This window comes from Echiichthys vipera (assembly GCF_963691815.1).
Source record: "Echiichthys vipera genome assembly, chromosome: 18".
Taxonomy (NCBI): domain Eukaryota; kingdom Metazoa; phylum Chordata; class Actinopteri; order Perciformes; family Trachinidae; genus Echiichthys; species Echiichthys vipera.
In genome coordinates, this window is record NC_139843.1 from 15,158,705 (window position 1) to 15,302,883 (window position 144,179).

A 144,179-nucleotide genomic window follows, 5' to 3' on the forward strand; every position below is an offset into this window, starting at 1 on the left:
AATTATCATTGCTTATGCAAACTGTGGGCTGAATAACTAATGTGTTACCACAACAGAAAATGACTTATAAGCTGAAGCTCATTAGTTTAAGGTATGGTTCCTTACATGCACCAAGTCAACGTAATTGATAGTAATTTATTTTGCGAACCACAATGACACACACTTCATGGTAGCGCAAGCTCTATCTGTCATGCATTAGTGGCCAGGCTATTGAGGTTACTGAGCAGTGCTAATGGCACAGCCACTTGAGTTCTCAGGTGTGGCGAACGAGCCAAAAATAAAACAAGTCCTCCAAAATGAGAGCATGAAGCATCACTACTTGGGGATTTTCCTGTCCTCTACTGTTGTTGCACTGTGAAGCTCGGGTAAAAAACAGTGATAAATCCTGCAGCGTTAGGACACTATGGTCGGAGTGTGCTGCAGCTTAAGACACAAGAATGACACTACTATGTGAGCTGGGATAGGCCGGATGGCAAGCGCTCATGTCCGGGATATTTTGGCTTCACTTTTGTACAGTGGTTCTTGCATTGACCAAGAATCATTCCGAAATTCATATGTGATAGCTCATTGTAATTACTCTATTAATTTGTTCATTAACTCTATCCACTTGTCCTTTGTCGGCCCAGGGGCTCATTAACATAAGTGCTGTTTCATTTTTATCAACATTGCTGTCTGATAAAAGATCTAACTTTGATGAAGGTTTATGGGAAGGTCTACTAATACTCTATAATTAACAGAAAATACTCACTTCAAGGTTAATAAGATAATAAATCATGATTTCATGAGGTGAGGAATATTATGTGTTGACCACAAAACACAGCTGATCTAAATTTGTTGAAATTTACATCAGAAATAAAATTAGGATTTATTTTACTTTTTTTCCTGAGGGTCAATCATAAATGTCATTACTAAAGAGAGGTTGCATACCCTACTGCATTATAAATGGGAAACATAACTAACCATTGTCCTTGAATGAATGATTGTATGTACAAGGGCAAACATGTAAATGTACTGTTGCAGAAAAATAGGTAAGAAAAAAAGAGTGTTTACATAGATGCAATGAATGTAGAGATCTATGATATAACACTCGTTTGAATTCTAAAGTCTGTTGTCTTTGCTTTTTGCTTTACTAGTCAGGACTTTGTGTTTAATGAAGGTGCTTTGGAACTAAAATCCACCGTGACACTGTAAGAAGAAACAAAATGTGTGACTAGGTTCAGTAATTTCTAAAAACAGCTGTTACTGAGTTGAGCTTTTAAGCATTAAAAAAAATCACATCAATTTCTCAGATATGCATAAGGATGACGAGTTAAGAAGGGGTGAGATGGAGTTACAGGTGAGACAAAACCTCAGAGGGTGTTCTCTGTTCCTAGTCTTACTGACGTGTGTATTGTTGGGTTAATAGGAGCCTCTCCCCCACCAGTGTAATAGAGAAGAGTGGTGACTGTCAGTTTGCACCTCTTCTTTCATGGTGCTGCGGGTTTGAACCTAATGGTGACATGAGGACTCATTCAGGAGGCTCATTGCTGTAATGAGAGCACCCCATCCCAGTGTCTCCTGAGTTGGATAATGTTATGAGCGCAGTTTTAGAATTTAATGCCAGAGGATTAGAAGCACTTAAGCTAAATGTTACATAAGTTCCATCGAGAGTAATGAAACTATCTTCCAATGAGCACGAGAACGAGTCTCCCCCCCCCCCACCCCCCCCCCCAAAGTTTCAAAAGTTACAATAAACTCAGGTCCAAATTAAATTAAACAACTGTATAAAATGGCAGATAGCTCTCTTGGACACATGGACTATTGAGTCAGTAAAAGGCTGCAAAACCATGAATTGAATCCCTGACAGAAAGTCAGAATTTTGCAAACAGGAAAAGGCAACACACAGTGAGAATGACTGCTGATGGTATTATAATAAGCAGATACTATTCTGAACTCTTGAGTAGTATAGTTCTAATTACAATATGACTTCTAAACTGAATTTTGTATGCTCTCTCCCAAAATGTGGTTCCCACAACTAAAATATGGGCTGACTTAATAATTTCACACAGCCTCAGTGTATTTCTCACTTCTCATCCGTATGCCCACAGTGAGAGCTGTTAAAGAGGGACAGCGACTCAAACGAGCTTCAATCTCACACAGCCAAAGTGAAGTCCACTGGGTTACCTTGGGCCAGTGACACCAAAACGTATATATATGCACTTTGCCATCACAATTTCAATGTCGAAAAGTTCTCGTGAACTCCAAACTTCTAAACAGTCGCAGCCCCAACCCCCCGAAAAAAATGCTGAACATCATCCCCTTCAACAGCCACCCCTTTAAATCCGGCCTCTCTCAGTGGAACAATGGGAGAAATGTTTGGCCTTTGGAGCCGGTGAACGGGGCCATTGAGCGCCTTGCTGCAGGATCGGATGCAGTGAATTAGTGTAAAGCCTCAGCGGAGAATAAAGCTGACACAACTGCACTGCTATGGCCTTGCTATCAGCTATGGCCACGCAAAACTGGGTCCAACCTGAAAAAATCCAGTGTTTGGAACAACTGATACTACCACGCCCACGCTGAGGGGTTTATTTTTATATAGACATGCTGATAAAGATGTGCTTTAAGGGTAAGGGACAGGGAGTCGATCTTGATCTACAAGGTGTGCAAATATTTTAACCAAAGGTTTAAATGACAAACCAAAACATTGAATACATGTCAAACTGCCATTTATTTGCAAAACTAAATTGCTCTGGTTGGCAAATTCAAAGATGCTTAAGACCCTTGAGACTACATCCAAAAAAGCTTTGCAATCAGAAGTCATAATGTCACATAATGAGACCTAGAATACAAATAATTAGCAATATGTGAAAAGAAAAAGTCTTCAATCAGAAGGATTGCTGATTTCCACCCAAATCTGAAGCTCTTGATGTCTGAGTGACCTTGAACACACCAATGGCAAGTGCCTTGTTTGCAACTACATAATACCACAATAAAAATGTAACTTTAATAATAAAATTACAGTGATGGGCTAATCACTGCAAGTTGCATGTCTCTCCAAGTTTGATTTTCATAATATATATATACTATAGGAATGGAAACTAATGGCTGCCTAAAGGGAAACAGCAGGGAATTCACCCATTTTGAATGTTATCACTCAATTGAATAGGCGTTATCAGAGGTCCTCAGCCTCATAGATATGGGTTACTAGGGGCCTACTACACCTAAAAGCTCCTACCTACTAATATTTACAGATGGCTGTTATCATCTATTTACAGGTTAACAGTCGCAGTTATGAATTAAAACAAAACTACTTGGTTAGGTTTAATGAAACATACGGCCACTAGAGCTCGCTGCCTAAAAATTCCGATCCTCCCTGTGGTGAGCCAGCTTACCAATAGATGATAACAGCCTACTGAGCCAACTAGGAGGTAGAGAAGGCCACATGGCCTCATATCTCTGGTAGTGATAGTTGGCTGATAAAAATTCAAGTGTGTGAATAAAGTATGCCATTTCCGAAGAATAGGTTGAAAGAAGTAATAAATATGAATACGGCCCCTTAAATAAATGCAGTACATGGTCCTGGCATGTCCTCTTTACACCAGCGCTCGTGTAAAAAATAAAGCTTCCCAGCCGAGTCTTATGAATGGCGTCTTGTAGCTTTCTCCAAAAGGGCTCCAAGCAAAAGGGGCAAGTGGCATCTCACCATATGCCTGAAAAAAACACCATATGCCCCAATGGTTAATTAATTTTTCAAGGCCACAGGCCTATTTTTCATCATCTCAACATACCAGTGATAGCACAACACACTTTTCAATCTCGGTCCAAAAATGGCATGGCATTTAAATCATGTGACAACTGACTCTGACTTTCACAATCTTTTTGCCATTTAGTATAAATCTGCTGTTTGTCTCTACGTCTATTTTAGTGACATTACAGACGAGTGTGTGTAGGTGTGACAGTGACTGTGCCTGAGTGTGTGAAAGAACATACGGAGAGCAAAGATAGGTCTTTATGAGTGTGTGTGTGTCAGCAAGTGGGAGAGCCAAGAGAAAGTAGAGAGCGATGCTTCGAAATAATGGGGTCTATGATGTCACAGAGAAAACGGGTCAGCTGCTGGTATATTTGGGGTAAAATCAGGGCTTTGCTGGGCTCGACTGTGTGGAATTGACAGATGGAGGATGGGTTCCCAGGGAGCCAGACCTGCTACAAATAGCTCAGTGTGCACTATGTCCTGTGCGCACATACATCCAAACATGGAAGCAGCTCAGATGTACACCCACCAACACAGACACATCTGAAAATGAGAACATGTAATGTTCTACACGCTTTAATTACCCTTTGGCTTATGGACAAGGAGACACATATATAATGAGTCTAATCTTTGTTCTCACCTCTCTGCACTACATGACAAGATGTGATCTGGTTCTTGGCCTGGTTTGGCTTGCTTTGGTTTAATGTCTTGAGCACAATGCTGTGACCAGTCTGCCTCTTGGGACAAACACTGAGGGATCCACAGGAACTATCCAATTGCATTGCAGTTGAGCCATCAAGGTTAGAGGAACAGAGAGGCAGGGGAACACATAGAGTAGCTCTGATGAAGTCACTGCTGACTCTAAACTGCTCTCTCTGTCCCCATTCTGCCATTTCAAGTGAGCTAATTTACAAGAAACGCAGGGGGAGAATATATGTATATCTATATCTATATCTACACACACACACACACACACACACACACACACACACATATATATATATATATATATATATATATATATATATAGATATAAATATATAGATATAAATATATAGATGGATATACATAAAGATATACACACACACACACACACACACACACACACACACACATATATATATATATATATATATATATATATAGATAGATAGATATAAATATATAGATGGATATACATAAAGATATACACATATATATTCTAAACTGGTTTAATGAGGGCTATATGTCCTGTTTGTACGTCCATTCGCCCATTTTCTTTGCTCTAAAGATAGCCAAGGTTATTCATAATGATAACACCTTCCATTAGTCTTACTGGATAATTGACAAGCAATCCTCCATACAGGGGGTTGTGTCCGCAAAAATAATTGAGCTGGGTGTTTTTTTTTTCCTGTTTGAAACCAGCTCTAAAAATATAAGCTATGGAAACAGAGTGGGAGCCCGAGAGCGCATAATGTATTACACTGAGAGATTTAATTTGTGTCATGAGTGACAGCCTCTGGTATAATGAACTTGCTGAGGCACAGTGTCACAAGGGAAAGAGGAGACACAAACGGAACATCAGGTGAGCGGCGGTCTCTCCATCCAAACATTACGTCATTTAGTTGTAACATTGTGTTGAAGCTCACTGCGCCTTAAATAAAAACAATTCACCTAATTTCGCCCAACATTAAGTGTTTTGTGAGGCTAAATTTAGAATACCTGAATGGTTCCGATCCCAAAATAAATTGGAGGAAACATTCTTGCTTTGCACTTAACTGGTTTAAACACGATGGCGAGATGATACAGTGCTCAGCATCATGTGTCGCATTTGTTCACAGTACAGCAAAAATTATCTTTTACATTTTATCAAATCCACACCCAATAGGTAATTTCATGATGAGCAATGGTTTCTTTCACAAATGGCCAAGAGATTCATGTTTGTGGCTGAACTTTAAAAAACAAGTTCTGTGTGTTTTTGTAATTGGTGTTATTGAAGGGCAGAGGTGAAAAAAGTATTCAGATTAGCTGATTGTAAAAATACTCTATTACAAGTAAAGGTTCTGCTGTCAGTATTTGCAGCAAAATGTACCGGGGGTTTCAGAAGTTGTATTATGCAAGTGTTGCATAATACAACTTTATGTACGAGTGTAATATGATTATACATTTTATAATTTGGATTAATACTGATACATTCATGTTTAAGGTGCATTGTAATGTTGTAGCTGGTTGAAACAATTTTAACTACTTCACACACTGTTATATAAGCTGTCACAATGTTTCCTATGTAAAATCTTAATCTGCAAAGTAGCTGGTTTGATGTAGCTGTCAGATAAATGTAGCAGAACAAGTAGAGCATCTCCTGAAAAGGAAATTCTCCAGTATGGTACTACTGCATCAAAACTGTACCTAAGTACAGTACTTGACTAAATGTACTTCCTCAGATGCTGAAGGGTGATGAGAGCGTTTGATCACTACAGGGATGGTCTGTCGTTTGGGCAGAGGCAGAGGTCAGGGTCAGCAGAAGGAAACGTGGCTGTGCGGACACTGGATCCTGAGCCGATTAAATTTTCCCACCCCCAGGGTATCGGTGGAGAGGCAGACAGGAGCTTTTCTCAGCATGCTGTCAAGGTGAGGACACAGTGAACCACAGACAGCCAACTGCCACCCCCAGCATCGCACCGCACAGCACATTAGGTAATGAAACTCTTGTGTAAAGCGAGGATACAAGTTTCGGGCGTGGTAAAAAGTATATAAAGGGTTTCAGTCTTTATAGAATCATGTTTTTATCCGACGTTCATCGGGTGATTTAAAAATCTGAATGATTCTGCCTCTACAAAAGTGAAGATAATGTCTTACACTGACCCATAATCATAACTATACACTCTCAAACAAAAGTTTGAGGGTGATAATGTTGCCGTCACACACACCTCTGTCACCAACCACCACACACCGGCATCATTGGAGCATTACAGGATACATCCTGTTTCATGAAGTGTAGCCAGTCTGACAGTAAAGATTGAATTGATCTAAACAACTAGTCATTCTAGAATGACGCTTAAAAAGCTTATAATGGTTTACGATAGGTTGCATTAATGCCTCGGTGAAGATACATTCTTACAATCCACTTGCCTGTCTTACAGTCACCGTAAGAGATGCAAAGATAGCGCTCAAAACTTTGTCACATGGCCTTTTTTAGTTTAATTGATTGCTCAAAGCTCCGACCGATTAGCACTAAGCAACAATAAGTAGGGACGACTGGTTGGTGAGTGGTTAGAGCAGTCGCCCCATGTAAAGAGGCTGAAGGTCCTTGAGGCAGAGGCCGCTGGTTCGACTCCGACCTGCGGCCCTGCATGTCTCCCCCTCTCTCTCTCAACCCATTTCCTGTATGTCCTGTAAAATAAAGGCTTGGACAACTGCCAAAAATATCTTTAAAAATAAGAAAAAAATAAATTAAATAGATATAAGCTAAGTGGTGGTGACACATTTTGAAACATCATGTGATGTCATGTTAACAAGGATTTTAGGACAATTGGATAAGAGCCACAGACTGATCTTATGTTAAGGAAGTGAGTTAACAGAGGGTTTTTTGGTTTTCTTTAAGTATACAAAATGACTTAATCGGTGAGATTAGCATTGCGGTTCATGTTAGGATGTAAACCAGGCATTCAAATAATACAAGTTAGAATATTTGAGTATTAAGTCTAATAAGTATTTATTTTGAGGAAACAACTATGACTGGGCGATTTCAGCTCACTGACATATCTAAGCTACATACTCACCAACTATGTATTCATAACCTATATTTTTTTCCTTGTCATAATAAACACCTATATTCACACCGCTTTCTATCATCATTCCAGCATGGAGACAAAAAATAAATGCACATGATAACACGTGACAAGAAATGATTGCTCAGGACACGTTGAGTTAAAACTGATTACTATAGACTCTGCAGTTTTCGGTAATTCGAGCATTAATCTAGACCCGTGGTTAAACTGTTGGCTGTTGTATGTTCAATGTGCCCTGATGCACAATTACAAAGAGTGAAAGCCAATCAGAGGCATCGACTGCTATCCCTTGGTTACCTAATTACCTTAGTCACTCTCAGAGTAGGCCGTGTATGGTGAATACAAGTGTGAGATAAGAGTGACGTTATTAAGGGTAGTTAGGAAGGCCATCAGATCAAACCTCCATCATTTCCTGGACTCGAAAGTAGCGTCAGCCGGCCAGAGTGAGTCGGAGAGAAGGAGGGATGTTAAGTGCAGCTGTGGGAGTCATTATGCAAAAGCATTAATGGTCTCTGTCTTCACATGCTGCTGTGGCTCCTGTGATAGTTTAGTCTGTGTTGTGGAAAATCTTACTATGGTGTCATTTTCTTGAACAAATAACTTTATCCCACACAAAAACAACACCGCAAACAGAAGGGTAACCACATACCTGTGTAAAATGTAAGAAAATACATGCATCGTCTCAGCCCCAAAAACTCCTTTATACCCACTATCAGTGCTCAGTGTAGACACTACAATAGCAGACCATCACCTGCATCACACTCATGCACATTAATAGGTTTGTATGTGAGCATAAACAATATATGTACATGATTATCTTTTAATATTCGCTGACATTTTTACTACCAGTAAGTAGCCACTCAGCATCATACTCTATTTAGACCACTTAATGTGGCACTGCATCACTAATGAAGAAAACAATCCATTCTAAAAAAAAGAACACAGAGACTTTTATAAAAAACATAATATCCTTGTTACTTCCGCTGTCCGACAGTAAATCAAACCCCCAATACACATGCACACACTCCACTACCGCCACGCTAAACAACAGCCAGCTGGGCCCAAGAACAAGAAGGCCCTTTCACAACTATTTCAGCCTGTCTGAGTACAGTAATATCACATTCCTAATCCCTGCTGACAAGAAATGAAGTTGCAAAAAATTGAAATTAACAGGAATGGCTACAAAGCCTGGAAATAGCTGCATCAGACAGGAGTCTCAGATAATAATGTAATTTGGGTGCTCAGTGACAAGACGAGCAGTGGGAGAGAGAGAGAGAGAGGGAAGGTTCAGAGGATTCCACACAATGTAAAGACACATTAGCAAGGGAACAAAACAACTTGTCAAGATAAAAAGGTAAAGAGGCAAAGAAAGTGACATTATGTATCTGTAGTTTTGAAGAATCAAAATGACAGAAGGTAGTTTTCATTTATTAAGTACTTCAATATAAATCCATTAACAATCTTGAATAAGGTGTAATGAATGAGTGTGACAAAAAGTCAGAGTTTTCTACATTTTGTGAAGTCACATCCAATCTATCAGGCTCATCTATGACTTTCAAGAAATCCCCAAATTAAACCTTACCTAAATTAGGAAAATATACGGCCTGATTTCATTTAATTCAAGAACATAGCATATATTTCCTATGTATTTCTGTATTTGTGTGTGTCAAACTGATTATGATAGAGAGAGATCGAGCTGTCAGCAGCAATAATTCAATAGAGCTCCTGTGGAGTGTCTGCCTTAGGCGAGCGCCATTGTAAAAGATGAAATGCCACAATCACTATCACCAGAAAGATTGTGAAAAGTTTATTCTTAGTGCCCTACTGATTAATGCAAATTACACCTTGCTACGTAGAACTGACAGGAGCAGAGAGATATCACTATCTCAAACCCTCCTTTTTTTCTGCTCAGCTGCTGTTTAAGACCTCATCGTGACACTTGTTTCTTCCATTTTCACATTAGTCTGTATTTCAAACATCCCATATAAGCCTGCTTTTGTAATTGTTTTTTTAGTTCAAGGTATATTATGAAGTATGATCCTAAAAAACATATATTAACTAATACAAAAGTAATCCCTCTCAATTATCACTTACAGTATAAATATCAGTGATATCATCCATTATCACTTACAGTATAATTGAGACATACCCCTTTTTTTGGAGTGCCCCTTGCTTTTCCCCTTCCCCTTCAGAGTTCTTTCTCTGGTGAGTTATGTTTACAATGGCTTTAGTATTGCCAAAGCCTTTAGTTGACCGGCAGCCTCCCTTCTTCTTCTTATCTATCTCTTTGCTCCGCTTATTGATCTGAAAATAGTGAAAATACGTTATACCTGTAGCCATGGAAGCTGCAGCGAATCCCACTAAGCCATCTCCCTAGGAGGCAAACCCCTCTCATTTAGAAACACACATGCAAAGGATATGTGAGCTGCCACCTGTGATTATGGTGCAGTTACATAACAAGGTTTACAGTCTGGATGTGTGAACCTTGTGATCTACTGTTCTTCAGGCTTGCAGCGCCACGCCGTCAAAGCCTTACATTATGCAGGAACGGGTACAGTACCTGTTGCCGACACAGACCGAGAGGGGCTTTTAAAGGGCGCTTTGAGCTCCATTAGTTGACGTCCTCAGCCAAACAAAATAGCCTGGTGATGATCACACACATGCTATTGCAAATCACCCTCAGAAGTCTGAAATCAGAGGCTGTAAGGGTGAAAGAATAGGAGCACAGAGAGAGAGAGAGAAAGAGAGAGAGAGAGAGAGAGAGAGAGAGAGAGAGAGAGAGAGAGAGAGAGAGAGAGAGAGAGGAAAAAAGAACGAAGGTTCTTGCACTGATGAATCATTAGTTATAAAGCTGGGGCAGAGCCAGTATGGCTGTATTTAGAAACTTCTCACCCCCCCACCCCCTTACTAATTGTCATCTCTTTTAGCATTTGACTGATGACTGGCGCACTGAAAAGACGTGAGAAAAGGGAAGCAGGCACTCAGCTCTGAGGTTAATGTCTCACTTTGAAGCTGTCAAGGGTAACCGTAATGTACTCAACAGTGGAGGCGATGCAACAAGCTACAGCTTGCTCCGAACAACAACAACAACTGAAGGCAATAACCAGGGACACTGAAGAATTGTTCAGAGATACAGGATTGTTACACATCAAGACAATCTTGCATTAACACTAAAACAACTCTTAGTTAGGGAGTTAATATTTTCCTTGAAGAGTTTATATGTTACAGAATATGGAGAAATAGGAGACCTGACTAATAGTGATTGGCATACTTCAGTTTCAATTCCTCTGACACGGGAGTCCTGGTGTGGCGAGACTGCGACATTGTCAAATACACATGCGCGCACACACACACACACACACACACACACACACACACACACACACACACACACACACACACACACACACACACACACACACACACACACACACACACACACACACACACACACACACACACACACACACACACACACACACACACACACACACACACACACACACACACACACACACACACACACACACACACACACACACACACACATCCTCAGGTCCAATGTTGTTGATTAGTCTTTGGTGACAAGTGTGAAAGGCATCAGTCTGCACTGAGACACAGCACCCAGCAGCATGATATCTTGATACACTACAGCACATAGAGAATCTTTCATTACGGCACTTGCCTATCCCGAATCAAAAAGATACATGAGGATTTGCCCCGGTCATGTACCAGCTGTGCAACAATTGATATTCTCACCTGATGCTGCAAGCCAGGCCAGGTGAATTAGCTTAATACTAAATGAATAACCTCACATTAATCAGCTCTTTTTCTTTCAAGGTAAATAGTGGAGCAAAAGGACTTATCTCAGAGTAAAAGCAGAGCAGATGGACTAAAAAAAAGCAGCCAACTCTGGGCTTTTAATTGTATGTGGGAAGTCATTCTGAAAGCCTTTCATCTCCATAATGTTGCTTCCATTTACTTTTGATTAACATCTTATCAAACACAATGGTGGATTGTCTGCTTGTGTTTTCTGAATGATACGTCTGTGCATCAAGTTGCTGTCAACTGGTAGTGCCATGATGTGGGAGGGAGGGAAGCAGAGATACAACAAGAGAGAGAGAAAGGGAGGAGAAAAGAGAGAGAAGAGGGAGGGAGGCTGCAAATGGCAGCTTATGTGACACCACTGGAGGGAGGGAGAGAAAGAGAGGCAAGAGGGAGGGAGAGAGAAAAGAAATAGTCAGAGGAAGAGAGAGAGAGAGAGAGAGTGAGAAAGAGAGAGAGCGAGCGAGAGAGAGACAGCAGTCCAACTAGATCAGATTGCAAAAGATTGATACAGAGAGCTGTTCAGTTAATAAGCAGTGAGTGAGTATTGTACAGTTTTATGGCAAATGTGAAGGAAAGCCTTGGGAAGGATGAGAGGAAGACCAGCTGAAGAAATTGCCTCAGAAGATGGAGATACAAACACCTGAATTTTACTGGGATAATCCTTGTTAAACGTTTCATACCTGTATTCGCACGTTTGGCACTGACTTGAGCAAAAGTGGCTCGGCCCAGGGTTCTGGTGTGATTCAGCCCCGGTGCATTTAATCTGTGCTTGCAACAGCACCTGAAAAAAAGAGAGAGAGACAAGAGTTCAAGCAAGGATGAAGAAATTCAAAGGGGGTCTGTGCCTTGTGCTGAAGATGATGGAGTGGTTTTCTCCAGTATTAGAGTAACCCACAAAGAAGCAGCAGCTGCGGTGGCAGATGCAAAGAATGCCTCAGTTCGGTTAACAGGGACACTGGGAGAGAAGATACCACCTTTTGCTTCTGCAGCCTGGGGGAGGAGAGGTAGAAAAAAAAGGTAAGAGAATGACATCAAGCTTAATCTCCAACTTGCAGCCTGATTCTCTCATCAATATTTGTCAGATGTCACTTGTCTGTATTACACATCTAATACTATTGATCCATATATATTTTTTACAGCTGTTAAAAAACCTTTCTGAATTGGTCATTGATTGCAAAGGATGACTTTATTTAAGTAAATCGTTTTGGCCAAACACATTTTCTTGTACCCTAAAACTGGGAAAAAATGTATGAAAAATGCTAAAATCCCATGATTCCTCGGACGTCAGTGTAAACCTTAAACCTGAAATACCACAAATTAAAGCTGAAAGGCATTGCTGTAGTCTCATTGTTTCATTTCGATTCCACTCTGCTGTAGCACAGAGCCAAAACAGCAAATAATGTGTTAGTGATCACATAATTTACAAGTGCACAGAATAAAGCTTTACTACAGTGTTTATTTGTCTGTAAGACTCTCATGCAGGGTCAATCACCTGTAGTCTTTAGCTTAGATTTTGGAATGGCCAAGAAGGCCAATTCCAAAGACCCTCTCAGCTCCAAAAGGTTTCAAACAGGCAAACAAGCTGCATGAAAGCGTATAAATGCACCATACTGCGTGACAATAATGCTGCTGAAATGATAAAATAATCTGTTATTGAGTCAAAAGGAAATAAACTGAAAAGTGATTCAAAATGCCCCCAAAATGCCTCTTTTTCTATATGTTTGTTATGATTTAAAACTGAATAATATGTTTATTAACCACAAATCAAACAAAATAAACTGCCTTCAAATCTGGTGAAATGTGATGGGAATGTTGAGAAAATTGAGATTTGATAGACTAATTAATGACAGGAATGGAAATAATTTAGTTTGAAAACATTCAGTAGACTACACCTTGATAATAAATGCACTGGATACCACTTGAGCACTATTTATGCACCTAATTTGTTATATCAGATAACTAACATTATCACTGGAGGACAGATATGAGCAGCTATCGTGTGGCTTCAAGTCCTGCACTTTTCTATTAGTGTATAAAGAAATCACTGATGTACGGGTACAAAAGAGACAGAGGACGAAGGGAACAAAGATTATGCAGCATTACCTGGCAGTTCAATGACCTCATCCTGCTTTTCATCTCAGCTTAGTTCAGTTTGATTCACTTTTATTATCCAAAAGGGAAATTTAACATGTAGTAGAACACACTGAAAACATAAGAAATAACACATCCATAAAAGGAACAATATCATATCAAATAAAGGGACTTGTGCAGCTTATGCATCTTCTCGTAGGACTTGGTGTATAAAAATATATCAGTACTGTATTAAAAGGACTATATTCAACCAACAGGTGTCACTTAAAATTAGAAATGACATAGTTCAGATTTAATACTGGTGATTCAGCCTTTGCGAATGGGTACAAGTAATTAAAAACTGCCCAGATAAAGATCAAAACAGCTCACATGTGGGAATGATCAATCAATGGGAACCAGGTGTTTGAACGGTGGAAAAGCTACAGGTGCAGCTAGCAAAAAAAAAACAACTACAGATTTCACTCTACTTGCATATAATATACCAGCTGTTATACTGACATGAGAAGGTTAATCGGTTCTTTATGAACAACACTTCATCAACAACCACCTGAGATGGCATCTGGGCATAGGGGATGGCCTACATACCGAGTCTAACAGGCTCCACAGTTGGATAATGTCTGTCTCTAACTCACACATCTCTTTGTCTAGCAGTTGAGCTATGATCAGCCTTTGAAATTACAGTGTCAATTATTGCATTATAATTAAAAACAAAAAAAAGTGTGTGCTAGTTTGTCTAACGTACTTGTAATCAGACAACATATCTGCAGGGTGTTGCTTTCTATAGGAAAATACGTGAAGGTAACTTGAGACGAGATGAGTTCCGCGTGGTGAGCTATAGGAAAATACAATGACACCTGAGCCTTGGCTCTTCCTTCATTGGGAGATGGGCCGGGATCATAGTGGTTGAGGTCAGTTTCCTGCATGCTTGCCTTGAGATGAAGTACCCTCTCCCACTACACTTCATTGTCCCTTCCCATCCCATCCATTATTTTGCACATCCAATTATTTATTCTATTGATCTTAATCAGCTGCAAGCTTACTGTCTCCCCTAGTTGCTCCTCTCAACTCCCCAAGAACACACACAGCAGACATGGTCACAAAAGGTTATTCAAGAAATGATTTGCTGCGGTGGAAATCACTCTCTCTCGCCTGCCTTATGAATCTAAACTAAAAGTGTTTTAACTGCCAGGCAAGATCACAATATAAATACAACAATACAGTACAAATGACCTCTCTGAGCAGTTATTTTACACGGCTTGTAGTACAGGATTTGTGATATTAAAGGCGCAATCTGTGACCCCAATAGAAACAAAAAGGTCAACCCATCACCACAAAATGCAGGATTGGTATTACTTCCACACTGATTGATACCTCTCAATACAAGAACTAAGACTAAACCACAATTATATCTACACACCTTTAACAGCAGCAGTAAGCTGATATCTAGATGCTGTTTTTTGTTGGTTCCAGTGTTTTAAAAAAATTTAATTTGTGGATAATAGCAGGCTCTAACTCTGTGTTTTGAATTTGGGTCTGTGTCCATTACAGGTTCATTTACACTGGTAAAAACAGCACTAGAGCAGCTGTATAATTACCATATTGTGCTTATTTTCCATCTATACAACCAGCTTTTTCATTACATGAGTATGCTCTACCTGCAATTAATAGGGCTAAAGAGCTACCGATTGCCCCTTTAACTTCTAATTAATTTGAATTAAGGCAACTATTCAGCTGTCACAAGCAGTTGCTTATTCAAATGTAAAACTTTTTGGCAGAGTAAAGACTACTGTCCAAACCTCAAAACCAAGTCAAAGAGCTGCTGACAAAGATTAATCTTTAAGCACCATGTACACTAAAACCTTACATACGCAACCTCTCAGAGGAACTATCTGATTTGAGAAGCTTCCCGTGCAGCTACAGCAACGGCTTTCTGCATGGGTTGAGACTCTTAGGCACTTATCTAATGACTCCAAGGACGCAGGGAGGGTTTTTACTTTCATTTGACCAATTCACTGGACACCTGACACTGTACAACTACAGTATGATATGGAGACGGCGCCCCATGCAGAGCTGCTCAGGTCATGCGTGTAGTGTAGAGACCATGATGTATGATGTGAAATGCTAAGACAATCTGCAGGCTCAAAATTCATCTCAATTATATAACACAGCCGGTGTTGTTGCTATACCATACAGCCAAGCCCACCTGCCATTACACAGGGGAGCATATGGGCAGAAATATATACACTTAAACTATCTCAAAAATCAAGCACTAGATACAATTAGAAAAGATGAGACAATCTAGTTTGGTTGACATATTACAGATCACATATCTGAAACGAGTGACTGTAACGATTACTACTTTTAGCATTAACAGCTGTGCTCTTCTAAAAATATAGAATGATCAAAAGACAAAAAGAGCCCTTGGAAGTACTGTGTATAGCACATAACATTTAGCTACAGTGTGTTTTCCTGATACAGGTATGTGTTTGACACCTTAGAGAAGATAATTTTATATGTAAGCGGTAATCTGGCTCCACATCAGGAGAACTTCCACCTGAAAGACTGTGGGTGAGGATGGAATTAGTATGAGGCAGATGGTAGGGCACCCGGGATTCGGTAACGCACATGAGTGAACTGTCAAGTCTTCAGGGCCCAAATCAGGCCAGCAGGCACAAAATGGATTTGACCAGGCGATAAAAGCTGTCTGCACCCAAAGGGGCCTCAGTACAGCCCCCATGGGCAAAGCACCTTGACCCATCCAGCGCAGTAGCCAGGTTATCTGCTGCCTGACCGAGACAATCATTTAAAAGCTGTACTGATATATTGTAGAAATATTACAGCATTTTGACACATACATGATCAAGTGTGTTACCCTGAGTAACCTTGAAATATTCTAGCTATCCAGTATGTAGTTTTGTTTCAGTATGTAATTACAATAAATATGTAATACAGGGTATTGCACAGGAGAGAAATCTACTACCTACTTGTATGGAGCACCATGGGAAGGTGCTAAAAATGTATAACATCCCGACAACATGATTAATAATACTGCCATTTGTACAGAATGGGGGCAAATAAATAGTCCTTTGCTCTCCATCCTTGTACGCAGCATCTGGAATTGTATGTCCATTGAATCTGTGGCACACATACAAGTCCCCTAGGAGTATATTTAAATACACACGCAGAACCAACTCTACTCCCCTAGCAAAGTAATAATGTAATAAAAAGGACAATGGCAAACTTAGACCACAAAAGAATCAGGAGAGCGCTTGTCTGTTGGATGTGTGTGTATGCCTGCATGTCATGCGGCGGATAAACTATAAATACAACCAAGACATGCTGAAAACTGATGACTGGTAGCCTTCCCTATCCCTGGTAGGTCAAAATATGACAACCCTCCTATAAAAAAGAAAAACCTAACCAGATACGAGTGGTGATTCACATGATGGTCAATTTTTTCATTACAGAATAATAAACATCTGGTAGGTGATGACTTAGTTTGTCTCCACTGCCAACCTTCTTTATAATTTGACAGAGAACAGAACAGGAAATGCCATGTGACAGAAGTGGAGCTGCTGTGAGGCCGGCTCTTCAGTTACCCAGCCGACATCAAAAGACAAGAGGACCCTTCAGTGAGGGCGAATTGGATTTTGAGTCGTGATGTTTAAAGAGAGCAAGATGGCAAGGAGAAGGAGTGTGAATTAACTGAAGTAACCGGTATTACGGATACTAAAACTGTAAACCCTGTACAGGGAAAAAAGTGTTGTATAAAGCATTACAATGTTGAACATACTGTCAACACAATTATCATAATCCCTATTGTATTATATTCATTATCAGAGATTGAGAGAGGGAAAACTTATCAGAAGCTGGTCTCCGGTATCAATTTTTTTCCGTTTTTTCTATTACTTGTAGATGTATACTGTTATTCTCTTTACACTTAATGTTTCTTTTGTAAACAGCATTCAGAATGGAAGGCAAACAAAGAATTTTATTGTTCGGGGGACTTGGTTTATGTGGGCATATGACAATAAACACTTTGACTTTGAATTAATAAACAAACAAAACTTCACATTAAATACATGGTAAAATAGGCCGTCATAAATCAAAAATCAACCTCAAGTTAATCTAATTCAGGTTTTGTGGTATATCCAACAAAAAATATGTTTATTCGAATAAGAAGAACACATAAAAAAAAAGTAATGATGATTAATTGGTCATACGGGCTCATTTCGTAAAAGTATCTAATAATATCAGTGGTCTTCTTTGGGGGCCAGTATCGAAACTATTTGAGCATTATGTAAGTTTTCCAATGTTTTGTCATTCAGTCACTAAACACTTTCATGGCTGGTTCTTTGGTAATGTTTCATACAGGTATTGTGTGATTTGACCACCGTGTCACAGAGAGACGCTCACATTGTTCTTCTCTCCTGACATTCTCTACAGGGACTGGATTAAATCATAAGGCTCCCACCCAGCTCCCTGTCTATGACTCCCTAAAATGCAGCTTAGCCAGTGTTAAAGTGTGAGGGGCATTGATCACTCCAGGCCTGCCCTTCAGCACTGACCTGGCAGCTGGGGCCGGGAGCATGAGTGTGGGAAGGATCAACCGCTACAGCATTGTGTCATCTGAGGAAGAGGGCCTCCGCCTCACTACCATGCATGGCATGAACGGCTTTGGCAATGGCAAGATCCACACACGCCGCAAATGCCGCAACCGCTTCGTCAAAAAGAACGGCCAGTGCAATGTGCAGTTTGCCAATATGGAAGATAAGTCGCAGCGCTACATGGCAGACATCTTCACCACATGTGTCGATATTCGCTGGCGATGGATGCTGGTAGTCTTCACTCTTGTGTTTGTTGTCTCCTGGCTGGCCTTCGGTTTAGCCTTTTGGGTCATTGCTTTGCTGCATGGAGATCTGGATAACCCCGCCGGAGATGACAACTTTACTCCATGTGTCCTACAGGTCAATGGATTTGTGGCTGCCTTTCTATTCTCCATTGAAACACAGTCTACTATAGGTTATGGCTATCGCTGTGTGACTGAAGAGTGCCCAGTGGCTGTCTTCATGGTGGTCTTCCAGTCCATAGTGGGCTGCATCATTGACTGCTTTATGATTGGCGCCATCATGGCCAAGATGGCAAGGCCTAAGAAGCGAGCACAAACACTGTTGTTTAGCCACAATGCTGTCATTGCCATGCGAGATGGAAAGCTGTGCCTCATGTGGAGGGTAGGGAACCTTCGCAAGAGCCACATTGTAGAGGCCCATGTCAGGGCGCAGCTCATCAAACCTCGGATCACTGACGAGGGGGAATATATTCCTCTAGACCAGATAGACATTGATGTGGGCTTTGATAAAGGCTTGGACAGGATTTTCTTGGTTTCACCCATCACTATTCTCCATGAAATAGATGAAGAGAGCCCCCTATTTGGGATTAGCAAACAGGACTTGGAGACAGCAGACTTTGAGATTGTCGTCATCTTGGAGGGGATGGTTGAAGCAACCGCCATGACCACACAGGCTCGCAGCTCCTACTTGGCATCTGAGGTTCTTTGGGGTCACCGTTTCGAGCCAGTCTTGTTTGAGGAGAAGAACGTGTACAAGGTGGATTACTCACACTTTCACAAAACCTACGAGGTGCCGTCCACCCCCCGCTGCAGTGCCAAGGACATGGTAGAGAACAAATTTTTAGTTCCCAGCTCTAACTCCTTCTGCTATGAAAATGAGTTGGCCTTCCTAAGCCGTGATGACGAGGAGGAGGATGTAGGTGGTGGTAGCATGGCACTTGCGAACCTCAGTCCAGACCGGAACAGCCGACATGAGTTTGAACGCTTACAGGCCACCAGGGTGTTGGATCAAAGGTCATATCGTAGAGAGTCGGAAATATGACCTCTACCCATTGACCATGGGTAACTTTGGGTAAAAATGCAGAACAATGCAAAGTGCCATAGGAAAAACTGACTACTGTGAAAGATTGGAAAAGAAAATAAGTCAACGGTAAAAGGGACTTAACTTGAAGGAATGGGGGAGTACACAGCTTAGAAAATTGTGGTAAGGAATGTCTACAATCACGAAAAGGCTAGAGAAAGACCTCCTTTCTTAATGGAAACTTGAAACTTTTTTTCACATGGTCATTTTGAGTTAAGAGTGTTCAATGATAGTGCATCAAAAAACTATTATGACAGAACCTTATAATCAATTCTTAGGTGTAAATACATTGTTTAGGTAAGTCATGTTTTGTGTGCAGTATCAGTTTCCAAAAACATCTCTAAAAGTAGAAGTTTCTATTTCAACTTGTTCTTTGGCACAAATAATAGTGTTACAAGGCTTCTCTTAAGCTTTTCTCGCATTTCTGTAATTTACTGGACCTGTGTTCAGTGACAAATTGAAAATTTGTGCACTGCAGCATTTAGATGCAATGAGCCGTGATATAACATCTGACCGTGAGCCACTGAGGACATCATCATTTAACACCTTAATTTTAGTAGCCTACCGTTATGATCCAAAAATCTACCAATGTAGGGAGAATAGGCTACATTGATTGCACTATGAAGAACATAAAGGAATATGTTGAATAGAAGTTAAATTGTACAGAGAAACACTCTTTTCATAATCTTTAAACCTTTTACAAGCCACTAACATCACGATTTGGCTGTCCTGGCCTACATGTATCATATCCTGTAAAACCATTGATTGAAGTTGTCAGGTAAAACTAAAGCACAAATGGTGGATAACCGTCTTAAAGCAACATTTTGTAGTTTCATAAAATTAGTTTTTTTGCAAGATACAGGTTGCAATATCCAAGTTTGTATTCATAGAAGTAATAAAAGAATAGCAGCAAACCATAACCCCACAAATAAATTCACCTTAAAGTGTACCTTTACTTTTGAGAAAAATATTCAATAAACTAAGTCAAATTTAAATGTGTATGTGGGTAATCATCAACACGTTTTCTTCCATTCCCTATGGAAATTCAGACAGTTACAAAGTGGCATAAAATAATCACTATCAATTTTCCTCTTTAAAAATAAATCTATGCATATTGTTAACAGTATCAGGGCGCATAAATCCTACTGAGTTCTGTGTGAGATAAAATGATGTTATGGCATTGCTTTAATCAATACCTAATGCTTGGCCTGAGAGAAAAGCATTAAGCATTAAGAATATGGTTATTTCTAAGAGCGGTTGTTGCGCTTATAAAAAAAAAAAGTATTTTTAGTTTTGTTATAGACAACTTAAATTGATAGTTAAAACTTCATTAAAAAAATTTAAATGTCCACAAGAAGAATGCAAGAATGAAATTTATTTCTAACAACCCAAAAAATCACCCATTCCAAATGTTAAATGGACAAGCATCATAAGGGCAAATCTGTCTACAATACTTTGCGTTATGCTAATAAGGTTAAAATAGTCCAAACTTGTCAGCCAACTTAAATTAGCTGGCCCTACATTTCTTGTCATTTTACATCAACAGCGAGTATATTTAACTGCTCTTTATGGTGTCAATAACAGAGTCATCTCTCTTTTAAACTTAACCTGGGTTTTAGACTAATGACAAAATATAACATTTTTACATGACAAATGCATCCTTTAAAACCTGTTATCACTGTCATAAGTGTCCAATCAGATATACATGAGCAACAGTAAAACAAAGAGAAAATAGCTTTCTCCTTTGCCCCTCATATTGATTTCTCTGGCATTACAAACATCGCATACTGTAGACAGCATTTTAGCAACGTGCTAAAACGATGACACTGGACCAAGGTCTGAATGGAAGCAATAAAAACTGAAGGACACCTTTCTGAATTAACTTTAGTAAGCATATTCTTAATGATTATCTTGCAATACACTGAACAATGACCCTGCATTCATTAGTTTTTTTATCTTACTTGTATGCATATATTTCTCAGATTTGATACCAAAGTAATGAGTGAGACTTAAGTTTTGAAGTGATTGTTCCCAAGGTTTCCTTCCAAAAACAGTTTAGACCGATCTTGAAAAACAGAAAGTCATATTCCAAATCATGTAAAAATACATACAACAAGCTGTAGTTATGGATTCAGTCATCTGTTATTACTGTATACAGTTATTTAAGAGACAAAATGATGATGCATGACAACTTTTATTTTCTTTGGCATAGATAGCTTTTGAAAAAATGATCCCTTATTCTAGATGCCTACTAAGAATCTATCATCCAAACCTCAACATGTGTACGCTCTGTCACAAAACACTATTCATCAAGTCCAGTGTATCTATTACCTCACTATAAGGTGGATGTCAAGTCCTTGTGGAACAAATGTATTTCACCTTCGCACATAAAAGATTACATATGTGTTAAGAAAACCTTTAGGATATAGTGAACACGCAGAAGGGAACCATAAAATGGTTCGTTATGTTGGTCACAATGACTTATATTTTCCTAATAGTCATTTAAGTCGGTATTCTTGACTCGATGATATTTCTTGGTTATATGTCGCTTTTTTAGAAAATTGTGGGATGTAGTCGAATATAAAGAGCATTTTTTGGCTAATAAGTGAAGCGTCTTTACCCAACCCTAAACATTTATTATGCTCATTGCCTTCTGGGAAGGTTCTATACACTGATGTGTAAAGCCTCTGCACCTACTCAGTGGTGTAAAAAAAAGAAAAGGTAAAGCATTTCTACTGGATAATTTTTTCGGAGATTGTTTTAGCTTTGATGTTGCCCACCTGAGCCCTTAAAAAAGAAAAACACAAACAAATGTTTTAGCTAAATATAAAGGTTTATAGTGTAAAAAGCAGAGTAAGATAAGAAGTATAATAGGGAGCAGCCAGGCTGAACAAACCTGCTTATTTTTATACAAAGTTCTTTTTGATAGAATACAGCAATCAATATTTATCTGTTTTTATCAGAGTACTACAATGAAATCACCATTGAGTGGCAAAACATATGATTCTTGTCTCACTTTTTAATTTATGATTTAATTTCTGTTGTTTTATTTCAGCACAGATGCTCATAATTAAACAGGTATTTCTCTTAAAGGGATGATTGGAAACATCTTTGACCTCTGTAGAAGTCTTCCTATGTCCAGCAAAATGTCTACTGGGCTTTTGATTCATAAGTCATTTAAATTATTCAATTAAAAACCTAACTGTGAAAAAAATAACGTTTTTTTATCTCTTTTGTTGAAAGTGGTTTACCAGTCATGCTGTATTGAAATGTAAAATCCGATACAACCTCCAGATATCCTCAAGCTTGAGTAAAGAATGGATGAAGTGGTAGCTGAGGTAAGACATCAACATGAGGGGTGGTTTAAGATAAGAGATCAAGAATGAAGGCACCACAGTAAGATTACTTCCTGGTCTTGGACCAATTATTCAAGAATGCTCATCAATTAATCACTGTGACACACAGACAAACAGTGGCCAGGGGCCTTTTGGCCCCGCTGAACTGGGCAAGAGGCCTGCAGCTGACTATGTCAGATCAATGGACTAACCACACGAGAGAGCATTATAACTCTACCTCGGAACTGATGAAAACCTTAAGGTCTTCCACGCGGTGCAAAGGAACCCACAGTGCAGCGCAACTGTCACTGCTAGTTTCAGACTGACATAGTTCTCATTTTCACGCCCCAGCGGACACATTGTGTAGGTAGCAATCGACTTGAACCCATCTGTTCACCCATGGGTGTGTTGGTCTTAAAATGAGGTGTGGTGAGACGCATTGTTGGCGCATTGCTATCTTGAGGCAGCAGAAAGTGATCGAGTGCAATCGAACAACAAAAAAACAAAAAAGTCAAAGGCACAGTATTTTCCTGCTATTTACAGGGTGCGTTGGTCAGAGTAAAATTAGTGATTCACTGCAGTCAGTGAACTAGTGAAGAACTAGTGAAGAACTGTGACTTCATTGATTATTTCAGAAGCCAAAAGCTTAGTTCTGTTTCCTCTGTCAAGTTCATTTCAATAGTTTTTAAATTTGGCTGCTTTAATGCCCCACATTATTTGCTGCAGTGACTTTACTGCATGCATGGAAATGTTTACAATCACTGAAGCAGCCTCTGATCATGAAGTAAATCCCTAAAGAAAATACTCAATCAGGTTGGTGGCAGTTTGAGGATTTAAGCGTACAAGTGGATTCGGATGGCATCAGAGCCGCTCGGTGCATAATGCGAGTCACACACAGTGCTCCTGCTCCTCCTCCTCAGTTAAACAGGTTATCAGAGTGTTTCCAATTTCCCTAATCCACTGTTTAAATACCAATGCACCTGCTGCGGTTGCACCTGGCTTTTAAAGGGAATGGGAGATGACACTGATTGGTTTTATTCATACTACGCCAAAAACACACCCATGATTAATGAAGAGACTAAATACAACCCATTTGCCCCTTGCGCCTCGCCATGCGCCTAGAATATGTATCTAACTAGCAAAAGTGGAGTTGGACACACTCTAAATGCTGTTGCGTCCTGCACTTTAGACGATGCACCATAGATTGGCCTAAAGGGCCCATTATGTTTTTAAGCATTAAATTTAACTATGGGCCTTTTTCACTGAATAAATGTTATGTCACAGTAGGAAAAACAGGTATAAAAAAATAAAAATAAGGATACTTAATGTTATTTAGCTGCTTCAGTTTCAGGGTTCTGGTATTGTGCATGCTGGCTAACTGTCACATCATATTTGAATAGTATGGAGCAGGGTTGAAAATTAACTTTGGATTGGATGGTGGATTGCAGAATCTACAAACCACTTAATAAATTACCATTGGTTTTTTATCTGTCTGGTGAGTGAAGCAAATCTAGCAGCCACTTGAATATTTGACCAGCACTTGGCTTTTTTCCAACCCTGGTACTGAGCCATCGTTAATGTTATTGGTAACACCTGTGTATTTCCTACTACGGAGATAAAGACGTCTTACTGTTGCACATTTAGGGTTTTCTTGTAAGTGAAAAGTCTAACACTGTTCAGCAGAGCCTAACCAATACTGGATATTTTAGGCCAATGCATTTAATAAGAAACAATTGTGACCAAGAAATGTACTATGAAGGAAATTTTACAATCAACTTTTCAATTCTCTCTGACTGACAAACACTGTATCTAAATTCCTGCAAGCATATCTTTGCCATTTCTATCCTGTAATTTTCTTGTAACTTATAGGCCAGTATATACGTTACTGGTCTGTGATAAGATTATATGGGCCTACAATACTGGCCTAACTTCATCATTGGTCTTCCATCAGGCTAGAATACTATGGAATTAAAAAAATGTTCCTAACAGTGCTTTGCAAATATACAGTACTTGGTTAGCAACACTGTCATTCAAATGCCAAAAAAAAGTAAGATTTCATTGATATTTTTGTGAGTAATGGCACACAGCATGCAACATGGAATGCAATAAAAATAAAGTAAATTAAAATGTTTAACATGAAACCTATACATCTACATGTACATTATCTACGATCAAAGGACCCCATTAGAGTAGAGTTTAAAAAGTAATGCAAGTAAGTTTTGACTGGTGATGAATAATCCTGAATTCTTTTCACAGGATCTGCAGCCATCGGTTCTTTCTGAATAATTCAGGTAGGGGTGTTTCAATCACCCACAGTGAGCAACAGATGTGGGATTATCAAACTGGCCACTGGTTGTGCTGAGCTCAGGCGTTGGGTCTCAGCACTAACTGACACTGGGATCACAGAGGCTATGCTGCTAGCATTTGCCAAGTTTGATTATGTAACATGGCCTGGGCAGTGTGGCAGTGTGTGTTAGGCTTTGTGTGGCTTGGTGTCACACAAGTAGAAGTGAAGCTTTCAGGATTAGTGGTGGACAGTGTTAATGAGCGCCTAATGCATGGAAGCATTATAGATTTCTCATCAGTGTCACGTGGGTTGCGGAACTCAGAATTTGACTTAACTCAGAAAGTGAGTGGTATTTTGATAGCTGTAATGTCCAACTGGTGCACTGTCACAGCAGGGTTAGACTCGAAGAGGTCCTGGATAATTAAGGGCATGTCAGGAAAAACTGCTCTGTAAATGGGATGGTTGCTATGTAGTCCCAAAGATATGCCATTGAGATGGGATGGGTAGACTATGAGTTCAGTTACATAAATAATTCTCAGCAGGTATAATCCCATGGTATTCTTGTGTAAAGTATTTTTGGGCATCCATGTTTCACGCCACCGTATGTCAAAATTGAACTTTGCCAACTTGGGTCAGGACTCTAAGACACAAAACTGTCATAGCTTTTTGTTGCTATAGTTGCAAACAAAGTAAACAAATTAACCTATATATACTATTTTATATGGCTATTTCTACCTATCCCTCAGAAGGAAAATGCTAAGATTCAATAATGGTTTGTTAGCAGTTGTCTGTATCCCAGAGCTATGAGAGCCACTGGTGCACCAGCCTCTCCCTTCACACTCTTGGATCCAGCAAATAAAACATATTAATTACCATGTGGAGGCGGTTGCCACGTAGCCTGCTGGCTGGAGAAAAAAAAAAGGAGTGAAGCTGAGGGAACAACCAGACATAACCTCAAAATAACCAGTGCTAAACGGTGTACTGGTTCCATAGAAAAAGACAGACAGACAAACAGACAGACAGACAGACAAACAGACAGACAGACAGACAGACAAACAGACAGACAGACTGGATGGTTGGGTGGATGGAAAGATAGATAGATAGATAGATAGATAGATAGATAGATAGATAGATAGATAGATAGGTAGGTAGGTAGGTAGGTAGGTAGGTAGGTAGGCAGGCAGGCAGGCAGGCAGGCAGGCAGGCAGGTAGGTAGGTAGGTAGGCAGGCAGGCAGGCAGGCAGGCAGACAGACAGACAGACAGACAGACAGACAGACAGACAGACAGACAGACAGACAGACAGACAGACAGACAGACAGACAGACAGACAGACAGACAGACAGACAGATAGATAGATAGATAGATAGATAGATAGATAGATAGATAGATAGATAGATAGATAGATAGATAGATAGATAGGTATTTTTATAGATTATTTTTTTCTTACATCACCATGATATTTTGTCTAAATTACGCAACATCAAGTTGACACCCAGGATCCCCTGGGAATGTCCCTTCTGTGACTCTGAGGGAACAGTTGACTAAGCCACTAAGCCAGCTGGGGCCTGGATTCACACATTTGCTCACATGATAAAAAACAAAAATCATCAGACCTCCATAAGACTTCTGGAGCCAGTTAAAGGATGTTAAAGGATGCAAGGATGTGACCTCGCCAGGCCCTCTGCAAGCCAGCCCATATAGACTAGTTATGATTAATGCTAGAACGAACCCCCTGTAGCCTGGACTCTTGATGACAATAAAATGAGTGGAAATCATGTTGAAGGGGCTATATAAAGCTCTTCAGTGTCAAGCCGCATGTGGCTCTGTAGCCAACACTCTCACTGCTAAAAGTACTCCCTGTTAGTTCCTGTGATAGTATCACTCAATCACAGATGCGTACTCGAGGTCTGAGGTCTATGGCATTAGAACTTTGCCTTTTCTGCATTGAGAAGGTGAGCTACAAAGGAATGTATATACATGAATATATAAGCTTATGCCATTGGTATACAACTGGGCAATATAGTTCGAACAGAAATCCAATTCAATTAAAATCTGTATAATGTTATTCTATTTTACACTGACTATAGGTCACTAGTTCTAGATAAAGTTATCAGATGAAGAACTCCATTGTTATATGTATATGTGTATTACTATAGCAGATTTTGAAAGAAAGACAACACCGGCAGAAAAATTAGAATCCAAAAAGAAACTATAAAGTGAGTAAGTAAGTGTAGTACTAAATGTATATTAGCAGATCAATGATTGGTACATACTGAGGTTTAAATTAAGTTATTCTATAAAGAGATAGAGACTATGTGTTTAACACTTCACAAGTGTCTCAAGTGTGATGGGACTTTATCCAATGACTGAGACATGATTTGTAGTGTGTTGCCCAAATGGAAGAGACACAACAGCCCTGTCCTACCACCCACGCTTGTCGTCTTGTGCAACAAGCCAAGAGCCCACTGGTGTCGTTCATTAGCTGTCAGCAGTGCCCGAGTGCAAATCAAAACACTGCAAAAAGACCCACAGAGGTGTGCCCTTGGTCAATGGCATCATACAATCAGTCATTCAGGTAAATACATTGGCCTTTTTATGTCACAGGAAAAGCACAGGTGTAATTAAGAACAGTGCTTAAACCACATCAGAAGCACGACTTGATTTTCACAACTGTTTAAGGCCAAGCACACCCACACAGGTGTTTTCACTTGGCCAGTTAAACCTCTGTACACTACATATACACACACATAATGTCAAGGACATTGAGAGAGGTGTCACAGCCCTAAGAAGAGTTCTAATTAACATCTGTGTGGGTGAACAAGTGTTCTATAGTTTTAAGAACTGTTTTCACACTTTGACGGATTATGTATGTCCAGCGTGTGACGTATGACAAATAAAGGCTGCCATTTGCAGCTCCAACCTGAGGAAGGGGTCATGCGTAGCATTAAACATGGCGATACATTATGCGCCTTATCTTCTCTCGGTTACAGTAGGTGCCTCTAGTCTATCCTGATTCATGGAGCAACATGAATGGACAACCTGAGGGAACATAAGGGAGGCGCTCTCATTTCCTTGGTAATTACCTGTGTGTGCCCAAAGGCCCTTGGTCTGTTTCAGAGGAACAGAAATAAAGAGCAAGATACTGAAGAAAGAGTAGAATAGGTCTACTGTAGTATATACTGTATATACAGCTGTACAACAGCTCAGGGGCGCAAGCCATGAATTATTAGTTTTATTTATTATTTCATAAAGAGTATACGCTTCTGCCTCTGCAAACCATTCAGGTGGGTGTTTAATGGGTTAACTACCAACTTCCCCTGATGGATTAACTAAACTGGTTACAACGAAACCCAATAAATACAATTCACATAGTTTCAGCGTAATCGCTGAGTGCTGAGATTTGAAGATAGCAGCTGTTGTTCAGCCCAGTACAATGGCGCTCAGAGGTAATCTGTGGTGCACAAGGCACTTACAACATTACATTTAAGAAACTGATAACTGAAAATAATACTTTTGAAAATCAACGGAGCATGTTGTTAACACTGTCTTCCTTCTGTAAGAACAAGTCCTGCATAAAAGTATTCACTGTAAGGGGATTTGGGAGGCCTTTGCCCACTTGGTACTCAGCATACATTTGAACTGATTGTATTTGGTGAAGCTACAGCCAATAGCTTCAATCTTAAGCAAACCACACAGTAACTGAGAAGAAAAGGAAGAATCAGCAAAACTGGGTCTCTCCCGTCTATCCCAGCAGTGAAGTCATGTGAACAGACACAGAACTGCGACTACAGTATCTCTGTTCTCCCCAGGGGTAGACTCAAATCTGTCAGCGCCCTTCTCTAATGCAGCTCTCAGTGGAAGGCAACAGGGATAACTTCTTCCCAAATATGCCCCCTCCCACACACATACACCTCACACCCTCATCACCCCTCCATCCCTAGCCTACCTAGACCCCGCCAGAATGCATGGATCATCTCTTGCTGGCTGGCATCGCTCTGTCCCAGGACACAGACCTCGCACTAGCCAGGACAACGTCTCCGATGTCAGGCAGAATGAGGGTCTTTGTTGCTGCAGACTCAATACAGGACCTGCACTTGCAGAAGTAGTTGGATTGTTTGATATGGAGAACAGTATCCCTTTTAACACGACGAAGAACTCACTGCAAAAGTGGAAAGGGGACAGTTAGTAAAATTCTGAAGACCATGCTTAAGTAGATTATTTTATAATAAACACTTTCTTACTTTAAATATGGTTTGTGGGGGACTTCTGTTGTGAATAACTAGATTAGCTTTTAGAGTAATACTGTTGTTTAACCTCTCAATAATAATCCCAAACTTTGAATTGGACTTGGTCTCACACATTAAATTATATTTGAGCCTGCTGTGTAGTATGTCTAGAATCTTGTTTTCTAGACAAATATCGTTTACTTTTCTTTCCAACTCTAAGGTGTGGCATAAAAGACAAAAAAATGGTTGAAAAGTAGGGGATCTGAAATACAAAACTATGAAACTGGAGTGAACTACATAAGACAACAAAACATTTCACTCTGCCATGGAATAGATAATTTGTTAAAATGAAGTAAGGTCATTTAAATTTGAACTAACTAATGAAATTAAACCTACCTGGCAGTAAGATTCAATATATGTGTTTGTGTCTGTAGCAGGGCGGCTAAGACGCTGTTACCAGGGCCATTTCTTGCTATATCTGGACTACAGTATGTGGTTGCATAGGGCCCCCGAAGCCACAAGGGGCCCCCTAAGCTACCATTTCCCCCTTGTTTTATCTATTTATTGTCATTATTTTTTAGAAATTAAAAGGTGTGTAAGGTCAACTTGAGATATGGATTTGAATTGAATATTAATTGTGAACCAGAATGATGCATTTACAAGTTAAATGCATGCACAAGCAGTGGCGTGCACAGACTTTTTAAAGGGCAGACCGCCTGTGCACGCCACTGTACACAAGCAGAGTCAGATTAATGCACAGCCTGGCCTAGGCTGCAGCCTAGGGGCCCCAGGTGTAGGGCTATTTTACATTTTTTCAACTTACCTCACTGGGAAAAAAAACTTGCCTCCTATTGGGGCCCTTAGAAAGATTTTTAAAAATTAAGTTTACATATGGGACACATTCACCCAATCAGCTGCCAGCATGTGGCCGGGTTAATAAGGTCAGTTTTTTTTGTCAATAATACCTCACTCACTGTTACTAAACAGTACAGCAGCAAAATGGCAGAAAGGGGTGGCCGGTGGCACAGTGGTTATAGCAGTAGCTCAATGTAAAGAGGCTGAAGGTCCGCTGCATGTCTCCCCCCCTCCTCTCTCTCACCCCATTTTGTGTCTGTCCTATATAATAAAGGCTTGAAAACTACCCAAAAAATAATCTTTAAAAAAAAAGTCAGAAAGGAAATGTGATAAAGAAAAAGAAGAGCACAACGACTGAAAGAACAATGGGACCTACTAAAGAAAATTCCTAAATTGACAGGATTTTTCAAGGTTGCAGACTATTCTTCTGTTCTACGTTTTTTTTTTTTATTCCTACAAAGCACGATTAATAATATGGGGGGCTCAAAGAAAAACAGTAGCCTAGGGGCCCATGACCACTTTAATCCGCCACTGTGCACAAGAACCACTTATGGTAAGAGGGTTTCAAATCTCCCCAGCAGTTTTTCAAAATAGGGCCCCGAAAACAACACTGTGTTTTCTAAACTAGCTAAATCAACGCTAACGCTAGTTAGCTAGAATGAATGTTAGTTGAGCTAGACAATAACATGGATGATACCATAAGCAGGATAAGTGCTCTGCTTACCTCTCTCCCTGACTTTGAACCGAGCGCCGTCCACGGCTCTGGCACTTAAGTTAAGTTTGTAAAGTGCGACATCTTGTGATATTGTCTGGCCATCACTCTCCGGTTGAGCGCCGAGTCTGTTCTAACCAATCAGCGGAAAGGATACTGAGACGTCATGAAATTGACCAATGAACGCTCGCGTCTTTGACAGCAACAATGGCGTTCTCTGTATTGTGAAGCGGAGGAGCTGCTGCAAATGTCTTTTATGTTTTGAAAAACTGAAAAAGTCAGGTAAGCATTACGTGTAGTGTTAGTGCGAGCGTGTTTCGTGCTATTTGTCCTGGCATACGTGTGTTTTTGCGCCCAGCAACAACTTTATCCCAAAGCATCAACGTTAGTCACGAAATTACATTGGCGGCTAACGGCTAACATCAGCCAGCCAAATAAGGATTGGTGTACCTTAAGTAAGCTAGACTGGATGGGTTCGCATTTAGTATTAACGTAAAAGTGAATTGCTTTAATGGCTGTAATACTTGTATAAATGTGCGGTCGTTTGTACCAGGATGAAGGTGGTCAATCTGAAGCAAGCCATTCTACAGGCATGGAAGGAGCGATGGAGTGACTACCAGTGGGCCATTAACATCAAGAAAAACTTCCCCAAGGGAGCAACATGGGACTATCTCAACCTTGCAGGTCAGATCGAAGCTAGTGAAGTTCCCTAGCCATCATGCTATTTATTTAACTTCACACAAGCGATCTTATTGTCAGTTATTGTGATCTTGTTGTCAGTTATTGTGACCTCGTTGTCAGTTATTGTGATCTTGTTGTCAGTTATTGTGGCTGTCACTATCATGAGCAGTTAATATCCATAGGCCCTACAAAACCACTACATAGAAACCTGTAACATTAATCTTCCCATATACCCTTTGCACTATTTTCCATTATGTTTACAATTGCATTGGCATGTGTGTTTTCTATATATTTACTTATATTTAAGTCTGTACATAGTAGTCAAATCTTTGTTTATTCATTTTGTTATCCCTGTTTTTCACTGTATGTCTTTTACTATTTCTGTCTCTGTATATTGAGAGCGACAGAAAGCTGGAGTCAAATTCCTTGTATGTGTTCACACTTGGCCATTAAAGCTGATTCTGATTTAAATGCTGTTTGTGTATTCCAGAGGCCCTGATGGAGCAGGCAATGATTGGTCCCTCTCCTAACCCTCTTATTTTGTCTTATCTCAAATATGCTATAAGTTCCCAGGTGAGAGAAAAGCAGTGTTATGAAAACGATGTAACATAGCAGTGTGTCAAACAGTATTGATGTTTTTTCTTTATTTTGCAAGTTGTTGAGTTACCTTTTCTCTCTTTAGATGGTGTCTTATTCCAGTGTGCTTACAGCCCTCAGCAAGGTAATTTATACTTGATGAAAATGATGTCATCATGCACTTTCACAGTAAGATATGAGATGTTTCATGAATAGGTTTCTTTTCTGATAGTTTGATGACTTTTCTCGGGAGCTGTGTGTCCAATCACTGTTGGAAATAATGGACATGTTTTGCCATCGTCTAAGGTATGTAAAATTATGACACTGTTATTTTACAACACATAACTGCATCAATGTTAATGATTTTTTTCATGCCTTGTGAATTAAGGATATCTTGTAAAATCATAGTGGATTCAAAAGTGTATATGTCAATTTTGTGATGAATTAAATTTAATACACAACTTAATGTCAACCGTAGCACTAATATCATCTGCAGTGAAGTGGGGCAAGTATCTGTTTTACAGTACTGACGGAATTGTAACTACTAACAAAAGTGTGAAATGGGTTATAAAGATTATTTAAGTTTATGAAGCTGAGAGTTTATGTCAAAATGAAAAGGGTAATGTTTATGTTGCTAATTCCTATTACTTCAACTTCACTCAGATAACTTGAAACTCAACCTGAATGATGTTGAAGAAAAAAGAAATGATCATGTAATATGAAGATTGTTTCACAACTTAACCTTTAGTTATTACATTTTACTTATTTCCATTAAATAACAACCAGCAGCTACTGTACAGCTGCAGACCACTGACTCTTAATGAGCAGCACAGAATCGTTGGGCATGCAATTTATTTGTAAGACTAATGTTTTATTCTTTACTTTTTGCATACATGTTTGCTTAAAAAAGAATATATTAGTTTGGTTTTGGAAAGCCATAAGTCTCTTCTAATCTCTCTATGACTCGCTGCCTCTCATCTCTGACTGTGAAGCTGCCACGGAAAGGCAGAGGAATGCATCGGGCTGTGTCGGGCTCTGCTTGGAGTGGTTGTGTGGCTGCTGCAGGGCTGCTCCTGGTACTGTGAGAGGCTGAGAGAACTTGGTCCATCAGCCAGCACAGAGGCCAGTTTGAAAGCTTGTCAGGAGAGGCTTCAAAATCTAATGAAAAGCACCAAGAACAGAGCCCTGGTCCACATCGCTCGGCTGGAGGAACAAGGTGTGTGTGTGCATGTGTGTGCGCGTGCATGCGTGCAGCGTGCGTGTTTCCCTGGGTGATAGACCTCTGAGATTAGGAGAGAATTGTTACTACCAGTGATTGTCTGAAGAACATTAAGTCTACTGTATATAAGGTGTCGACAGATGTCAGAATAACACTCTTATACTTTAAAAACCAAACCGTTTCAGTCAAATCTCAGATCGTAATTGTTATGAGCTAGATAGCTTACTGTGCTTTTTGCTGCTGTTCCTCCACAGGTTCCTGGAGCAATGTAGAACAATCGGTGCTGAAAGTGTCTGAAGGCCTCTGCAGTGTACCTAACCAGACACTGAGAACCAAATTAGAGGAGAGCTTGTCACTAGTTAAAGGGTAAAGATTCCCACCTTATTCCTAACTATTGAATACACAGACATGTTTGACTTTGGCATGACACTGCTAAGCCTGCAGTAGACGTGGCGATATATTAAAGAACAATCAATCAATCTTCATCACGCCAATTCTTCACTCTTTCCTCAGTATTCCCCTGATGCTGTCTGAGCAGAATGACCCTCCGTTCCATGCCTCCTTCCCATCAGTCCACGCCTTCATCATGCTGGAAGGGACCATGAATCTGACAGGGGAAACACAGCCACTGGTGGAGCAGCTGATGATGATCAAGAGAATGCAGGTGGACATTTAGTTGTATGGAAATGTCATGTTGAATCTACCTTAAACTGGCAGGGAAAAGAAAGTGCTTGGACAGTCTAGAAATGTAATATAGCACGATGGAAATAAATTGAACACAGAGAGGTCTTTTTTTATCAGAGTGGCCAGTGTTGTGTGTCTTGCTAAGAGTTTAAAAAAGGACACGAGAAGTTAAAAATAGAACTAAATCTAAGACGTCCATCTGTCTCTGGAAAGAGTATTGGTTTTTCATTGTTGATACCATTTTTTTCATTTCCTTTGCACTTGAATTTATCAGTTTCCTTATGCAAGAATTCAGGCATAATAACACTGCTCTATGTATGTATGTATTTTGTTATTTTAGCAACAGCTTTCTCCATTGTCTGTCCTCCACAGCGAATCCCTACTCCTCTTTTTGTCCTGGAGATCTGGAAGGCTTGCTTCACTGGCCTCATAGAGTCACCAGAGGGCACAGAGGAGCTCAAATGGACTGCCTTCACATTCCTCAAGGTAATGTCTGTTTCAAAGATCTGCCTTTGATCTGCTTCTGTTCTTTCCTTTTTTTTGCCTGTCCTGAGTGTTAATTGTTTGTTTTTACTTTAAATTAGTTTCAAAAGTCCTTTGACTTTGAGCAAAGTTTGATCTTAATTAGTTTGTTCATTTTCTCTGTATTTTCAGTATTATTTCTACTTTTTAGTCTTAAGAGGACTATCTTCGGCCTAGTTTGACTTTAGGTTATTGTTGCATACCATAATTAATTAAGTGAATAAGGTAACTGAATTGCATCCAAAATGGGATTATACAAAGTATTGCTTCTTTTATTTTTAGACAAGCATTCTTACTATGCATATGCAATTAAAACCACACTTAAAAATCCCATATTGATAAAAGTGAAATTTCCAACGTCTTTTTTTATTATTATAAAGCAAGGTGCTAGTTAGAAACACAATGAGCAGAATATAGCACCTTTTTAAAGAAAACATTTCTTCTTTCTTCAACTAGATCCCACAAGTCCTGCTCCGCCTAAAGAAGTATCCTCAGAGTGACAAAGGACAGGTAAAACAACTGAGTCACTGATGTCTTTTTAACAAATGAGCACACTGACACAAGCTTTTAGTATTGTCAACCAGTCATAGTCTTAAAAAAAGCATTAACTGTGTGTTTAAATAGTTATGTGATAAAACCTTCACTTCCACTTTTAAAAACATGTATTTTCCAGGACTTCATGGATGATGTGAATATCGCATTTCAATACTTACTCAAGCTCACGCCACTACTGGATAAGGCTGATCAAAGATGCAAGTAAGTGCTCCTAAATTTCACTGCCTGTAATCTTATCGTAAAATATTCTAGATAAGCAAACACAGAGACACTTATCATTTTTTATTTTTTATCTTGTGCTTCTTCACATAGTTGTGACTGCCTCGGCATGCTCCTGCAGGAGTGTAACAAGCTTGGTCTTCTGTCCGATTCAAATACAACCTGCCTCACTTCAAAACGGTATGAGTTCCTATCTCAATGAACACGCGTTATGCAGAGCATTTCAGGGCTGTATGAAGAACAAAAACCTCTTTTACAAATCTTCTTTTTTATATATGGCACTCTTTTAGTTAATATGATCGTGGATCAAGTTTCGTTCACCATATTCACACAATACACCGTATCCCCCAATCCCCTCCACCCCGTCTGTCTCTCCACTACCCCTCCCTTCCTGTCCCTCTCCCCCTGCACATTTGATTCAGGACCGAGGACAGGGACTTCGCCCCAAGGTTAAAGACAGCAGAAAACGCTAACATCCAGCCTAACCCGGGTCTCATCCTGCGAGCTGAGCCCACTGTCACAAATATTCTCAAGGTAAATTACCATAACTTGATCTAAACTGTACAGGGCATTCTCAGCGTATTGTTTTAATTGTATAATATGAAGGAAATGTATCTGATCTCAGTGGAAACAAAGAGAGAATCAAAGTAAAGTTACATGCTTAGAAAAAGTCTCTTCCTTTCTCGTTAGACAGTAGATGCAGACCACTCCAAGTCCCCTGATGGCCTTTTAGGGGTCCTAGGACACATGTTGTCTGGAAAAAGCCTAGATCTGCTTTTGGCAGCAGCAGCAGCCACTGGGAAACTCAAATCTTTTGCCCGGAAGTTCATTAAGTGAGTAAATGCGAAATAGAGTTCCAAGTTAAGACAAATAGTCCCCTTAGTCACCATAACCGTAGCTCATATTGACTTGCATGCCAATTTACAGCCATATTTCCAAGGGTGGAAACTCAAGTTGGCCTTTAAATCAAGATGTTTCATTTCTTGTAATCTGTTATTTTTGTTTTTTTCTAGACTGAATGAGTTTCCCAAGCACATAAGCGGCGAAGGATGTGAGTTCAAATACAAGAGTGACATGTTCCAATGTGGGAATTTTTTTCCTCATTGACACGTTGATGATTAAATGAGATACTAACATCAAGGATTTTTTCCACCTCTCCTTCAGCCAAGTCTGCGTCAATACGGGCCCTACTCTTCGACATCTCTTTCCTCATGCTCTGTCATGTCGTGCAGACCTACGGTTCTGAGGTTAGTTCATGGCAATTCAAGCTTGTCAGAGTATAATGAGGTTACTGGGTACATTATTCAGTGCAGATTTTATGGCAAATTAGCCTGCTCTTTCAGCATAAGGCCACAAGATGTCCAAGGAGGTTTGTGTAGAAGTGACCTAACATTTTCTGCAGCATCTCTGCTCACTGAACAGTATTGTGTATTGTTGATTTCTTAGATCTATGTCATCTGTCCATTTGGATTACCCTGAATGGATTCATACGGCACATGGCTTCTCTTTGTCTCCTTTGCAGGTGATCCTTTCAGACCCCAGTCCTTCAGGGGAGACGCCCTTCTTTGAAACATGGCTGCAGACATGTATGCCTGAAGAGGGTAAGACTCTGAACCCAGATCACCCCTGCTTCAGACCAGAGCCTGGCAAAGTGGAAAGCCTGGTCACCCTGCTGAACAACTCCTCAGAGATGAAGCTAGTGTAAGTTGCAGAACATTTTGTAAAAAGAACAGTTTTTTGTGCTTGCTTTACCCCCTATACTGTCAGTGACTTGACATACTTGACCTCACTGATGACAGTTTTCACTTAGGACTTGATGTTGTTGTTTTTTCCCTCTTTACAAACTTGTGGCTTTTATTAATTTAAGTGAGAGATGAAAATCAATTTGCACACCCATAAAACTGCAAGTTTCCCGTTAAAGATGGATATTATAGAATATAAACATTTAATGACATTTAGAACCCAGTAAAATGTAATTGCATAGTTGATATAACATAACTATAATACCCCAAGCACCCATAACTGGAAGCTAGTGTGTAAACAGATAATGGTTGGCATTATACAGTAGTAAAATACAACTACATTATATTGTGTCATAAATACTTTACTAATTGCTTATACACTGCTTATAAACACAATAATAAATATAATAAATATAAATGGGAACTTAAAGTAAAGTGTTACCCTTATAATAAACATAAATCATTCTTGTAAGTACATTTGGGCAGTATCTAGTGTATTCAGAAATCCTCCTTTCTATTAAACTGATATGGAGATGCTACATTAAGGCAGTGTATTGTAGTGCACAGCATGCCCCAGGTCAGTCTAATGGTGGAACAGGCGGCTGAGCTGAGAAAGATGGCAAGCGGTCTAGGGATAATGTTACAGGACTATTAAAAACGACAAGTATTTCGGGTTTAGCTCTGATGATAAAGGTGAGGTAGCCAACATGGACAAAGCCATGTGCAGGGTTTGAATAAACTGCCACTCTGCCACCACCACCACCACCACCACAACATCATCTCTATTCAGCCCACTGATGTGTTGGTATACGCCTCGGCAACAAGTGTCAACGGGTCCTCCTTCAAGAATCTATGGAAGAAGGATGCTTATTTCCTATCTATTCATTATTATATGGACTGATAGTATTTAAACCCAGCAAGACTTGTCTGAGTAGGCTATAAGACACACAGCACTCTGGGGTAGACTGTAGGTTATATGTGTGAAATGTCAGGAAGGTATTAATGAAAAAAAATAGATACCACCCAGGCCTTCTTGTATTTGCAGCACGGTTTGGCTTTTGGCTTAATGTCACAGATGTCGGAGCTTCCCAGCAGTACATGAAAGCACCAGACAGACACACTATTCAAATCACTGAACACCTTAAACTTGAGTACCACCAAACAATAATGGTTCGCCACATGATTTTCACAGTAGACACACCTTTTTATTTGGGTTTTTTCCAACCTTAGTGCTGCTTTTTATACTTTTGATGCTTTAAATTTAAACATTTGGTGTGCGCTGTGTTAGCCTGGTGTCATTAAATCTAGGACTTTAAAATGTTGCCACATCAGATTCTAGACAATCATTAGATGTGGTAATGACTTGCAAAGTAAGTTTGTGTTTCATCTTATTATTTTCATTTCAGTTCATTTAATGCAGTGAATTCTCTAAATATGAAACTTCCCCTGACGTTTTTCTGTTGCGACAGTCAGGTGAAGTGGCATGAAATCTGCCTCAGCACGCCAGCAGCCATCTTGGAAGTTTTGAATGCGTGGGAGAACGGCGTTCTGTCTGTGGAGGCAGTACAGGTCTGTTAATCTTTAATGTTCTTATTAATTTAATTTTCTTCCTGTGCTTGGAAAATAATTTCGTCGGGTTTATTGAGTGTCAGTAGTTCACACGGTACAAAGGCAGCACCAGTAACCTTCCTAAGCATTACATGTCTAGAAATTTAGTTTTTCCTATTTTCGCCGTTTGACTCATTAGTCAAGTGAGTATGACGTATTCTGTGGAAACTGACGAGTAACAGTGTGTAAGAACTTGCAACAGCTGTGACGCCACAAAGTCCTCCAGATGTAGCCGACTTCTCATTTTTTCCCTTTTCCATTAAAGTATCTTGTATCACGCAATGTGACAGGGTGCAGTTTTACTCAGAATCCTCTCTCCTTTGACCATACCCATCCTTCTTCTAACCACATCCTTCCTCTTTTTTTCACTGCTGCTATCTGCCTCTGACTGTAGAAAATAACTGACAACATCAAGGGGAAAGTGTGCAGTATGGCGATCTGTGCGGTGGCCTGGCTAGTGGCCCATGTCAGAATGCTGGGGAGGGATGAGAGGGAGAAGCCCCAGACTATGATCCGGCAGCTTGTGACCCCGCTATATGGGGAGAACACTCTGCAGTTTTACAATGAACGGTACAAACACACTTATATGCCACTAAAATACGCAACTTATACTTCTCAGATTAATTATGTCCTCTCCCCTCCCCACACAATCTCACCAGTGTGATCATTATGAGTTCCATCATGGAGCACATGTGCGCCGACGTCTTCCAACAAACAGCCGCGACCCTGCGGTCCCCAGTGGAGGGCCAGGAGCCGATTCCCTACCGCAACCTGCTGCCGGCCAAAGACCCCATTCACGTGGCCCTCAGCAAGCAGTTCCAGACGGTGCTGCGCAAAGGCTGGGTGGACAGCCGGGCCCTGCATCTGTTTGAGAGTCTTCTCAACATGGGAGGGGTCTTCTGGTTCACTAACAATTTGGTCAAGGTAAGAGGGCCACTAAAAGATGCAGATCAGCAACACTGTCTGCTACTAACAGTTCTTTTTATTAGCAGATTCACATTACAATTTAATACAGCCTCAGAGGATCTTCAGATGTCTGGCTTTGTCTGACCAGTCAAAAACCCAGAGATATTCAGTTTACTATGATATAAGGAAAGGCAGGACATTTTGACATTTCAGAACCTGGATCCATCAAATGTACAGCCATTTTTGCTTGAAAAATTACTTAAATGATTAACTGATTATCAAAATAGTTGTTAATAATTGATAAATACAAAACAAGTATCCACCCATCAAAACATTTCTCAATCACACCACTAGTGGTCATCCACATGATACCTGTTTAGGATGATGATGAAAACTTACCGCATCGACGGTGCATGCAAAGAGACTTTAATTACAGTATGGCCAGCAGTCAGATAAGCCAAAGTGTGTAATCGGAGCACTGCGTCATATTTCAGGAGCTGCTGAAGGAGACCCGACAGGAGTGGGCTGATCGGGTGGTGGAGTTACTCTACAGCATCTTCTGCCTGGACACTCAGCAGATCACCCTCACCCTGCTGGGTACCATACTGCCCGACCTGCTCACTGATGCTGCACACTGGCACAGCCTGGCAGATCCACCTGGAAAGGCACTGGCCAAGTAAGAGAAGTCCAAAGCCTCAGTGGTTTTGGTATTTTGGGCTCTGGCGTTAACTTTATTCTCCCCATAACTCCCCAGGTTGTCGGTGTGGTGCGCACTCAGCTCTTACTCCTCTCACCACAAAGGTTCGTTCTCAGCTCGTCAACGCAAAAGGCAGCGAGAAGATATTGAGGTAAAAGTCGCATGCGGCCATAAGAGTCCACGAAAATAGTATTTTCAGTGTGAGAAAGTGACATACTGCGAATACTGTGATCTACACGCTGTCTAACATATGTACATATATTATTGGTCGCAGGACTACAACAGCCTCTTTCCCTTGGATGATACTCAACCCTCTAAACTCATGCGTCTGCTCAGCTCCAATGAGGATGAGCCTGTTGCTCTTTCCAGTCCAGGTCAGTCTATAATTATCAGGGTTTTAATACGCAGTTGAATTGTGAAGCCTGTGGCCTGCCAGTTATCTGTCTGTCAGTCTGAGTGGGGGGGATTATGCAAATACCAGACGGGTTTCAAAAGCACACAGCCTTTCTAAGACCCTGTTACCAGCAAGTTGCTTCTTGTAAGCACTTTGTAAGCAAGCTAAATCATATAAGTATAATAAGCTTGGCCTGTCTCACCATCAATGATCTGTTGTGTCTACCAGTCAGCAGGTTCTGACTTGAGCATTGCACTTAAACATGAGGTTTTTGCTTTGAATTCAGTACTTAACAGGAGGGAGATTTAGACTCGGATAGCAATAGAGTCATTGTGGTTCCAAACCACTTGTATCAATACTCCTCCTCCTCCTATATACACTGCTGTCAACCTGACCGACCTAGTGAGCATTCAGCTTTGGGAATTTTCACTTTTTCATTTTAACTTCATAAAGAAATCCCCAGGCAGGATGTCAGTGTGTTGCATGACTAAGGGAAAACATGTACAAGCTTGGTATAAACTGAAACTAAGAAGTTTTTTTAACAAATGAGTTTAACCCCTTCCATTGAAAAGACATGTCTAGTCATGTCAAGACAAGACAAGACCAACTCAAGACAAGCTGATCAGGCTATACAATAATTTTTGGCTGGACACTTAAAACTGTCTATACCTGCAACTATATATATATTAAAAAAACTTAAATCCGGTTTGTTTTCTAGTCTTTAATGATAATTTGGATTTAAAATAGATTCCAACCAATATGAGATTTTAGAGGTGCTATATTCACAGATTATCGATTTGGTGTCTGATATATCAAATTTTTGAACCAGAATGAAAATTAACTTTTTCTATGTGGATTGTAAACTAATATACTGTAACTATGCAAAGGTACTCAGAAGGCTACACTCTAAAACAAATGACTTTATTTTTAAAGAGAGAGAATAAAGAATAACTCAAAATCTTGTACATGTGTACAAATCAAAAACAATCTACAATCTACATATACACTGATTAACGATATGTCTTTGATAGGTCAATATATCATTTGGATTCTATATAATGATAATAATATTCAAATTAACTTTTGCTGTGATGAGAAATGGAGATTTGTTTGGATATATGGATGATAAAATACTCTTCATCTTTAGATGAAATTGAAATGTCCAAAAAAGTTATTTTAGGAACACAGAGGTCACAACTCCAGTAGCACTTCTCTTTAGTCTTACAGTAAAGCTGCTCTATACTACTACTAAGTGTTTTTGGAGTTTTGACCTCTTTGGACTTATTTCTCCTTTTCATGCACATTGGGAGTAGGTTAGGTTGTGCCAGAAGCCCCCACTCTATTTTAAGAACAAAATAAGATTATGTAAGACGGCGTTGGAGGGAAGCCTTTAGGAATTTCACATCCTTATAAGATTATATTTTCTCAACCCCTTCCAGAACTTGTACTAACTTCTCTGTTCGTTTTCTGTTCTTTGGTGTATGTTTTTTCCCCCTTAAACAACAAAAACAAAAGAAAATGTGTCATTTCTTCAGCTGTTTCTCACATCACATGATCTCTCATAGGAGACCGATCTATGAGCAGTTCCCTCTCTGCCTCCCAGCTCCACACTGTCAACATGAGGGACCCTCTCAACAGAGTCCTGGGTGAGAATTCTTGTCTGCAATATATGTCCACACACAGCCCCTTTTTGCCTGCATCTTGCACAGAGAAATGAACCAACATCTGTCCACGATATATGGAAAAAAATGCCATGAACACATACATGTGTGATCACTTTAACCATGACGATTCACGCCCCCCTGTTCTCTTCTTCCCAGCCAACCTATTCCTCCTGATTTCATCCATCCTGGGCTCCAAGATGGCGGGACCTCACACCCAGTTTGTACAGAGTTTTATGGAGGAGTGTGTTGAGTGCCTTGAGCAGGGAAGTCGCGGAAGCATCCTGCAGTTCATGCCCTTTACAATGGTGAGTTATGTGCTGGGAAGGTGGACGAAGTGGGAGGGGAGGTGGAGGCAGGTGGAGATAAGAAGACAGGTTGTTACAACACACATTATTGGGAAAGGGTTTGGAATTTCTTCATAAACTGCATTTGTTCTGCTGGTTGAGAACGCATTTTTGAGGATTGAGTACTTTGGTAACGAGTGAGTCAGCGATTCCAAGGGTCATGCTCAGAAATTGATCCTTGTGTGTATTTGCAGCAACAAGAGGCTGGGAAACAATCTTACAAATGAAATCTTTGCGGGAGCCTCTGACCATGAGACTGTTCAGAGTAAAGAGTCAAAACCTGCCTTGAGCAACATGATGCTTGCTGAACTTTCTTAAGATACACTATAAACATAATTGTTATTTGTCTTTTTTTGCATCCAGGTTTCTGAACTGGTGAAGCTCCCTGCTCTGGCCAAACCTAAAATTGTACTGGCCATCACTGACCTGACTCTGCCGCTGGGGAGGAGAGTAGCCGCAAAAGCCATATCCGCCTTGTAAATCAACCAGCTTTAAACCTGACTCCATTTAAAGTGATTCTTTGTTAGAAAAATATCATGTCTCTGTTAACGCTATTTTGCTATTGTTTTTTTTTCGTTCTTTTTCACAATTAAAGAAATGTGTAAATAAGTTTCCAAAAAACCCCAATAAAGATCCTCTTTTTGTGCTCGCCAGTATATACACTTACTTACAGTGAGTTTATCCTACTTCACATTTGGAAGTTACAATAACATGAGATCAAACCACTGCCATCGCCTGACGATCACATGCAAGCGAGGCGACCACATGACACTGCATAGAAGGGAGTTTGTACCACCTTCATGAGTGGCAAAAGCTGGTCATCGGGCAGTCATCCACCTCTTGCAACACTTCCTCCAGGAAATCTGTCTGGCAGCGTGGCCGAAATAATGACACAAAAGCTTCTATTTCACTTTTAGTTGCACTTCTCTTTTACAGTATTGGCTCCACTGGAATTTTAAATGTGATTACATTGCGTGACCTACTGCCGGTGGTTGATGTGTCATGATGCATTGGTCATTGACAAAAAGGAACACATCCGTTTTCAGGAAAATGTATTTTTTTATTTATATATCAGAAAAAAACAAACATACAGTACAGTGTTTTTATTTAAATAACAAATAGAAAAATAATTGGTTTCAATTAACACATTTACAGAATTAATAATTAGTCCTCAATGCACCCTCAAACGCTCCTAAAACCAGTGATAGCAGTTGATTAAGTCATAAATACCTCTTCTGACAGTGAGGAGATATTTAAAAAAACAACACTTTTATTTAAGCGGTCTCTAAATGCTCTGTTTTGCTTTACATTGTTTTTATTGAGCTCAGTTAAAGAGAGTATAGTTTCTAGAACCGTTTATATGTGTGTGTGTGTGTGTATATATATAGATATAGATAGGATGATTTCATTTTCAGTTGAAATCTATGACCACGTAATTCTTGTGATTAAAGGAGGAACAAAGAGGACTGCAGGATACAAAGCTTTGTTATCAAAAATAAATTGCCAAAATAAATATTTCATAATGCATTAATAAATATATAAATAGAAATAGATTTAAAAATAATAATAATTTAACAGATAAATAAATAAATACCATGACAAAAAAACAGCAGAATAAGGCATGTTTTGGACATGAACCAAAACCAGTCTGGGTATGGCACCTATTGATCAGCCCTCTGCCTCGTCCTCATTGCTCTGGTCCAGACTTCTGAGGCAGCGGACCGTGTCCTGCCCGAACGACTGCAGCTGCGCCAGAGTCAGGTGTGTTGCCACTTGAACCTCATATTCCCCTGGTAGACGTAAGGCCACGGGGCTCGGTGTGGACTGCACCACAGCCTCTGCTTGGACCATTTTCAGCATCTGCCAGGCACACCAAACAACATCATGAAAGAGCCTAAAAGTAAGGATAATATGTAAAGAGTGACGGTGATTTAGAAGTATTATTGTACCTTATTGATCTGAATGACAAGGTCTCTGATGTCAGCCTGCAGCCCAGCCAGTTTGTCTATGTTTTCCAGGTGAGGAGAGACAGAACTCAGCAGGGCCCGGTGCAGCTGAAGGCCCTCGGACATCTGTTTCAAACTGGTCTCCTATAAGAAAAGAAATACAGCAAACTGGTCACATCATCTGTTCTTTAACCCTCGTTTCAAATGATTCCCCAGGTAGATGCTTACCAAAGTGGAGTTTTCTGACACAACTCTGAGCACAGGAGCAGAGGGGATGCCAATGGTGGATGCCATTATCACAAGCTTTGCATTTTCTGAGGAATTGAGTTGTAGCGTCTGTGGGGCAGAGATAACACGATGTTATGGTTGGCTAACAGCCTGGCATTTCCTTGATAGGCGTTTGTAGGAATATTTACTTCATGAAGAAAACAGTGGAGACAGAAGTACTCGGATCCTTTACTTGAGTAAAAGTACCAAATACCACAATGTAAAGACACTTCATTTAGGTAAAGGTTGTGCATTAAGAGTCAAGTATCGCGCATTATCAAATTTTGTACTGTTTTATTTACTTTGGGGTAGTTTAATCTGGATGACACATCATATTTTACACGATCATTATGGCCTTTGAATGTACCGTCTGACCTAGAAGGTAACTATTAACATTAAATTGATATAATGTAGTACATTTTAAGTGATAGGCCAAAAAATGACAATACTCAAGTACATCAGACTCGAAGCCTACTTAAAGTACTTTGTGCAAAGAGAATCTCTGGAAAATTCTCAGCGACAATGTAATGTCTAAGAAACCCACTACAGTTACTGAACTGTGGAAGAGACTGAAGAAGAATGGACCAAGATCAAACCAGAGCAGTGTGAGAAACTAGTGATGTCCTGTGGGCGCAGATGTGCTGAAGTCATTCAAAGCAAGGGCCTCTACACTTCCTATTCATTTTTGAATCCTGAAGAAAACATTGTTTAATCTTCTCATCTGACACAGTGCTTACTGTTCTCTAATTTTGCTTTGCTATTTTTTCAACACCAAATAAAGGTTTTTGTTGAAGTGCCTTGGTTGCCTGAAAAAACAAACATGCTAATACAGCTGATATTCTATCAAATTCATAACAAAAAAAAGTAACAGTATTTCAGAATAAATCAAGTATTCATAATTTGTTCTCTAGTTTTGATCTCCAGTGTACATACAACCTAGTGAGCTGCAATACATTAAAACAGCCTGTCAGACTAGCTCCAGGGGCGCAGAGCTCCCTGTCATGCAGAGGCCCCTTTAACGGCTTCACGGACAGACGTGCAGTGATTCAGCATCGCCCGCAGACAGCAGCCTCACAGCTCTGCCTAAAACACGGGAAATCAAAGCGCGTATGGCCTGTAATCTCACCTCTGTGTGAACGCAGGCTTCGTGCGCGTCGGGGATGGAGAGCAGGATCTTTTGTATCAACACGCGGCTCCTCTGCACGATCTCCTGAAACTGCGCACCCTCAACAAGTGTGTTCCTCTCCGGCAGAGGTGCGCTGCGAGCGAAGGTGGCCATGAAGCTGGGAATGGCGAAAACTGTGAGAGAAGAAGAAAAAAATGTCGAGGAATCAAAACAACCCCCCTCTATACATCGAGCACAAAATGTGTGTGCGCGCGTGTGTGTGTATATGTGTGTGGCAGAGGAGGAACAAAGCCTGTCTCTCTCCTCAGCAGCCCCTCTGTGCTGCTGCAGCACCGGGCATGCCTCCCCTCAGGCTAAATAGCTGCATGAGTTGAGAATAGTCACTGCAATGTGAAACCCAAGCCAAAAGTGACTGCAGATCTTTAAACATAGCGAATATGATAGTTTGAGCAGTTGTAATAAATAGCATATTTACTCCTTAGAATAGCTCCAGATGTTTTAAAATGAACTTTGCAATAATACCAGTTAATAGATAACCCAAACACACTAGTCCCATACTTCCTTCAAGAGTCTCTGCTGTGTCTGGAGATGCATGGGGATGATCACAAGAGGAAGAGAAGGCAGCATTTCTCACGCATTACCTCACCCCTATACTCACCAATCAGGATGTCCATGGCCTCTGAGGAATGTCTTTAAGTATTGACCTCAAGTGGACACTGTCCATGATTTATAGTACATAGTCGTATATATAGTGGGGCCCTGAGGGATTTCCCATCATTTGTTCATCTGAAGAAGTCTCACCTTTTTTTAAAGAAGCCTAACAAACTTGTATCCAAAGTGTGGTTATTGATACTGTTGATATTAAATTCAAGCACAATATTGTTTTTTTCTGTTTAATTCATTCAAACCAACCAAAATCAAAATAACCAACTTTAAATCTGATTGTTATTCATTCAAAACAAAATCCAACACAAATGACTCAACATTACATAAAATAGTTGAACAAAGATGATCTGTTAAAATTAGATTTTGAAAAATGGTGTGAGAGTAATTGTAAGTGACTCTATATCTTTTTCTAGTATGCCATTACATTTTCCAAAGTAACACAATTCAAGAGTTTCATTTTGGAAAGTGGAATTCCTTCGTTACGGTTTTTTGTTTTTTTAAATTGATGTAACAGCTCGGAGTTTAAATGTCCATCCTGTTGCACAAAACTATCTCAGAGTCATACATAAAGAGTTGGAGAGGAAACGGGCATTTCCTCTGACAGCAGTTAAGAGGGAAATGGAAATGAGGTGTTTAAATGCTGAAGTCACTTTTCTTTCTCTACACAGATTTCACATTTGGGGGGGGGGGGGGGTTACTTTCTTTATGATGTCTGTGGTCATCCTGCATGACTTTGGACCATTGCGATTCTTCTTTGGACTCAAATGACTGCAGTCTTTACTTTGCCCTTTATAGACTTAAAAATGTAACATCTTATGTATACTTACAACTGTATTTTCCTTGCTGTCACGAAACAACAGCCCACCTCATGTATTAATACATTTATTATTCAAATTTTTTTTTTTTAAATGGAAATTTGTAAGGATTTGTTTTGAATTGTGGCCCCTGTTGGAACAACTGGAAAAGTCTGAGTTTTGTCTTCCCTGAAAGCGTCCTTGATCAACAAAGGTGCCCACTGGTTCAGGAATAGTGAGTTTACCAGGCTTTATGTAGGCTCTAGTAGTTATATTGGGCAGTGAAAACGTGACATATATACAAGAGTGCCATCTGGTGGAATCATCAGCTTTGGGCTTGCACTGCAAAAAGTGTTTTGCTTGCACTTCATTTACAAATCCCTGAAAGGTCAAAGTGCAGTAAAAAACAACAGTCACTAAGGTGACTGTAACAGTAATGTAGTTACCACAAATGTGCTTCAATTGTAACAAAAGACAGTGTCTTATTTTGCTTTAATTCTGTCAGAACTTGTTTTTTCTGCTGAAAAACTTAAAGTAGCCTTTGATAGCAGACACATGTAGATTGTTTGCCTTAAAATATTACGTATGTAGATAAAAACATATCTGAGTTAAAGAGTGACAAGTGAACAATGTTTCACACTCCCCTACAGCACATTACTCGGCCAGTTGACTCTTCTTTGTAACCTTGGACAGAGCCAGGTATATATATATATACATATATATATATATATATATATGTGTGTGTGTGTGTGTGTGTGTGTGTGTCTTTGTATGTTGTATATACAGGAGAAGGGTAGCTTAGCTTATCATAAAGACTGGAAGCATGGGGAGCATACCTATGTTGTCCTATGTTTTTTTTTTAAAAAAGGTCTGATGTTCCCCGCTTTTCACAGAAAGGGTCCATGTCTGTTAGTTTTTCCACAATCAGTGGAAAAAAAACTAACAGTCTTAAAATGGCCTATGTAGACCCTAACCGTAAACCAGAAACCAAAACCCCTTGATCCCGTGCCGTCCGTGTGTTAAACCCGTCCGCGCTAAAACCTAACAAAATGTTAAATCAATCCAACATAGGGATCTACCTCTGTTCAAAGGTCATAAAGTCAGCCTAACGCACCTCTAAAGCTTGCTAAAATGTTGTAGTTAGCTGTTTAATCTATACAGAAACTGAGAAGCTATGTTCCAGGGCAAGAGGCTAGAGGTGATGGTCAATCTGCACAGACATGAGAGTGGAATTGGTCTTCTCACCTCTGCAAGAAAGTGAATAAGTATCAATCCCAAATTGTCTAAGCACTTATTAGTAGGCTATCCATTAAATCCTCATTTCGAAATGCATAATCCGAACATCATGGTGAGAGTTTTGTAATCACCTCATAGGTCAATCCTGTGCCTCTATTGTAACAGACCGGTTTGCTTCATGCTCTGACACTAGGCCCCTTGATCAGTCAGTGTAGCTATGTTACTTCTGGCCATGCTTGATAGGCTGTGAAGTGAAGCCGTCAAATCTGATCCCTGAAATCCACACTGGTCTGATCTACAATCAATCCTGCACATGAAAGGAGGGCATTATTCACTGCTGAGGCCTCGCTCTGTGGCCCCGTCAGTGACCCAGTTGGAAACATTATTTGGATTTAACGGTGGAACAATGTGGGCAGGGAAAAGGCACTCTGATGCTCCATTTCATCTAGAATGAAGAGTCACCTTTGTATCGGCTTGTTACAGAGTTAACATGTGGATTTCCATTAGATTTTTGATGATGTGTTTGTAGATCATAGAAGCCTTTGGGAATATAAATCAAGATTCTGCAGGCATTTAGACGATGGGCCCACAGGTCGAGGGGTTGAAGAGGTCAACAGGTGTAAAATGGCGGGCAAGTAGATTACCCATAATAAAAAAAACAGAAGCCCTCACCTCTTACATCTCTCATTCTTTTGACATACAGAATCTTTTTCATGTTAGATCACACAAGAAGCCATTAAGGTAACCAAAAGACGACTGTAAAATAAGAGGTTTCAGGGTTAATCCTGGGTCCTGGGACCGCTTCTAATTTTTACAAAAGGTGTCAATATTGCATTTGATAGATAAATAATGTTCAACTTCAAGGATCTTAACAGATAAGTAAATGCCCTCTCACGTGTTATGTACTAAAGGCCTTCATTCATCTTAACATTAGTACAAGTGTTCATGTAGAACATCGGTCCTGTGAGCAGAGACATTTGACCACTGGTGCTGAAATACTATACTGCGTCTTCCCACTCAACAAATGCTGAACGTTACTGATTGATTCCACAATATTAGAAACTGGTTGTAAATTTGGTTTGCTAATTTTTTGCAAAATCAGGAACGTTTCAGATAAAACACACTCATCCAAAGACAGCTTGTTGTTTTTACATGGTGAGACTGATGCCACTTATCTGTCAGGATGTCCAAGTTAGATATCTTTTGAAACCAGCTTTCTTTAATGACCAGTTGTGTCATGTGATTTCAAATGAAGTGAGAGCTGAGCTGTTCTCTCTCTCTCTCTCTCTCTCTCTCTCTCTCTCAGAAAAATGATAGTACCCAGAAAATTTCAAAATGTGTTTTACATGGAATATAGCATCATCAGAAGGTTTATGTGTTGACCCCTATGTGAGTATTACGCCCACAGATTAAGGAAGTTTAGACGTTGCTCAGGAAATTATTTCACAACAAATGGGCACTTTGTCAATTCTTGTTTAATATTTCAGTTGATATAATGCTTCCAGCAAACCTGGGGCAGGTCCAGATGGTTTTTGGGACTCCAAATGAACAATTGTGTGTCTCCCACCGCAGTGGCTTAATCCATCCCTGCCATGAACAGATACCCTTATTATAAAGCACTACTGCTGCTGTAACTGTGTTTTTGGTCCTAGCGCGTACTAGGTGTAAAAAAGCATCATTGACTAATGTATTTTAATCATAATGTGAAAATATCAAGATAAAGGCATTTATTTTTTTCCCTCACACTTCTGCACATTCCACAACAGGGGGAGCTATGTTGCACAAAATGAAGAATCATCAGTGTTTCGTCTCCGTCTCGCTCTCCAGAGGACACCAAAAAGGAGACCGTGCCAGAGTATTGACAAGGATGTCCTTGTCACTCTCCTCAGATGCAGCGTCTTAGGTGTCACTTACCTCTTGTGGTTGAAAGAGGAAATCAGTTGCCCACACAGGCGCTTGCTGGGAGACCCCATGTGATCTTGAAGCCTGGAAACATTTTCACCTGCAACCCAACCCCAAACAGGGCTGCGCTCTGTGGGATTGGATGTGTCACCTTATCCCTCACTTTGTGTCCCATTACCCAGCAGTTGTAATGCTCACACCAGTGTAACGTGTCTAAGGGAGCAGGCGGGGCAAGCTGAGCCGGTTTGAAATTTAAATTAACCTCAGTGACATTTATGTGTGCGCTGGGGAACAGGAGTGTTACATTACCGTTACCCTCACTCCAACCATGCAGACGTACTTGTCGTACATACAGGTGAACAAAAGAATGTACACACTTGTGTACATTAGCTGAACAAAATACAGTCACACATGTGTGTCACTAGTTTAATGTTTATCTCCTCTTGTCAAGAGTCTCCCTTAACAGTGACTGGTTTCTAAGCCACTGTGAGAGTCATTCTGTTATCAGAGGAAAGAGCGAAGAAGGGAAATGTGTGTGAGTGTGTGTGGCAGGAAATGTCAGAGAGAGAGGCTTACCATCTATTTTTCAGTGCTGTTAAACCTCTTGCTCGTCATGGGAGGCTGTACCTGAGCTTCCTTAAGATCAGCTCTGTCAAGATCAATATCATTATTTTCTGTAAAACAAACTCAGTTACTAGAAGCTTTGGAGCATGGATGCTGTTAAGTCCGTAGGGAAAAGAAAAAAAAGAAAAAAGAACATGAGACAAGACTATGTCTAGCACATACAATCACTTGTGAATTTGAACTTTTAGTAAAAGGAAAACAGAGGAAACTACAAGGACATTTGGCGAGACCTTCACCAAGGTCATGCCTTTATTGCAGTGTTAACGGAAGTTAAAGATTGCGTTTGTGTATCCGCGCAGTGATTCAGATCCGCCCCAAAATGTAATGGGTTCTTACTTGGCCAATGCTACACCCTTCCGCCAGGTTCCATGAAAATCGAGCAAGTAGTTTTTTCTGTAAAGGGAATTTGAGAATGACACGGAACTGACTTTGGCTACCACTTTGAACACTTTTGACCCTCACCGATCAGTCAAAGGGCATTCGGAAAGTGCTTTACCCCAGTGAGGGCAGGCCAGGCAGCACAGAAAGGGACAGCTGACCCCCTGAGGCGTTCTCTCTTTATTTCTCCTCAAGAACTGGGTCACAAAAGATGATGGGTGCATTCCCAGATTTCTTTTTTTTATGGCCATCATAAATAATTTATTTCTCTTGCTCTGCTCTAGAGGCATGTGTGTGCCTGACACAGGGAAATCCTTGTTGACAAACCATTTCTCCCATCTCAAACGTCAAATTTCATTATTCAGGACCGCGCTGAGTTATTCTTACCTTGTTCCGTGGAACAAGGTAAGAATCTTAGAGCACACAATCTTAGAGCACAGTCTGATCTGGATTCAATTACATCTCTGGTGAAATACATTTCCCTTTTCGTGGTCTCAGTTTTGTATTGACGTTTCATCAGAAGAGACACAAATGCATCTTCCTCTTTGCCACAGTTGGAAATAGGAGATTCACATCCCTGGCAGCTCTTTTAAATAGACCAGCAGGTCATGACCCCTTAAATGTTATTTGGAAAACCCATGGGAGTGACCGCCTCAGACAATATGGCTCCCAGAGGCACCTTGGGTGTTTATTAGAAGCTTGAGAGAGAATGAAAAACAGCACCAAAGTAGAGGCTCTGTCCATATAACCAGGTATGATCAGGAAGGATTCCTCTGTGTTCCCTTAAATAATCTCTGGGTGAAGGGGTGAAAGTGTTTGCTGAAAGGTATTTACTACCAGAATATAAAAATGTGTCCCCATTTCATATAAGTCTCTCTCTCTTTTATATTTCATGACAGTTGAACTGCAGTAACCTCTATTTCTCTGCTTCTCACATCAGGCTTTTCTGACAACTTCATGATATTGCATACAGGGCTATTTGCTTGTGACTAAAGATTAGTATATTATCCTGATGAGTAATTCCAAAGCTGCGGTACGTTTCTGGTATTAGCTACAGGATGCAAATCTTCTATCACACCCTGGGTGACAATTGATGACTTTTAGTTTGTTCCCTCCTCACAAACATCCCTGCGTTTGATAAATGGACTTTAACTTTCAATGGGCTGACATGGACTCTTTATATGCAGTGTAGAGTACCGCTGTGTTGTACAGATAATTTAGGGATCCCATTGGTTACGGGAGTGAGCTAGCAGGGATTGCCTGTCAAGGCAGCTTGTAGGTCTGCGGCTCTGGTACAGTTGCTACTATCAGAAACATCACAGAATAACTGATGAGTCCTTCAATGTTACTGTCTCACACCTGCTTCCTCAGCATAGTGAGCTCAATATGCATCTGCTAAATAGTGATTCAGATTCCAAATCCTGTATGTTTTTTTCTCCTTTTTTGTGAGACAGAAGACTTTCAGTAATAGAAAACCCCCCAAAACAACAATTTAATTGGAAAACATCACTTTACTTCAGAATATACCAGTGAATACCATAAGGGTTTTAATGTAAAACAGTACATGGAGGATTAGTAGATTTAGTGTTGCCTTTTCCCATTGCTCATATTGCTGTTTGACATTTTCTCTGTAACGGTCTCTGTGTAAGCGAGGTGCATCTCGGTGCATGCACCACTGGATAAATCCCATTTGTATCCCATATTTGGAATTTGCCAAAAAAAAACATGCCAATGCTTTAACTCCCTCAGTGCACAGACTAGACCATCAACTGAGACAACAAAAACTCCTAATGGGTCGCTGAAAGATGAATTATTCACCTGGGCTAGATTGCATCGGCCTGGTTTTTTTGTGCAGATGCGTATGTCTTGTTGCCCTCCTTGGCTCCGTGACAACAGCTAAGCAAAACCATCGGAGAATGATGATGACGACCATTTAGTTGTACGTTATGGCTCGATCTTTGTTTGGTGTATGTTACCACTTCAGGTCCTGCGTGTTTCGGTCTTATACCACGGTACTAATGGTGGAAGACTCCTCTGACTTTCCCTGTTTGCTGGGCAGTGACTTGAGATACTCCAGGTGTCTACGGGCGTCCTCCTGATTAGCCCTGACATAGTAGACCAGGTAGGAGATGACCATGGTGAACCAGCCAAACATGACGACCAGCATGGCCACATCAGTAGTCCTCTTCATCACCACACATAGGTCTATGTCTGGTGCCAACAGGAAGGCAAATCCTGTAACTCCTATTTCCTCTGGATCAGAAGTCTGACAGACGATGCCCGTCAGCGACGCCGGCTCTAGGTCCACACGTGGCAAGGCCATCTGTAAGTTGCAGTCACAATGCCATGGATTGTTTGTTAGGTTGGCGCGAGACCGTAGGCCCTCAAAGGCCTCAGGGTTAAAGTTTACTAACTTGTTAGAAGAAAGGTCTAGGAACTGTAGTGAGGAGCCCAGGCCTCTGAATGCCCCTGGTTCTAACTGCTTTAATTCATTGTGCGATAGATCCAGTTCAATCAGGTGAGGCAAACCTGCGAAAGCATTAGTTGGGACTGTGGTAAAGAGGTTGAAGTCCAGGTAGACGCGGTGCGTGTCATTGGGAATATCCTGGGGAATCTCTGTGAGCTGCAGATTGCTGCAGCGCACCGTCTTGCCGCCACTATCGCTCTCAGAGCAGTAGCAGCTCTTGGAGCAACTTGTGGAAGCATGGTGGAAGCAGAATGTCATTAGCACCAGGCTGTGGAGCAGCAAACACATGACCACTGAGTGGCGTAGTAACCAGTCTGCAAGTAGGGACATTGTGGGATACGGGCATGCTCCAGGAAGGACCGCATGGGCGCAGGAGGTGAAGTCCACATCAACCTCCCCAGAAGCTGTCGAACCTATGACATAAAAACAACAGAAAGTCACATAAGCTGTGGTGGGAAGGAAAAAAGAAGTGCAGATTGTACTGTGAAGAAAAAACATGGGTGATTAACAGTGTTCTCCAGAGTCCATAGTGTTATCTAATGCAGAGATCAGGGGGTAAAGCAGCCAGTCTAACAGCGAGGCAGCGGGAATGCAGTCAGCATGTTGTTGGCCAGAAACAACTGAACTTCTGCTGTATTTCAAGGGAAGTCTAAGGATCAAACATTCTCTTCATACCAGCTAAATAAACAAGCTACAAAAATCCTTTGGTGTCACTGTGCCTCCTTTATAATTGTCATCCCCGCAATGCAGGGCTATTTCAGTACATAGAGACCAGCATTAACATAGTGAAGGGGACAGCATGTTCAAAACAAAACATAAAACCAACTAGGTTTTTCACGGAGAAAATATCTATCATGATTCCAGTTATTTCTAAAACAGTAGCCGCCATTCTGATGCAACAGTTTTATTAAAAGTGTCCTAGCTTGGTGTCTGTCAAGTTACACAATCACTAGTGCAAGTTACACAAAGGTAAAAGGTTGTGTGTCCTGTAAATTACATTTTATATTTTGTATGTAAGGCTTTGAAAACAGCAGGTCTACCCACCCTAACACACTTCATTAATAGCTGATCAGGGCTACCTCCTCTCCTGTTACTAATCCTCTTAAAAAAACCTCCTTAATTCGGTGTAGCATCAGTGTTGCTGACCCAATCCTTTTGTTGGGGGGGTAAACGTTAATGCTATAAACAGCTCCAAGATCAACAAAACAGACAATGTGATGGCACATCTTCTTTGGGACTAAAAAAAAAAGAATGACGGACTTCAACCAGACTTCTTAATTTCTTCAAAATGGCTGGAGACTGGGCAAGATCCACTTACCAAGATTAAAAAATGAAATCGATCTCTAAGTACCTTGAAGTATCACATGACGTTGGGGGGTAGAGGACAGAGTGTGGTGGCAATTGCGGTGTGTATGTGTGCGTTAAGGGGACAGATGAATTGTCTACGAGACACAGCTAATAACACTCATTGTGTCACGCCGGTTTTTAGAGAACCCCTGCCAGACAATCCCAATAACAAGGGGGGAGATGGAGGCTGATGCACCAGAGCGGAGCGCAGATGAAGCCTCTGCCATTAAGAAGCTGTGACTGCTGTAGTTTGCCTCCCTTTGGACATGAGACGTTTATCCATACATCTTCATTAAAGCTAAGCAACTTCCAAAGGTTTTCCCTCAGCACTTCGTGGCAGGAAAGAAAAATAGCGTGACAGATGCAGTTTAATACCCAAGGAAATAAAAAAAAAAATCCTGTTAGTACTAAATGGGTAACATTATGTTCCTGTAAAGGCTGTACTTTCCCTGTCACACAGCATGCCAGCCTGGTATTTTGCCGAGAGATAATGGGGGAGCAGGAGCAGAAGGCTGGTGACGGAGGAAGAGTAAGCATGTGGGCACATAGGGAAATTGTACACACCAGCACAGGGGTTCAGAGAGAAAGAAGGATATCAAGAGGATTTAAGGAGAGGGGGTAACATTACAATAACCACGCAGAACAGTGTGCGACATTAATGAGATGTTGAGGACAGGGGCGGATGTTAGTCCGTCACAGGGACAGCTGATGAAGACAGCTGGCATTGAAAGAATAAAGGGGAGAGGAAGTGGACGAATGAAACAGAAAAGACATGGTATGAATTTAATGAGTGGCAGGTTCAGACACCAGTGGACAAAGATTTCTCATCCAAAATAGGCTTCTCAAAGATATCCCAATAGAAAAAATGAGTAACTATTTTACTGTGTATGGCATAAATCTGGCAGTATGATACGTATCATGATACAATGACATAAAGAGTACAATATATTGCAATATAGGCCTATACTGAAAGAAAGGTAATATATTGCGATTTTAAAAGAAAATTGGAAATGTGTCATAGTATGAAGAACACACCACCATAATGTTGTTATACTGGAGTGGAAGAGTCAGATGGATGAAGATACATAACAATGGTGGAGGGTTTAAAACCTAATCAAGTCACTAGAACAAAATGTTGGCACTTTATGTTTCTGCAAACCAAAGATACGTTAGATCTCAACATCTTTGAAAAGGAAACATGCAGCAAAGGGCCGCATGTCAGAGTCGAACCTGCGGCCGCTGCCTCAAGGACCTTAAGCCTCTTTACATGGGGTGACTGCTCTACCCACTGTGCCACCAACTGACCCCAGCAAGATTTTTTTGATCATATTCATCGAAACCGACACTATACTCCAATAGAACAACATAAATCATCCGCGTCTCTACGTGCACCTAGAGCTTGCAAAAATCAACCGCGCCTGTATCATCCTGTCCACTCAGCGAAGGGCTGTGTTGGCCCAGACCTAGTTCTAGTGCACGAGCCCAGCACGTGCTGCTTCACAGTTGGTTCAACTTGGGAAACCTCTCAGAACCTGACCGCCCAGAGAACCCCGTCATTACGTCACTGTACACGTCTGAGGTTTCCCCAGAAATTCTGCATCACACTTGTACTGCTTGTCTTGAATATGATGGATGGAGATTTTGTTTGAGAAGAACAGAAATTATCTAACACATTTAGATTCTCATTAACACTGAATGTAAGATGTTAATGTTAGCCTTTGTTGAGGCTAGTGGGCTAGCGCTAACGTTAGCTAACCTTACAGAGCACAGACTACCTGCAATTGATCACATTGCAGTTAAAATGAATGATCCACCGATTTATGTCTTTACAGGCAACGTCAGAACCAAATGACTGCAAGCTGGAGCTGTGTTCAATGAAAACATTACAGCAGACATGACATTACATTGCCGAGTTGTTAATAGTTCTTTGATTTTCTGAAAGGAACTATGTATAATTATTGTACATAACCGTGAATAAACATTTTTAACTAAACCATGTTTCTCTGTTGATTAAGCATACTAAAGAAGACATGTCTCTTCAGAAAAATTATTAATTTTGACAAAAAAACAACAAGAAAATACACAAATTCTAAAATCACAACATTTTTTAAAGCATGCAAGACTTTGTGGGGCCAGTTCAAGACCAGCAAAGAGTTGGTTCCGCTCTGGAACTAGTTTTCCTGGCCGAGAACCAGTTCTTCAGCTGTCAAAAGAACCGGTTCAAGATTAGGCACCAGCTCTGAACCGGCCCTCAAAATGTCTTGGTCGAAAAGGGGTATGTGAGAGCTGACTGTCAGTCACAGTTTGTGCGCACGCCACAGATCCCCCCTCCCCATCACGTATGTGTACAATATATGTTACAATATCACAGGCGCACGCTTCAAGCTACTCATATGCTAAATGACGTTAGCAATTACTATCTATGAGTTAGAGTTATTAGCAATGAGATATAAGTTAGCCAGCCTACCTCTGTGTAGTGTGTACCCCATGCCGTTTATCAATGACAGAAGGCGTGACGGTGTGAAACATAAAACTGCCAACTGCAGCTTTACGTTTCACATGAGATGAGGCACGCAAACGGAGCACGAACCGTGGTTTCTGGGGCAAAAGTCTGGTGCATGTATGACTCAACCCTTCACCCCAACCTACTCCCTAAGAAGAGTTTGGGGCTTGTTATAATGGATTACCTGACTTCCAGAGCACTTTCTTCGAGTGTGTGAAATTAACATAGAGGAGTTTACATTGGAGTCAGTTGAAAGCCCAGTACGTTTCATACGTTAAAGGGTCAATGCTCATGTCAAACGTACATTGCCAACATGGATGTAACTATGAATCACAAATCAATACAGTGTTTTTGAGAATCAATACAAAATCACAAAACATGGCTTGATATGCTCAAGTGTCAAGGTTTTCATACACCCCTATAGTCAATGCAATAAATCAGTTGGCCTCGAAATCTGGTGAGGTCTTCGTCAGGGTTCCTAAAGTCATTGCCTCTGTGATAAATAATCCTTCTGCTTTTAATTTAAACAATAAATACGGCAATCTTGCAGCCAAAGGTCAGTCTCTCACTTCATAAATTCACTGCTGCCAGCGCTGCACTGACAAGTCTAGTACCAATTATATGAGGAGCCGTCATTCAGAATCAAATCCAAACATTAGAGGCATTCAAACAAAACAGTAATTTATGATGTTAACATGTTGTTTTGCACAGTGTTTTACTTGTATAATTCTGATAGGCTGCTGTTTTTTAGATATCAGTGGTGAGGTGTGGATGACAGAAAGGGGAACAGGAAAATAAAACATCCTTTGACATATTTAACTCTAAACACAGGCTTTTTGTGCAACTGTAATCATATTTCAGTGCTTTTAGCTCCGTCCCCACCCGATCCCTCACCCCCAATTTTGACTGAAAAGACAGACACAGAGAGAGAGAGAGAGAGAGAGAGAGAGAGAGAGAGAGAGAGAGAGAGAGAGAGAGATGCTCTTTTTCCTCAGAACATTGCATTTGACAGATTTCCCACTGTACCTGAATACCCTGTTCCCCCCCAGAGAATAACCTTGTTAAACTAAGAGAGCAATAAGCATAAGCACAATGTTACAGGAGGGCAGGCAGCTGTTTAGTGTAATGGTATTTAATGTACAGTATGTTAGAGATTAATAAGGATTTGATCTCCTAGTCATTATCATAATCAGTTTAAATATCTCTTCAAGATCAATATCCTCAACATAAACTTTAATACTGGAATAACACTGAATCAATTAATTAAGGCTATAATAATCACAACATGCTGAGGACATTAAATATGCAAAATTAAAGTGCAAAAGTGGGTTAAGTATCAGTTCCTACTCAAATTTAAATTCTACTCATAAGCAACAAGCATCTGAAGGAAAACGAACTTAAAGGAGAGCAGATAAAGGCGATACTGATAGCCTCGTTAAGTTTCTTTCATCCTGTTTTAGTCAGCTCCCTTCAACTGCTTCTTTCCAGCACCAATCACATTTAGTAACCCGCATTAAAACTGAGGTACAGTTGCTAATGTTATGGATTAGGCAATGTGCAGACGCATGCAATATCACAAAGAAAAACACATGCGGTTTGTTTGATAGGTAACACGCACACTCACGCCTTCGCCGCTTCCCCTCTCTTTCTCATGATGTGTTTCTCCGCCAGTACCAAACAAAATGTAAATGGTCCGGCAGCAGATCAGAGCGCTCCACGAAAGGCGTTATTTTGGTTTGCTTCCATCAGGTCCTTTTTGCAGCTCGTTAAACTTGTGCTGAGAGCCTGGCTCTGGCAAGCCGCGAAGCACCACTGGAAACGCTCCAGTGCAGCCTTTTTAGTTTCCACGCAACCAGAAAACTATACACGCTGGAGCCAGCGCGAATGGACAAGGACGCAGCGCGAGGGCAAGGAAGGCATGTCGTTGATGGCGTTATCTCACACACTCTCGACCCTAACTGAGTGACCAAAAAACAAAACCAAACAATAACAAAAATGAGCCAAATTGATGTTAAGTTTAAAATGGCAGACACATGGCGCGCAATGCATTTACGCACAGACGGAAATCCTTAATGGTTGGGCGTCTGAGTGTTGAAATGCATTCATGCAAAAATATGTAATGTGTGTGTGTGGGAGGGCTGATTACACCCATTCGTATGCAGCCATTGATTGCTGCCAGTAAAGAGAATCTGATGTGCATCAAGTGCCCAGCTCCCTTTGCAATACACACAGAAGTGGTCTCATACATGGAGGGGTTGGGTTGGCAGCCCAATAATGTATTGACCTGAAGCTTATTGTTTCAAAAAACATGCAGCCCCAGCTGCCGGGGCGGTGGATCTTTGGCAGTCCCTGGGCTGCTTTTTCCTGCCTGCTGCCAGTCGATAAGGAAGCCCAATCAAATCCACTATGAAAACAGACGTACATGGGCACTGGCCCGGGAGAGTCTGCCAAGCACATCATAAGGTATTAATGGAATTAAAATCAATGAAGTGGGATACTCCACCCTCCCTGGTGCTCTGGAATGACAGACTGTGAATGATTAACTGCAGCTAGTGTATTTCTATATTTCTTTCTTTCTTTTTAGGTAGTATAATAGACTGTCATTTATGACCAGTTAGAGTGAAATATTACCCTCTGTGTCATCTTTTATAGCCCCCTGTGATGCTACTTTAAGGGAAAATTCCAGTACTTCACAGCTTGGGTCTTTTTGTCTCAGTTTTAGGTAATTTAAGATATAAACACTGCATTAAAGGCTGGATTACTAACTGGGCAAAGCAGGCCCCGGAGCCCCTGACCAGTGATACTCAATTTACAGCCTGCGGGACAAATCTGGCCTGTGATAGGGCGCTGGGTGTTTAGTTCAATTTAAAATAGACAGACGGATTTGCATTTATTTTGTTTGTTTATTAACTGGGCCATGGCCACTCCTGTCATTTTGCAAAGTGGACCCCAGGTAAAAAGCAAGTTGAGCATCCCTGTCCCAGACCACCAAGGGACGAAAGGCCAGTTTGCTGATGTGGCAATTTGATTATTTGCAGTTTTGTTATAGCTCTTAAGGCTTTTATAGGCTGTTCTTGCATTGTTACCTATTATGAGGCCCTTTCGTGTAGACAAGCCCTGTGTCAGTACCTTCAATACTTCAGTTAATTGTATGCTTACATCATTCATTCATTCATTCATCTTCTTCATCTTGTCCCTGTCGGGGTCGCGGTGGGGCTGGAGCCGATCCCAGCTGACATCGGGCGTGAGGCGGGGTACACCCTGTACAGGACGCCAGTCTATCGCAGGGCACATAGAGACAAACAGAGACAGACAACCATTCACACCTACGGGCAATTTAGAGTCATCAATTAACCTAACACGTGCATGTCTTTGGACTGTGGGAGGAAACCGGAGAACCCGAAGAAAACCCACGCAGACACGGGGAGAACATGCAAACTCCACTCCACTCAGCTGTGAGGCGACAGTGCTAACCAGGAACCCTCTGGCTGTGAGGCGACAGTGCTAACCACCACACCACCATGTCGCCCTGCTTACATCATGCATATTCTTAAACACATTTTCACAAACACAGAAAGAAATACAGAAGATTAAAGCAACCTTAATGTACATTTCACTTAAAACAATCTGGTCGTATCATTTGTACTCTATGTCTATAGATTGGCCAATGGGTGCACTGCTGGATCCAACATGAGCAACCAGATTGAACAGGAGCTGCACGATGCAAAAGGGCAGTCATATTATTAAACTGCTATACGTGTGTTTAGCCCTCCAAATAATGGCTTTGCTAATTAAGTTTAGGTTGAACTGCTTACAAATCTGCTGAGGCTTTTATTCCTTTAGCCTTATTGGACTTGTCATGTCTGCTATCTCCACAGTGAAGAGGACGATCACAATGTTACGCTTGTTTTTTATACTGGCCAAAAATCCAAAACAGAATCTTTTAACGTTTTCACACACTGATATGACATGGTAGGGCTAACTGATTATTAAAACCAATAATGTGAGTTATCCCTGTGAGATACATATATAACTTGGTGTTCACTGTTGCTGCTCGTTCCTTTTACAGCCCGGACGTTAAAAGGCTGCTCTTGTCAATTAGAGGGCGATCAGATAGGTGGAAGAGCATATGACAGTGAAACAGCAGAAAATAGGATTACTTTCCTCATCTAAAGAGGAGAGTGCACAGTCTTCCCCAGCTTTATCAGATTACTTCAAATGCTCTGCAGTGGTTGGCAGCTAGACAGGCGCTGTATGCATTATCAACCAAGCATTAGTACTGATAGACTACACTTTCAAGTGGATCAAAGTTTCTTTTTTTCTCCCTCGTTACTTTTTCTCTCTCCAGCCTGTCAAATAACTCAGGTGTCTTCTCTGTTACCCAGGAGCTGACATTAATCCATGAAGCCAAAGTACTGTGAATTTGGCTGAGAAAATATTAGCACCAAAGCCTCTACAATGTCATCACAACAGGGTGGGAATGTTGCGCCATTAGCCTTTTATTCTGTGCTCAGAGTTGCTGTGGAACAACAGGACTCATATTAATGAGATCTCTCGCTTTCATTCTCATTTTCTATCCTGCTCGGTCTCGCCTGCTCCCACAGACACACATATACCGTACTTGCACAAACACACACTGACTCACATTCACTGTCTCTGTCTCCCAGCTATTCCTCGTCCCTGAGTAAGATCAAAGTCCTGCCTTGTCTTTATGAATACAACATTACCCTGCTTTATTTATTTATTTCCTCACCTGTCTTGAACCTTTTAATCAAAAACTGTGAGAAAGGTGTATTAAAAGGATTTCCCTGCTACTGCCCGGAACAGAGGGGTCGTCTCACCTCATCCTCCCTGTGAACATCTATGTCTTTGAAGTTGGATATCATTGACATTAAGGAAACAATGGACTGGCCATATGAAAGTGCTGTAGATACTCATTGATCCTTGTTGAATTCCCCCACTGACACAGCTATGGCCGGCTGACTCTTTTCAAAAGCTTCCGACCACGAGAGTCTGGAGTCTTGAGGCTTTATGCTCTTAATGCATGTTCCAAGTGGTTTATGTTGTTTGAAGCTCATCATTCTTTGAAGTTTTTTTAAAAAATAAATAAAGCTAGGCTACATTTATATATATGTTTTATGTCAAGTGGTGCCCAAACTGGGGATTGAGACCCCGGGTTCATTAGATGAATCCAAGGGTTCACAAAACGATTACTAAGATTACTAAGTTTTTTTTATACATATCTTCATGGTTCTAACAGTATCACGTTTCTATAGCCATGCCAGCAACTTTGTTAGAGATTCCTTGAGCCCCTTTCCCAGACACTGCAACGGATCCAACGCCTGTGTAAAAGGGACAACAGTCATGGCGGGACAACACGCATATACGCACCAACGCCGTTTACACGTCACGCCTCTTTTTCCCCCCAGAATACCAGCATGCTGTTTAAAATCAAATGGGAGATGTGGGCAAAAGGTTGAACTCTTCCTTTAGTGAGTTATCGGGGTAACACAATGCCGCTAATGAATGTCTGTATACTTTTGTAGTCAGTGCTATTTGATCAGAGCTTACCAGGCTAACGGCAGCTAATGGTGACTGATACACGCACAGGAACAAATTGTGCATACACGGACTCCTGTCTTAGTCAATACTATTGAGTCTGGGTACTCTATATTTCACTCTGTTAGCTGACGAAGCTGCTTAATCTAATCTGAATCCTTTAATGAATCCATATTAGGTGTGACCTTGCTGAAGAAAAAAAGTGAAAATACAGTACTTACTCTGCATACTGGGAATGTAATGTGTTCTGTTTGCTGCAAATGTATAGCTGTTGTGTTTGCACAACACCTCGTGGGAACATTTCTCGCAAATGTACAATCAACAAAGTGGCGTCAGTGATTGTGATGTATGGCATCTTAAATGTTAAGTTGCCTGCCAACACAGGATAGAGGTGGTTCAGGCTGCATTCCAGTGCCCTTTCAAAGTAATTAATAATCCTTCATTGTGTCTAAGACACATTCACAATGACAGCCAGGGAGGGGTGTTCACCTTAAAGGTCAAGTTATGGACCTCCAAGGACACCGCTGGAAATGTGATGACCAAAACATGTTTCTCAGTAAATGTTAGAGGTTTACTGTTGATGTTATTTACTTCCTGCTGGGGTGTTTGCAAAGGTTATGTTATGTTAAAGGTTTTAAGAATGAACATCTTAAAGATTATTACTTTTTAATAGTCATCTAGTTTGCTTTTCTGAATTATATTTTTCTTGTGAGCCTCTGCACAAATTCATTTTCCTACCTTCAACAGTCTGCTGGCAGTTATTTCATCTGTCACACTGGAAATTACCCGAGCTTAATACTCACACTAAACGTGCAGCTGTAATTTCATATTTCTCTTTTTCCATCACTATTTAATTCTAGTTCACATCAGTACGCACATTATCCTCATGCTCTACTTCCTGTGGATCCTCTAACACACACAGGAAAAAATGGGACTAGTTTTTGCCAGGAAATAATTGCTCCGAGACACTGAGGTGAACTCAAGCAAATGCACTTACGCAAAGTCATGATGGAGGAAACTCCGGGGGGAGAACAAACACATCAAACTTCAACCCAGTAACTGTTTTAAAAGAATAATCTATAGACATTTTGGGTTGAAGGCTGACGTTGAAACATTTAACCAATGAATTGTGGGCAGAGCTATCATTTGACTCATACTCTTTGGCCCTAACATTATATATTTTTAAAGAAATAGTTCTATATTTTGCTGAGAGTTAGATGACAAGACCGATACCTCATAGTGCGTTAAACATGTAGCTACAGCCATCAGCCAGTTAGTGTAGCCACCTGTAAAACCACCTTTTTTTTTAGAACAAGATAAATGTGTGGTGCTTGACTTGTTGTTCAACAGGAAACCATCTGAGTAAATCGCATGTGACATGGAGGTGGCCCATAGAAGGTAGATGATTTCCAGATGTGGATACCTATATAGAGTGACCTGCGTTGTTTGTCTGAGGAACTGCTCTGGGGAATTGGCTTGGTGATTTTCTATTCAGCTAAATTAAATCCCAGCTCAATCAAAGAAGACGACTTGTCCCTGTTTTTGATGTCTCTGTCCTGAATTCTTTCCTTACACAACTAAAGCACCTGTATGTCTTTGCAGGGCTGGAGCTAAAAGAGCTAAAATTAGCGAAAAAAATGTGCATGTTGAAAAGCATCCTTCTCACTGCTGACTGTCAACTGTTGACATATCTGTCACGTTCTCAGCTGGAATCAGTGGTTGTTTACCTGTCAACCTAATACCTGTAAAGCAGCTCTATCCTTGTATGGCACAGTACATCAATTGGCACCAAACAGCCCCTTTTGACAGCTATCAACAGATCTATGACACAGTGAGTTTCGTGCTTTCCCAACAGTCAAGCTGTATCAGGCCTCAGAAAACACAGGGCCATCAATAAATAAACAGGAAAGCAGGTGGTACTGAGAGCGCGGGTATCCATCTACTTTGCTAACGTCTTTCAGCAACTTCAGATGGGTGACTATTTTTGGATGCCAAGTACTTAGTATTCCCTTTTTCAAACAGCCCACTAGAACTAGATAAGAGGAAGTCCTTGCATGAGTCTGCGTGAGTGTTACAAGGTTAGAATAGTAATGGTGTAGTTGCAAACAAAAAAACGATCTGTAGTCTCTTAAATGACCTATATAATAATATAAAAATTCCCAAACTTGCATGTACCATTATACCATGAAAAAAGGAATAGCTCAAAACGTTATTATAAGTGGATCTGTACATATCTGGAACTCTACGTGATTATTGCGAGAACGTTCAACAAGATCGACACTACTCTCAAATCTGTTATAGGTATAATCCGTAAGTTTTTCATCTAGTTAATTGTCTGCTAAGTTACTATCGTTATAGTAACTATCAGTCAAAGAGTGAGTTAAAACAATAGTGATTGATCATATGACCCCACTAATGAAAGCACTTGTTGCCTCTTTGCCGAGTATTCCAGTCTTTGTGTTTGTGGCGACATTCCTTCCCTATACGTAAATACGCCGCCATGTTAGTGACGCTGCTGACAGCAGTTGGTCTGCTGGTGGAGCTCGTCACTGTAGTTGGAAATCGGGAACTTCCAACTTGAGTCAGGCTTGTAGTAAGGGCAGACGTGTAATAGGAGCATGTGTGTGTGAGTATAGATTTAAGAGGGTAACATATAGGAAATTAGAGAGGTGAATGTGTTTCAATGAAGTTTACAAAAGAGATGGAGGGCTCTGAAAGAACAGGCTCAAAATGACATCTTACCGCCAGAGAGGTTTCTAGAACTTACGCTTGACTTTACACTATATTCGAAAGACATAAACAGACTCAAAAAGTACGTTTTGAGCCAGAACTGTCTGCTTTTTTCTACAGAGGAATCAAAAGTATTCTATTTTGAAGATAACGTATGCAACTCCTTTCCTTGTGTGTACATTTGAAAAAAGAGATGAGGGCAGCGGGTACATTCTTTTATATTTCTTGTAGAATATCAATCCTTTCCGGCAGAAGAAATCAAGTGCAAAATCCAACTGTAATGCACCTTCATTCATGTGAGCAGCTGTGGGTTTATTTGTGTACATATAAACTCCACTACATCCGCTGGACTACAGCTCAAGCTCCTCAGCCCTATTATTATCATGCCAAGGTCAGATGAGTGGGCAACATAGCAGAGGAAGACAGAAAAGTATGACTGCATGGTTAGATAAGTCAGAGTACTGCGTTTCCATTCAAACGATACAATAGCCAACAAATGTAAAGGCCCATGTTTGCTTAGTATCGGATCAAATCCTTTCTTTTCTATGTAATCCTTTCTGGAATCCTGCACTTCTAAATTACTATACAACAAAGGAGAGCTCTGCACGATGATACATAGCTGCAGAAACACATCTGCTGAGGGCCACCATGGAACGACAACAGCACACTTCTGGGGAGATTAACTCATTAACCACTAAATAGCTTTTAGGTAGCTATCATGTACCGTGTGTACGTGTGTGTGACAGAGAGATTGGAGGAAATGAGGGAGTGAGAAAGAGAGGTGGGGGGAAGGGAATATTGATAAATGGGAGAAGGGAACACTGCACTACAGAAAACATTAGGCAATGTACTGAGAAAATGTGTTGAGTCAGCCAGTATTTCCATAACAGGTTCTATCTTTTTGTTCTGACTTTACTGGTATGATATAAAAAATGAGGCATTCAGAGCATAATATTTCCTTGTTATTTTACATCGATGGAGGATTTCTATATCCAGCACTGAACTGTATTCATCCTATGTGAGGAAAACCAGCTTCCACCTGCTTTACTTTGACTAATACAAGCCTTTCGGCTCTACTGCTGCTGCTGCTGCTGCTGCTGATGATGAGGATGTAAATAAGATGATGGAATATGCACAGATGTTGAATATGGCAGTTTCTCTTATCTCTGTGAATCCTAAATGGCATTATGCAGCTGTGAATATCACAGTTTCTCTGATCTCTGTTAATCCTGCAGGATTTTACAGCTACCATATTAGACTTAAAAGAATATAAAGCTTTAAAAGTGCTATACAGTAGCTTGTGTGACATGACATCAATAAAGACAGGCCTATGAGTTGGTAACCAATTAAGTTAGACATAAACAATTTTGTTATGGGACAGAACAAGATTGTATGGTCACACTTATTAGTAGAGGTTCAATCTAGTCACTAATTTGATGAGGCGTAACTTGACAAAGCTAGGAGAAAAGGTCTTCTTTGTCACTGAATAATAATTCTTAAGATATGCGGCCACAAACTGTGTATGTCAGTACATACCGTAAAGCAAATGAAACAATGCATATAGGACTTTATATTGTTGACTTTCAGGTTTCATGGTGTTTACATCAATGTCCAGCAAACTGTGAGGAAACTGTAACCCTTTTTACACATACCCCCTGGGTAAATGGACTATGACTCAAACACTGCTCACCCAATAATCATCTCCAAACACCTTTAAAGCTCAAAGTCAGCACTCTAATCTCATCATGGTCATTTCTTCCAGTGTGCTGCTGAAGGTTACAGCCAAAACGATGAAAAAAACCTATCAGTGATCATATACTCAGTGGCCGCTCTATACATTATAAATTAAAATGATGTTTATTAGACCTATGCATGTTATCATCGTTTCTGTAATTGGAAAAAGGGTGTTTTTGGTATTTTTATAAGGTATTTCCTATGGGTAGGTATTGTTTCTGCTCACCTTTGTTAGTGTTGGTGTATTTGTTGTAGTTTAATCATGTACGTCCACGTGAATGGTGTGTGGTAGGCTTCTATCAACCATGACATACAGCCAAACACTCAATCAGTCATTCAGTTAAGGTTTTAAAATGTAATGTTGTATCCACATCAGCCAGTTATTGCCAAATTAGAAATGAATTAACTGTTTTTATGAAGAACACAAAAAGGCTCCTTATTCTTCACCCTTTTCCTGTTTAAAAAAAGTCTTTATTTCATCATGTTTTAACCATGCAATTATTTTGACACACAATAAACAAATACAGAAATAGACAAGAACAGAACAAGACACAAGTATACACCTATGGGGTACCAAAACAAAAACATTAAATAAAAATATGTATGGCTTTACAAATTCCAGTTGTTTTCATTGCTGTTTTTTTAAGTCAATCTAATGTTTGAATATAATATCAGAATTATATTTTAACATGTTTGTATTTTCTCGGTTTGAGGTTTTAGATGAAAGGCCCACTGTATCTATGATAAACCTACTCTTAGTCTTTTCCGTGATTTTATATATCGGGAAGCTGATTGGCCGTGAGCACATCGTAGGCGGGCTCATGCCTCTTTAGCCGTCGGTGATTGGTTGTTTACTAGAAAAAAACAGGGTTTGAGCTTCTCGGTGGAGGGAAACGTCACGAGGGCCCTTCGTTTGATTGGTCAATATAGCTGGCGGGAGAGGTTTCCCCCAAATTTTAAATTTTCAAACGGGTGCCGCTACAGCGATACGTTTCACTGGAGCCAGGCAAACGTTATTTTTAAGAGTTAGTAGGGAGTTTGGTTAGCTAAAGTTAGATTTAAACGGAGTCAAAGCTTATTGCACGCAGCAGCGTTTAGCAGTTAATATTGTAAGAATGGCTCAACCACTGAAGGTAATTTACTGAAACTTCGATATTTGCTGCTTATTTATTTTACCTTTATTCTTGTCTCTACTTTGTATATATTTAACAAAGAGTTTATTGTTTATTATTATTGTTTTTCTATTGTTGTTTTTGTAAGATGCTGGGAATTTTATTTCCTTGCGGGAGTCCTCCCAAAGTGATCAATAAAGAGAAGTCTAACTAGCTAACTTGCTAACTTACTGTAAAACTAGCTAGTAGCTAACGTGTGCGTTTGTGTTAGCTGTAGTAAGACTTCTTAACAACACAAGTTAGCAAGCTAACGCCGTTTAGAAGTCACAAGTTTAGCGTAATAACACACTGGTCAAAAAAAGAAAAATGTTTGGTAACTCTCCTCACAGACATATGGCACGACATCACGTTAGGTCAATAACGTACATTTATTAGAAACCATGTTATTGTTGTGGTTCGTAACATTAACCATCCGGGTAATTAGCTAATGTTGCGTTGCAACTCTTACCTGTCTCACAGCACATCGTGGCTTTGCACACACAACGTTAGAATTCAAGATGATCTATAGTTAGAAAAAACAACTTTAATTATCCAAAATCGGACCGGAAGACCCAGGTTCTATGTCGTGTATATATATATAAACAAACAAACAAACATCTGGCCTTCTGAAGTGTCATTGGGCAACACATCAGATCCCTGCAACTTCAAGGGGGTGTTTTGTCGACTGCACTGATTGACCTTTATTCAGTAGAAAAACTTATCGTGTTCACCAAATCGTCAACCAAGTTTAGGTTTTGTTTACATTAAGACTCAAGATTCAAAGAAAAAACAATGTGGAGCTGTTGTCATGCAAGTGTCACTGCAGTCCATGTTGGTGGTCATTGTGTGGAGGGTGCTTGTAACACAAAAAGAAACCCCTACTGCAGTTTTGGCTGTAATGCAAGAAAATTCACATAAAAGACACTCCTTTGTCATTTTCACCAGACCTTCTTTGAAAACAAGCCGGTGGAGAAGACGAAGAAAGATCCGAAGCGGCTGTCAGTGGAGAGAATCTATCAGAAGAAGACGCAGCTGGAGCACATTTTGCTCCGACCAGACTCCTACATCGGTTCTGTAGAGCCTCTCACCCAAGTAAGCGGTCACACAGAAATGGGTTTCTTTGAAATTGATGGCTTCTCTAATAAACCTTTATTGGGTAAATCCCACAGAAGCAGATGGGAGGGTGGACTATTTGGGATACTTTCTGCTCTCACTGCAGAGTTGCAGGATGTTTATTAGGAGAATAAATTAATGGTTCATATCATACAAAGTGTGTGTGTGTGTGTGTGTGTGTGTGTGTGTGTGTGTGTGTGTGTGTGTGTGTGTGTGTGTGTGTGTGTGTGTGTGTGTGTGTGTGTGTGTGTGTGTGTGTGTGTGTGTGTGTGTGTGTGTGTGTGTGTGTGTGTGTGTGTGTGTGTGTGTGTGTGTGTGTGTGTGTGTGTGTGTGTGTGTGTGTGTGTGTGTGTGATCTTTGTTAACACTATTTTACTTCTTTTGTTAGCAAATGTGGGTGTATGATAAGGATGAAGGACTGAACTGCCGTGATGTGACGTTCGTGCCTGGGCTTTACAAGATCTTTGATGAAATCCTTGGTGAGTAAATTGCTCCCATTATTTGAGATGGTGTATATTGTAAATAGACAAGATTTGGGCCAACCCACGGACGGCCTACAATACTGAAGCAATCTGTTTATTTATTCTTTCTATAGTAAATGCAGCTGACAATAAGCAGAGGGACAAGACCATGAACTGTATCATGATCAAGATTGATGCGTGAGTGATATATAATATTGCCTGATAAAGTAACATCTCATCATTTACCATTTGGTTTTAAATGGATCTAGATCAACTGCTTTCCTTGACATCACAGAAGCATGTGATGAAAAGTGTACATCTTTTTCCTTTTAGTGAAAACAACACCATCAGTGTATGGAATAACGGGAAGGGTATTCCTGTGGTGGAGCACAAGGTGGAGAAGGTCTATGTGCCTGCTCTCATCTTTGGACAGCTCCTCACCTCCAGTAACTATGACGACGATGAGAAGAAAGTCACAGGTGAGACTGTTTGTGGGATTCTGAAGACTTATTTGTTTGGATTACAGTGTGAAACATATTGTGTATTGAAAGGAAAATGCAATGTGTAAACAGTCTGAGTTTTATATCTCTAGCTGTGGTTGTCTTGCCGTGTTTACGATAACATTTTTTCCACCAATGAAACTTTAGAGATCTAGGCATGCGACAGTGCTAGACACAGCTTTACAATCGAGTCCAACAGGGTGAACAGCACCAGCAGTTAAACGAGCAGACATGACCACACATTTAAACAAAATGCTGCTATAATCATTAGTGATTATGATGAATACTTCTTATTATAAATAATTATATGACTCCATGTTTACACACCCCCTGCTCCGTTCCAAGCATTAACTTAATCATGACTGAGGTTTGGTAAGCTGTGCACATAAGACCCAGGTATTCAACAGAAATTTTATTTAAAGACCAAGACCAAGCCAGTGTTTACTGTGTGCACCATCCCAATCCCTACCTTCATACCAATATTTGTTCTTTAGGTGGTCGCAATGGATACGGTGCTAAGCTTTGCAACATCTTTAGCACAAAGTTCACTGTAGAGACGGCCTGTAAAGAGTCAAAGAAGTGCTTCAAGCAGGTAGGGGAAAGGCTGAAGTACATTTGCTGTTTTGTAATCATTGTTACTTGCGAAGGGAAAAACATGTATTTCAAATGTGTCCATGTTTTTAACAGACTTGGTATGACAACATGGGCAGGGCAGGTGAGCATAACATCAAACCCTTTGATGGAGAGGAATACACTTGCATCACCTTCAGGCCAGATCTACCCAAGTTTAAAATGACCACCCTGGACAAAGACACAGTGGCTCTGATGACCAGGAGGGCCTACGACATCGCCGGATCCTCTAAGGGTGTCCGTGTGTTCTTCAATGGTACGAGGCTGCCAGTAAGTTACCATTCTGTTTCACTTTTCTGTCAACCACCTATCTATCTATTTTATTTGTCCTATCAAAATTATCTTCAAACATTGTTAATTTTTTCTTTCTTAGCATTCAGACAAGTACATATCATGGCATTTCTCAAAGCCTTTTTTTACATCTTAATCTCTTATAAAGCTTTGATGCAGGCGTCAGGGCTTTATGTGGTACAAACGGGACTAACCACATCACTCATTTTCCTCCATTTTAACCGCCTGTCAGGTTTAACGGATCATTGTATAAGCCTGTAGGGGGTACATCCTGTGATCAGGACTAAGACCACTCTTGTACTCTAGCTTACAGGTTTTCGTAGCTACGTGGACATGTATGTCAAGGACAAGGTGGATGAGCTTGGCGGCGCCCTCACTGTGATCCACGAGGTTGTCAATGAGCGCTGGGAGGTCTGCCTCACCATGAGCGAGAAAGGTTTCCAGCAAGTCAGTTTTGTCAACAGCATCGCCACAACCAAGGTAATGTCAGTGTATTAGATATTTTGTAGTTCACCTACTGTATGTGTGACAGAGTGATTGAGTGTGTGTTGTGACCCCAATGCAAAACCAATAATGTAATTTTTTAAAAGTTGGAATACTGAGTGCCAAATTGAATTTTATCTTAATTTGTCAGCCCTGTTTAAATTAACATTACATTTTAAGGCTGACTGAACTTGTAGAGCAGGTTCCTCTGGCAGCTAAGTACAAGTTTGGCTGCTCTCCCAGACACTATGTGCCACTATGATGAAGACTTATGTAATTTATTCTGTAAATGGAATCTCATTTGTGCTCTCAACATCAGGGAGGTAGGCACATTGACTATGTGGCTGACCAGGTGATTTCCAAGCTCATTGCAGTGGTGAAGAAGAAGAATAAAGCCGGCGTGGCTGTCAAACCTTTCCAGGTACAGTCATTTCATTGTGTCATCAGATTGGAAGTATAATATAATCAGATCCGAGTATAACATTCCAAATATTGTTAGAGAATCCATAATTAGCATGCCTCTCTCCCTCTCCATCCAGGTGAAGAACCACATGTGGCTGTTTGTCAATTGCCTGGTTGAGAACCCCACCTTTGACTCTCAGACCAAAGAGAACATGACACTGCAGCAGAAGAGCTTTGGGTCCACTTGTCCTCTCAGTGAGAAGTTCATTAAACAGGTGCCAACAAAGAACCACTGACATTTGCTTTCTTACTCAGAAGTGCGACCATTTCGATATCACAAGTTTCTCCCGTTCTGTTCTCCATAGGCCACATCTTGTGGGATTGTGGAAAGTATCATGAACTGGGTGAAGTTTAAGGCTCAGACTCAGCTCAACAAGAAATGCTCCAGTGTCAAGCACACAAAAATCAAAGGGGTGCCTAAACTGGATGATGCCAACGATGCAGGTATCGTATATTACGCTGTTTTTCTAGCCTCACTAACGCACAAATGAGCTGCCATCATCCTGCGGTAATCATGTTCTCTGGCAGGTGGGAAGAATTCCATCGGCTGCACGCTGATCCTTACTGAGGGAGACTCGGCCAAGACACTTGCTGTGTCTGGGCTGGGAGTGGTTGGCAGGGACCGCTATGGCGTCTTCCCTCTCAGGGGAAAAATGCTCAACGTCCGGGAGGCCTCGCTCAAACAGGTTAGGCCCAACCGCATTTTGCTCATAGTCATTAAATGGCAGCTGCATGGTTTTGCAGAGGCATATGTCTGTATGTATAGTTGGGATGGACCACATTGAGCACCATCATCATCTGTATGTGGTGTAGTTCAGGAAACAGCTAAGGGTAACACGGTTGTTTGGTTCTTCCTCGTCAGATCATGGAGAATGCTGAAATCAACAACATCATTAAGATCCTCGGCCTTCAATACAAGAAGAACTACAGCGACCCAGAATCCCTCAAGAGTCTGCGTTATGGCAAGATCATGATCATGACGGATCAGGTGTTTTATTCTCATTTGTTTGACTTTGTTTTTCACTGTACCTGATTTTGTTTTTCTCATTTTAAACTTATTTTACTATTTTTTTTCTAGTGCTGTCAGAGCACCTTATACACATGTGAGTGGTCTTAGTCTTTAACTTCACCCTTAACATTAATATGACCAGACTACTCTATTCCTGTGATTGTGACAGGATCAAGATGGCTCCCACATTAAGGGCCTTCTAATCAACTTCATCCACCATAATTGGCCTTCTTTGCTGCACCACAACTTCCTGGAAGAGTTCATCACCCCCATCATCAAGGTACGAAGTCTCACTGCAACCACGGGGCATTTGGGTTGCCCTTATTATTGGGAAGTAGCTAAATGATTTGGCGTTACAGCACACAGTGAAATAAAGGTGATTTCTTACCCTGATGAGGGCTAAACCTTGAGTAGCAAACACTGCCATCTGGTGTCAAAACCGCAGAACACGATTTTGTTTTTGACAACAATTCACCATTTATATTAACAAAATCACACTCTATAGATCCTCTTCTTCTATACTTATTTTACCATTTTGTTGTCAAACCAACAAAGGTGAGAAGACATGAATTGAAGGCAGATTTCTTTTCATTTCCCTCTTCAGGCATCCCACAAGAAAACTCATCTGTCTTTCTACAGTATCCCTGAATTTGAAGAATGGAAGAACAGCCAGTCCAACTACAAATCTTGGAAAATAAAATATTACAAAGGTTTGTCACAAAACCCCTGTGTGGTAGTTTAAAAATACAAGTAAGCAACCCTTCATACGTGGTCATGGTTATTGTTTTGTGGGTCATTCTAAGGCTCTATCTAAACTTTGTTGCCTTTTGTCCATTTAGGTTTGGGAACCAGCACATCGCAGGAAGCCAAGGAGTACTTCTCTGATATGCAGAGACACCGTATCCCATTCAAGTACGCCGGACCTGAAGACGATGAAGCTATCACCCTTGTAAGATGTTACCCATCTTTTAAGCTCATTCATCAAATAATGTCTAGCATACCCCTGGGATGGATCACATCCAATGTAAACGTTTCAGACCCTCTAGTGCATTTGGTAATGCATTACAGGATGCACTACAATAGGGTAGGGCTATATGTAAAAAAAGAAACGTTCCAACCATCAGCCCAGAAACTGGTGATTGCTGATATATTTGGTCAGGTGTGTATCACAAACATTTCTGATACTGTTATTGGAACAACTCTACTGGCTATGTACTTAAGCATCATCAATAGCCGATATACTCAATCAGTTGTGCAAACATACACTATAAATTATCTTAAATGTCCAACTAGGAGTTAGCAGTTAAGAGTGTTAATCGCTGATTCCTTTATTTTTTCCCCCCAGGCCTTTAGCAAGAAGAAAGTGGAGGAGCGAAAAGAGTGGCTAACCAACTTCATGGTCAACAGGCGCCAGCGCAGGGCTCACAACCTGCCTGAGGTAACGTCCCAACGATTGGTGAACTTCACGTGTTTTATTGCGGTTTTCTATTGCGTTTGACTGTACCCTTTGCCGTCCCCTAACAGGATTACCTGTATGGTAAGACCACCAAGTACCTTTCGTACAACGAATTCGTCAACAAGGAGCTGGTACTGTTCTCCAACTCTGACAATGAGAGGTCAATCCCCTGCCTAGTGGACGGTGCGTGACATGATTATGATAATCAAGAACACATTTATGTAAACTGTTTAAGGTCCCATAAATAATAATTTTGACCTTCATACTTGCATGTGTACATGCTTTAATGCTCAATGTCTTCCTTCCACATCGGCATTCTGTGTCTCTGTCAGTTTCTGAATCTGGGCTCTGTGCATTTCTATGTGGATTGAGTGTTTTGATACTGCTTTATAATAATAATAAAAAAAAAAACACATGAAAATCTCACTTAGCAATATGGGATCTTTTTAAGATGCACTGTCAGGTGTGATAGTGATTTAATGTGTGTCTGCATGTGTGTGTGATTCAGGTCTGAAACCAGGCCAGAGGAAGGTGCTGTTCTGTTGCTTTAAGAGGAATGACAAGCGGGAGGTGAAGGTGGCTCAGTTGGCCGGCTCGGTTGCTGAGATGTCAGCCTATCACCACGGAGAGGTGAGTTGATTTTTTTAAAAACTATTATGAGAAGCTCTCTTTGTTTTGTCTTTTCACTATGTGAAGTAGCCTGTTGGTTTGGTTTCAGGCTAATGCCAGTTGTAGCATTCATATGTGGAGAAAACAGTTTGCAATAGCTATAAACAACCTAATAAAAAAGAAAGAGCAAACTGTTTATTGTTATTAGGTTGGAAGAAAATAAATGCAAAACAATCTCCCATAGCAAGTTATTATTAACTCTTCCTACTAGGTCTATTAAGCATTTTTGACAATACTGTTGATTTAATCTCTTCAACTCTTTTAATTTTTTAGGTCTCTCTGATGATGACCATTGTTGGTTTGGCCCAGAACTTTGTGGGAAGCAACAACTTGAACCTGTTGCAGCCTCTGGGTCAGTTTGGAACCAGGTTGCATGGTGGCAAGGACTCTGCCAGCCCTCGATACATCTTCACCATGCTCAGGTCAGCAGCCTGCTTTCGTTCAACAAATAATATAAAGCTACAGGCCTCCTGAGTTAATTTTATGATTTACCTAGGTGGTGACTGACTGAAAAATTTCTCCCACCTTTCCTGTCCTTCCAGCCCTCTGGCCCGCCTTGTCTTTCCAGCTGTGGATGACAACCTGCTCAAGTACAACTACGATGACAACCAGCGCGTAGAGCCAGAGTGGTACATGCCCATCATCCCCACTGTGCTGGTGAACGGTTCAGAGGGTATCGGAACAGGCTGGGCCAGCAAGATCCTCAACTACGACATACGCGAAATCATCAGCAACATCCACCGTATGCTCAATGGCGATGAACCTCTGGCCATGGTAAGGACAAGAAATGGACCTAAAATTTCTATTTTGTCTTCTGGTGTGCAAATCAGAAGATGAGGTTTTTGTTTTTTTGTTGTTATTTTTTTTCTCCCATAGTTTCCAAACTACAAAGACTTCAAAGGCACAATTGAGCAGGTGGTTGATAACCAGTACATCAACAGCGGAGAGGTGGCTATCATAGATTCAACCACCATTGAGATCTCTGAATTGCCTGTGAAAACCTGGACACAGGTTAGTCATTAAAGCTTTGTCCTTCCCATTAGGCTTGTGTTAAGGATGTTTCATCATTTACATTGATGCTGTTTGTAACACAGTGTCACATTAAATGACTTCATTTTCAAGCTGAAATTTGGTAGCTTTCCGCTGACACGGTCTCTGTATCCTGACAGCACAATGACTCAGACGATCTGTGAAAAATCCTTGTATCTGTCCCTCCGCCTCCTGTTCCTGTCTGCTCCCAGAGCCCTCTCTGCGTGCTCCTAATGGCATCTGCTCCATGATCTGCTAGCTCCCGTCGCGCCTGAAGAAAAACAACCACTCAAAACATATACAACAATATTTTATTATATAAAATGAGAGTTTGTGACCAAGTCTAGCCAAACCCAGGCCTCGCCCATCAACTAACTAACCAACCGACCGGATAAACCTTCTTGTTTTACAGCTAAACCGTACACTAAAATATCTTTCTGAAAACACTTTTGAGAAATATGCAATATATTAACAGAATCTTGATTCATATTTGATCAGCACTGCCTAGTTGCGTAGTTGGGTCAGAGTTCATGAGCAGTCATTGACACTGCATCAGAAACTTCTCTGCTCTGATTGGTTGATGGTCAGGCACAGTGGAATGTAGCAGATGACATTAAGTGCAGACAGAGGGGTGGAGCATCACAGATGTGCTGTCTGGTTACTGTGACAGTTTGAGCAAATGTGAAAAAAAACAACAAATTTTTCACAGAAAGTTACCAACTATACCTTTTAAGTATTGAGTAATTGTCTGCCATTTGAAGACCATTTTAATTGCCTCTATCATGTCATTTCACGTTGTTCTCTGGTCTAGGCCTACAAGGAGAACGTGCTGGAGCCGATGATGAATGGCACAGAGAAGGTTCCTCCTCTGATCACAGACTACAAGGAATACCACACTGACACCACCGTGCGCTTTGTGGTCAAGATGACAGAGGAGAAGCTAATTGAGGCAGAGGCCGCTGGCCTCCACAAAGTCTTCAAACTCCAGCTCCCCCTCACCTGCAATTCTATGGTAACAAAGGATGAAATGGAACCTATACCACACATATCTGATGTTTTGGTGACAGAGGGTGGAGCAAGTCCTTTTATCTATAAAATCTCCTAAATCTTTTTTTTTTTTTTTTTTTTAGGTTCTGTTTGACCATGTGGGAAGCCTGAAGAAATATGAGTCTGTGCAGGATGTGCTCAAGGACTTCTTTGAGTTGAGGATGAAGTACTATGTGCTGAGAAAGGACTGGTTGGTTGGCATGCTGGGGGCAGAGAGTGCAAAACTCACCAATCAGGCGCGCTTCATCCTGGAGAAAATCCAGGGCACCTTGGTTATTGGTTAGTAGCTTGGTCCCTTTTTTGTTTTAAAGCGATCACAATTTGGATTTTAGCCATTATTGTGCCGACATAGAGCGTGTTTCGAGTTTTTCTTGATCAAAAATATTAATACTGTTCATCTACTCGCAGAGAACAAGCCAAAGAAGGAGCTGATTCGCATGCTGCAGGAGATGGGCTACGATTCTGACCCAGTTAAGGCTTGGAAACAGGCTCAGGGGAAGGTAGGACACTTTAAATAATTAATGAGAAATGCTATATAATCAGCCTGCACCTGAGCAAATAACATGATGTCTTTGTGTTCATGCTATTAGAATGAAGATGAGATGAGGGGGGAAGAGAACGAGGAAGAAGGGGAGAAGGAGGACACCAGCGGGCCAGACTACAACTACCTGCTGAGCATGCCTATGTGGTACTTGACCAAAGAGAAGAAAGATGAGCTGTGCAAACAGAGGGATGCTAAGGTGTGGTGCTCAGCTACTTCTACTGATTTTAAAATTTTAAATATTAATATCAAATTGGTCTTGTGTAGGGATGTCAAGATTAACCGATTTTACCATAACCCCGGTTACGCAAGATCCCGGTTCCATAACTAAGAATTGTAGAAGCTATGATATCTATGGTGTCCTGACTCCTGGGGAAACCAATCTTGCATGTCACATAACAATTGTTTGTGTGGTTTGAAGAAAGCAAATTAAAGATAAAAATTTTAGAGAAAACTGACATTCCAGCCTTATATCCGTCAAAAAAGGGCCTTAAATCGGGAGCATTTTGGATATCTACAAAGCGCCCAGGGAGTTGTTGGCATGCAGTCTAAAAGTGGCCACAAAGAGTCCAACACTGTGATTATGTTCCAACATCTTCAAGATAATCCTCCATCTCTTTATGGTCAAGTAAAAAAAGAAAACTAATTTAACCAGTTCCTCTGTTTGCGTTACAGTGCTGATGTAGTAGTTACCTGGATGTAACTCCAGTTCTATGAGTACGCGCTGAAACTTCTATATTCGATATAAAGTCAGCTGGCATGTTTTATGTGCGGGACCAAAAGAATGCTTGTGTGTCTTTTTCCATCCATAGTGTCAAATAATTCCCTCTGACAATAATTGTGATATCAAATGTATTATCGTGACACCCCTAATCTTGTGTTAAAGTTGTTAATTTCTGACCCATCTGCTGTGTTATAGATTACAGAGCTGAACACCCTGAAGAAGAAGTCTCCATCAGACCTGTGGAAAGAAGACCTCGCTGCTTTCTGCGAGGAGCTGGAGGTGTTTGCACTTTTTCCACTAATACATCCCAGCGCACCTCCTAAGTCACATGATCAATTACAATATGTCCACCGCAGCTTTAGAAATAATTCAACTGTCATATAAGCGATCCGATATGAGCATGAACCGATTCAAGCCTCTGGTTCCATTCAGAGTTGTCACTATCAAACTTTCCCGTCCTTAATAATCTCGTGATCTCGTTCCTTCTTTTGCTCAGAACATCGAGGCGAAAGAAAAGGAGATTGCGACAAAGCCTGTCGTCGTTAAAAAGGGGGCCGGAAGAGCCAAAGTGCTGACAGTGAAACAGGAGACTCTGCCCACGCCACATGGTCGCCGCGTTGTCCCGCGCATTACCACAGCCATGAAAGCTGAAGCCAACAAAAAGGCTGATCTTAAGAAAGGAGAAGGCAAGAGGGGCCGAAAAGTCAAGGTATGTCTTTATCAAATGAATATAGTAAAAGTAGTCGCCCTTGAGCTGCATTGCTTTATTGGTTTTGTGTCCCTTCATTTCTGTAATTGTAGAGTGAAGATGTTGTGATGAAGATGGAGTTTGGTGAAGATGCAGAGAACATGGAGCCAGTTGGCCTGGCTGCAAGACTGAGCAAGAAAACGAAAACTAAAGGTGAGACCGGCTTAAAATGTTACATTGACGGAGGTGATCGCTTTTAAAGACTTTCTATTCCAAAAGCAGATCAGAACACATACCAATTGTTTTTCTGTGATGTAAATGAATAGTCATGTTTCATTAAAAAAGTATAGTTTCTGTCAAACAAACTGATAAAACTGAACAAACGTTTGTTTTTTTAAATCGCTAAATCTTGTTAAATTCAACATCTTAAGTTAAATTCAGCCTTGATCAAAACACCGTTTTAAGAAATTTAGTGTCATGTAAAGATGATACCAGTGAGAAATGGACCTTCAGGGCGATTTGAAAGCAAAAATTTGGGTTTTGTTTAAACATATTTCAAACTTACCACTTGCGAGGTAAATTACAATGTACTTTAGTGATATGATATGTGGCTGCATCCTGTCCATCCAACAGTGTATATTATATCTACCAATGATTCCCAAATCTTAAAACAAATTTAGCTAGCTATTCAGCTAAATTTGACATGCCTAGCAAAATAGGCACAATACTGGCTTTCATCACCGTGTTTTTTTTTAGAATAACTGAATGCAATCGATGGATATCAGAGCAATCACAATATATGAAAAAAATGACCCAGAACCTTGACATTATAAGTAATGATTAAATATTCTATCTACTGTAATGAAGCTGCATTCCATTTATATTAAAGATGACTCAGAAACCCATTTCTCTGCTTCAGTATCACAGAGCGGCACACAGAGCACTCTTCAGTTCAAGCCTGTTACCAAGAAGCCTAAGAAGAATCCGTGGTCGGATGAGGAAGCTGACGATCTGTCCGACGACATGGAGGCCGAGGAAGTGGTTGCCCCCAGGCAGCAGGTTGAACGCAGAACGAAAGGTGAGCCTGCTATCATTAACCACTATCTCTGTGTGAAAGGGGCTTTTGCTTATAGGTAGGCAGGTGAATCTATTATCTTAATCATCTATTGTTCTCTTATAATGAAATACATGCCCAATACTCACTGTTCTTCCATTCCCTAGACAGTGAGAAATCTTGGGATCTTGAATCTAAACACTGAAGCATTTCCTGAGGCTGATTTTAATCCAAACTGATCTTTGCAAAAGCTATTTGATCAGTCTTCCCATAATAGATGAATATCAAACTACTGCTAACCCCAATTCACACGGCAGCATGGCTTAATCCAACCATTCTGTTGCCTTTTCCTTCAGCCGCGGTGAAGTACAGTATGTCCGACAGTGAAGATGAATTTGATGACTGGGGGAAGAAGGATGCTCCGAAGCGGAGGGCCGTTATCAGTGATGATGAAAGCTTTGCCCCAAATCCCGTGACTGACAGCGACGCAGACTCTCCAGCCCCATCTCCTTCTCCCAAAGCTCCAGAACCTGCGTGAGTATGAAACATTTCTGTGGTTGCTTGGCATCACTTGTTCTCTCTTTCTCTCCTCCAAACCGGTCAAGACAGATGGCTGCCCACCATCGAGCTCTGTCTGTTGAATGTCCTTGCCTGTTAAAAGGAAGGTCTTTGTTGCAAGATTCCTGCTACTTGCTATTGCTCATGGGGGAATTGTTGGATCTCTGTTAATAGTAAATAAATCATAGTGTCTAGACCCACTCTATATATAAAAGGTGTCTTGAAATAACTTTGGTTAGGATTTGGCACCGTAATAAAATTGAATCATGACGTATGAAGTTCCTTCCCAGGCTTCTTTCTATTTACCTAAAATTAATTTTTGTCTTTTCTATGCAGGAAGAAAACGACAAAGGCCAAAACGACAGTTAAACAAACTAAAAGCAAGTCGAGCTGTAAGTATTTTCCTCGGGCAGCCTGTGTGATGAACTTGACAGATTTCGGTCCAAGGATCTGAGGTTTACTTGTTTGTGGTACTTTTCTAGCTCAGTCAGATGATCAGATGCCTGCAGCCAAGGCTCCGGTTCAACGTAAAACCAAGGAGGCTGCACCCAAGAAAACTGCTGACGCCAAGAAACCAGCTGCATCCAGGAAGAAGGCTGCAGGTATTTAGACGAGACTGTTTAGCCTAATTTGGGACTGCTCAGAGTGATGTATGACTTCACACACAATAAAGAGCAGATGTATGTTTAAGGTCATAACGTTTTAATAGGACTGGTCATGATTTCTCATCAAATTTACCAATGACAGGTTAAATTGTAGCACTAGTTGTACACATATGGTAAGCAGTGAATACTTAAAGTGCATGATGGTTAAAAAAACTTGTAATTAAATGCATCCTTCCTTAATATGTTAAAATGTTTTTCTTGTTAATTCTTACAGATGTGAAGCAGCCATCCATCCTGGATGCTCTTTCTAAATCTAAACCTGCGTCCAAAACGGCTGCCAAGAAGGTGCCTTCATTTGACTCCAGTGACTCAGAGTCAGACATCGTAGTTCGACTTTCAAAGGCGAAACCCGCTCTCAAACGGAAACAGATCGCCAGTGACGACTCGGACAGCTCAGGTGACCTCATGTCACGCCTCAAGGCCAAAACTGTCAGCAAGGTCAGTTTCTACACAGAATTTTGATTTCAGAAAAGATCTTTACATCTTGATGGACCGCAAAGCCTTCTGTTTGTTTATTTATTTATTTATTTAGGTGTTGTAAGACAAAGTGAGCAATTTGTACCTGAATATTTTCTCTGTTCTTGCAGAAAACCAAGAAGTGGGAAGAGGAGCCAGATTCCCCTGTAGCTGCAAGGGAAAAGCCCTCACGTGCCCGTAAACCTGTAGCCTACGCCCTGGACTCTGACTCGGATGAAGATTTTTAAATTTTTACTTAGGTTTTATATTTTAGACAGGTTCTGTAGAAGGTTCTACATAGTTTTTGCCATTTTTTATTATCACTTGAAACATGGTTGCATTTACATCTGTGGCTTAAATAAACCTGCAGTCCTGGAGAAAAGAGTTATTGTAGAAAAAAAGTTTCTTGGCCCTGTCAGAGTAGTAGTTTTAAAAAAAAAAATACACGTCTGATTTCTGTGAATGTCTCATTTTAATGTCTCGTAGGTTTCTAGAAAGTTGTCCTGTCTTGTAAATATTTCAATGGCTGTTCTGTTTAGTTTTTGACAAATAAAGTTAACTGGTTTATATTGATTATGCAGTCTAGTGAAATCTGTCATCTGTCTGTACAAGTCATGTTCTCAATATTCCAAAATGTGTAGGGTGGGAGGAGCGTCAGCTGCACGTGTGTGATGTTATAGGGAGCAGGACACTGGGAAAGTTGTCTGGTTAACATTTTATTATAAATTAGATATTTGACTTAAGGCAAGTCGTATCACTGGGAAACAATAACTTTATTGCTCGCATAATAAAAAATAAATCTTGAACTTCAAACCTTGTGGTAATAAAAAATGGCCAGGTCTATTTTTAAATGCTGGTGAACTGAATGAAGCGCACCACATGTAAATTGATTCAATGGGTGCTTTGCAGGTTGCATGCAAACCATTATGTCCGGGAAAACTGGTGGTACAGGGTTCTTCCTGCCATTTAGGAAGCTCTTTGAAATGCTCATCAAGACTGAGCCTTTCTTGGGTAAACATCTCTTCTGTTTGGGACCCTTGATGGGTACAGATTAGGACGTAGCAGGCATTTCCTCAACTGTTGCCGCCCTCAATTATAAGAGACCGGCAAACCTCAATCATATGCCATTTGTGAGTGAGTGAGAGAGGAATATAAGCTGCTATGCTCATGAGTATAACGCTTTGTTTGGACACAACTTTTATTTGTTCAAATCTTCCTTCGGTTTATTTGAGGACATACCTGAGTGGGAGAAAACAAACGAGAAAAGTCCAAACAGGATTTTTAAGGATTAAAGGAGAGGGTAGGTTTGTCTCTGCATTAGGTCAATTAAATATGCCTAACCTGTTGTGTCATCTTGCTGAGGAAAGTTTCAGACCAAGTGTATGTCCACCAGTGGCATCTTGTAAATGATAGAGGCTGTATTCATAACTGTTTTGCCATCAAAGGGAAGTTAAAATGTGTGGAGGGATTACTAGAAATACTTGATGTTCCATTGTGGGGTTCAATTGTTACAATCCCTTTAAGATCGTGTGTAAAAATGAAAGAGAAAGAGACCTATGGGGTATAATGGAGGCCAGTGTCTTTGTTTTATTCCTTTAGTGATATGCTTAAATTGCCGTTATTGCAGGTGGTATAATCATGTATTCTTTTGGTTTCAGGTCATTGGAACGTGAAAGGTGCATAAACCACCTTTGACCTGCAGATTGGTCTGTTGGGTTTCACTGAGTCATGAATTTGAGATAATAAGATGCATTTTAGTTTCTTTTTTTAACCAGAGACTGCATTTACTCTGAGACAGACAAGACGGACCGATAAATCTCTAGACTTTCTAGAAGTGGTACCCAAGACAGCGCTGCAATCATGGGTGAATGGGGCTTCCTCGGTGGACTCTTCGATAGCCTCCAGGCCCATTCGCCGATGCTCGGTCGTTTCTGGCTCTTAATCATGCTTGTCTTCAGGATACTGATCCTGGGAACTGTAGCCAGTGACCTGTTTGAGGATGAGCAAGAAGAGTTTGCCTGCAACACCCTCCAGCCGGGCTGCAAACAGGTATGCTACGACATGGCCTTCCCTATCTCCCAGTACAGGTTCTGGGTGTTTCACATCGTCCTCATTGCCACACCTTCTCTGGTTTTCCTCATGTATGTCATGCATCACCACAACAAGAAGAAGAGCGACTCCAAATTCAGTCAAATTAGCAGCCAAGACTACAGAGAAGACCTCCGTTTAAGGAGACTTTACGTTATCAACGTGGCTTTCCGCATATTGGCAGAAGTTGGCTTTCTAGTGGGCCAGTGGCTGCTGTACGGCTTCAAGGTGGAGGCCCAGTTCCCCTGCAGCCGCTTCCCTTGCCCCTACACAGTGGACTGCTTCACCTCCCGCCCTGCAGAGAAAACAGTTTTCCTCTGTTTCTACTTCGTCGTAGGGGTGATATCGGCGATTTCAAGTCTCGCAGAGTTCTTCTACGGCTCCCTGAAGTGGTTCTGCACAAGCCCGCGGCCCTTCGCCCCGGAGCGCTCCTGCGACTGCCAGAACCTCCAAAACACCAAACGAGAGGAGGCAGAGGAGAAACCACGAGAAAAGACAGTTTCAGAGAGCATGGCCAGCAGCTCGAGGCTGAAGGGAGGATCGCTGAGGAGCGGCACGAGTAGGAAGATCTCCAGCATCGGCCACAAGCACAGGGGAGGCAGATACGTGAGCAGCAGGACATTCATGGTGTGAGACGGCCTTCGTTAAAATATGCTGCAATCTTTCTAGATGTTATATTACCAATCCTTGTATGCCTTTACACAAAAGGGGAATGACTGTGAGACAGTCAGGAAATGAGCTACGACAAGCGAAGACTGCCGACTCTGATAAGGTAGACGCATTGTTTACTTGTTTGGTTTATAAATGATTACAGACCATAAACAGTTCAGTGGGGGGAAATACTCTGATTGCACTTGTTTACACTTCTCATGTTCGTATGGTTAGTCTAAAACTCTCAGCAAGAAAACAAATACGCATATTTTCCTAAAATGTGTGGTGTTGCCGTGGTTATAATGACAGAGAAGAGTAGATTTGGAAGATATATTGAGGTATGACATTTGCTGCGTGTACCTTTAACATGATCATGAATGTATGAAAAACTGCACATAGAAAGCTTTGTGAGATCAATGATGTTTAATCCTGATGTTTTACTTTTCACACATGTTTGTGGACTGACGTGGCTCAAGTGTTTTATTGGCATTTCTGTCACGTATGTTTACCTTTTTTTTTTAAAGTGCACTGTAAATGGGCCAGCTGTTTCATTGAGAGACTTGTAATTTGTCAATTCATTTTCTCAAGACTTGCTTGTTACTCAGGTAACATGAAGTAACTTGTTGCTCTATTTTATTATCCTTTTTTTAGATTGCCATGCTCTCTGCTTTTCCTTTAAAAAACAATTTAACAGCCTCCACAGTGCTGGTACAGAAAAGTCTGAACACTCTGTTGTACTTTCTCAGGTGAATATATGTTGTTTTGAAACATGGTATTGAAAAGTACTGAAGCATCGATACTACTTGACAACCTTAGAGCCTCTAATCGAACCTGCTTAATATCATCTTGCTTCCCTTGCAGAACATGAATATTAAAGTTCCCCTCCACTCAAAAATGTGTTTCGCTTATTGCTATCAAGTCATAATTATTATTTAAAGCAGAGTATTTTAATGCATCTTAAAACACACTAGACCAAAAACTATCTTAAGTTCCTGGTCACTCCTGCAAATCAGGATCAAGCGGCGACCTCCAGGGCTGAAAATTAAGCCAACACAGGAAAAAGAAACAAAACCGCAGTTCCTCGAACGGCCACTCAAGGCTGGCCCCCAGAGTGTAGGTAAATACCACAGACTGTATAAAAAAAAATGGATGTAGCCTCTACGTCAAGGTCCGTTCTCTCAACTTGATCCAATTCGCCTACGGGAGTCACCATCTTGTCAGACTTTGATTCCGCCTTATTTCCTTTTACCAAAAAAGGGCATTGATGTGACGTTGGGGGGATCTGGTTGACGTATACCTCCGAGGAGAAGTGAGGGCCAGCGGCTAGCTGTCACTCAAGAGGCCGCGCCCCTACTTATTCATAAACATTAACCTCAAATAAATTAAAAACTAGCCTGGTACTTAAATAGGTGTTATGCTGTGAAAACAGACTGTTTAACATGGGGGTCAATGAGAAATTGCTCTATTATGAAACCTGCCCCTAGTGGACACTCAATAAACTGCAGTTTTTGGCACTTCCACATTGGATCAACCAGGAAATCGCTGTGGTCGGGGCTTGGTAAATAGTCAAAAAGTATATGAATTGTTTTTACATGCAGCAGATGGTCTGAGTCTGAGTACTTCTTCCAACACTGGTCTCTGTACAGTTGTCATGTCACTGAGTTGATGATCACTTTTATTGATATCGTAAATATTTAGCTATAGTAGTAATCACTGGTAATGAAGTAGACTACTTTTGAATGCCAGGGCCCCTGCTATTACATGGTATTAATATATAACATTTAATATATTGTATTTATAAATAATTGAAATCAACTTAAGGTTTTCCGTCGCTGTGTTGCTGTATTAAATGAACTGTACAGTACTCAAACTCTCTCTGTCTCTAAACCCTCACTGCAGGTGGGTGCACTAAAGAATAACTATTAGAATAATAATAATCTTAATAATAATAAGAACTATTCCACTCAACTGACAACAGGAAAGGCAGTTTGTGTTATTCTAAATTCTGACAAAAAATTTAATTTTAACTGCAAATATATATGGGTTCTAACATGTTATATTGATGACTAATAATCATTATCAGCCCTGAAAAAAATACATCGTTCTGAAATTTGATATTTCTTTTTGCTTTACTGATGCTTACTCTGCACCAACTGGCACCCAGGAGATCTTCAGGTTTTTTTTCATCTTAAAACATGATATTTGCAACCTTCAATTTTAAAGCCCACATGTCATGTTGATATCTACACAAAATAACACAACACTTTCTGTCCCAGTTTATTTTCAAAACCTGAAAAATTGGGAGGACTTTATGTTGATGTTAATCTTGGATATTTGACCTTTCCGCTGCTGAGGACACCATCACAATGCGTGCATCAAATCATGAAAAAACAGTGTAGCATCATGTGAAAATCCACATAAACCACCACTCATTAGTTAACTGGAATATGCAAAACAAAAAATATTGTCATTCCTTTGACAACAACAGCATCAAGCAAATAATCTGCCTCCTTTTAAGTGCATTTGTCAACAGTAGGTGGCAACAGTGAACCATGCTTAAACTATGAAGCTCTCATCAGCAAGATGAATTCATTCGCAGCCCCATTATTACTGACAGCCTCCGCGCATCCGACTCACCAACAGCAGATTTTCTTTTTCCTTGAGACCTCTGCGTGACACTGCGGTTGCTAATTCCTGTATATCATCGTGCCAACAGAATGAACTAGTTCTTTTGTTTGCTGCAGTATTTGCGGTGAGCGCACTCTCGCATAAAGAAAATGTGATTGTTGATTGACATAAACAGATGCAGATCCAAGTGGCTCTTCTAAACACACAACTGATCTAAATACTCTCCAAAGAAGCTTATTTTTGACTCAAACATTCCTCCCAGAAACGCACAAACACACACGCCTCCTGCTGTTCCCTGGACGCATCATATATGCAGATTGCAAAGCGGTGCAGGGCCTTTGATGTGCATGGAACAGAATTCTAGATGTGTTTTATATAACTACTGGAGAGGAAAGGAGGGAACAGGATAACAGTCAGGACTTTCCCTGTTTCCTTTTGTCTTGCCTGCGTCCCTGCCTTTTCATGTCTGCCTTGTCAAACTGGAAGTCTGCCTGTTTCTGTCTTTCTCTACCTTCCTCCTCAGACTCTGTTTCTATTCTCTTTCTGTGCCTTTCCATACTGTTTTTTTCTGAATCAATGGGAGGCCTCACTGCTGGAGTCTGTCTCAAAGAAAATATAGGTCATCTGTTTTCAGCGACTTCCTTCACTCCAACACAGAGGTGGAGATGGAAGCGATAACATCTTTCTCTACATCTTCTCCCTCCATCCTCCTCCTCTTCCATTCTCCTACCACATCAAATGAGACACTTAAGGGGCTCGCTGCTCTACCTGTGTCCCCAGTCTGCTCCACGGAGGCCCACTTAATGCACACCTAGCTGACTGACAGCCCCACACGATCTCTGAGCCTCTCACTTTCTGCAAAGTCATTCAGGGATGATACTTGACAAGAAACTTTCTTTTTAAAGGGAAATTCAAGAGACATCGCTCCTATGATTTGCTATCTTTGCTCCAAACGCATCAGCAGCTCACTCTGTCGCATCACTCTTTGATTTGGTCTATTTACGGCACAGTGCCCAGTTCTAAGCAAATCAAGCTGTTTGTTTACTGGCCTGAGTTTTGGAATCTTGTGACCCAATAATGTTGAATCCAGTACGTAAGTTAGGACAAACACAATTTCTGCTTTCATTTCTCAATAATTTGCAAGGAGGTCTCATGGAAATAACAATTGTGTAAATAGTATTGTGATTAATAGTGTGGACCCCAGTGTGGCAATTTTTAGTTTAAAAAAACAACAGGAAATTATGTAATATAGTTAAAAGTGCATGTTGATTTAGGTGTAAATATTCCTTTTTTTATTGGAATTATGACTTCATATTTGTCAGATTGTAAGATTTCCTTTAAATTACAACTATACACAGGAACACTCATTCATGCATCAGCTGACCTGTTGTGCTATAACGATGCCAGCTGTTTCCCCCTGTTTCCAGTCTTTATGCTAAGCTAAGCTCACCGGCTGCTGGCTATATATTTACTGTACATGCACAAGAGTGGTATTAATCTTCTCATCTCGACAAGAAAGCAAATAAGCCTATTTCCCATGTATTGAACTATTACTTTAAGGCAAGGCAAGGCAAGGCAACTTTATTTGTATAGCACTTTTCATACACAAGGCAGACTCAAAGTGCTTTTAAAGGTGCCATATTATAAAAAGTGATATTTCCATGTCTTTTTGTTAAATTATAAAGCAGGTGAAGGTGCTAACTGAATACTGTAAAAGTATCAAAACGCTCAATCCATAGAGAAATGCACACATTCTTTTATGAATATAAAGGCATAAAGTGCTGCTACAGTGCTATAACAGTAATTCTCAGCTGCAATGATGGGGCTTTGACACCAAGAGTGCAAATGCAGAAGACATAATGACCAATCAGAGCGGACTGGGCTTTTTCGGGGAGGCGCTAAAACAGAGCATTTTAGACAGAGGGGGAATTAGGCAGGTGCATTCAGACAAACCGTATGAGAAAAATTATGTTTTTTTGAACATGAAAACATGTTCCAGTAGAAACCCAAAATACAAATATGAACTTAAAAATGTGCATAATGTGGGTCCTTTAAGCTCCCAGTGCAAAGAAACAGAAGTGTCCCACTGTGTGGGTTATCCAGGCCCGGTTTTGTAACCATGACCTTCATGACCCTCTGTATTGCTGACCATGCTTTATGCATTTCTGTGTGTACTGTCTGACCTTAAGCCGGCCACAGAGCTGGTGGTCAAAGAAAAGCGTACGTCTCTTTCCTCGCTCAAAGCAAAGCTGAAGCGTGCCTCCACGTTTTTGGCGTCACAGAAATGCTCGGGTCACCACACATCACACCTCGCCACTCTATCTCCCCCTTCTCCTCATCCATCCATCCGTACCCTCCCTCCCCCCATTTCGTTCTCTTTCCGTTACCCAGGGGCGCACAGTGTGAATGCAGCATTTACAGTGAAATATTATTGCTGCTTCTATTCCTTTCTGCCATCTCTACCCCCATCTGCTTTGGTGCACCGTCATCCATACTCACTCACTCCCTTCCTTCCCCCCCTACTCTCATTTTCTCAAGGAAAATATTGTGTAAAAGCCCCTGGGCTCAGGCCACTTAACCATGTTGCATACAGTGACTGGAGCAGATGAGCTGACTGCACTGCCCCTGCTGACACAATAGCTCTCTTTGATGACGATGATGCTTCTTGGCTGCTCTCTTTGCCCCGGTGCAGCAATGTGTTTGATGGCAGTAAAGTAAATTGTTATGGTTCATTTGTAGCTTTGTGCAGTCTGGACATCTGGGTTTGAAGAGCTTCTTCCCAAAACAAGATAACGCCTGTGTTACTGAAGCGCAGAGCCAAGAACATCAGGTTGCAATATTATCCCAACATGAATACACAGTGTTTTGGGACAGAGAGACAGAGCTCATGTGGTTCCGATTTATCCTTTTCCAATCATTTTTTCCATTTCCATTTAGTGTGGAGTTTTGTGGGAGTAGAAAGAAGGAAATCAATATTCCTCTGTGATAACTGTCCCCACAAATGGCTGATGGCTGAGTGCTGTAATGATGGATAAATAAATGGCTGGATGGAAGTAAAGTTGGGGTAGGTTGAGCTCTCTCCCCTGATTTCTGTCAAACCTCCATCCGTGCTCACTTGTTTTGGATGTCCTTGTGGTCCTTGTGGGAGATTACAGTGCGTGTGTGTACTCAAGTGTAGGTTCTGTGTGTCCTTGTGAATTTAAACCTACGTGTGTGTGTGTGTGTGTGTGTGTGTGTGTGTGTGTGTGTGTGTGTGTGTGCGCGCGCGTGCGTGTGGTTCACCCCGTGTGTGCAGAGCTGTCCAGAGTGGTGTGCTCAGCAGTCGTGCTCGGCTGCACACTAACGCAATGTGACAGGATAGAAATACCAGTACCGACCGCGCTCTCGCCCACCCACCGTCACATACACCAACTCCACCCGCCACAGCTACTATCACCCCCCACCCTTCCCCCACTCGCTCTGCCGCTCCCTGCTCACAGTCCATTGGCTGTCTTCTTCCGTCACTCCACGTCTTCTGCTCAGAGACAGAACCATAAGCCCTCCATGTTCTCCCTCCCCTTTCATTTCACCCCAAAAATCCTTCCCCCTGGTTGCCTGTTTACCAGCAGCATTACTAGTATGCATCAGCGAGTGACACGGTTTAAAATGGGACATATTATGCAATATCCTATTACGCAACACCACATTTTCATAAGTTCATCCACCCAGCCTCCCGAGACAAGTTTCTTTCCCTCTCCTTTCAATATCTCCCTGCTGGTTGGTTGGCTTCCTAAATGATGAGCCAAGGTGACAGTCGCAGTAGGGGGACGAGTCATTTGACATTTCTTGTTGTCACAGTTTGAACCCTGATCTCTGTTCCTAGCACAGCTGGCGAGTTCAGGCCGATATGACAAGGAGAAATTTAAATAACACACTATCTTCTCATCTTAACATCCTGATGGCGAAAAACAAAAAGACACCTTTCTTTAACCTTCAGCTACAGTATATGGGGAAAGTTAAAATGCAACACCTTGCTTCACATATTTATATCATTACATGTTTTCACGCCTGGATGCTGCTGGATAAAAGCCTGGTCTCTGGTTACTAAGCAGCTCCACTGGAGCATTTCAGTTTCAGTGCATTACTCAAGGACATTTCTGCTTTACTTGTTGATTCAGGAGAGGTGCTTTTGCGCACTTTGCAATACAACATTGCTTTTTAAAGACAGATGAACAAGCAACATAAGTGTGTAACACAAAAAGATAGAAGACAAGATCCCACCCTATTCACTGTCTAGGTTACAAGATGAGGGCTGCACATATGGCCACACATTGCGTAAACGGTACATAATTGGTGAGAGTTTAACCTTTTCTGCCACGTTGACGTGTCCCTGGTTTTGAATAAATACTATCTCATTGTGAAAGTAATTAATGTCTTTGAGATATCAACAGGAGGGCTCTTCTAACAAACAGCTACCGTTTTTCTTTTTTTCTGCTGTCCAACCTGTAAGATACACTCTTCACTGTAACCATGATGAAGAAAGCAGACAACATTTATCTGACAGCTTTACTTGCATCATATTTTAAGATTAAAAATGTATATTAAAGGTCCCATATTAAGCTCACTTAAAGATTTATGCTTGTATTTTGGGTTTCTACTTGAACGCTCTGTTTTAGTGCCTGTTCATTTAAGCCCTTCCTCCCGAAAAAAGCCCAGTCTGCTCTGATTGGTCAGCATTTCCAAGTCTTCCGCATTTACTATCTCTGCGTCTCTGCATCATCATTGCAGCCAGGAATCTACTATAACAGCACTGTAGCAGCACTTTCTACCATATATAGTGTAGTTGGGACATCAAAACTGTACAAAAGTCCTGAAAAGCTTGTTTAAAGACACGGTTTCTGAATATATGTGAGCATTTCTCTTTGGATTAAGCGTTTTGATACTCTCAAAGTGTTTATATAGCACCTCGACCTGCTTTATAACAATAACTAAAGACATGAAAGACTCACTTTTTATAATATGGGACCTTTAAAATAAGCACATGATAAGCTTATATATTACAAAGCATTGTCAAAGACACAGGACTTTAACTTGTAATGGGGTTTCCATCACTGATGATGGTGAAGAGGAAGGAGAAGGAAAGAGTAAATTAAGGCCAGAGAGGAGGTGACATCACTCCCTCTCCTCGCCACTTTGACCTTTTAAACAGAAGAATCTATATTAAGACTGAACACCCTGTCTACATTTTCTTTCTGCATCACTCTCCTTCTCACCTCTCCTCCTCTCTGTGGGCTTACGTGCACTTTCTCCACCCCCTTCCTCCTCCTCCATCTCTCCTCCCCTCTCTCCATCTTGTGTTTTTCTCTATCCTGAGGGAGACGACTGAATGCAGAAGCATTGTGGATCACTGAGCTTCAAGACACCGTCTCTAAAAATTGCTCCATTTTTTTTCGGCAGAGAATTTGAGAGAGACGCCGCCGATCCCGTCTTGGATGTTGTTCTGTTAGCTGAAGGATCAGGTTTTAATGCATTATTGATATAAAACTGTATCTTTGTCACAGATTATCAGTCATATTTGGGTTTTAAAGCTGTTTAAAGTTGGCAGTTTGGGGTGTTAAAGTCATGATGGGATAACAGCAATAATTTTTAATAAATAAAGTCTGCATTGATGGATGCAAGTCCCCCTCTCCATCAGATTTAATCTGCAATAGTGTGAGTTTCACAGCAGTGCAGCCCCAGAGGCATCCATATTGGATCTTCTCCAGTCCAGTGGATTCTGGCTCCCTTCCAGCCTAGTGGGCATGAAGCAGGCCTCTGTGGCTCCTGGGACTTCCCTTTACACCAAACCCCTATGCCCTACATTAACCAATTAGAGGAGAGAATTGCTTAACTGGACATATAAAAGACTGTGTGCAGGTTGTGGGAATAAATCAGGAGTAACAGGAGTCACGAAGAAGCACCATGGGAAAGTAGAGAGGGCAGAGAGAAAGTGTGAAGTGCTAATATAAAACACAGAAAATATCATAACGTGGTCCCCTCCTGCTCCATCGCATCTGATTCATCTGCTGTGCATTCCACACTCAGATGTGCGCTGCCGAATACACAGGCCTGTGATAGATGTTTATGAGCTAATGTCAATTTTCTTCTGTGAATTTACTGTCAGTGGGTGATGAATGCACTCAATATCACTGGTTATTCATCTCATATATTCTCTGGAAAAGGCTCCCATTGCAGAACAATGTATCATATCCACCAATAGGTGTCGTCATTGCCCAGTTTGTTCTTGAGTTACCGTGGAGATCAGGTTGGCAGGGAGAGCTTCCTTTTCAAAACTACTGGGGCATGATATGGCGTAACGCTGCATTGTTGCCATAGTTCTTTCAGAGTAAGTGTGACAAAGGCAATGGATGCTTTGAGTGTGTGTGTGTGTGTGTGTGTGTTTGTGTTTGTATGAATTTTAGTGTGTGTTTTTTAATGTGTGCAGATTTATGAACAAACAAATGCTTTTTATGCGGGACACTGAAGCTGCGGTTCAGAGAGTGCATGATCCCACTGCAGATGAAAGCAGGTGACAGGTGAAGGACAATGTGTGTACACGGTGTCACCTCACCCTCATGATTCACCTTTATGTGTGCGACCCACATCAATTCATAAGGCCCCTGCCCTTTTCTTAGGGCTGCCTAGGAAATGTGATGTGACATGTGGGATGAGCAAGACGAGATGAGCAAAGGGGGAGGAGGAGGAAGAGGGATAAGTGAGGTTGTTGTAGGTAGAGGGCACTTTAAGTCTGTGTGAAATGCACAACGCCAGGCCATCAAACAGAGACACAGACAGGCGGCATTCTAACAAACTACTGCATATTTTAGAAAAACAATGTAAAGGGATGTATACATACAGAGAGATGAGCCTTTACATCAACAGCAAACCACAGAATAGGCTGAGTGCACACAATAATAAGCATTTACACTTGTTCAATAACATACTTAATGCTGCAACACGATGTAACAGGTGAAATAATACCACAATTATGGTACATTAGTATTTTTATAAAAATAAGTCTTTTGAGAACTGGCAGGCTCTTCGCTTCAGTAAACATCATCATTTAGAAGAAAATCTGGAGAGCTCAGAAGTTCCACCAAATAATGAAGGTGCTCTTTGGGAGGGAACACAAAAGTTCAAAAAAGAAATGAAAAGTTTAAAAGCCTTTATTGAGATTCCTTTTATTTTTAACATCATAATTTGTTGCATTGGATTGGCTGAAATCGAAAATTTGCTGGATTGCTTTAAAGCACAAAACAGGAAGTAGTTTTAAAGAACTACATTTTCCCCAATTCCACAATTGTGAATGGCTTTTAGCCATACAGGTAGGAACAACCATTTACACACAGACTGAATTGTAGGCTAATAACGGATCCCATAGAGGAAAACATCAGTTTTTTTAGTTGGTACTCTATTATCCCATGCTTTTATGTCTAAGTGACCAATTGGGGCAACAATTCTTTATATTAGTTAAAAAACTGGCTACAGTGTAATCCTTTTTTGTGCATCGTCAATGTGTGTCCACTAAAAGTGCTTCTTTTTCAAATCGATTACCTCAGACAGTTTTTAAAGAAGTGTCTGACAATATTAAAGGAAAAGAAATAAAATGTTTTTCTTTACCTCTCGCTTGATCTGGTCCGTTCGTTATTGTGTCTAACAAGTCTAGCTCAAGGATAAGTCTTGTGTGGCCTCTTCCATAATGTGGAAATGAGCTAATAATTCAGCCATGACATTGCACAAATCTTTTAGACAACACTAAGCTACGCTCTCTGTACTCCTCTCTCTCTCGCTCACATCACGTTTCCACAATTGTCTCCCGGCAACATGTCGCCGCTCTCAAGCTTTTAGAACAAAACTTGGTTAGACACAATAACAAATGGACTGGATAAAGCCAAAGTCAGCTGGAGAAAAGTCTGCCTGCACAAGTTAACATTTTGTGATAGGAGAAAAAAAGTTCTCGCTCATATTGTATGGTTTTTAGCAGAAAGCACAGGTGAGGAGGCGAATGCAGGCTGAAATGGCAGCCAATGGCAGGCGTTTGGAAATTTCTCTGATTAGGAGTAAGCCCTTGAGATGCAATCTCGTGTTCAAAGAGGTCCTTGATAACAAAAATACTATAATCTAACAGTGTACATCTGGTGAATCAGACTAACAAAAGGTAAAGCAAGTATCTGTTTATAGAGAAGTCGTCTCTCGACTCCATTCTTGTGTCTCAAGTTGCTCATCTGACCCAGCACACGTAACAGGAAGTCTTGGCCAATACATCCACTGGCTACAACTCCCCAAATACTGGTCATTGCCCCCAGAGGCTAAACCCTTCATCAGACCGATAGCTGATGGGTTCTTAGATTGGTATGCTGGTTTTAGCATTTAGCTCGAAGCACTGCAGTGACTAAGTATAACCTCACATCAGTTGCTTGCGTGGCTGTAGATTTCTGTATGAATGTTACATTAACTGACCACAATAGAATGCGGTCTTTTTCAGCTTTAAAAGAATATTTTCATGCATAGTAACACCTGAGGATAGGCGACATGACTCCCACTATTGTATCAGAGGCGGCAGCCTTTAAGAAACGTGTGCTAAAGTTTTTGGAAAAATGAATTTATGAACATATAAATTAAAAAAGCAACAGAAATGTCATTCAGCTTCTGCAGTTTGTGGTGAGCAGACACTTGTGCCTGAAATGGGCGGCAGATGAAAAAGAGGGTGAGGGGGGAAAATGACGGCGAGAGAGAAAATGAGAGAAGGTGAAATCTATTAGTGTGACAGGCCTCCCATAAACCTCTGGGGACACACTCCAAGTGCTCAGAGCAAGAGCTAGAAAGAGAGGGAGACTTGAGACATAAATAGGCATAAGAGACTAAAATTAAAGGACGTAAAAAGAAGCTTCAATGACAGAAAGATATTACACAACTTGGATGGAAATGTGTGAACGCATGTGCTTGGAGATCGATAGGCCCGCATGGATACGCGTGTGCATCTATGTATTTCTACGTGCATGTTCTCCCCTCCCCACCCCCTTTTCTTTTGAGTGCTACCAGGATGAGTGTGTCCCATATGTATGTCAGCTCCAATCACTCAGTGAAACGAAGGGGGATAGAGGAAGAGGAAGGGGAGCGTGTGGAGACTCCCATTCACTTCTACATCAGTCTATGGGTGACTGAGCATCTCAGACCTGAGGTGAGGAAAAAAAAGAGTTACACTGTTTTTTGGGAGGAGGTGATAGATGAGAGCGGAGAAAGGTGTTCTTTGGGGGATGGAGGGATGGATGGAAATAATATTCTTTTAGTGGTTTTATCTTCTCGGGAGAATTATTGGTTTACTGCTAACATTCATCCCTCCCTCCCTTATTGTATTTATTTCTCTTTTTCCCCCCATCTCTCCGTATTTCTGCCTCAGTATTTCTCTCTCTATAGCTGTCAGCCTCCTTCCTTCTCCCTCCACGCTGCCCCACCCATGTGTACTTTGACACCCAACTCCTGCTCGGCGAGGCAAGAGGGCCGGCCCAGAGCCTTCAGCGTCCTAGACCTCAGTCATGTGACGCTGACCTGCTATGTTTTACAAGGCTGCAGTGCAGGGAGGGGGCCCCTGAGGAAAAGGGCTGCGTTCACTAGCGGGCAGGAAACAAAGCACAGCTTGGAGGGGAGAAGTGAAGTGTGTGTGTGTGTGTGTATGTGTGTGTGTGTGAGGGGGATTGTGTTGGTGGGGGGCGTTCAGGAAGCAATATTTCAGGAGATGGAACTCCACTATAAAAAGTTTGACACCAAGAAGCCCTGAGTTTTCATGCGGGGCCCTGTTCAAACGTGCTGCGTTGTTGTCTGCCTGAGACCTGAGATGTCGATGATCAAAGCAAGTTGGATATTTTCCACCTGGCTGACGTTAGATTTTTTCAACTCTTATTGACATGCCTAGATGAGCTCTGGGCTTAATCCCCCCCCCCCCCCCCCTCTCTCTCTCTCTCTCGCTGCATTATTTCTCACGCAGATGAGCCTCATCTCCCTCTCTCTCCCCTCCTCTACAAGTTTATTCCCAAATGAGTTTACCTTCACTATCTCACAGCTCTGTCCCTTGCCCTGCTGCAGTAATCTACGGCAGTAGACGCAAACGTATCGTGTTGCCCTCCCAGCCCCCTACGCACAAGTACACACATGCACACACATGCACACGAAAAAAAAAGACTTCATACAGCAAAGCAAGTACATGAAGGATGACCACAGACACTTACAGGCAAGTATGGACACACACAAATACACGCACACTCACTCACACACACACACACACACACACACACACACACACACACACACACACACACACACACACACACACACACACACACACACACACACACACACACACACACACACACACACACACTCTCACACACAGACACACATCTGTGTCATTCCTGGGAGATTTTAGCCCATTAAATGAGAGCAGCCCGGTCCAGTCTCTCAGATCACTGCCGTTCCCCCCTCTTTGTTCCCCAAATCAGGAACAGCTGTGCTCCTCCACAGTTGTAAGTCACTCACTCAGTGGAAATTTAAAAGCCATTAACCGAGCCCCTCATTGCTACTCCACCCCTTTTTGTGTGTAGAGTGCGTGCGTGTGTTTGTGTCTGTTTCGCTTATCTGCGGCTGCACACAGAGACACACATTTGTATGCACACTTGTGTGTACATGTTGAAAGCCGAAATACCCTCCCGGCCCTGCACAATACATTCAAGACAGCGTTTTCAAAGCGGCCTCTCATGTTGAATCTGTGTTTTCAAGTAAAACATTTTGAGCAAAGCACAGATTCATGTGTGTTTGGCGCACTGCACGGTTGTGCCGCAACCTGCCTCCCACACCTTGAGGACTTTGCCGTGTTCCAGCCGTGGGTAGCTGGGGGGAGGTCACATGGGGTCATGTTGTCTTTGAGTGTGGAACAACAAAAACAAGGTCCCGCTGAAATAGCTCGCTGCTTGTCCACTTTCTTGGCTTAGCCAGCGAATTACTGTGCCAGGAAAAAACAACAAGCCTGGGGCCTTTCGTAAGGCGAGCGGTTAAAGCTCACTATATAGACGCAGGCACGGCTGCACACTCGAACACACACACACACAGCTAGCAGATGTTCATGGAGACAGACACAGAAAGACAGATAGACAAGGAGAGGAGGTGAAATAGGAAAAGCGAGCGGGACTGTGACATGAAGAGTGGACACTTGGATGCCAAAAGTCAAATCTATGGTTCTTTCTGCTGTTTTCCTTTTGTCTCCTCCTCCACTTTCCCTCCCTCCTCTATCTCCTGTGGAGATCTCTCATTTCCTGCAGGCCCAATGTTGATTTCATACTGGAGCTCAGGGCTTAGAGTGGGAGTCTGTGAGATGGGTAAGGCAGGGGAACATGGGGAGGTGAAGTGTGGGGGTATTTGAGTCAAGGCCAAAAACAACCTTCCCCTCCACTTCTCTCAATTACTCTGCTGATTTTAAAAATGTGAGCATGCTAGTGGAGGTGTTATTTCACTCACCCTACAATCACACACACCTCAACAGCTGGGTGAGAGGCTACGACTACAGTCTTATGTCAGTCAAAGACATGCTGCTTTGGAGCAGCTGGTGTAGTATCTTGCTCAAGAGCACCTCAATAGTTTAGGGAGAGGAGAGCGCAGTTCATTCACTCTCCCTTTGGAGATTTTTACAGGAGGGAGGCTTGTCCTCTTGTTGAAAGTATGGCAATAGCTGCTGTTAACATTGTAGCACTTCCTTATAGCATGGATAACAGTTGTTGCTCCATTATGGTTGAAGGCAGTGTTTTCTTCTGTGTATTAAATGTCTGTCTTCATGTGTTAAAAAATTGTATATGACATTCATCCTTAAGTTAAAAGTTCCATTTCTTTGCCAAAAAATCAGTATAGTTAGTCAAAGTTGTAACTACTAAAAAGAATAAATATAAGTTTAATTTGTTTTTCTGCCGCGATAACCACAACAACCTACAAGCCATAGGTATAATAAGGTGACAAGATTTCTGAAATAGGACATCTCCAGTTTGGCTGTCAACATATCATTGAAATATCCAATGCCATTATCTATGAAATAAAAAAGGGTTTCATGTAGGCTACTGTTGTATAAAAACAAGCACAATGTGATTAAGACATCGAGCGGTAGGCTCTGGTGCCCAGGCTTCCTAGCCACATAAGATATTCTTTCACTTTGCAACTTTGTTTTTAACATACAGGTAAAAACAGACCTTTCTGTGAGCAACACCAGCCGGGTAGCCTGGAAATCCAGACCCACATTTATCCAGACGTAGGGTCTGGCACTGAGCAATAGACCTTCCCAAACTTAAGCGGCGGCACCAACGCATGTATTTCAAAATACCACTGCACGCAATTGGATAGCACTATGACCGTCTACGACCAATCAGAGCGATGAACAAGGTGACTTATCCAGCCGACTTTGACGTCGTCATCATCGGTTACACAAGCCCATAACCGATGTAGTACGATTTGATTAGTGAGTCAGGATTTTCTGACATAGATAATGAGCTCCAACTGTGCATGCCCAGAGGCAGTGGAAGGGCAAATTGAAATTTGCAGGTGGTACATCTGGATTTCAAGGGTACGAGCCGGGTACAGGCCACCAAAAACGGGAACTGTCCCTGGAAAACGGGAATATCTGGTCACCCTAGAATAAGTAATATTAAGGTTAACTTTCACTTTCTAAGCTTGCTAGGTTAGCTTGCTAGGTTAGCTAGCTATGACTTTAGCCTCCACTTTCCAAGTGAAATACAAACCTAATAATGATATGGTTCTCTTAAATGTTACTAAAGTATGAAAAGTATGTCAAGTCAAGTCAAGTCAGTTTTATTGTCAAAAATTGCAATATGTATGACATACAAATGCAAAAAATGAAATTACAGTCCTCTCAGACCCAGTGCAATCGGCATATACATACAACATAATAAAAATAATAAAAATATACAAAGAGTAAAAATATACAAAGAGTAAAAAATGTAAAGTGGCAGTGGATTGTAAAGTGAATAGATAATAATAATAATAAATAGACAGTAACAGTGCAATGACATTTGTTGAATCGAGGTATGTCTAATGGAAATCTGCACAAACATTAGTTAGGTTAATTTGCTTCTGAGTGAATGTTAGATAGGGTAGCTTGCTAATTTCTTCATTCCTAACAAAATACAAAATGAACAGCAAGATGGTTTCTCCTAAATGTTTTGAAGGGACAGATGTTTTGAATTGATAGAGGTGCATGTGGCTTCTGTTCGACAAAACGATTTGCAAATAAAATACAAGATGTTCCATTCACTGAATTAGTTTGAAAATGATAGTTCTAATACAAAAGTTCTCGGATAGACCCACTGCCAGTCATTGTGACCATCTAAAATCCCAGACCTTTGTGGGCACAGATGACACATCTAAAGAAGGAAATAGTCTATGTGAGGTTTCAGAATGCCAGTTTCTATATGGGGTCACTTTGACCTTTTCTTTTTAAGGCAGATCAATTTGTCAGCATACAAATTAAAGAATGAGTCACTTCAGCTTTAATAAGTCGCATAAGGAATAACAGCTTTCTACACTCGATGTCTACTTTTCAGCATGTGTTTATTGTGTTTATTTCACCAGTGGTAACCAAGGAAGAGGAAAAGGGCTGAAAAACGGAAGTTTAACTGTTGGGTCTTGCTGGCACAGACGCCAATAATACGCACGGTTAGGCTCACATGCATGCAGATTGTAGCACTCAGATAACTGTGGTACATGGCCAATTTCTGCTCTTCACTTCCTTTCTCTTATTGTTAGCATAGAAGAGGCCTTCTAGATATGAACAGCTGCGGCCCTCAGCTTTCACTTCCTCTTCTATGAAACCACACATGTATCTGTTACCACAACAAGTTCCCCAAATGTAGCCTCTGATGCCCTCTGTAACTCCCCCATGCCAGCACATGCACACATGTTTCTGCAGGCATGCTCAAATATATATAGAAAACTGCTGCCACCAAGCTTCATTAGAGGCAGCACAGTTGGCTAGTTTGTTAGTGAGGCTGTCCCTAGAGTCCATTGTTGTGTGAATTAATGATATTTCCAGACATGTGAGCAGACAAGAGCAGTGAAAGGTTGTGTGAAATACATTTTTGTAGGTGAAAAAATTGTTTTTTAAGCATAGAAGAGCAATGTAGGAACCTGTGACTTCCTGTGTGCAGCGTCAGATTTGCCATCTTTGTATGCAGAGATGCACTCGCTAGCTAACCTCAAAATACATACTATTGCTGTCACCCAAAACACACACGCACGCACGCACACACGCACACACACACACGCACGCACTCACACATACTCTCTCACACACACACACACACACACACACACACACACACACACACAGCGAGCCAAACAGAGCCCCATTGCGTGACTGAGGCTTCACACCTCCCTTTCTCTCTTTCGCTCAACGAAAGCATGAAAAAAATCCCTCACCCACAGTAATGTGAGAGGTGTGTGTGTTGTGTGCATGTGCATGCATGCGTTCAATGTCCGTGTGGGGCACAGGCTGACTGACTATGCCCTTGTTTGGCCTCTGTCTTTGTAATTTACTCACTCTTATACTGTGTATGCATCCACCCAGCCACCCACACACACACACACAGAAATAGACTTAACCCTCTCACAAACTGGCTCCCAGTTTGTTAGCATGTAGCTAGTCAATCAAATTCAAATCAGCACCTGAACATCAGACTAGATATGCTCTTAGACATTCACACTGTAATCTCAAAAATCTCTCTTAGTTATTTATGAATGAACCTGTTGACGCAATTGTCATTGTCTCTCATTGTTTTATTTTGGGATTTTAGTGAATGCGAAGGTGTGGGCTGCTTGTGGTGAACAATAGCTCTTAGATGATCTCATTCCCTTTATCAGCGCTTCCGTCACGGGTCGGTTTTTGGATGATTAGGAAATAAAAAAACAATATCCATTGCGAAGGAAGGTGTTCTCTTAAGCCTGTGTGTGCAGCTGGCTGCCAAAATGCTCCCATCCTCTTGATCCATTGCACCACTGCCCACTGGCTGAAAAACTCAATCTTGTGATGGGGAGGCAGTGGCCAGGTGGCTAATTGAGCTGTTCCCAGGGCAGGCTGTGACAGCGTGCTACCCTGTGCCAAGGTGTTGGGGTTTCCCATGGCTCAGTAATAGATGGATTTTAGTTGCCGTAAAGTGTGTCCAATTGCTTTGCCCCGCTGGCACAGAGCGGGCACACAGTACAGGATGCCCAGGACAGCCCGGTCACACTTATCCCAGTGGAAAGATGTTGGGTTGAGTGAGGGTCTTGATAATGTGCTGGATGTAGATTCAAACACCTGACCATCTGTGTTTGCCATGTATGATTAAATATAACGAAATAGAGAAAGAAATATGGGAAGACTATTTAGTCTTGCCAGTTTAAGTCTGAAGGCTTCATTTTAACTCATGAAAATACATTGAATGATTTTAGTGATACAGAGCTCCAATGCAACACTTTCTCCATCAGTTCCACAATGCACCATTGCTGGTGCTTGCCACAGGGTAAGTAACGATATGATCTCTTTTTCATGGTATGTATAAAGAGTGCTTGCATGCTAAATAAGCATCAAGGAGATGAAGGTCTGCTGCACTTCCTGCAAAGACAGAAGTGTCTGCCAGAACATAGATACTAGGCAACAAAAGCTTTGTCTTGAGATCATTCAATATTCACATGCACCATATACAGTCCAGACAACATTTACACAGGCATTAGATTGTTTTCCAAAGGTTTCCTATGCACACTGATACTTCAAAAACAATAAAATTGCTTTTACCATTGCCAGTGCATTGTTGCCGTCATTTAAAAGGAGTGTGGTTGGACAGGTGGCATCAATGGTCTGTTGGTTTGGTTCAGACTAAAACACCTAACAACTCTTTATTGCCATGACATTTTGGACAGACATTAATGCCATCATGTGGTTGCCATTTATGGTTTTGGGCTAAATGTCTCGACAAGTATTGGATGGTATTCTATGAAATTTGGTAAAAAGATCCATTTTCCCACCATAATGACTGGAAAAAAACATACCATCAACCATAGCCATCATCACGGTCAAAATGTGTCTTTTGACATGACATTCCCATTAGCCTCAGCTCTACTCTGTGTTGAGTGCCAGTGTTAGCATGCTAAAACCCCAAACTCAGACCATAGTAAACATTTGGCTAAATGTAGTTATCCAACAACTGCATTACTGTAAAATGTGATTTGAACAAAATGCCACCATAACCAAAGTTAAGGGTGTTTCTGTGCATTAAATGGGACTTTGAAATGTTCCTTTTTGTGGTATTGGAAAATGCCTACTTGTTGTGGACAGAAGCCCCAGGAGGAGAGAAAAAAAAGATGCCTTTTTGTTTCATTTCATGGATTTGTGGAGACATAGTCTTAATACTGCTCATGCTTCCCCTGAATTCTTCCAGCATTTCATTAAAAAGTGGAACGAACTTAACATAATCATGGAAAGCTGCATATGAAATGACATAAGCTACAAGTAAAAACAGGCAAACATTCATATATCAAAAAAAGTAATTTTGTAGTTTTCTGTGCGTGCACAAGATTTATTTTAATGTCTTTTTGTTTTTTGGGGAGTGATAGGGGGTACAGCTGGAGGGAGATTCGCCAGCTGTGGGGGATCAATTTCAGGACTGTAAACATGGCGGGGACCCCACCTCCCCCCAACTTCCCCAACAGAAAAGTGCCTCTTTTGAAATGGTTGAGCTTATGGGTGTACCCCCCCACCAACCCACCCCAAACATCCCAGCACCCCCGAACCCCTCCTGCCCCCTTTCCTCTTCGTGTTTCCTGTTGAGCTGGCTAGACTCCTTTGACAGATTTACAACGCAGGGGTCAAAGTTTTCCGACGGCAGCAGATAAATCTTACACTGCCTGACCCCCCCCCCCCCCCCCCTGCCTCTACTTCACCTGATAAAAAGACACACTCTGAACAGCCGCCAACGCACAAGCCCCCAGCGCCAACGCACAAGCCCCCACCCCTCCACATCCTTTCATGTGTAATGTGCCTTTTCTTTTTTTTTTTTTAAAGAAAGTCTCTCTGTGCACCTATAGGGTGTTAAACATTTGCATTTGGACGCCTGCAAATGCTTTTGTGCATGAGTGTGTGTGTGAGTATGTGAAGAAAAAAAATGCAGAAGAATTGTTGTAAAACCATAAAGGCAGGCGTGTTCTTCTTGAGGGGAGGTCTGGTGATCCCCCCCCCCCCCCCCCCCCCCCCCACTCCTTCATCTTTTCCCTCCATCTGATTTTTATGTTTTGGTCCCAGTGTGATACTCACTCTGCTTTCGTCTCTTTTCCTCCCCCAGATAGAAGAGGAGCAGGAACTTCATTCCACCAGCATGCGATCACTTGTATTTTCTCCCCCCTCTCTCTTACACACTCTCTCTTGCTCTCATCCCACCCGCTGTAACATTCATTTCTCTTTCTTCACTTGTCTTTTATTGCCAAACATCTTCAGCTCTACCTGGGCAGACTGTGGAGCAACAGAGAGAAATATTGAAAGAGAACACACACAGGTCTTGGGGCCATGTCCATTGCCTTGTTGCCACCAAACGAGGCAATGGACTCTGAAACCAATTCATCCCAATGGCTTGTGCCGTGCCACGGCAGTTTTCCTTGCCTTTGTTTAGTTGCCTTTGCGCTCAGCTTGGTCTGAAAGGCCCATTACTGGATATACTCTGTTTGATTTAGGCAGAGCCAGTTCTTAATCTGGTCATCAATAATTAAGTCTCTTGCAGTTCTTTGAATTTGTCTGAGCATTTTGGTGTCGGTCCTCACTGACAGAAGTTCACAAATCTCGTTGTCTCTCCAGTTAGACAATTTCGGCACCGTTTTTGTGCAAAACACCCTTCCTCTTCTCAACTTAACCAAGTCATTTGAGTGCCTACACTTAACCGTCACCTTGTGTTGCCCAAACTTAAAGGGGAATTTCAGTGGGCTATTTTTTAACCTGGACCCTATTTCCCCATGTATTTCTGTGTAAGTGACATTAACTTTTTTCAAAAAATGGATCCAGTATTGAGAGCAAGCACTGCAGCCTGGCTGCTGTGAACCAAACTGCGATGTTATCAAAAAAGGCACCTGTGCAACAACAATGTCAGCTATGTCAACTTAGTTTTTTCCACGGCTCAGATATTGTAAGTGTCTGACTGTATCATGGAAAGATTGAGAAGTTGCCGTTATCCTGCCATGGTTTCCCGTGTAGCTATTGATTAAGGTCAATAGTAACTTTAGCTAATAGCATTAGCCTATCTCTGCTCTGTCTGTACTTATTGTCTCCACTCTTGGAACAGCATTTTTCTTTGGGAAAATGTGCTTTGGTAGGATGTCATCTCCTGTTGAAAGCAGTTTGCAAACTTTGTACAGTATGCAAAGTTATTCGAGTCCATTTGTAGTACAACCAGGCACAACAGCTGCCTATCTGCACCCAAAGGTAATGTTGCGTGGAGTGTAGCCACATATGTTGTTGGCAAATTTCAGAAATGTGCAAAAAAAACACCATTATTTTAATTAAAAGATATAGATAACACACAGCAAAGATAAATTACCTTGATATATTAAAAGGAAATTAGATGAATTTTGCAGGCGAACTCTTCCCAGAGTGAAGGCCACTGACATTATTCTATGTCTATAATAATAATAATAATAATAATAATAATTATTATAAAGTGTATTGCAATTTACAAAATAATGTTTTTTTCTTCCTGGCCTCAACCTTGTAAATCAACACTGATTGATCTCATTTTAATGTTACAGTAATATTATACTCTTTAAAGCCTGCAACAACAAACATTCCCCAATATACACACACATTCTTCATATGGTGTTGGATCAATGGACATGATTGATTTGATGGCGCACTGGCAGCCAGTCCTGATCAATGTTAGCTGGGCTGATGGCTGCAGACCGTACATCACTGTCATTCACAGTGTGTGTGAAAATAAGTGTGAGTGAGTCCTCTATCACTTCCATAATGTTTGATATATCGTAGTTTGTTTCTTATTGCATCAGATTATATTTGGCTTCCACGAGTTTAGCCTGAAGCAGAGGAGATTGAAATTCCTATTGTTGCAGTCAGTTAAAAACAGTTTTTCTTTAAAGGGGGCATATTATTCTCATACTTGGTTCATACTTGTTTTGGGCTTCTTCTAGAATGTATTTACATGCTTTAATGTTGAATAAAAAACAAACACAATATTGCAACAAAGGTCCCTGTCTGGAACGAAATGGGGACATCGCAGCTGTCAGAACACATCGGTTAAGAAAAAATTTGAAAACCAGTTTTCTTCCTGGAAAGTTATCGGTTTGGAGATACAAGGTTTTCACCAGACATCAGATGTGTGTGACAACATTTGACAAACTACAACTAAACACTTACAAGTGGAACAGATAATCTAAAAGATTGTAAACACTCATTAGGACACACCCTGTCCACAGGTCATCCTGTTGCGCAAACTGCACACACATGCAAGCGCACACACAAACACACAGACACACACACACACACACACACACACACACACACACACACACGCAAGCACATGCTATCAGATTTGCAGGGAAGCGCATCAAATATTACAAAACATCACATGCCTTGTGTAACACGGCACGCGCTGCAGCGTTTCACTTTGTCGAGCGGTGACCTTGAATACTTAAGAGGCCCCTTGGTGGAGGTTTGTCCCCCAGTGCTCTTCACACGTCAGTGCTGTGGGAATGAGTGATATGACGGCAGGAGAGGAAGAGAAGAGAGAGACTTGCCAAGTGACAACAAGAGGAAGGTTAAAAGAGAAAAAAGAGAGGGTAAAGAGGGGTGGGTGGAGTGGTACCATCTGACTCTCCAGGGAAATCTTATCACAGTGTACTTGGGGGAGGTGGCTTTCCACTGGAGCGAAAGATTAGGACGAACACGTCGGAGGTAGGAGGGACTTTAGGGGATTAACAAATGAACAAAACCTGTTGTCCTCTCTTACCCTCCTCTGTCCCATCACCCTCTTTTGCCAACTGGACATGCTCTGTATATCTGTCGAAGTCCCCATGTAACCTCTCTGGAGTTTTTATGGTCAGCTTGTCTTTTCACAAGACCTGTTATTGGATTACAGTTTGCTCCAAAGACTCTCTGTCTTTGTCTGATGTTCTGCCCTTCCTCCCTCTATCACCGGCTGAGCTATTCATTTTCTCTTTCCCTCTAAACTACTCTTCCAAACTTACTTTCCCTCTCATTTGTTCTAAGCATCTCTGTTTTTGTTCCTTTTCTGCATGGATGAGATAAGGATTGACAGAGAAGAGAGAAAGACAGAGAGAAAGAGAGCTAATGTAGTCATCTGATCTGTTTTGGGTGGATTTTTTTTCTGTGGCTCCACACACCTTGTGTCACTCCACTATGTCGGCCATAATAACAAGTGACAGGCCGGGTTTCCACTTCAACAAGCCTGTGTCCTTAAAATAGGGGACAAGAGAGGATGTGAGAGGGAGGGATATAAAGGGATGGGAAAGGAGGGGGATATCAAAAAATAATGAGATGAGTAGTAGGAGGGGTGGTAGGTCAGGGGATGAGGGAAGGGAGGATAAAATAGAATTAAAAAAGTTAATGATATCCAGCCTCTGAAACGGCTGCCTCCATCGGCTCACCTCCTTCCTCCAGCTGCACAGAGGTCGGCTGTTCTATGAGCGATCCAGTGACCTTTGAGAGTGAACTTTGATGTTAACTTTGCATGATTTGTTTGGCTGCTCCACTGTGGTGGTGACGAGAGAGGGGGTGGGGAGAGAGAGAGAGAGAGAGAGAGAGAGGGAGAGAGAGAGAGAGGGGGAGAGAGAGAGAGAGAGAGAGAGAGAGAGAGCGAGAGTGAGAGAGAGAGAGTGAGAGAGAGAGAGCATGGACTGTATTCCTGAAACTAGGCCAGTCACTGTCTAGAAATGTGGACTCATGTTCCCGTTTCCAGCCATTCCCCTGAGGTAGCCTGCCTGCCTGCCGCCTGACTGCCCGCTCGGCCAGTTCATTGTTCGCTTTTTTGCCTTCACTGACTTTCCTGCTCTTCTGTGTTATATTATGTGGTTCTGAGATGATTTTTTGGACATAATATTAATAAGAAATGTGATAATTTAATCAGTTAAAGAATACCGCTAGTCATAGTCATAAAAAACATGACAAAACACATGAGTCACGTTGTTGCACTAGGAGACATGTTCCTTCATGGTAATGTGTTTTTTTAGATTCAGTCATGCACAAGATGTGTATTAATCCACGGCTAAAAATAGTCCCCAACAAACACACTATTTGCTCCTGTGTGAGTAGTGTTTTCTAAAAACTACAATACCCTAACATAATAATAACATAATAATAGGTTTTAGGAAATAAATGATCATTTGAAAAAAACAAACATTTGTGACGCATAGTCAAAGACACAGACCAACGTATTGTTATCATGGAATTTTTTGACAAGAAGAAGAATAAAGCAAAGAACCAGCCTCACTCTTTCAGTAATGTATCCAACAAAAATGCCAAATATTTGCTGGCTCCAGCTTATGAAACATGTTTCTCATATATATATATATATATATATATATATGTGTATATATACTCTCTCTATATATATATATCATTGTAAACTGAGTATATTTGGCTCAGTGAGGCAAAACAAGCAATTTCAAGAAGAGCTTGTGATGGACACATTACTATTTTATGAAATTTTATAGTATAATTTTATAGAGTATATCAAATCGAAAACACATTGCATTGTTGCCCTAACCATCTGTTTTGTTATGTTGCAATGAACTGTATTCATTCGACAGATAAAAAGACAAAGACAAGCGTGACGCAATACAGTTACGTGTTGAACAACAACAACAGGGAAATCGCTGTGTTGCATTGTGTTCTTTTGAGGTGCATATTTCACTGTGTTACATTCTGTTCTGTTTATTCTGTTGTTACATCTTGGCTCTGTTTTCTCCTGTCCAGCTCTGGGGTCAGATGAAACAACAGCCCAGCAAAAACAGTACATACAACTGTCTGCACTTTACTTCAGCTTCAGTTCCTTTACCTATAACAATGCACAATAAGAGGTAACACCTGTACAGTATATTTTAAGGCAATCCCTTTTCCTTTTCTGAAAGTAAACCATTTATTTTATTATTTTGTAAGTCAGGTGATGTAAAAAAAAATCCACTCTATCCACTATTAGATCAAATGGTTGGACTTTTGGGTGGTGTACCTATAACCCTGGCTGCTGTTTGGGTATTGTGAAGTTGGCTTGCACGGGGAACCAGGGAGCCCAGTGGAGGGAGGGGCCGGGCACAAACATAAAAGCCTTGTGTCGACATCTGCCAGCCTACCTATGCCATCACTCTGTCGGGCACTGCCAGCCCATTAGCATCATGTAGCGCATGGCGCTAATCCAACCAGGACAGTGCGACCTTAATCTGCGCCTGTCACTGAGCTCCCAACACATCTGGCCATCTCTGGATGTAACAATCACGTCCACGTTTGCTGCTCCTGTGTGCTGCATGGTCAGCGTGATAATCCCTGACTATTTTTACAGCCTCCTCCTATCATCGCTATAGGTTAGCCCTTATTAAACTGCACTCCCTAATCAGCTCTGGCATAATCAGTGGCTCAGACTTGTTGTGGATTAACATGGACACATTGCACTGTTCCACCCTGATGATACTTTCTCCTTTTGCCCATCTCACCTTACTGCAGAACTCATAGAAAAAGGTGGGACTTTGCAGAGCCAAAAATTTGGGAATCTTTTCACAAGACCCTCTGGTTTATTTCCCTGCAACATAGAACACATTTCCATAATGGGCTTAACTACAATGCTGATAACCTCACTGGATAAACCACTTTCAAGTACTGTTATCGTAGCAATCTAAGTATTAGGTAATGAACTGTCTGCACAGGGGAGGTCTTCATTTAGGGGCTAATTTAGGTTATTACAAAGCTACAGATACTTCACATAAATGTGTTTGAAGGGAAACATCATTACAGCATCTGAAATACCTATTTATGTACCATATGTGGTTTGTTTCTTTATAATTAAAAGTGTCATTTAAACCATACTATATATGTAAGTAGCTGTAGACAAGAAACAGTAAAATGGAAAAAACAGTGTTATGTAAAAATAATTTTAAAAAAACACTACCAAAAAGTGCAAAAGATGTGCTGAGCAAATAAACAAGGTTTTTTTTATTGTTTTACTTGCTGTTATATTGAGCCAGAGACATGGCTGTACAAGATTACCATTGTACTGCTGTGGTTGTCTTAACTGCCCTTCTGTTTTTGTTTTTCTTGCAGAGAGATGAAAGGAAGGAGTTTTCCATCTCCGCCTCATTTGGATCAGATCAGCAGCAGGTTCCTCGTGGGTCACAGGGAGACATTTGAGGATTACGGTCACTCCTTGCTGCCTGCCTCTGTCAGTCTCTGTGTGACTACTTGCAGCCCTGGGAAAAGCAGCAGCAGTCACAGATGAGCAACATCTGATCCCGACTGATCATTATATGTGGGTATCAACATTTGTGGGCAGGCATGCGATGACTCACAGCGACAGTGAGTCAGAGTGCTTATGTAGAGACTGAAACTAGTGACTGAAGTCTACATGTATTAATATAATTGTGTAAATATGCAGAAGTCACTTCATAGCTTTGGCACTATATCCTAATCATAGGTGCCAAATTGTAAAAAGTGAAATTCATGTCTTTTTTAAATTATTTTAAAGCAGAAAAAGGCGCCATAGGCATTTCAAAGATGTAAACATTAACATTCTAAATGTGCCCTAATTTTTTTTTTCCTGTCACAGTGAATGTGAATGACATCAACTTACATGAAGTTAACAAGGACTAAGGCTGTTGCCTAGCAATGAATTCCGTTGAAATGGTCTATATAAATACTGCGAAACACCGCTCAGTATTCAGAAACTGTGCCGTAAACGCCCTGTCAGGACTTCCGTATGGTTGTGATGTAACAACTATACTACTAGTGTAACGCTACAGTGCCGATTTTTCTCGGAGGGGACCTTATAGAGACATGCAATATATACAGTAAGTATATACAGACAGACAGTGTGAGAAAAAATAATGTGGTTTTTTAAACGTTAAAGCATGAACCTGAAAATGAGCCTGATAATAACAAGCAATGCAAATGCCCTTTTATGATCAGTACCATCGAACTGAGTGTTGTTTTTCGTTTAGAAGTCATTTCTGGCTCCAGGGCGTTAAAAGTATGTGATCTGATCAAATCTACTCTAGCACTCCCTTTGATGTCAAGAACATTAACCTATAATGTTCTCATAATAGAAACAGAGTTATTAGATTTTACTCATCACTAGGAGAGTCCTGCTCATTACATATAATGCATTCATTTATTCAATCTGGCCTTCTTTTTTTTATTTTTTATTTGTCCCTAAAAGTAAGCGTTGTTATATAAACTGAATTTGACTGCTCATGCAAGGAGGCATTGAGGGCACATCATTGTAATCGTGACACAGGAAACCCAAAAGTGTAGAAGAAGATAGAAGAGAGGATTCGGGTAGTGATAAAAGCCTAAACCTCAAACTTCCGTTTCCAAGCTCATGTTGTTTTTCTCTTTCACAAAGAAAGTATAAAGTACTTAATGCCCAGATGGTGGCTCTTACTTTTTAAACTGGAACTCCTTCTGAGAGCAAGTGCAGGGTGTGTTTTTTTGTATTTTTTTAATATCTCCTGTATGTACTCTCCAGCAGAGTTTACTTTATGCTCACCCCCCTCTGAGACAGACTCCTGCTCAGCCATGCATTATGCCCCTAAATTCTCATCATTTCCAGGTTTTCATCCGTTGTTTCCCCTGTTTTTGTCACAGCATGACCTGGTAATCAATAAGCAATTTTTAAAAAAGGTAACATGGCACAGGGCATTGCTTACTTAGTTCCACTGCTTGTGTAGCTTTTTTGCAGGGGTATGGTGCAGGGATGAGACCACCGGTCTGTTATTTGGGGGATCCAAAGTCACACAGTCTGACACATGGCAACCCACTAAAAAAAAAAAAGCTCAGAAATGACTTACACATAAGCACATGACATTTATAAAAGTTAACTACTTTTAGCTTCGGTGGTTACAGATATGGGAGCGTTTTTTTTATTGACATTACTGTGGTATTTGCCATTTTCCTGACATTTGAATAAGTTGACTATGCAAGTTCCATGAAAAACATTTAAAGCTCCAGCTTATGATCAGCCTTAAAGGAGGGGAAGACGAGCCAGCTCAAGGTCAGACGATACTCGGCAGTAATCTTAACCAGGAAGAGATGCTGAAACCACCCATCCTGTGCGAAGGAATAGCTGCTGCTGTTTTGTTTTTTTACGAGGAATTCACACGCAGTGGCTGCACCAGTCACACTGTTTACCAGCCTTTGATATCCCGCTGCACCGCAGCGACAAGAGGCCTTTAAGACACCATCTAACAGAGTTGCACTGTGTCGCATGACATGACCACTCATCTCCAGTTACAGTCATGTTTACTGTTACTGGAACATGGACCTTGAGAGCATATCAAGTACATCATTTGACAGTTTAGACTGTGCTGTCTGTGGTGTGGTGAGAGTAGGATGTGTTTATGGAGTGAGTTCTTTCTCTTCCCCACTTTGTTTCTGTGTGTGTACGTGTGTGTGTGTGGGCTGTTTTATCACAATGCTGACACCTCATCCTATAGTCCTTTGACCCTGATAGACAGGCAGCCAGGACAGATGTCTCCCATCAACCGTGTCCAGTGCACCCCCGCCCAACACCTCTGATATGACAGACCTGCCTGCCTACAGTAGATGGCTGTTAGGAGAGACATTTGTGCGTTAAAGTGAGCAACTCTCTGTGTCCATGTATGCGGTACAAGGCAGGAAAACGCATAGCATGGTATGTTTTGCATTAATGCAAGAGATGGAAAAAAAGAGAAAGAAAATGCCCTCTGTTGAAACTTCCACTTCTCCCCTTTTCATCCTCCTCTCCTCCTTTCTCTTAACACTCTTCGCTTTTTACAGGCTGCCATTTCCACTAAATTAGTGCCCAGGGTTTTAATTGCAGTTTATGAAGCTCATTTATTGGCGCGAGAGTCTGTGTTTGTGTGATCTGGCATCCAGCGAGGCAGGCCAGTCCTCTCCAAGCCTCCCTGCGGTTTATGCATTTCTTTTTTCCCCTCCTCTGTTGTTTTTTTTTCCCTCCCCGCCTTCCTTTCTTTTTAACACCAGAATGTTGCTGGGCTTAACCGTACATGCTGCTGTTTTTATAGAGAATTAGCACTTCTCTACCCAGCGCTGGCTGTGTGGCTCCACACTGGAAGTGTTGCCTTTAAATCAGCTCTCCCCTTTAAAACCGCCCAGGCACGTGCCAAGAACCACACGTTTAGCATACGGAAGCTAGCGTTTTTTTACGACTTTAATCAAAGCCCTCAGAGCCTTGAGTAACGTTGTCATATCAAAGCGTGGTACACAACAAATGTAGTGTGTCTTTAGTGATTGTTATACACGCAGTAGGTTAAAGAGCGTGCATTGTTTTCATGACCCATGACGATCTCACTTTCTTTGAATTTCTCTTTCACGTCCCCTCTCTTTCTCTCTTCCTCCACATCATCCCCTCTGTGGCATTCCAGTGACACCCTAGAGGCTAATTAAGCCTTAATTACATTTGTTGGAATTGATTTGTGATTTAGTCTTTCCTCTGTTGTTCCAGCTCATTGGCCCCCATAGAAATGTCATTAATGTGCCATTATTTTTTCACAGGCGGTCTAATTAAAGGGACATACTCTCTGGGTTTCCTCTGATGAGATCCTGGGAAGGGGAACATGTTGGCGACCGGCACCCCGGTGATCCAAAATGGGAGACGCGGTTGGAGGCAGAAGGGATGTAACACCTTATGTGTGGGCATAAAGCACTGTGCAGTATGGAGGCTGCCAGGTGGTTAGAGTGGTAAATATGTCTCATTCATGTTACGTGACATCAGCTCGTGACATGTTTGTTTGGCTTGAATGCCTCAGACTGATTTTATTTGCTTTGTGGGCTTTAAAGGAATAGTTTGATATTTTGGGAAATCTCCAAAGTTCAGAAACCTGCCTACCAGCACCTTTAAATCTCAGTGTTGTATCTTTTTTTGTTTAAACCACAGAAAAATAGCAAAAGCGTAAAGATGTAAATAGCACAAATGTAACAATGGGAAGTTACGCGCTGAAACAAGTTCTTGGAGAGCAATGACTTCCTGGAGTCTCTTCTGGTCACCTGGTAACCTCACAGTGATGATAAAATGTATGAATGTGTTAAATGGTGAGATTTAGAGGTGCAAAGACTTTGATTTTAGCCAGGTGATCTGTTTCCCTAGCGTCCGGTCTTTATGCTAAGCTAAGCTAGGCTACTCAACTCCCATTTCTAGCTTCAGCCATGAAAGTGGTATAGATCGCCATTTCCCAAAATGTCAAACTATTTCTTGAAATGAACTCCTGACCTTAAAGTCGCAGTGGTTGTCGTCTTAGTTTTTGATATTCAGCGCTTGGTGTCGAACGCTTTCTTGTGCATTCTCCAACTCCTCTACACAATAACAAGAATGGCGAATATTTGATGGGAAGAGGTCGACATGAAAGGTACATAAATATGACCCCATCGCACATTTAACCTCTCCCCCCTCTGGATGTGATCCCAGGCCTTAAAAGCTTGTTGCTGACCTGAGTAACAGAGCATCGGGACTGCTTGCAACACAGCACTGCTAAGGAAGCAACAGCACGCTTGATTCCCCTTCAGAAATAAAAAGCAGAATTTGTAGTTGGCAGTTGTTTGTGCTTCTTTTAAAACGTTGGTCTTTCCTCCGGGAGGCTTGTGGGAGGGAGACTAAAAAAAAAAAGGGGGGGGGGGGGCTTTGCGGTGCATTCACATGTGGTAGCTCAAAGCAGTAACAATCTTTCCCAGCCTGCTCTGGCCTCATATGGCCTATGGTATCCCTTTAATGCCTCATAGCACAAGACTATTCCCTCTGTCTCTCTTTCTATGACTACTCCCCCACCTTTCTTTACTTGATCACCCACTCACTGCCAGAGTGACTGCCTGCCACTGTCCTCTGCCCTTAATTTTAGTGCAATTCTATCAGTTGTCTGCTTTCTGTCTGTTATGATTGTGTATAATGGGACTCAGTCCAGCATGCTGGCTGGCAGGCTGGCAGGATGACGGGCGTGTTGGACAACTGCTTCACAGTTGGCTAGGTTGGTGAGGGGGGGGGGGGGTCAGAGAGAGAGAGAGAGAGAGAGAGAGAGAGAGAGAAAGAGAGAGAAGCAGAGGGAGGGAACGACTGAGCTGAAGATAGAGAGGGAGAACAGGGAATGGGGTCACTTGAGTTTGTTGCTCATAGGATATCAAGCGTCTCACTCTCTCCACCCCGTTTAGTATTTTGGCTCTTCTGTTACCTCCCTCCGTATCTCATCAAAACCGCCATCTTTGGGAGTGTTACAACAACAATGTCCTTCATAAAAACCATCCAGCAATCCCCTTTTGAGTCCCGCTTTAATCGTACCATGTAAGCCACAATGATGAAGTTCAAGTGAAGCATTGAGTGAGCTTAAGTCTTGTTTTTCTTTTATATGGCATTGGCAAAGCTCAGCAGACTTTATTAAATGCCCAGAGACGCTGATTTTGAGCTGATACACGAGAAATGCTTTGCAGGGGGGGTAAAATAAAGAAAACAGTCTGTTGAGCTGTTGACAGAAGTGAAGCATGTCTGAAGTATGATGTCCCCAATAAAGGTGTTTTCCTTAACTTTGCCAGGTCCCTGCGATTGCTGAGTCATCTGGAAAAAGCACTGCTCTTGTGTTCTTTATTCTTGGGTAATGCAGCATAAAAGGACTTCCATTTTTAGCTTTACGGCAAATTACATTAAGCCACAGTTCAGTGGGCCTTAATGCTTTGAAAGTAACAAAAATCGACGGAGAGGGATAAAAGTTTTTTGATATTGCTCAGATTTTCTCCCGGCGTGGCCTCCTTTATACCTCCTCCCCGCTGCTGAGCGGGAAAAGAATGGGTTAAACCTGTCTGCGGCCCACATCTGGGAATCATTTGAAACATTCCACAAGGCTTACCACATGTTTTCAGATGGACTAAATCCTGCGAAAGGCTCGGCTGTCAGTGGTTTGAAAAATCATCTTTCTTTTTTTTTCACCGGGAGGGGAAAAAATGAGAAAGAGAAAATTAAACGGTATAATAAGTTTTCTCTCTTGCAGGTGATATTAGGTAGGGACGTGGGTGGGTTTGCCGAGCTGGCCCTGTGTGTGGCAACGCCAGTTGCGGTACTCTGTGTGGACATTTCCGTCTTCTTGCATGTTGGTGGCATGTTGTTTGAATGTGTTCTGAGTGAAAGCTGTTTCTTAACAGCCATTTGCAGTTCAAAGGCTTTGGGGCTTGGCTAACTGTTTCCATGCGCCTGATACAATCTCATCTGCACTGCGTTCATTTCTTCTTTATTCTTCACAACCTAGCGCCCTGAAGTGAGCCAATGAGAGCGCCATGTAGCTTTTCAGCACGCTTGTCCAGACACACTTACAGATACGGGTGGCACATTCAGCTACGGGTCTTCCTATTGTGACATATTCAGAAAGGCCCTTTTATTTAGCCCAGTCATCTAACCTTCATCCTCGCCATGAAGTGTTTTCTATGGTGGCATACTTGAAGGTATGACCAACAATCACCTTCATGGTTCTCTCCCCTACACCAGGTCTCAGATCCTAATGTATACCCAAGATAGTCTGGTAAACCGCCGGCCTTTCTGACGTCAGGCCCATAAGATCTAATGTTGCACCGGTGCGTTAGACGCCTCACTGTAATCGTCCACTGGCATTTGGGGAACTGGAAATGTTTCTGTTGGGTGTGGGTGACACCCTACACAGAGGAGGGCCCCCTCTGCCTGTCTCTGCCACCCTCTCTTTTACTCTGTGAACCAGGCCATGACATGTGGTATGTGGCCCCATGCTAGGGGTTAAAGCATTGATCAGGCAGGCTAATGTTACCACACTTTGGAAATAGCACTGGACTTTCACAGCCGACAGTAAATAGGCACCCAAAGTTTAGAGGTGGAAACTCGGCACCTGCTAAGGGGCTTACCAGGTGCCTTGTAAAATGAAACATGAGAGAGATGCTCCACTGCAGTCCTGTAACACTGACAATCTACAGGGACTTTTTTGTGTTATGGTTTTTCTTTGGAGGGAATCGCAGGATTAAGGCAGCTCTGTGAGGCCACTGAGAGCGCTGTATATTGTGCCTCTGAAAGAATCGCAGACTTTGTATTAAGTCTGTTTGTTTCTCAGCTTAATATCCTCCTAATATGACTATCGTGACACCTTCATAGGGTGTTTAAGATGTTCTCAGCAATGTTTTTTCTTGAGGTTTAATGTTAAATGTGTTTCTCTGGGGATAACATGTCGAGATTACACCACCTAGCTTACAGCCTACTGTTAATACTCCTTGAAAATCTACGCCCTCAAATTCGTCTTCTTGACTTTAGACAGTGATTTCCCCACGGTGAAATCAACACTGAACAGATTTCTACCATTCTAACTGCATTTGAAAGCAGATTTCTCTTCATTTTTTATTTTTTTGCAATTTGTGTAAATCCATCGACACATCACTTTAACAGCAAATACTCTTCTAGATATATATATATTATATGTATATACATATACTTCTATTGTATTTCAGTTTATGTACCTCTTATTATTCAAGTCTGTTACTTTCTATACTAATCTGTATTCTATTGTTCTTACTGTACTGCTGCAACAACCAAAGTTCACCTCTGAGGATCAATAAGGATGTAAGTTATCTTAATTTGAACTGTGAAGATAACACCTGTCAATCTTCCTAGACAAATAACCAAGTCCACGGTTTTTGGATATCATTTCTTTGGGGATAATGATGACCTGGACAAATGAGACTATTCACAGGCTTACAGGACCATGGGGAACCAGGGACCCCTTGAGAAACTGGTTTATTCGCTGCCTTGCCAAGGGTTAGATGTCTGTACCATGCCTGTAAAGTATATTTATATACAGATCATGGTCTGTACTGTATTTACAATCAGCAGCTGGATATCTTAACTTATCTTAGCATAAAGTCTTCAAACAATGGGAAACAGCTAGGCTCTGTCCATACGCTGCCTCCCAGCCCCAGCAATTAATCCAGGAAGTGCCCTAGGACAAAAACACAGTCCTGCACACATCTCCTGAAGATATAAAACTTTTCATTTTTACACTTGACAAAAAGATACAGCATGCTGGTTAGCTTATCAATGAGTTAGCTTTAGCAGTAGCCTTTTATCTAACTCTCAGCAAGAACGCAAATGAACGCTATTCCTTTAAAACAATGCAATGTCTATTTGTCATCCGCCATGATTTTATTTCCCTTATTTACCTTCTTTGGATAATTGTATACATGATGTAACTATCCATTACAAAAAAAAGCTAACATTAGAAGACAGTCTGGGAAAATAAGCAACATTTGACATAGACTGTATAGTTTTGTTTGTTTTTTCTGTCCTGTTAATCAACTCGGGACCCCTTATACATCATCTGACTCCTTGGGGGATTCTGAGCCTTAGCTTGGGAACCACTGAAGTACAGATAGATAGATATCTGTCCAATTTGAAAAGAAACATCAGTCAAATGTTCTACTAACCAAAGGCAGGCGGACGTTCTGTATGCATACTTTACATAATCCTTCATGCTAATGAAGAAGAAGAAGGCAGCATTAGAAATCTTGGATTTTCCAAGCATGTCCAAATTCAGATTTTCTGTCTCTTTACAGTAGCCAGACACACAACTAATACCTTCCAAGCCACTGTTTCGAGCCTGACATTCTGCATGTATGCTCTCATACAGGGAGGCTATGTAAAGCATGAAATGGAACAAGCATCACATGACTGTTCACTATGCTTGACATGTCTTTATGGTTGTACAGTACATGCTGAAACTCAGTCTATATCTGTTATCTCGGAATATGGAGCTTTACTAGGCCAGTAAGCCATTAAGATTCAACTCCAGTAACTTCCAGTGTAAACCTGGCTACAAGTAGAGGATGCAGCTGGCCTAAGGAGACCCCAGAGGCCTTTACTATCCAACCTAGAGATATGTACAGGAAACACAATGCTACACAATACAAATCCCCACGCTGCACTTTAGTGAACGAGGGTGAGCATATCCAGTCTACATGAACACATGCGATGCACACACACATGCCAGACCTCAGTTCCACCTGGCAGATGGCAGTGAAACAAGACAGTTCTGTCTCTTCAACTATTCTGTTATGACAGCAGCTACTTCCTCCACACATACTTTTAGCGTATGATGACTCCCTCAGTCCACGGTTACTCACATGCCTGTGTGTCCCATGTCACAAATCCCCCCCGCCCCCACCTCCCTCCAGCACTGCATTCCTCACTTGTGTGGTGATGTGTGACAACTGACACAGCTTAGTGCCACTCACAGCTTTTGTATAAGAAAGCCTTAAAGGCAACAGGGGAAACAAGGAGGATACTGTCGCTCACACTCTCTCTGTAGCAGTGTCAGTGCTCCCAGGAAGAGATGAGAAGGTAAATGTGCAAGCAGAGTATGCCACTGGCTGTCTTGTGGCCTTTTGTCCAATCATATTGGACAACGGGTTCCACATCCACCACCTGTCACAAAACTTTGCTTTCTGGGGTAGAAAGATATTGAGTGCAGGCGTCATATCGAAGGGACAGGGGAGAACCGGTGCTTTACTTTGGCACACAACTCCTTCGCACGCAAACACAGATGCACGCACTTGTTTGCACCTACTACTGTATTCAAACCACACACACACACACACACACACACACACACACACACTTGTTTGCACCTACTACTGTATTCAAACCACACACACACACACACACACACACACACACACACACACACACACACACACACACACACACACACACACACACACACACACACACACACACACACACACACACACACACACACACACACACACACTTGAGTATATATTTACGAAACACACCTTAATGGAGCTTGAATTGATTGTCCAAACAAATTATCTCTCATTGACCATTTGTTTGACCATCAGTGCTGAAAATAAATAATAATACAATACAAATACATTTATGAAGCTGTAAATGATTAATTAACAAAATTGCTACCAATAAATGTAAGTGGTGAAATGATCTGAATCGATATATTAAGGAATTACTGATCCAATATCATTGATGCAAAAAATATTGATACATATTGGCACCCTTATTTTGAAATTTCCATTTAAGATTAGATTATATATATTCTTAAATGTCTGGAAGAGTTCACTAATAAAATTGCACAATTTTACTGGCTTTTTGTGAGTTTATATAAAATTGTGTTAAATGGGAATATGATCCCATCTTGATCTTAGGCCTCTGACTTAAATATTTTTGTTGTCTAATCAAATATTGTATTGTTGACCAAAGAATCCATATAATATTGTATTGTGATAAAATGTACCGTTGACGGATGAGTTGATACACGCATGCACACACAAAACTTGTGACTAGTTTCATCCGAAACAATGGCATACAAATTACAGAAACAATTTGGTTTGTGAGCTTTCTGGATTCCTTTTTGATTATTTTCTTTAATGAGCCACGCAAAGTAAATTGTGTTTTCCACATGCAGTCCCTTTGCAGGCGCAATTAAAAACAGCTTATTTAGTATAGAGGTAAACTGCAGAGTCAGTGGTTGGGTTTCTTATTGACAAGTGTAATTTGGCTTTGAATATAAAAGGAGCTGCAGCTCTTTATGTGATCTGGCAGAGAGTTCCTCTGAGTGCTGGATTTAACAGAGGGAGCTGTCTGCTCAAATGCAGTGTGACAAAAGGGCACAGTACAAACTGTGATGGAAGATATTTTAGAGCCCTTAATGGTGTTCTCAGCAGGACAAGGAGGCACAGCCCACTCACGCAATTGAGGAAAGGCCAGATTGTTTAAAATTTTATACAAATGATACATATTTTAATAAAATCTGAACATTCTCCAGTTTCTTTGGTGTCCCATGGTTAGAGTATATTGTTGACAATCTATCAGTTGATATTATCTTTTGAGCCTTGACAAAATAGGGGAAAGTACTATAAGGAGAAACTACATATACATGATTGATGATAGATGGCGTTTGGGGGCTGAAGCTATTATTATTACAACAGTCTGAATTAAGTTTTTATATCTAGATATTCATCTCAGTGGTTGTATAATGAAAGCGTTATGGCCTATGCAGATTGCAACATTCTTTATTTTTCTCACCAAAGTAAGATGCTTTTTTTTCATGTGTTAGCCAAAACATCCCATGCTTTGAGGCTTAGTAAAATTAGTATTTTAGTATCTTTGGCTTGCTACGCTCTCTGTTGCAAGATTTTGTTCAGTTGCATTGCTTTTAAAATATCAAGTTACATAATCACACTTCACTGGAGACACCATTGACTTTAACCTCACATTAAAAGTTAAGTGTAAAGTTGAACCTGAGTGTTTGGCTGCCAGACTTAGAATATAAATGGGAGTTTTGTGCATTTTAGGGAGGCGTAAAGGAGCTATAATAAAAAAAAAGGATGAAATGAAAGTATGAGTAATCCAGCTGGACGAATGCTGTCCTTTTCTGGTTGCCTCACATCACTTCGGCAGAGGACTGAGCACATCTGGAAGGAGCAGGACATCCACTTCTTTTTGGAGGACTGGCCCCCAGAAAAGGAAAGGGGGCGGGGTCAGAGCTGGTGTTGGATTTCACAGCCAGCGAACGTGACTGCAATGGTTGCCCTCGCGCAAGCCGTGCCAAACTCGCCTGCTCTCTGAAAAGCGGCTGAACGTGTCTGAACGTACCTTACGATTTGCCGGTGGGGGCTTAATGTCACCCGGAGCTCGTGGGAGCCAACGTTTACAGATTTGAGAGTCGGCAGGAAACTTTGAAAAGAGCACCGCCGCGGAGACATACAGCTGCGCGGCTGAACTTCCACCAGCAGCCCGAGGGGACCGGGGAGGAGGAGTCAACAGGTCCCAGGTATTTCCATCCACTTGCCATTGACAGCTTGTCAACATTTGACAGCATGCATCTGGTCTCAGCCTCGCTACAGGAGGTGAACCGGGCTTTGCATTAAAACTGTTTCACCTGGAGGATTTTGAATGCGTCATGCATGGCCACGGTGGTAATGTGCACGAGTGTTTTAACGGTGTTCATTGTCAGAAACGAGTTGAATTACTGGAGTCTGAAACTCCTGTCAAGTTGTAAATGTATGTCTACCAAAAGAAAATAAACTACGGCTAACTGTATTTGTGTAAGCGGCGTTGTATTCAGTGGATACGACGTCTGTTAGGGCGGCTAGCACACAAAGCTAACGCTCCTCTGCTCCACAATGTAGCTGATAAAGACATTGTTTCAAGTGCCGACAGTTTCACCGAGTCAGTTAACAAAGCCAACCTGGCAACTAACCAAAAGTGCCGATATTTTGAGTTAAAACCATGTAATGCTGAGCGTCTATACCGCTTGTGTGTTTTTGCAACGTCAGGACAACGGAATGTGGAGAATTATGTATTTTTGACACCGTGCTTTCGCTCATTTACATCAGTATTGGTTCGTTGTGTGCTACTAGGCTTTTAGTGAACTTTGCTCGTGTGCATAGTACACTTTGCTGTTGATACCGACATATCAGGGGCCCACTTCCTCTCCTCCGTGTGCTGTAACTGGATGAGCAGGCATAAGCTCACACAGGGGCAACCACAGCCTGCATTCTTCTGATGTCCTCTAATACTGAGCTGCAAACTTGGTGACCCCAAAACGCACATGCATTCTTTCTGAAAACCTTAGTGTAACTGCAAGTTGACAGATATCTCCCTTAATTTGTTAGCACCAGTGCAAACCCCTGGCAAGATAATGTGGCAATTAAAGGTGTCTGCAAATTAAATGTCAGAACTGTGTTATAACGTTTGAGTTACATACCCTGCAGCATCAGAAAGACATCAGTGTTAACTTGTAAAATGTTTTCTTGTGAAACCACATATTACAGTGTGCATTACCCTCCATTTACGGCTCTAACAAGCACTTTCTAGACGTTTCCCTTTTATTTGAGTAATCTGTTAAGTCTATGCACTTTATGCCTTTGGCCCAGCGCGATTCGTCGAATGATGTTTTATGATGCTACAGATTTATGATGCCTCACTTAACTTCTATAATAATGACTGCAGACATGGGAGTGCTGACAGATTTTTTTGTTGGGTGGGGCTTGATGAAGAAGATGCCCTTTCCTATGACAAGCTGTGACATTCAGAGCAAGATGCATTAGAGGCCGAGTCACTCAGTGGGAAATTTGGTGCGTCTGAGGGTTTTCCCACCCTGTCACCTCCTTTCTGGGTGTGATTCATGGTTAAATGTTGTGCCACTGCCGTAATTGCGAAGACTTAGACTAAACGCAAGATTGTTTACCTGCTGTCTAACCCATTGCATATGATAATAACCTTTTAGATGTTAAAACTGTTTCAATCTGCTGTCTAGCTGTTTTGTGATGCCTGATCCCATGCCATTCCCATCATTGACTTCTAAAAATATCGTTCCTGTCTCAATGTAGGAATGAGGTTATTTGAAAGCTATGATGTTGGCATTCAAAAGTAAATCCCATTCATTAAGATCTAACATAGTGACAAAGTTTTGGAGATACTATACCCTCAAATCATTGTTGACAGCAGCTTTGTTTTCTGCATCAACACATTCAAAATGGAAGAACAGAGAAATTAAGCATGTATCTTTTCACAATGTTAAACTGCCCACCGTGCACTTATTTGTTAAAATGCAGGGGTGTTCCTTTTATGCAGCACAAGGCTGTGGTTTTTTTGTGATACTAACCCTCTCTGACAAGCGTCAACGGGAAGTTGGTTCTCTCCTCGTGCGAACAGCGCCAGTTACAGGCCTTGCACGCCTCGGCTTTACATAGCACTAAATGTGTCATCATCATGGTGGCAGTGGCACACTCACTTTGCCCCCTCACATCCCCTACTCCCTTGCAATGTCCGTTTCCTTCCTCTGCAGATTGTAAAGTCAAGTGTGAATGACACTGGGAAGGATTTTTTCCCTCTTTGTTCTTTAAAAACACAGTAGTAGTGAGTCAGTGGCTCCTAGCTCTGTCAGTTTCACACGTTAGGTTTGCTTTTTTTCCCTTTGCCCATCACCTGTGGAACAAATGATTTGCTAGAAGAAGGTTGAGCTATCAACTTGCTAGCTGGTTCTGCTCAGATGTTTTTCTATTGTAGATTTTCCAAATTATCTTCCCTTTTCTGTGGAGCAATGGTATAAAACTAGCATTGGCTTTATATGTTGAATTTAGAAGTTTTTAGTCCCCTTTTTGTCATATTGAGAGAGCGGGCACAGTCTGTTTTTTTCCTTCCTCGTATTACTATCAGCTTTCTCATGCATACGGTAGGTCACCACATTGTTGATTCAAACAACTCATTTCGATCTCAGCCACAAGAAAGCATCCTTCACGAATAACACATGCACCTTTCAAAAGGGCAAAAAGAGAAGAGGAAATATTTAAGAGGTAACTAATCCCACCCACACTTTCAGGTTTTGACTGCCAGTAGCTTGGTTTCTGGAGTAGTAAGTACTTAAAGTGAAAAACCACATTGCAGAATTAAAGTTTCACTCACTGTTACTAGGAATAATCAGTAGGCTAGCATTTTAGACTTTGATGTGTACATGACATGTGTTGGTTTACAAATTTACTGAAATTTCCATTAACAGTAGTTCAATCAGCAATGTTTGGTCTAATAGAGAAACAGTAACTTCGACAAATGGAGTCCAGTGGAACCAAATAGTGTAGCTAATAAAACTAATAAAACCAGCCTTGACCTAAATGAAACAGGCCTCGGCTCTGTCAGAATGAGTAGAAATAAATTGGGATATTACAGTGGTTTGGCATTGGTACCCAATGACGTAGTCGTTGCCTTAGGGACTGGGGCGAGTGTGGGAAAAGCAGGATGGGAGCCGATACCAGGACAGTGTAGCCAAAGCCAAATGAGATTTTTTTTTTTGGGAGGGGGGGTTATGGAGCCGCTGTGATGTTGGGATGTGGGTGCTCCACTCACGTTGGCCGGCAGCAGTTAGACAGGCCTGCTTTTGCATACTGATGTTCTTTCCTCTGCTTTCCACGTAGCTCGTTGGACTGCCCGGCCCTTCCAGCCTCGCAATAGTTAACAAGCCCCTTCTTACACACACCACCTCCCCTTTATTCCTCTTTTTATGGCTTTGATGGTATTAAATAATCTTTACATGTCAGAGTGCACAGCTCCCAGTGTTCATGTCGGGAGAGCGAGAGAGCAATTAGGTCAGAGTGGTAGAATAACCCGGTTTCATCCCAGCCTTAAAGCGGCAGGGTACCTCACTTCTACTTACGCTTTATATTCCCCTCAAACCTTCAGGGGGAAATTTTCAAAGAGGTGCAAGGCCAGTGGGGTTATCAAAGCACTCAGAGAAAGAACTTTGTATCTCTCTGTTGTATAGTCTCATGATAAAATGTCCCAGAATGGATCATTGGTTGTGATATTTTAGGTTCCTCACTATGTTAATTTGCCTGAAGAATCAGGCCACGTTTGTCTGCTTTTTTCCTAATGAGGCTGAGCTAAAGACCCATATAACCTATTATCCTGGTTATTGATTTGGAATGTGTTTCAAGCTACAACTTGTTTGGGTAGACCTTGAAATCATTGACACAGTTATCTCGATCTACCGCAACAACAATAAATTGAAAGCCTTGTGTTTCTGTTTGACATGATCCCACATGATCTGTGTTGTAACCCATAGCCTGTTGTCCATGTTTGAGATTGCATTTCTACCATTTGGCCTAAGAATTTCCTGGCTGATGTCACACTGTTTCATTGCCCTCGTCACAGGGTTTCATACTATTTTCCACACTCATTTTGTACCTTGGCTTTTTACTAAAGTGTCTCTGCCCAGTCGGACAGTCCCCCAGCGTGACAGCTGACATTTTCAGTGAAAGAACTCTATTGTTGCTTCTTAATCCCCCTCCACTCTCCTCTCTATAAAACAATGGTATCAATTGCTTCCACTGAGCACATCCACAGCTCTGAGTGAGAGACGGGCTGGCCCGGACCTGTTAGCTAGCCTGCCAGCCGTCTTACCAGGCAGCCAGGCCAACCTCTTCATTCCAAGTGATAGGTCTGTGATCGTGCCCACAGATTCCTCTTCAGGCATCTGCGCTAATATTATCGCTGTAGCATGAGAACCAGCTCTTGATCGTGGCTGCACTGCCACCTTGTAAATGCACAAATAATGGCTTGTGTATATATTTATTTTTCCGGGGAGACAGTGGAGCAGACTGTTGGCTTCGACACACCCCCATCCCCCACCTTCTTAATGAATGGTCTCCATTCTATTTTCCTTCATTTTCCCCAGGACACTGCCATTAACTTTGACAGATGATATGTTCTTTCACTGAAACAGTGATCCTGAGCGCACTGTCACTGGAAATTGGATTCGCACACCCACCCCCTTGCTCCTTGCCTTTTCTCCATTTCTCCTTTTCTCTTCGTCCTCCTTTTTCCTGTTGCTTTCTCTCAGTCGGCACAGAGGGACATGCTGTTAATATTCCTTTTAGAGCTGCACTGTACAGCTGAGCTGACAAGTTAACCCTCTGCTGCCAGGAGTCAGACAGCTAGCCACATAGCTGGTGTCACTTACACAGATGTCTGACCAGCCAATCTGTCCTTAAGCGCTCCTTGATAAAACTAGTACTGCTCTGTGCCAAGTGTGTGTCTGTAGCCAGTTATGACATTGTGGTGATTTTTAGAAAGAACAAAACCTTCCATTTTCTTATTTAATTTGTACAATTTTGGTCTTACTCATTTTTTTTTGTTAATTTGAATATTAGACCATGAAATATGTATTTCAAAAAGATTGCTCAGGTGCCACATATAGAATATCCATTAGACAAAAATGATCACATGTCACACTGGATGGCTCCAGATTATTTTTGTGCAACTAACAATTATTTTGATTATCAAATAGAGTGCAAGGTGACATTTTAAATTGTCTTGTTGTGTGACCATAGATTGGAAATAAAGATGGACGATGAATCTCCACTTCCTCCCACTGTACAAAAATAAAACCAAAATATCCTGGATATGGGTGCTGCCATCTCGTCATTTTTTGAGCCAGAATCTGTGCAAAAGTGATCGGACGGTATCAAAGTCCTGCACCACTCCAGCTCGCCCAATCGTGAGTCAATCATCTCGTTTCACCTCCTATTTATAGCATCAAATTCAAAACTTAACAGAAAAATGAACACTTAAACAAACATTAGTGTGATAAGGGGAACTACCTAATATAACCGAAAAATGTATTAGATGTGTGCTTTGAAGAGCTGGACCCGAGTATTCGACTATTTGGAAAGGCTATCATTGTGGGATTTGGACATTATTATTATTATTTTTTTCAATAATGGAATCCTTAAAATCCTTAAAAAATGCCTTTAATTAAACCTAAAGGCGTGCCGCAGCGGAGTGTTTGCATTTCAGCTCAGTGTGAGAGTCTTTACTGTATTTTGCCGTCATTTGCATTGGCATTTCTCTTCTTTTCTCGCGCTGGGGCTAGGTGTGCAGCAGGGAGTTACAGGAGCGACTCAGCAGTCTGCAAACTTTTTTCTTTCATTACCAATATGTGCTGCTCTGTTTCAACATTGTTAAGTTTAAAAAACAGGCATGCAGGGTAACCGCTGTGTTCTTAGCAGAGGAAGTTTGCTAGCCATCTATAAATATCGAAACACTGCAGCGCTGTGCCATCCATTTCAGCCAAGAACAGAGTAGTTGGGTGTGTCATTTAAGGTGATTTAATAAATTGCTGTCACCTTTTATATTCTACGCTGTGTGCGACCAACAGTCCAAACCTCAAAAATATTTAGTTTATAGTGATAGAAACAGAGAAAAGCTGGGGACATTCACATTTGAGAAGCTGCAACCAGAGGGTGGTTGGAGTTTTTATTAGAAAACTTGAATCTACTCCAGTTCACAACAATAATCTATTAACAATGTATTGTTTACTGACATCATACTAAATCTCATCTTCTTAATTAAGACACTCCTGTGTCATTCCCCATCTGGTACAGAGAACATTACACATGAGTCTACTGTGCAGCAACCATGTCCAGTTTGCAAAGCTCTACACAAACCAAAGCATCTTAACACTGATTTCAGTGGAACAAATCCCCTCTATTGTGCCTCCTGTGTGGGCGTATGTGGCAGTTGACAGTGTATTACCCAGCTGCTGTGGCTGCAGCTGCTTGCACATTAGCTTGAGTTGCTAGGCCACATTTATCAGTGTGAACTGTGAAGTGAACACCACGGTAGAGAGATAATGGTCCTGAACAAAGATGATACCACTCTCACTGCTGCTAGCTTGAATAGCTAGCTGGTCCTAAGTGGCTTGGCTCATAGCATCGTTATCATGCTGCTCTGCTGCCTTGGCTTGTACCCGCCAAGTCTATGTAGCTAGTGAGCCTCTGCTACTTATTCTGTCTGCACGGGTTGTCATCACATTGCAGAAGAGCCGTCGCACCAAATACTGTATCTGTCATGCTGTGATGTTGCGGTACAGAGCGAGTTATGTGATAAGACTCCTGTTTTTGCAGTTGGAGGGGATGTCCAGCCAAAATTAGCCCTAAAAATGCAGCAAAATAATATTATGGGCTAAGTACTTTTACCTTTATGTAGGATTATAAAGCAGTAATTAATCCTGCATGTTTTATTACTAAAAAGATTAATACATTGTTTTTGGTTTGGTCAGTCACGCATAAATAAAATACATATACTCTACATGCATTTGTGAGGAGAGTATCTCTAAAATGCAAGCAGAAAACTAGGCCTCGGCCTTTTAGATTTTTGTCAGTGAGAAAGCATAACTTGTGTATGTAAATGACACCCATTCAGTCAGTGAGACTGTGGGACACTATCAATAACGGTGGATCGTTTGATTGGTTTTGCACTTCATTTTGTGTCAACATGATTTCCATTTTTCTTGGCTTTTTTTTGTTGCAGTAATAATTCTGTAATATGGCGCACCAGGCAGCATATGGGTGTCTTTTATGATCAACAGCCCCTGTAAAGAGGTGACTGGAATATGCAAATGTCTGCATGCTAATGGAATAGTAATGTAATGAACTGCGTTGTATATGGCTGATAATGAGCCTCTGGTTATTGAGTGTTGATGATGGCCTTTGTTGTTTCACAAGCTGCAGCTTTCGTTTTTTTTTCTTCATGGCACACATACACGCTATCACCTAAAACACGTGCACACACACATATGCACACACAAACACACACACAGACTTAGATACATGAACATTGCCTTCTTATTGATTCATGGCATTGGATGAAAAGCATATTGATAAATACCTGGAGTACATGCCAATTGAAATTGTGAAACTAAATTGGGCAGAACTGAGACAGATGCGGCGCAGTAAATTAAACAAGCAATCTTCTCTGTTGGGTGACAGCACAATGGTGATTAGGGTTTCATGTGAGCTGCCCTACATTATTTATAGCTGTGCTGTGGGCTGCCTGCAGTTGAATAAACCCACAGTCCATTGACTGGGCACATTATGGGAGGCCGACTCGTAGTGAGAGGGGGAGTTAAAAATGGCTTTATTTTCTCTCGAGGAGGTCCATTTTCATCTAAATGAAGGTGGAAGCCCCAAGCGTGTTGTTTCCAGGCCCTGCCTGTGTGAAATGTGTTGACTAGTTTCCAGGAGGCTTCTCTGCACCGCTCTGCTTCATGTTCCAGGGTGATTTCTGCTGAACTTCTCATTTGTACACATCAGCCACTCCTAGTTTTCTTAGTCACTGCCTACCTGACGTGCTGCACATTTTCAATTCGCAATCTGGCTGTTTTTTTTCTTATTTATTACTTAGGGGTACTTAAGGATGTGTTTTCCTTCATAATGAGATATGTTGAATTCACTTTGGATTGCATGCATCATTGCTGTCCATAGTTTGTGGGCTGTTATTGTTTTGTAATGTATTCATCGAGTTTGTGGGTATCTTATGTGGCAGGGAGATATTGACAGGATAGACGTTCTCGCTCTCATTCACAGCATGAATGCACCTGAAAACTGGCACTGAAATAAAGGCAAAACACACACTTTTTTTCAAACCCAAACTGGCTTTGCTTGCTAATGCTGTCTGTCTCACATTAATTTGAAATACTGGATATTGTTTCTTGGTTCACACTACTTTGCAGTTCACTTACTTGCAGTGCAATGAAGAGAAAAAGTTCCAGTGTCAAAGGAGCCCTAATGGATTATGACAAAGAAAGGATCGGAAAGAGATTGAGCTTTATAAAATCCATTAAAAAATGCCTTGATGGCCTCAATCTTTATCCTGCGGATCAGCGTGGGACACACCTAGCTTAAGCATGTTACAGCTATGTTTTTTATTTTTTTTATTTGACAAACAAGGGCTACATCTGTCTGTCTTCCATCAATACAACTACATCGATAACTGAACCCTATTAGTGTATTACTGATTTTCTTCTTAAACCGATAGCCATGCATATTAATACTTATGATTGTATTTGTTGTTATTTGTTTCTTTGTGGTTATTATGTTAAAACCAAACATAGTGACCGGAAACCCAAGCGCCGCTCCACACAATTCAGAGTATTATGCAATTGTGAAAGAACCCAAAGAAACGGATCTTGAGTGGTTCCGCTGCTTCCTTGTGACACATTTCAAATAGATAACATAAGACCCTGCAGCAAACACTGGCCTTCTACGTCAGCAGAGGGATTTTTGCCACAATCACAGGCTATAAGAGTGATATGGATGTGACACAAAGCTTGCATTGTACAACTTTATAAACAGAGATATTGAAGAGGGCCCAGTGTGTTTTTCTGTGGAATCCAAAATTCCAGTATGGCCTTCATGATCACGTTGTAATTACATCTTCGTACTTCGGTCAGACCCCAGCGATATATTTATAAAGTGGAAGTAATCAACGGTACATGAGATCAATAAAGAGGCTACAGAAAATGAGATGAGCCAGATGTCTGTTTAATACCCGCTGTGCCACAGTGAATGTGGAGCGTAAAAGAAGAGGCTCACTGGTATGGCTTACTGGGACACTTATATAGAACTAAGCCATTGTTAACATTATTAGTAACGCCTGGGCTTCTCCTGCTGTAACAATTTACAATGTTGGCTGTGAAAAAATAATATTTTTAGACCTCGGTGCCAGATTGCTCGCTTTGTGTCTCTTGCTCTCACTGTCTCACTCTGTTGCTCCCAATACGGAGGTGTCTGGTCGTTCAGCAGTGAACACAGACAGTTGTTGGAGCAGGTATGTGAAAAAAATGAGGAGAAAACAGACCATTTGGAGCTCTGCCCATTGTTACACCTATGCACATGTGAAAAGTCTGCTCTCGTGCATTTTGATTTAGCCCTGATCCCCGACATCACTGGAGCGCCTGAAGTGTGAAATTATTGTATTGGTGTTAACCAGTTCTATTTTAGCTTTAACAAACAACAGAATCACAGTGGCGATGACAGAGCGTCTATATAATGTTTTCTTTGCTCAGCTTGTAGTGTTGTTGCAGGTCATCTGCTTGTTAAGTGACAAATTGAAAACAGGTGTGCGTTGTTTCATCATCTGAGCACTGAGTGAGCACTATCAAGATGTTAAAGGAAGGGTACAATTGTTTTCAGATGTAAATCTATTAAAGCAAATGTGCTCATACCTGAATTTAGATATTTTTGTACAGTCTTTGTATGATTATCTGTGTTTTGCCTTGCCCTACCTAGTCTGTAGTGGGAAGAGAGCAGCATCCTGTGAGGCCAGGGGTTTAAATTATTAATTTTAGCTCCGCTTTAAGTTGTTTTTATGGATATTTCCTTGGATTATATTTAGCATTTACTCCATTATAGTATTTTTATCTTCTTCGTGGATGCCTGCCTTCAGGTATCCACGAATACCTGCATAAAGAGGCCTGATATCGACGAATACCTGCAGAAAGAGGCCTGTCACACTGTAAATTTCAGAAAGTTACAAAAATTGAGTGATGCAGACACTTCTCGTATGAATGCCTGAAAATAAACGCTTGAGCGATTTGGACAAAGTGCTCGAGAGTCTTGGAAGCTTGTGTTTGAAACTGAAAACAGTTCATTTACTCTGTGTTGTGGAGGTGTGGGATGTGAAAATGGGATGCCATCTCTAATTTGTGTTTTGTTTGTGCAGTTCACTTCTAGTAGAGTCATTATACATTTTTTGCCCATGCACCAGTTACAAAATTGCTTTTTATGTGAAATTAACTGTCATCTCCACTTTGATGGATGTCTGTTGCGTGAGTGTGGCCTAATTGTCCTTCTGCACAACGGCATGTTCTCAATCTCGGTTGGCCTCTGGCCGAAGGATACCCACTCAAACTTCTTCAGCCACTTCAGCCCGGGGGTGGACTGTTTTATGATACGTCTGTGCCAAATCTGGCCACTGTACTCAATTGCTTCTTTGTCACTTCCTCCACGGTAATGTCAGTGTGGCTGAGCTGACTCCATGGATTCTCTATGTTCCTAGATACCTTACATGGCTTTCATCAGGACTTAGACAGCGCTGCTTGTCTCCCCCACAACCACAACCGCAGCCCCTTCATCCACCAACTATTGTTTTCCTATCAAATGAAACTTACTTCTTAGCCTCTTTCATGAAGCATGAAATACAAGCTTTTATATTGGCATTGGCAGGTATTTAAGCTTTTGATCTGATCCAGGCTGTGCTCATTAAATCGTCAAAGTGATGTAACATTTCACTGCCGCTGCCGTGTGCCAGCTTGGCATGTTTTTCCACTTAGGGATTCCAATATTTGTCTCAGTCATAAACACAGGGCATCTGGTTGCCAGTAGTGGGCCCAGACTTTATTTGGTCTTTGACATCGAAATGTGGAGGAATCCTTCAAAAAAGAAGCTGCCTGGCTTCTCATTTAGCAGCCTCCGTCTGTATGATAAATGTTACAAATCACCTATTGACCCCGAGAGGTCAAGCCTCTGCCCTGTCGCCCATCACCCTCCTCCTTCCTACTGTCTCCTCTTTGCCTCTGTACCCTCTGGATAGCCTTTATCTTGCTCAGGCAGTAGTTTTTCTCTCCAACACCGCTTGTCCGCCAGCAGATAGCAGGCAACACAACTATGCACTTTGCTTGTTTGCAGTCAAGTGTGAGATTCTTTCTCTTTCCAGATTTATCTTTCCAAAAATATCTGTTATTTGGTCTTGCGGCCTCTGAGATACATTTATGTTGTGAATGTGATTAGATACAGTGAGCCAGAGCTGATATGATTTCCTCTCCGTGTTCTTAGCTTTAGTTGACCTTTGCACTTCTAATATCACAGTCGGTTTTTAGGACCTTACTGAAGAGATAAGTAAATAGAAGAAAGTCAGTGATTATCAGGGAAATAATCTTCGAGAAGAAATTAATTTGGTTGAAATATCAAGGACAGGGGGCTACAAATGTACACACAGAGACACACACAGTCTCTATGCTGGATGCGGTTTGTGTTCAGAGTTATTCAACTGGCAGTGTAAAGAATTGCAGAGGAGCTTTTGTTCTTTTGAAAATCCACCTGATAATGTCGGTAGCTGGCTCCTTGCCTGAGCTAGTTGGATTTAAAAGACGAAAGAGAGAGAGAAAGGGGGAAAAAAATATCTCCAGTGCCCAGCCCAGTGGCCCATATTTTTCTACAATCCCCCAGTGAAACAACCCCTGTGTTTTGAAGTGTATGGGGAACGTCGTCTTTTCCGGGGGACTCTCAGAGTTAGAGAGTGCAGAACAGGTAGGAATAACAATGCTGGCAACACAATAATGGCCCCAGCATGATGCCAAGTTTTCTGGGTTCACAGATAGGCCCTTACTTTATGCTCTCGCCCCTTCCCTCTTAAATTTTCCACATGAGACTGATTGAGCCATTTGGTATTGCTAAGCTGCGTGAAGAGTGCTACTTGTATAGTGAAAGAATAGTGCTAAATCAAGGCTTGACAAATCTACTTTCTCCATGTCCCCATATTGAGGGTTGGTGGATTAGACTCTAATTTTAGTGCCACTTATCTCTTCAGCTGCTTTTAAGAATTCGTTCCAAATAACAAAAAAGTGTGAAAATTGTGAAGGCTTTTTTGGGGGTTGGATAGGAGGGTTGTGGGAGTTGGGTATTGTCAGGGAAGCAAGGCTGTGAAAACGAGATTGTCTAGTGGCAGCGAGGGCCTTTGAATAAGAGTTCAAATTTACATACAAACCTCCAGAAAAATCTGTATTTGTGGTGGTTTGGCAGAGGGCAGTTGTTTAACAGAAATCTTAGAGGGATTTTTCAGTCACCATCACTCCCACCGCACAGTGTCTCAAGTGGCTTCATGAGCTCACAAAGTCTGGAGTTTTTAAACAATTCAGACCATGAAAAATGTCACCTCTCTGTCTCTCCCTCATTCAGTTTTCCAGAAACAGGAAGTTAGGGTGTTTTTTACACCAGCGCTTTTAGTCCAGTTATATCGGACCCTGGTTCGTTCTTCCAGTCAGTGCGCTTCGTTTGGGCAGGTGTGAACCCAGTAATCGCACTCGGGTGCGGACCAAAACAGTAGGCCTGATCGATATGGCCAGAATCTTCTGTCCCAATCTTCTGTTTTTCAAAATCAATAAATAGTCTAGATGAAATTACCACATGGAAAAGCATGTTTTTGTATACTTCTGTGTGCTGAATTCTTGACAAATGAAACATATTTTCTCATATTATTATCAACTTTAATGCAAAATAAATAACGTGCAATGATCAGAACGTACAGGTTAAATGTAAAATGTATTGTTTTTTGTGTGTTAGCAGTCTAGTTTCTAGTTGACTTACTGCAATTCAGCAGTAAGTTAATTTAGTCTAAACAAAATCACTTTTCTGGACTCTGTAATGTCACTAACACCCTGATAGTTTAGACCTTTCCATCTCCCATGTATATGGCTACTGTGACACGTCATCAATACGAAACAACCATCAATACCCCACTGGAGGCAGTTGCATTTAAAACAATGGAGGACACAGCGTTGGTGTGCATTCAGCACTTTTGAATAGCCATGAGCTTATTGATTCTCCTTCAAGGTCGGCGTCAATTCCTCTCTACCTCGTCTTTTCTGTTTGTGACAGCGGAGGGCAAATACGTGTTAAAAAAAAACTTATGTTCAATTGAGTTGGGAGGGGGGATGCATGAAAAAAAACACTCCATGGCGGTTTCCAATCAGAGTTGCTTATCTTGAAGTGGAGCCCTATCCGTTGCGGGCAGTGTTTGGGTGTGATTATGTAATCCATCAGGGAATTACCATAAAGGGGAGGGGGGTGGTCCGTCGAGGGGTTGGAAGGTAATAGTGGTGCTGCTGATGATCATCGTCTAGCAACTGCCCAGGGGCAGGAATGTTTTGTGCGCCGATGTGTCCGACAGGTGGCTAAGAGACGCTAATTGATTAATGATCAGGGTGATATATGAGCCCCCGCGGCCGGCCTACACATAAAGGCTCAGAGCACTGGTGTCACCCTAAATCATTTCCAACCAGGCCAGTAAACCCAAAACTGTTCACTCATTAGCATATGAAAGACCGATTGGGAGGGGGACTGTGCCTTCCAAGCCCTTTGTGGGCCGCCTATTGTCAACATCCTGAGTCTGAATTAAAAGGCTAGAATTTTATGCTCGATGAATAATGACAACAAAGATGGTTTTATAATAAGGGTCACTCAGTAGTAATGAACGATTAACATCACCACAATCTAAGCTTTTGATATCATTTAGATGTCTGCCTGTGAATGGCTTTGACAAAAGCAACACTCACTTAGATGGCTGCATACATAAAAAGAACTACTGTCACCTGCACTGTATGAGATTAACTTTTCTGTTATTCTACTACAGAGCAGAGGATATTGTTTTAAAACTCAAAGTTGAATAGACGTGTTTTCACCATGTGTTATAGTAACTATAATTCCTTCCACCTAGAGGTGAGATAATTTACCTTCTTTCTTTACATGGGTGTTTTTGCTCTGTACATCATGGAGCTGACATATTTTCCATTCAAGCAGTGTCAGATTCTCCTTGAATGATAGAACATTAGTGGAATTCACCTGCCCCCAGATGATCATATTTTGCACTTGGTGTTCCATATAACACTGTCATCGTCAGTGGATTTGTCTCTCTCAGTCTCTCTCACTTCCTCTCTCTCTCTCTCTGTCTCTTCCTCTCCCTCTCACTCTGTCAGTTATTTACCATTCCACAGGGGGCCTTGCGTGACCCTCTTCATTGTTTTGTTTGGATGACTCTGAAGGACAATGGCAGTCTGGAGCCTTGGCCCGGCACTCAGCTTGTGTGAATCTGCATCTTTCCATTGGGAGTGCTGTCCTCCGATGTCAAGAGAGGTTACTTGATCTATGTGTGACTGAAGGGGGTTTCCACAGCTGAGAGTCAGAGCCTCAAGGAGAGGGGTTTATATAGTGTGAGCGCATGTGTGTGTGCGCACGCGGCCGATGGAATTTCATAGAACCAAGTGAGTTAAAACAACACATTGTGTCTGTTTTAATGTGAGCTCATGACTCTCGCCGCAGGGCTGCCGTTCCCAAGTATACTCTCACTCGGAGACTGCTAGTCGTACCCGCAATCAGTTTTCTACACATTTGTACTTGGCGTCGGGGTCCGAGTGCTGCTGTCACAACGGGTAAGTGAATGTCACAGGGCTGATGAATGATTTTACTTGAGAGTTGGACCGCCTCCCATCAAATCTTTTTAACCATCAGCTCTTGAGCAACCCAGATCCCATTCCCAGGCGCCGATGCAAGGCCATACATTGAGGATCAGGTGACCCTACTGTATTATAATGTCAGGCTCTCTGCTTGGTGAGACTGTGGGTCCCTGAGCAATCGAGGCTACAGAGGCCTTCAAGGTGTGGTAAATTGGGTTCCATTTCTAAAGCAGATGGACTTTTCTGGCAGGGCTCCAGTAGTGAGGGCCCCTTCTTCGTGTGTGTGTGTGTGTGTGTGTGTGTGTGTGTGTGTGTGTGTGTGTGTGTGTGTGTGTGTGTGTGTGTGTGTGTGTGTGTGTGTGTGTGTGTGTGTGTGTGTGTGTGTGTGTGTGTGTGTGTGTGTGTGTGTGTGTGTGTGTGTGTGTGTGTGTGTGTGTGTGTGTGTGTGTGTGTGTGTGTGTGCGCGTTTGTGTGGCGTCTGCAATGAGTTGCTAACAGCCATCAGCAAGGATAAAGACGTGATTACCCCAGGCTACTCTTGTCCACTCTCATCAGTGTATGGGTTGCAGGCTTGCACACAAATGCACACACACACACACTGTAACACACACACACATGCATAAACTGTGTCCTCATTTCATCCTAGCTGCCCTTTTCTAAAATTAGGCTGCTCCTGGTCTAGTGGACCAGTAAATACACGCCATTCAGATACACAAACAGGAAGTGAGGACATGTAGTGAGACAGGAAGTGAAATCAAGAGTAATTGAAAATACAGGCCAGCTGATTGGCTAATTGTGAGGTTGGAATAGATACCAGAGTGAGCAGCACTGAGCCAGAGACTTAGACATTAAAGCATTGTCAGCTGGAGTAACAAGCATTACCAGAATAGTAGACTGGTTAGCTTGCAGCTAAATGCTACATACAAGGTTAGGTTGATTTGGCACATGCAATGCAATGTACCAGAGCCATGCTTTGATAAGGTATGGTATAAGGTATGGTCTGAAGCCAAAATTAATTTCTAAAAGTAAAACAAGAGCAGGTTATTGCTTAATTGGCTTTTATTTATAGTTGCAATGAAATGAACCAGAGAGTTTTAAAAATCCAGAAGTGTTTGAGTCTATTGAAGAAACATTGAGTCATTAAGTCTCTGTTTATAACACTGGCAAACCCACATTGATTCATTTGGTACGCTATTTTAATGCCATTCGTGCCAGTGTAAACAGGAGCCCAGCAACCCAATGTTCAATTTTTATTCACTGTCAACCTTTATTTAACCAGAGGGGTCCCTCTGAGATTAAGAATCTCCTTTTGATGATATATGTAGTAAAACAATCTGTTGTGGTTTTTGAGGCTGTCACTCGCATTGTTGTATACAGTATATTATATTCTAAGGTGTATAACTGAATATTTTGTCCTCTACCCTGCTGGTAAATGGAACAACCCACTTCAAACAATACAAGGTAATGTTTCAGGGTTACTGTATGGCTTTATATTTTTTATAGTGAAAGTGTCCACACCCTGTTGTGAATGGGTGTTGTGGTATTAGACATTGCAAATATTACATGACATGTCTGTAATATATAGGTCTATAATTAAGATCATTTTAGGATCTGTGTAGGCACCACTTGACAGTGATGTTGGCTTTACTTTTCTCAAGGATGGTCTTCCCCCTAAATTTCAGGCTAAACATGTGCATGTAGGAAGATGAGCTTATAGCCAATGGGAGCTACATTTGCTTGAACACAAACTGTAACAAAGCTCATTCATCTGGCAAACGCCTCATGAATTTGTAAACATGATTCCTCATTAACACTGAGTTGAGGTTTACACAGTATCCAGTCGGAGTTGTGTGATGTGCAAATGAAAGCAGTCTTTGTAGTTAAGATACATGCATTATTGGTGTAAGGCTGCTATATTTATCTCTGTTATAGCTGTTCGCCTGTCCTCAAGAGGTTTTGTGATAACAAATCAGTGTGAAATTCATTTGCTGCTTGTAAAATGGCACCAAGGCCACTTTGGCCTGGAGGGAGGGGACTGTTTTTTGAAGTGGTATAATGACCCTTGTAAAGAGCAACCATTACTATGAAGCCAGTAAAGCTCTGCCCTGGTATAACTTGCTAACCTGACTCGTCAGATGGTTTGTTTCACAGAAGCATCTGAGAAGGCCTCATTGAAAACTTTTTGGAAAAGGGCAGGCACTTTCAAAACATACCTGGCAGGTGATTGGATGAACCATCTGTCTATCGAACTCTTGCCAAAGTCAATCAGGAGAAGGGAGAAAACATCTTTTTTGCTGAGAAAAGCCTTCAGAACCGTTCTCCTTTCTCAATAAAGAAAAACTGAGAAAGCCGGTGCTATTGCAGCATTTAAGCTAACCTCTTTAAGAGCTGCCATTGTTGTTTTGAATGAGTGGTCGCCTCCCGTGTCGTCATCACTACCCCCTCAACTGCCAGTAGCTCTGTGATTGGCAGGGTGAGTTCGTGGAGCCTGGCAAGATGGATTTTGTGTGTGACATGTGAACGCAATTCTCACATGATCTTTTCTTATCACAAAGTATAGAAGTGTTCTTCCTCACTTTGACAAATAAACCTGAAACAGACTGCAGTTTTAAAGGTCACCGGTTTGTCTTGAACATGCTCTTGGAAAACCCTGGTGTGGTCCACAGCTCTGCATTTTATGGGACCCGTAGCCAGGATAAGCTAAAAAGAGTCTGTTTTCTCCTCGAAGAGAAAGACAGGATAAACTCACTGCTTTTGACACAAACTAATTTTCCATTTAAATATTAATGACCATGATGGCGTTTCTGGTGAATTCATGAAATCCAATAATGTGCCTTTTAACATTTGCAAGCATCCTGTAATTTTCATCCAGTTGTTTTTGATTAAAAACAATCCTGCAAAACATTCTCCATGCTTTCTGCCACACAAAGGTGGCGTTTATCAGAGATCCCAAAGCGCCATGTGACTCATTCAATTTAGATCTGCAACCAGACACTTTGGCTAACACTTGTGATATATTAGCAACACGCATACACAAAATGGCATTGTTCACACACTCGCTGCAAAACGATGTTGCTAGAGCCATGTCTGCGGCAGAATTTAATCCGTACAGCACCGGCCTAACTGTGCCAACTTTCTGTGAAGAGATGACCTGCCGCTTTAGATGTGTCTCCGTCTTGGCAATGAAGGCGCCACTGTGTCCCTCTATGTGCATCAGGCTAAGGGGATTTCTAGGCCGCCACCTGATTCACATTGCTGTAATTGAGTTGTGGCCATAAGCACTACTGTGCCTTCCTCGGCCCCAGGTAATTCACACACCACAAAAGCACTGTTTTACTCCACTTTTCACATGATGTCTGGGGCACAAATGTAGGGAGTGAGAAAGTCCAATCTATTGGAAAAGGGCGGGGAGATTACAGGGAGTATGAGAGTGAAGGAAGGAAAAAGAGTGTAAGAGTTTTCATGTAGTGAAGCAGCTCTGTGCCAGAGAGGCTAGGGAGTCACTGAGTCTGCAGCACGTGGATAAGGACCACAAAGCTCTTGGTTTCAAATATCTTTCTCTCTCTTTCTTCCTCTCTCCTCAGAGCTTAGGAGCTGCAATCGATTCAAGGGGAGATTTCCTTGGCCAAGGACAGGGAGATTGACGCTTTTGGGGTAAGCCCGAATTTGTCGCTCCTGTCAACTCTGGGTAATTGGACTTGTGCACTCTTCAGATTTGTGTCTGTGGGTTCCAGACACCTCGATGTTCTCTATACAATAGCATTGTTCATTGTCATGTGACTGCCATGTTGATTTTGTGGTTGTATTGACTTTTGTCTGTGTTTTCCTATGTCATATCTGCCAATGAAAAGGTCACTGTTTATGTTCAGCGGAAATATTTTCAAACACTCACACACACACACACGCACACACACACACACACACACACACACACACACACACACACACACACACACACACACACACACACACACACACACACACACACACACACACACACACACACACACACACACACACACACACACACACACACACACACACAAACACACGCTCTGACACTGTACTTCATAGAGGAGGTGCTCTCTGTCTTGTGGCCTGTTTGCCGCCAGTGTTAGGACCAAGTCTAATGCTGGGTTTGTTGCATCACAGCTGGAGCTGGCAGCAGGGAGATTTGCTCTGTCATGTTCAAGCAACAAAGACCAAACAACAACAGTCATTTATCATTAGGCACTGGCATGAAAACTTGGACCATCACTTTGTGAATATAGACTGATTTATTGGGTCTGATTCATGTGCCTTGTGCTGGCTGCAAAACATTGTGGCAGCAGAAAGAATAGTTATGTACTATTTATTTTATTCTGGCATTTCCCTTTATTCCTTTTCATGTTGCTTTGCCAGAATGTTGCCACAATAATGTCTGACAGGAAGGAGCTGAAAGCTATGGTCAGTTCCTCTCAGCCAATCATAGGAACAAGTACTAGAGACTGTGGCTTAACATGTCCTGTCTTATTTGGCTTTCTCCTGCCTGTCCTGTCCTGTCATGTCTTGTCCTGTCCAATCCTGTCCCTTCCTGGCCCTGTGGAAAGGTGATCTCTTCCCCCAGACAAACACCTTCCCCATGCCAGCCTCCAAGCAAAATCAAATAGAATGGTATGTGTACAAATATGTCAGCCAATACCCAGAAGAATGCAGACTCCCTCTGCAAATCGCCTCCTTCATTGGTTGCCCACACCAGAGTGGGTGCGTGTGTTTTTGCGCACAAACACATATTCGCACCCACAGAGGACTTCTATGTGTCGTAACTGGGGATGACAAGTGGTCTGGCAGTCAATCCTCTGTTAGCAACCAGTTTGGCATACTGCTAGCCTGATGGACAAGGCTGGCACATTGGTCTTATAGTCATGCAACCCTGAGTTCCTCTCTCTTCTTTTATATTTTCTCACCCTTTGATATGTTTTCTTGGGGAAAGTTATCCCACTGTGTTATAGCTTTTAGAAATTGGCATTGGCAGCCAGAAAAGGAGTAAAGTAGGTCACTTTTTGATTCAGTTTGGCTGTCTTTTTAGTTGTTTAGAGGAAAGCAAACCTTATTCACTTCATTTGTTCACAATGAAGCATTTTATTATTCCATTAGCTGCTTCATTTATTCATCACTGTTTTATCGCGGTGCACACAATACTTGCATGTAGTAATTTTCCAGTTTCTCTCATTCTCTTGAGTTAGCAGGTTTGGGGTCTTCATCTCCACATTAAGCTGTATTTAACCCTCCCTTTCCCCGTCATAATTTAGATCCAGTCTCATTCGTGGGTTGGGAAGCGGCCACGGTAGTTGATGTGGAACACATGTCTTTAATGATTCACACTCTGTGTGCGGTAGGTCGGTGGTGGCTGCCGAGCCGCTGCCTCTCCCTCTGTCTAGAATGGGGCTCCCATGTATTTTTTCTAAAAACTCCACTTCATACATGGAAAATTCAGGGAAGTTAAAAATGTACTGTTTTTTTCCCATGTTATGGCATTTCTTATTCTCCCTTGAAGCGGGAGAGTTAAATAATTAGCACTTGACACCTGTTGTTGTTGTTGGTTTTTTGCCAGATTTGGTCTTTTTTGTATTGCCACCATGCTACATCAGCTTTGTACTCTTTCTTTCAGGTTTCTCCATGTTAGATTAAAAATGCCCTCTTTGTGTGGCTGTGCCAGTTTCTTTGAAACTCTAATGATACTTAGGCATTTTTTTTGTTCTTTCAATGTGATGAATTTGAGTGTAGTGGTGCGACTGGGTTGAACACTGGGGCTTTCCAACTCTTCCACCTGATTAACCAATTTGATTTGTCAGATTTAATCAACCCCCCAAATTACAGTCACAGTTACAGATGAGTAAACTACTTCAAGCTCAGTTGGTGTTTTGTGCTGCTGAGCTCATTTATTGTAAGGCATTTCAATTGCGATATTGTGTGGCATCTTACTTCCTCACTGTCAGCAGAAATTTGCTGCAAGTCCCAATGTTCAATTGATTTAGGTTTTCTCTTGTGCGTGTACACTACACCCACAGTTAAAAAATGGAGAAGTTTGACAGCATGAATCTCAGTCAAACAAATGCAACCAGGGCCTTTCCCCTGTGCAT

At 41.4% G+C, this 144,179-nt stretch overlaps 7 protein-coding genes across 8 annotated transcripts in view; 5 read left to right on the forward strand and 2 right to left on the reverse strand.

Annotated features, from left to right (window-relative positions):
- Positions 1 to 18,008: 18,008 nt before the first annotated feature.
- kcnj12a (potassium inwardly rectifying channel subfamily J member 12a) lies at positions 18,009 to 19,310 on the forward strand (the record flags this gene model as incomplete). Its single annotated transcript, XM_083933106.1, has 1 exon — positions 18,009 to 19,310. The coding sequence occupies one exon, from the start codon at positions 18,009 to 18,011 to the stop codon at positions 19,308 to 19,310; it is 1,302 nt and encodes a 433-aa protein (XP_083789232.1).
- Positions 19,311 to 30,965: 11,655 nt separating this feature from the next.
- On the forward strand, positions 30,966 to 43,194 carry med24 (mediator complex subunit 24). The gene is made up of 26 exons (XM_083933333.1): positions 30,966 to 31,047; positions 31,319 to 31,449; positions 31,937 to 32,019; positions 32,129 to 32,167; positions 32,255 to 32,328; positions 33,015 to 33,238; positions 33,496 to 33,607; positions 33,755 to 33,905; positions 34,298 to 34,411; positions 34,904 to 34,957; positions 35,121 to 35,203; positions 35,315 to 35,401; positions 35,656 to 35,755; positions 35,912 to 36,054; positions 36,235 to 36,272; positions 36,386 to 36,468; positions 36,744 to 36,922; positions 38,433 to 38,532; positions 38,966 to 39,141; positions 39,231 to 39,495; positions 39,972 to 40,153; positions 40,232 to 40,325; positions 40,449 to 40,548; positions 42,134 to 42,214; positions 42,389 to 42,537; positions 42,940 to 43,194. The coding sequence occupies exons 2-26, from the start codon at positions 31,320 to 31,322 to the stop codon at positions 43,054 to 43,056; spliced, it is 2,958 nt and encodes a 985-aa protein (XP_083789459.1). The 5' UTR covers positions 30,966 to 31,047; position 31,319; the 3' UTR covers positions 43,057 to 43,194.
- Positions 43,195 to 43,881: 687 nt separating this feature from the next.
- csf3a (colony stimulating factor 3 (granulocyte) a) lies at positions 43,882 to 46,169 on the reverse strand. Its single transcript, XM_083932196.1, has 4 exons — positions 45,916 to 46,169; positions 44,751 to 44,858; positions 44,526 to 44,666; positions 43,882 to 44,436 (listed from the first exon to the last, which is right to left on the reverse strand). The coding sequence occupies exons 1-4, from the start codon at positions 46,066 to 46,068 to the stop codon at positions 44,245 to 44,247; spliced, it is 594 nt and encodes a 197-aa protein (XP_083788322.1). The 5' UTR covers positions 46,069 to 46,169; the 3' UTR covers positions 43,882 to 44,244.
- Positions 46,170 to 53,517: 7,348 nt separating this feature from the next.
- lrrc3ca (leucine rich repeat containing 3Ca) lies at positions 53,518 to 54,312 on the reverse strand (the record flags this gene model as incomplete). The annotated part of the gene is made up of 1 exon (XM_083933431.1): positions 53,518 to 54,312. One exon carries the CDS (start codon positions 54,310 to 54,312, stop codon positions 53,518 to 53,520), a length of 795 nt encoding a protein of 264 aa, XP_083789557.1.
- Positions 54,313 to 68,970: 14,658 nt separating this feature from the next.
- On the forward strand, positions 68,971 to 83,163 carry top2a (DNA topoisomerase II alpha; the record flags this gene model as incomplete). The annotated part of the gene is made up of 35 exons (XM_083932838.1): positions 68,971 to 68,988; positions 69,952 to 70,098; positions 70,508 to 70,598; positions 70,715 to 70,778; positions 70,914 to 71,059; positions 71,575 to 71,672; positions 71,768 to 71,980; positions 72,308 to 72,481; positions 72,804 to 72,905; positions 73,024 to 73,161; positions 73,252 to 73,390; positions 73,475 to 73,632; positions 73,809 to 73,934; positions 74,125 to 74,235; positions 74,560 to 74,665; positions 74,795 to 74,904; positions 75,301 to 75,393; positions 75,480 to 75,594; positions 75,920 to 76,041; positions 76,354 to 76,502; positions 76,623 to 76,854; positions 76,957 to 77,091; positions 77,921 to 78,121; positions 78,240 to 78,435; positions 78,565 to 78,656; positions 78,747 to 78,896; positions 79,617 to 79,700; positions 79,918 to 80,130; positions 80,223 to 80,322; positions 81,029 to 81,187; positions 81,520 to 81,697; positions 82,058 to 82,113; positions 82,204 to 82,323; positions 82,601 to 82,824; positions 82,974 to 83,163. The coding sequence occupies 35 exons, from the start codon at positions 68,971 to 68,973 to the stop codon at positions 83,088 to 83,090; spliced, it is 4,677 nt and encodes a 1,558-aa protein (XP_083788964.1). The 3' UTR covers positions 83,091 to 83,163.
- A 1,539-nt stretch (positions 83,164 to 84,702) lies between these two features.
- LOC310960688 (gap junction delta-3 protein-like) lies at positions 84,703 to 85,563 on the forward strand (the record flags this gene model as incomplete). The annotated part of the gene is made up of 1 exon (XM_083932450.1): positions 84,703 to 85,563. One exon carries the CDS (start codon positions 84,703 to 84,705, stop codon positions 85,561 to 85,563), a length of 861 nt encoding a protein of 286 aa, XP_083788576.1.
- A 37,639-nt stretch (positions 85,564 to 123,202) lies between these two features.
- The window catches only part of raraa (retinoic acid receptor, alpha a), a 151,522-nt gene continuing 130,545 nt past the window's right edge, over positions 123,203 to 144,179 (forward strand). Inside the window, exons 1-2 of one of the 2 annotated variants that reach the window (XM_083932745.1) lie at positions 123,280 to 123,321; positions 141,642 to 141,711. The gene's annotated coding sequence lies outside the window, so the exon portion shown is untranslated. Of the gene's footprint in view, positions 123,322 to 141,641; positions 141,712 to 144,179 lie in introns of both variants that reach the window. The other variant, XM_083932746.1, reaches the window with a different exon arrangement.

What these genes read in the sequence shown, in the direction of transcription:
- med24 (XM_083933333.1), top strand. Translation starts at nt 31,320, where the DNA reads ATGAAGGTGGTCAATCTGAAGCAAGCCATTCTACAGGCATGGAAGGAG. An exon ending in AATATGCTATAAGTTCCCAG is followed by an intron (nt 32,020 to 32,128) that starts GTGAGAGAAAAG and finishes TTCTCTCTTTAG; the next exon opens with ATGGTGTCTTATTCCAGTGT. An exon ending in ACCTGCCTCACTTCAAAACG is followed by an intron (nt 35,402 to 35,655) that starts GTATGAGTTCCT and finishes GACCGAGGACAG; the next exon opens with GGACTTCGCCCCAAGGTTAA.
- csf3a (XM_083932196.1), bottom strand. Translation starts at nt 46,068, where the DNA reads ATGGCCACCTTCGCTCGCAGCGCACCTCTGCCGGAGAGGAACACACTT. An exon ending in AAGCCTGCGTTCACACAGAG is followed by an intron (nt 44,859 to 45,915) that starts GTGAGATTACAG and finishes TCTGCCCCACAG; the next exon opens with ACGCTACAACTCAATTCCTC. An exon ending in TGTCAGAAAACTCCACTTTG is followed by an intron (nt 44,667 to 44,750) that starts GTAAGCATCTAC and finishes CTTTTCTTATAG; the next exon opens with GAGACCAGTTTGAAACAGAT.